Raw genomic sequence first — 144,179 nt, 5'->3', positions numbered from 1 at the left:
GTGTATTATGTCAGCATCAGTGTATATTTCATGCTGAGTAAGGGGCGCTATGTTGTGCCTATAATTATAATGGTTTATTTCACTCTATAAAATGGGAATCGTATAGGTTGGAAACTACCCATATTTAACATAACCAAGATTGCCGATATTTTGATTGAGATTGAAATGTGTGCACCTCATTATATTTCAACCTCTGGGATTTCCCTTTGTAATGAATGCACAAACAGCTAGAAGCGTAACTGGCAGAGGACATTGTGCTCTTCATATGTACGTCTACATATACAGTATACTTAGCTCTGTGACACTGCCTGTATAAATATGTAAGGGTGTGTGCAAACAAAGAATTCCGAAGTGCTTTGCATTTAAACTGTGACTAGCCTTTCTTCCAGCTGGTTCTGGGGGTTTTTACATTTCTCTGATAAATCCCTGACAGCACTTTTCACTGCAAGTCATTTACAATACTTGGCACTGCATAGATTATACAGAGAGGCTAGGTGAAGTTTGTAACACTTCACATTTTTGGGGTATACTTATAGTATAAGGATTTATAAAGGGTATAAGTAGTTTATAAGCTGTTAATTATTAGTAGATGGTTTATCCATCTGTAATCACTGGTTATACCATTTTGTGATTGTCATATTGGTGCTTGCCACATATTTGTGGTTGATGATTCCTTCTGTTATTTTTTACTTTCTCAGGAAGATGTGAAAGAGCAGTAGGGTTTGTACTTTTACCTTGTGAATGGTGGTGTTAAAATATCTATACATGGTTAATTACACATTAAGGGGTAACCAACTAGTCCTACTCTGCAATACAAGTCCTGCACACATTTTTTTACACTTTTGCCCCCATCCCCTATCTTGTTCCATTCATACTTGTCAGAGTGTTGTCCTAACCCGTTCATATAGACAGAGTTAGGTAGGGTGGTCTGTGAAACACCTTTTTGGCTTGCCCCTGGAATCTTACAGCATATCAATGACTTCGTGTCAAAACAAGCCCCCAAAGGCTCCTTCCTTAGAAATGATGGGAGTATTTCTCTCTGATCTTGTTCCAGGCATGTCTGTAAGAAAGTGCCCCCTGGTTACATGAAGAGGAGGCCAAAGAGGTGTCAGTATGTTCTTGGAGGGTTTCTATTCTACCCTGCCTTTGAAAAAAAGGCCTTTATTTTCATGGGCAAGTAGCCTGGGGTACTTTTGGGTCGGAAGGATATCATATTTTATTTTTGATATATCACAATGTTCATTTATAGTATCTTTATCTCTGTAGTGTCAAATGACAAAGAAGACTATAGCTTCTTACTGTATCTGGTGTTTCTCTGTCAAAGGGGTAAAGGAGTGATGAACATCCAGTAATTTTAGCATGTAAATCTTGGTGGGGCAAACTCCCCCCCAATTTTTTTTGATGCATGCCAGCAAAGCCACTACTCAACATAACACAACACTGAACAATACACTAATTGCACTTTAACAGTGACAAATGATGCCCACAAACTGTTAGGGCCTACATAAAGCTGTCCCAACAGCAGAGTCCCAACATCAGTCCGCACACCTTACCACTGCTACACCTGGCTATCAGCGGAGTCATGTTTGGCAGCAAAACAGTTCATTCAACCTCATTTACTACCTTTAAAAATATATAGCTGATATGGCTGACTTGATTAAACAAATTTGTTTTCTACTGACAATTGAGATGTACAAACTATAGCATAAGGGGACAACGAGCGGATAAGAGGCACTCCGTAATTTCGATTATGACATTAATGAGCAAGCTAGGACAGACGTAGTCAATGTAACTATTTGCTCAGCACTTTTGAAATGTACAGCGACAGAATTAAGAACATGGGCTTTTCTTACAGTATTCTCCCTGTATACCAAGTCAGAACCATAGGATAAATAAAAGGGGCATATAGGCAGACAATGAAAGCTCTTACAATATTTCATGATTACATTTCCCTAAAACAGTCTTATAGGCTACATGTGCACCACCAAGTCAGAAAAGTAAGCTAAATGATCATGGGAAAGTGGAACAAATTATTAGGGTGAGGCACATTGGTTACAAATAGCTTACTACTCAACATACACTTAGTATTACTTTCTTAGTTACAGTATACATATCTCCCTGGTATATTACATAATTTATGCAGCAGCATAGAAGACTCACCTTCTTCTGCTGTGTTCACTTGAACCGGAAGGAGGCACGTCTGCCCTGCGTGGGCCAATTTTGTCATCAAACTTTATGGTGCTTTCAAGACAACTGGGAACTCGGTTGAATCATAATGACGTCAGTGATCTTCAGGTCAGAGGTCTAGAAAGATGCCAGAGTTCCCGACTTGCAGTTGTCTTGAACTCACTGAGATTTCCCAGTTCCGAGTTTCCAGTTGTTTAGAGCCGCAGACTCGGCCTCGACCTTTAAGTCTTTATTGAAGACTCATCTCCTATGAGTGAGTGAAGGTGAACGGAAAGGCACTGGAGCGACGAACCGCCCTTGCTGTCTCTGCCTGGCCGGTTCCCCTCTGTCCACTGGGATTCTCTGCCTCTAACCCTATTACGGGGGCTGAGTCACTGGCTTACTGGTGCTCTTTCATACCGTCCCTAGGAGGGGTGCGTCACTTGAGTGGGTTGAGTCACTGATGTGATCTTCCTGTCTGGGTTGACGCCCCCCCTTGGGTTGTGCCGTGGCGGAGATCATTGTGGGCTATACTCGGCCTTGTCTCAAGATGGTAAGTTGGTGGTTGAAGATATCCCTCTAGTGGTGTGGGGGCTGTGCTTTGGCAAAGTGGGTGGGGTTATATCCTTCCTGTTTGGCCCTGTCCGGGGGTGTCGTCGGATGGGGCCACGGGGTCTCCTGACCCCTCCTGTCTCAGCCTCCAGTATTTATGCTGCAGTAGTTTATGTGTCGGGGGGCTAGGGTCAGTTTGTTATATCTGGAGTACTTCTCCTGTCCTATCCGGTGTCCTGTGTGAATTTAAGTATGCTCTCTCTAATTCTCTCTTTCTCTCTTTTTTTCTCTCTCTCGGAGGACCTGAGCCCTAGGACCATGCCTCAGGACTACCTGACATGATGACTCCTTGCTGTCCCCAGTCCACCTGGCCGTGCTGCTGCTCCAGTTTCAACTGTTCTGCCTGTGATTATTATTATTTGACCATGCTGGTCATTTAAGAACATTTGAACATCTTGGCCATGTTCTGTTATAATCTCCACCCGGCACAGCCAGAAGAGGACTGGCCACCCCACATAGCCTGGTTCCTCTCTAGGTTTCTTCCTAGGTTTTGGCCTTTCGAGGGAGTTTTTCCTAGCCACCGTGCTTCTACACCTGCATTGCTTGCTGTTTGGGGTTTTAGGCTGGGTTTCTGTACAGCACTTTGAGATATCAGCTGATGTACGAAATTGATTTGATTTGATTTGATATTATTATCTGACCCTGCTGGTCATCTATGAATGTTTGAACACCTTGGCCATGTTCTGTTATAATCTCCACCCGGCACAGCCAGAAGAGGACTGGCCACCCCTCAGAGCCTGGTTCCTCTCTAGGTTTCTTCCTAAGTTTTGGCCTTTCTAGGGAGTTTTTCCTAGCCACCGTGCTTCTACATCTGCATTGCTTGCTGTACAGCACTTTGTGCCATCGGCTGATGTAAAAAGGGCTTAATAAATACATTTGATTGATTGATTGAGCATGTCAGAAGTCATGCTGGATTGAAAGCATGGCCATCATTGAATGTTTATCATTTTAGCTTGTAAAAGAGCCCCTTAAACTCAGACTTGGACCACACACCAACTTCACTGAATAGTAGGCTAGTGATTGCAATTAGCCACTGATTCCTTCCAAACCACTCATTGTTGAATTTGCAATTTCCAACTTGTTGTGTAATGTTTATGTCCAATGGCAGATGAGCACGATACATTTTATCTATAATTTCTCTTCATATGACAAGGATTGAAAAGGATTTACCAGTAGATTGTTGACTTAATTCATGATGGTGACTGTTAGCTTACTAGCTAAGATTTTGAAAGTATGATGTTGACATGACCAGTCCAATCAAAGCTGCTGTAGATATAACGTGATATGACATGATATGATATGTCATTTTATCTGTGGCCCGATGACATTGAGCCTTCTTTGATGGGCATTTCTAATGTAACTCTATGGCAGCACCCAAGGGGCTTGAATTTTCAAGCTCTACCCGTAGATTTTGTGGTGACGTAGCATCCCCTTTAATGACAGAACACTGAGCCAATCACGGTGCAACTAGAAAACATTACCAACCCCCGCCACCACAGAAAGCATTGTGCTAGGCTGAAATACCTGCATTTTGGAGCTGCCTTAAGAAAGCAAAATGGCTTTAAAAGTGGCTTTTTTAAAGTGGCTTTATTAACTCAGATTTTTCTTTTTTATATTGTTCGCAAACTGATATTTGACACGTATTAATGCCAAAATAACATGTAAAACAAATGTATTGTCACAGTCGTCATATGGAGGAGACCAAGGTGCAGCGTGGTAAGCGTACATACTTCTTTAATTAAAGAAAGAACACTGAACAAAACGTGTCGCTAATATGCGCCGTGCAGAACAGGCAACTAAACATAGAATAAGAACCCACAAACTACCCAAGGAATATGGCTACCTAAATATGGTCCCCAATCAGAGACAACGATAAACAGCTGCCTCTGATTGAGAACCAATCTAGGCAACCATAGACATATAAACACCTAGAATTACAAAATCCCCATAGACATAAAAAAACCCTAGACATACAAAACCCCCTAGACAATACAAAAACTAAACAAACCACCCTCACCACACCCTGACCTAACCAAAATAATAAAGAAAACAAAGATAACTGAGGTCAGGGCGTGACATGTATTTATTTCTATTTAAGCTAAACAGGTGGGGCTCAAAACCCACCTGCCCTGAATGATGGGTTGCCACTCTCTACTTCATAAACAGTATTCATTTATTTATTTGATTTTATTTATTTCACCTTTTATTAACCAGGTAGGCTAGTTGAGAACAAGTTCTCATTTACAACTGCGACCTGGCCAAGATAAAGCATAGCAGTGTGAACAGACAACAATACAGAGTTACACATGGAGTAAACAATAAAAAAGTCAATAACACAGTAGAAAAAAAGAAAGAGTCTATATACATTGTGTGCAAAAGGCATGAGGAGGTAGGCGAATAATTACAATTTACCAGATTAACACTGGAGTGATAAATGAGCAGATGGTCATGTGCAGGTAGGGATACTGGTGTGCTAAAGAGCAGAAAAGTAAATAAATAAAAACAGTATGGGGATGAGGTAGGTAAATTGGGTGGGCTATTTACAGATGGACTATGTACAGCTGCAGCGATCGGTTAGCTGCTCAGATAGCAGTTGTTTAAAGTTGGTGAGGGAGATAAAAGTCTCCAACTTCAGCGATTTTTGCAATTCGTTCCAGTCACAGGCAGCAGAGAACTGGAAGGAAAGGCAGCCAAATGAGGTGTTGGCTTTAGGGATGATCAGTGAGATACACCTGCTGGAACGTGTGCTACGTGTGGGTGTTGCCATTGTGACCAGTGAACTGAGATAAGACGGAGCTTTACCTAGCATGGACTTGTAGATGACCTGGAGCCAGTGGGTCTGGCGACGAATATGTAGCGAGGGCCAGCCGACTAGAGCATACAGGTCGCAGTGGTGGGTGGTATAAGGTGCTTTAGTGACAAAACGGATGGCACTGTAATAAACTGCATCCAGTTTGCTGAGTAGAGTGTTGAAAGCAATTTTGTAGATGACATCGCCGAAGTCGAGGATCGGTAGGATAGTCAGTTTTACTAGGGTAAGTTTGGCAGGGTGAGTGAAGGAGGCTTTGTTGCGAAATAGAAAGCCGACTCTAGATTTGATTTTAGATTGGAGATGTTTGATATGAGTCTGGAAGGAGAGTTTACAGTCTAGCCAGACACCTAGGTACTTATAGATGTCCACATATTCTAGGTCAGAACCATCCAGGGTGGTGATGCTAGTCGGGCATGCGGGTGCAGGCAGCGAACGGTTGAAAAGCATGCATTTGGTTTTACTAGCATTTAAGAGCAGTTGGAGGCCACGGAAAGAGTGTTGTATGGCATTGAAGCTCGTTTGGAGGTTAGATAGCACAGTGTCCAAAGAAGGAGGTATACAGAATGGTGTCGTCTGCGTAAGAGGTGGATCAGGGAATCGCCCGCAGCAAGAGCAACATCATTGATATATACAGAGAAAAGAGTCGGTCCGAGAATTGAACCCTTTGGCACCCCCATAGAGACTGCCAGAGGACCTGACAACATGCCCTCCAATTTGACACACTGAACTCTGTCTGCAAAGTAGTTGGTGAACCAGGCAAGGCAGTCATTAGAAAAACCGGGGCTACTGAGTCTGCCGTTAAGAATCTGATGATTGACAGATTCGAAAGCTTTGGCCAGGTCGATGAAGACGGCTGCACAGTACTGTCTTTTATCGATGGCGGTTATGATATTGTTTAGTACCTTGAGCGTGGCTGAGGTGCACCCGTGACCGGCTCGGAAACCAGATTGCACAGAGGAGAAGGTATGGTGGGATTCGAGATGGTCAGTGATCTGTTTGTTGACTTGGCTTTCGAAGACCTTAGATAGGCAGGGCAGGATGGATATAGGTCTGTAACATTTTGGCTCCAGGGTGTCTCCCCCTTTGAAGAGGGGGATGACCGCGGCAGCTTTCCATTCCTTGGGGATCTCAGACGATACGAAAGAGAGGTTGAACAGGCTGGTAATAGGGGTTGCGACAATGGCGGCGGATAGTTTCAGAAATAGAGGGTCCAGATTGTCAAGCCAAGCTGATTGTATGGGTCAAGGTTTTGCAGCTCTTTCAGAACATCTGCTATCTGGATTTGGGTAAAGGATAAGCTGGGGAGGTTGGGCGAGTAGCTGCGGGGGGGGGGGGACTTTTTGGAGTTAGAGCTACAAGATGCAAATTTCTGCCTGAAGAAGCTGGCCTTTGCTTTCCTGACTGACTGCATGTATTGGTTCCAGACTTCCCTGAACAGTTGCATATCGCGGGGACTATTCGATGCTATTGCAGTCCGCCACAGGATGTTTTTGTGCTGGTCGAGGGCAGTCAGGTCTGGAGTGAACCAAGGGCTATATCTGTTCTTAGTTCTGTATTTTTTGAACGGAGCAGGCTTATCTAAGATGGTGAGGAAGTTACTTTTAAAGAATGACCAGGCATCCTCAACTGACGGGATGAGGTCAATATCCTTCCAGGATACCCAGGCCAGGTCGATTAGAAAGGCCTGCTCGCAGAAGTGTTTTAGCGAGCTTTTGACAGTGATGAGGGGTGGTCGTTTGACCGCGGACCCATAGCGGATACAGGCAATGAGGCAGTGATCGCTGAGATCCTGATTGAAGACAACGGAGGTGTATTTGGAGGGCCAGTTGGTCAGGATAATGTCTATGAGGGTGCCCGTGTTTACAGATTTAGGGTTGTACCTGGTGGGTTCCTTGATGATTTGTGTGAGATTGAGGGCATCTAGCCTAGATTGTAGGACTGCCGGGGTGTTAAGCATATCCCAGTTTAGGTCACCTAACAGAACAAACTCTGAAGCTAGATGCGGGGCGATCAATTCACAAATGTTGTCCAGGGCACAGCTGGGAGCTGAGGGGGGTCGGTAGCAGGCGGCAACAATGAGAGACTTATTTCTGGAGATAGTCATTTTTAAAATTAGTAGTTCGAACTGTTTGGATATGGACCTGGAAAGTATGACATTACTTTGCAGGCTATCTCTGCAGTAGACTGCAACTCCTCCCCCTTTGGCAGTTCTATCTTGACGGAAAATGTTGGGTATGGAAATCTCAGAATTTTTGGTGGCCTTCCTAAGCCAGGATTCAGACACGGCAAGGACATCAGGGTTGGCAGAGTGTGCTAAAGCAGTGAGTAAAACAAACTTCGGGAGGAGGCTTCTGATGTTGACATGAATGAAACCAAGGCTTTTTCGATCACAGAAGTCAACAAATGAGGGTGCCTGAGGACATGCAGGGCCTGGGTTTACCTCCACATCACCCGCGGAACAGAGGAGTAGGATGAGGGTGCGGCTAAAGGCTATCAAAACTGGTTGCCTAGACCGTTGGGGACAAATTATTTTCATCATCGCTATGCACACAAGGCTGATTTCCTCAACAATTTTGCTGTGTAAACAAGTTTTGTTTTTGCTAATAAAATGAAAACATTACTTTGAACTACTTTTGAGTACCTTGTTAACATTACAACATGAAATCCATGTCTGAAACATCGCTACGTTTTGGAAATAGCAAAGAAAACGTATAATCTGCTTGACACATTAAAGTTACTTACTTTACAGATCAAAAAGTCTGCTAATTTCCACCTCCACCTAGGGTCAAAGATAAGGTCAAAGTAGTGGAATGGGGTAGTGGGTTTTTAATGAGTGTAGGGTTAGTTGGAAGGATGTATTGTTGAATTTTTTTCTAGCACAATGTACAATGGATTTATACTATAGTCAAGTTGGGGGCGGTAATGTAACATATTGGATACCAACCGCAGTTAAACCCCACCGAAGAAGAAACTTCCTTCATGGGTCCGAGTTTAGAAGCAATAGCGGATGCGGAAGCATTGTGTGATTCTGTTGGCTCAAGTAAAGTTGGTGAGAATGAGTGGATGATGGTAAAGAAGAGTGGAGTAAAAAGGGTTGAAGTTGGAAATGAACAGCAGTTCATGGTTGGAGTGAGATTCATGAGCAATTATGTTTTTTGGGGTGACAGTTTGATTTCTCGAAGATGGTGAAGAAAGACTGGGAAAAATGGAAATGGTCAGAGTGACCAGGAACGGTATGATGTTGATTTCGTGTATCAAAAAGAGAAATCTCTGTGTGGCTTGACAAGCTATTGACGTATGATGTGGAAAGCTTGGATTTTCAGAGTAGGGCACAGGTTAAAAGGTGTCATCGCTCGTTGGACATAGAGGCTGTGTGGTTTAGGGATAACATGCCAGGAGTGGTAGACGCACGTCACTTGACCTGACTGATAGATGGAAAGAAGGAGGAAAGACGATCGATTTTACTGTCTTGATTAAATGGTTCTCCTGGCTTATGTAAAACTTGGGTATGTGAGATATGCGGTGAGACATTATGTACAGAAACCGCTGCAGTGTTACAATTGTAAAACGTTTGGACACGTGGCAAGTGTTTGTCGAATAAATAATAGTCTGAAGCACATTGCTGTAATTGTAATGGGAATCACTTTCCCGGAGTGCCCTAAGATGGAAGTTGCAGTAGCTAGGATCAGGGCTATCTAGCAGGTCTCCTATGTGGAGGCTGTGAAAATAGCTAAAGAAGTGAGTAGAGAAGAGATTGTAGTGGATGTCCCTAAGCCTGCAGTGAATGCTGTTCAGGAGAAGGATCCTGACACACTAAGGCCCAAATCAAATGAAAAGCATTATTTTACTAGCAAGTTAGAATGCATGGTAGTGACCGAGAGAAAACAGAGGGCCTCAAGCATCAATGGCGTCACGCGTGCAAAGAGCTTCAAATTAGAAAGCAAGTCTATAAGGGAGGCCGAGATGGTGTCGCTGTGAGAGGGAGTGTTTTCTCACTTGTCCAAGCAACTTCCAGGGTTAGGTGGTTAACAGCCTAATATTGGCTATCAATGTAGCAAGAAACTAACTATAACTGGTTTTAGCTACATATGGCAAATTTAGAGTTAGTTTTAGTCAAGTTAAATGGGAAGAACATGACAGAAAACCTGACAGAAGACGGCAGGCATGCTAACTTGCTACGACAAGAGCCAAAGCGGCATGGATACACAAGATGCCGCGAGCTCAAGCAAGAGAAAAGACAAGATGGACCAGGACGAGATCCTTGTAACCTCTTTACCTCAGACCCCAAATAAAAATCCACCGGAGAAAAAAGTGAGAGGACATTTCCATGTCTGAACTTTTCTCTGCAATCCAGACCCTGACTACTAAACAAGACGCCACGTTCTCCAAAGTTTCCATCATAGAGTGGGCTACTAAAGAAACATCAAAGAAGATTTACAATTTGTCAGACTGTCCGTCAGCTTCACACAGTTGTGAGTGAGAACAAGGAAAAGATAACGAGCTGAAGAAACTGCAATCCCAAAATAATGAGCTGTTGAGAATGTAGCTAAACTTCCATGGTAATCTCACAGGTGGAATCTGAAAATCCAACAGGTAAGAGAGATAGAGGGAGAGGACATTAGGGAAGCAGTCATCAATTTCCTGGGAAAGGTGGCTCTGTGCATCAAAGACAAGCTAAAAGACGTGATCGATGTGATACATCAACTTGGGAAACAAAGGTCTGATGGAAAGGTCACAATGTCATCATGTGCTTCACTATGTGCCACTACATGGTCATCATCTGGAAAATTTTCCAGGTGAGAAGAAGCTTCGCATCCAAGAGGCTCTGATATCGCAAGATCAGACAGCCAGGGAGAAACTGTGGCCACATATACAGAAGGCTCGACAAGAGAGAAAGAAGGCTGGGTTCAAGGGCCCACACACGTTCATCGAAGGAAGAAAAATTACTGGTCAACTCTGGTGACATGACATGAACCACACTCGAACTGTGAGTGCTGCCAAGAGTACATTTACTGTTCGAACTATAACTTAACTGAAAAATAAAAAAAGTGTTTGTTTAAGTGATGATGCCCGAGAAGACAATTTTTGGATATATCCTCCAAATACCAGCTTCGAGGGCATTATCACTTTTATACAATGGGTTACCAACATTTTCAAATAATGATTAACATATTTTCATTAAAAACGTTATTGTGATGAATTTATTCATACTATTTCATCCTTTGACTAGATGTAGTCCCGACACAAATCTAGGGTTGCTACCCAAGCCGACTGGTCGTTCGTTCTATTGGTTCGGTTGCCAGAGACGCGATCCAGTCGTTCAGTCTTTCTGTTCTTTATCTATGGACACAACCCAGTCGTTCGTTCTAAATGTTTCATTTCCATACTGGTTGGCAACTATCTTATTCCTTGCTTGCTAGCTCGCCAACTAAGGCTAACTTACAGTCACGTAAAACAGTGCAGACAGTAGCTGCATTTGCATTTGTTTAAGCTGTTTTCTAGTGACATTTATTTGGATACATTCAAAACAATGAGCTAATGAGGCGTCATTTTGCCTGGCATAGAAAATGTGCTCTCTTGTCAGGACACTGTTGTTCAGAGGAGCTAGCCAACAACAAAGCTAACACAATAACTTAAAAAACACAGCTAACACAATAACTTCAAACTAAAGCTGGAGACTGCAAACTAGCTGCACTTCGTTTGACATTTTTTCAATTTACTTTTTTTTATACATGTACAGTGCCTTGCGAAAGTATTCGGCCCCCTTGAACTTTGCGACCTTTTGCCACATTTCAGGCTTCAAACATAAAGATATAAAACTGTATTTTTTTGTGAAGAATCAACAACAAGTGGGACACAATCATGAAGTGGAACGACATTTATTGGATATTTCAAACTTTTTTAACAAATCAAAAACTGAAAAATTGGGCGTGCAAAATTATTCAGCCCCCTTAAGTTAATACTTTGTAGCGCCACCTTTCGCTGCGATTACAGCTGTAAGTCGCTTGGGGTATGTCTCTATCAGTTTTGCACATCGAGAGACTGACATTTTTTCCCATTCCTCCTTGCAAAACAGCTCGAGCTCAGTGAGGTTGGATGGAGAGCATTTGTGAACAGCAGTTTTCAGTTCTTTCCACAGATTCTCGATTGGATTCAGGTCTGGACTTTGACTTGGCCATTCTAACACCTGGATATGTTTATTTTTGAACCATTCCATTGTAGATTTTGTTTTATGTTTTGGATCATTGTCTTGTTGGAAGACAAATCTCCGTCCCAGTCTCAGGTCTTTTGCAGACTCCATCAGGTTTTCTTCCAGAATGGTCCTGTATTTGGCTCCATCCATCTTCCCATCAATTTTAACCATCTTCCCTGTCCCTGCTGAAGAAAAGCAGGCCCATACCATGATGCTGCCACCACCATGTTTGACAGTGGGGATGGTGTGTTCAGCTGTGTTGCTTTTACGCCAAACATAACGTTTTGCATTGTTGCCAAAAAGTTCAATTTTGGTTTCATCTGACCAGAGCACCTTCTTCCACATGTTTGGTGTGTCTCCCAGGTGGCTTGTGGCAAACTTTAAACAACACTTTTTATGGATATCTTTAAGAAATGGCTTTCTTCTTGCCACTCTTCCATAAAGGCCAGATTTGTGCAATATACGACTGATTGTTGTCCTATGGACAGAGTCTCCCACCTCAGCTGTAGATCTCTGCAGTTCATCCAGAGTGATCATGGGCCTCTTGGCTGCATCTCTGATCAGTCTTCTCCTTGTATGAGCTGAAAGTTTAGAGGGACGGCCAGGTCTTGGTAGATTTGCAGTGGTCTGATACTCCTTCCATTTCAATATTATCGCTTGCACAGTGCTCCTTGGGATGTTTAAAGCTTGGGAAATCTTTTTGTATCCAAATCCGGCTTTAAACTTCTTCACAACAGTATCTCGGACCTGCCTGGTGTGTTCCTTGTTCTTCATGATGCTCTCTGCGCTTTTAACGGACCTCTGAGATTATCACAGTGCAGGTGCATTTATACGGAGACTTGATTACACACAGGTGGATTGTATTTATCATCATTAGTCATTTAGGTCAACATTGGATCATTCAGAGATCCTCACTGAACTTCTGGAGAGAGTTTGCTGCACTGAAAGTAAAGGGGCTGAATAATTTTGCACGACCAATTTTTCAGTTTTTGATTTGTTAAAAAAGTTTGAAATATCCAATAAATGTCGTTCCACTTCATGATTGTGTACCACTTGTTGTTGATTCTTCACAAAAAAATACCGTTTTATATCTTTATGTTTGAAGCCTGAAATGTGGCAAAAGGTCGCAAAGTTCAAGGGGGCCGAATACTTTCGCAAGGCACTGTATATATATATATATACGTATATATATCCATAAAACTGATGCATGCTGATTCATGATTTAGACTGGCTGAGAAATGCTGCCTGTCTGCCTGTCTGTCTCATCCCGACTCCTGACAGGTGAGGGTCGCATCCAAAGAAAGCCCAAGGACAACCCCAAGATTTTTTGGGGGGGTACAAGGGGTGGCCGGCTGAGCCACGGGAAGAGCCCATGAGAACACATGGAGCACAAGAGCACATGGAGCAGGCGATAGAGAAGTTGTCAGTCGACCCAAGGAGAGTGCCAGAGCCCGCATGGAACAGTGTGAGGAAGAATACTGGAGAATGGAGTTGGCTAGGAGTATGCGGTAGCGCAAGCGTGCTGAAGAGCGGGTCATCAGTCCGGTGCCATATGTGAGGGCTCCATGCACCAGATCTCCAGTGCGCCTCCTCAGCCCGCTATGTCCTGTGCAGGTTCTGTCACGCCCTGACCATAGAGAGCCCTTGTTTCTCTATGGTGTAGTAGGTCAGGGCATGACTAGGGGGTATTCTAGTTTATAATTTCTATGTTGTGTTCTAGTTTATATTTTCTATGTTGGTGTTTTGTATGATTCCCAATTAGAGGCAGCTGGTAATCGTTGTCTCTAATATGGGATCATATTTAAGTAGCTATTTTTCCCACCTGTGTTTGTGGGATATTGTTTTGTGTTTGTGCACCACGTAGTCACGTTTAGTTGTTGGTTTATTGATATATTTGGTTTTGTTTAAGTTTTTCTTGGAATGAAATATGTGGAACTCAACATCCGCTGCGCCTTGGTCACGTTCTTGCAACAGCCGTGACAAAGTGCCCTTTAAGATTCTACATAAGATATATCCATGTAAGTCTGTTGTTCAAATTTGTTGATATTTTTGAGATGCAGATATCATCAATGTTTAAAATCTTACACACTTCTATTAAATTAAAACTGTGCCAGGTTTTTGGGAAAACCTTGCAGCATACTTATTTACCTTTTTGAACACTACCCATGTTTTTGACATGAAGGATATATGTTACTATTGCAATGATAACAAGCATTGAAATTATTATTTTTTTTAAATTCTTGTTGCCAAAGTCTTTATACACACAAAAAAAATCATAATTTTGTATTAATAAAATAAAAAAACATCAAGCTACAAAAAATATATAATAAAATAAGCATTGTGGTGGAAAATACGTAGGTCATTTGTAGCAAAGTAATTTGACAAATTGATATGTTATGCTTAGTTGACTAGCAAAAGATGTAGTTTAAAATGTATTGGGCAGTAAACTAAGGTTTCAGTCAAATAGGCTATACATTTTTTTACAAAGCATTTTGTACCATGTTTTGGGCTGCTACCATATTGTGCTTCTGCCATGTTGTGTTGCTACCATGTTGTCATGTTGTGTTGCTTGGTCTCGCTTTATATGTGTTGTGTTATATTATATTTTGTATTTTTAATCCCAGCCCCCTTCCCCGCAGGAGGCCTTTCGCCTTTTGGTAGGCCGTCATTGTAAATAAGAATTTGTTCTGAACGGACTTGCCTAGTCAAATAAATGTTAAATAAAAAATCTTTAAAAAAGTTACAAAAATGCAGCCTACCTGTATTTCGATCACATATAGCCGAGGGCAAGCTAGGCTGGAAAACTAGAGCACTCCGATTTCAAGAGGGAATGAGACAAACTAAATTCTTTATAAACTGCTCGGGTGTACAGTGCATTCTGAAAGTATTCAGACCCCTTGACTTTTTCCACATTTTGTTACCTTAGCCTTTTTCTAAAATGGATTAAATAAAAAATGTCAATCTACACACAATAACCCATAATGACAAAGCAAAAACAAATTGACATGTTTTTGCTATTAAAAATAAATAACTGAAATATTACATTTACATAAGTATTCAGACCCTTTGCTAAGTACTTTGTTGAAGCACCTATGGCAGCGTATACAGCCTCAAGTCTTCTTGGGTATGACGCTACAAGCTTGGCACACCTGTTTTTTGGGGGTTTCTCCCATTCTTCTCTGCAGATACTCTTAAGCTCTGTCAGGTTGGATGGGGAGCGTTGCTGCACAGCTATTTTCAGGTCTTTCCAGAGATGTTTGATCAGGTTCAAGTCCGGGCTCTGGCTGGGCCACTCAAGGACATTCAGAGATTTGTATTGAAACCACGCCTGCGTTGTCTTGGTTGTGTGCTTAGGGTCGTTGTCCTGTAGGAAGGTGAACCTTCGTCCCAGTCTGAGGTCCTCAGCGTTCTGGAGCAGGTTTTCATCAAGGATCTCTGTTATTTGCTCTGTTCTTTGCTCTGTTCATCTTTCCCTCAATCCTGACTAGTCTCCCAGTCCCTGCTATTGAAAAACATCCCCACAGCATGATGCTGCCACCACCATGCTTCACCGTAGGGATGGTGCTAGCTTAACCTCCAGACGTGACGCTTGGCATTCATGCCAAAGAGTTCAATCTTTGTTTCATCAGACCAGAGAATCTAATTTCTCATGGTCTAAGAGTGTTTAGGTGCCTTTTGGCAAACTCCAAGGGGGCTGTCATGTGCCTTTTACTGAAGAGTGGCTTCCGTCTGGCCTCTCTACCATAAAGGCCTGATTGGGGGAGTGCTGCAGCGATGGTTGTCCTTCTGGAATATTCTCCCATCTCCTCAGACTAACCCTGGAGCTATGTCAGAGTGACCATCCGGTTCTTGGTCACTTCCCTGACCTAGGCCCTTCTCCGCCCTTCCCTTGGCCGGGCGGCCAGCTATAGGAAGAGTCTTGTTGGTTCCAAACTTCTTCCATTTTAAGAATGATGGAGGCCACTGTGTTCTTGGGGACCTTCAATGCTGCAGACATTTTTTGCTACCTTTCCCCAGATCTGTGCATCAACACAATCCTGTCTCTGAGCTCTACGGACAATTCCTTCGACCTCAAGGCTTGGTTTTTGCTCTGACATGCACTGTCAACTGTGGGGGGTGGGGGGGACCTTATACAGATGTGTGCCTTTCCAAATCATGTCCAATCAATTTAATTTACCCCAGGTGGACTCCAATCAGGTTGTAGAAACATCTCAAGGGTAATCAAATGAAACAGGATTCACCTGAGCACATTTTCGTGTTTCATAGCAAAGGGTCTGAATACTTATGTAAATAAGGTATTTCTGTATTTTATTTTGTAGAGATGTACAAACATTTCTTTGCTAACATTTTCTTATTTAACTAGGCAAGTCAGTTGAGAACAATAGGATTTTTACAATGACAGCCTACCCCGGCCAAACACCGACGACATTGAGCCAATTGTGCGCCACCCAATGGGACTCCCAATCACTGCCGGGTGTGACGCAGCCTGGATTGGAACCAGGGCCTGCAGTGACGCATTATGCACTAAAATGTAGTGCCACTCGGGAGCCTTAAAACGTAACTGTTTAATGCAGCCATGCAGGTACAGTGGCTCCCATATGACAGATACGGTGAGTCTAAAGGAGCAGACAACAAAAATATACAAGGGCTACATAGCGAACATAACAAATACAACTGTTTATTATGGATTCTCATGACAATTAAGTTGGCATACACTACGCAGTGTATGTGAATTGACGCTTTTTACTCTCGCACGCAAGTTTTGACATGGTTTCGGCTTAACAGTGAAGAAGGTGGACTTTGTAACATTTATTGCGCAAGTAATAAATTGAACTACTCAAACGAATAAAAAATCTAAGAAGCTAGATATCATTGTGAAGGCAGCAAAATGCTTTCTGGATCTCCAGGACAGGCGAAATTGTTACAGGGAATACTGAATGAAGAGGCCACCCCTCCCAGGTTCCTGAGCCCGTGTAGGGATCTGAATATACCTTTTAATCCGACTGAAGGAGTAAAGTTTTTGTTTACTTTAGACATTTAGAAGTATCTTTTTTCACCTTTCCCTTATCCCTGTTATTTTGAGTAAACGTTTATCAGTTTTCACCCCATCCAGTAGATGGCAGACCGCCAGAATACCATAGAAGGAAAAGCTTCCTGCCTTCGGTTCTGCTTCTGCGTACAATCATTTTTGTGTTAGGAAGTCTTGTGTACTTGTCGAAATGGCCGAGGGTGATATCGAGGAATTCATTGAACAAAACAGGCATTTGTCCGAGCTTGTAGATACATATCGTGGTATCTCCGAAAGTGAAAAACATTGGAAGGCCAGGAGGGCCTTCCTATTCAGAAATATAAACGACTTTGAGGACCCACACATTGATCAGCTGCTTGCTTTGTCCATGGTATGGGCCAACAACGTGTTTCTTGGCTGTCGGTGAGTTAACAATAAATACTCATCGCGTGCATTGACTTCTTGACTTGCTATTTAGCTAAAATGCATTTTAACTTAATATACCAAATGTATGGCATGCAATATAGGTAGCTGACTAACTGCTGTTCCTGTATGTTCTCTCAGATACAGTCCAGACCTCTTGGAGAAAGTGAATGAAATGGCCGAAGGAATTGTTGTGGAGGATGCCCCTGTTTTCAAAACCAGAGATGAGATCATGAAAAATCAGGTTGGTTATATTTCATATCAAAATAATGCTTCCTCTTCCTGCCTTGCCTTCTTTCATGAACACAAATCTAGAAACGATAAGACAGTTGAAAGCAATTAGGCTGGTGTCTAGTCTCTAGCTATGCCTTCCAAAACAGACCAAAGGAGGCAAGGTAACAGTGTAAGGAGACACAACCATAATCATTTTGTCTCCCTCCTTCAGAAACGATGAATGGATGGATGACCTGCTCCGTTATGGATGGATTACGTTACTGTCCAACTTTACTCAGCTGCATATGGTTTTAAGATGTTATTTTAATAACATGCAAGCTTCTTGTTTTTAATTTTTTTGTGTATTACAACATGTAACACAAGCTAAACATTTTATACATTAAAATAATTTTAGGTGACTTGCCTGATTCAATATCTAATAAACTCGAGGCCCATTATGAGAATAAAATGGGTGGGAAAATGTTGCAAGAACAAAGCATGGTACGGCCAGGAATATGCCGTGTGATTTACGCTTTTTATATGTTCAAAGTCTGCAGCGGTGCATCTCAGATTCAAATTCCATTTTGAAGGTGACCAGAAAAGGGCTTTCCATTTGGTCTTCACATGTTCTCCCAAATTACCCCAGGGTTAACATTGTACTACCTTGATTCCTCCCCTTTGCCTCCTCAAAACCCATTTAACGAGAGGGGATAAACCTCAGATCTTCTGCGCCAATGTGCTTTCTACAGTTTGTGCTGGGATGTAGTTATGTCCAAATTGTAGGAAACTGAACCTTTTTGCAACAAACAAGTTTCTATCAAACAAATTCAGATAGGTCTGTCCCCGTTCCGTATAAGAAACATTTTACAACTGACATAATGAATACACTCCAGGGGTGTATTCAATTAATTACAGAAACCGCTTAAGAACCAAACTGAGCATACGAAACGGAGGGACCTACCTGAATGAGTCCTACTGTGAGCCAAAATTGTGTTCTCCATTGCAAAATGTTTTGCAATAGAATCAGCGTAATGAAAGGACCTACTTGAATATGTTCAACAGAAGCTTGTTTTGCTCCGTTTGGTTCTTAAACAGTTTTATGAATTCACCACACACATCAGGCCCTGGAGCGTGCCCATTGGGCATTAAGGGGAACACTGCCCCCTGTCCGTCTTATCTACTACCTCTGGTTGCACATTCCCACAGATCCCCGGTCTGCATTTGGCTCTTGGGAGGTTCCTGGTGGCCTGCTACTCCCCATTGAGGATGCAGGGATGAGGATTATTTACCCTAGTCCCATCAACTCTGGACCTCAACCAGTTCCACTCCTTTTTTCATTGTTCCCCTCTAATCAGAGACTAATTTAGACCTGGGACATCAGGTAGAAAAGAACCAGCAGGCTCTGGACCTTGTAGTGTAAGAGTTGAATATCCCTCCACATATGACACACAATGCCACAGCTGCACTCAAAACAAATGAGCTGAAATCAAAATCATCTCAAAGTCTGAAAAATGTGTTTTATGTTTATACAGCATATATAACATTGTTTTGTTTTTAGAGTAAATTCACAAATGTATAACACATCCCTTCTCCTAAGGTGAAATAAACCATGAGCTACAATATGACCCGTACTGTCTGTCACAACAAAAAAATCTCAAGCAAGCTACCTTTCATTGGGTAGAAGATAAAGTGAAGAGAAATGCAAGCGTGAAAAAAAACATTTCCAGGCTTGGAGAAAAAGCAGATGCATGGATTTGTGTTGCAATCAGCCCTTACTCTGTAGTCCTGATGTCTGGTTTCCACTATCTGTCCATGTTCCTAGATGAGCCAAACTCCAAATGTCCTCTTACAAGTGCCACTGTACTTGAACTCGATAAAACTGTTACAGATCACATCAGCCATCTTTTAGAAAAGGTTGGCGACCAGTTTCTTTATTATTGTCAACATGCAGAATGCCCTAGTTATCGTGATGAATAGTACTGACTCCTTTTATTCAGGATTGGGGCAAGAGAATCTGTCTGCTTTATAGCTGGACAATTGGTTTCAAATTAATGCTACATGACAAACAATGCAGAATTTGAGGAAGCCACTCAACAAATAATGTTTTATGGTTTTCTACCAATTAAGTTCTGTTCAAACCAAGAGATGTTAAAAAAGTCTGTATAAACTAAACAGTAACAGCATCAATCCAACAAAAAATATGTATTACAAATTATGCTTGCAATAACTTATTTCACATCATGCAATAAAAAAAAAATAATAATCAGATTTTCCTCAGTTGTATTGGCAAGCAAGTAAAAGTCCCTACTTGTTTTTTTTATTATTTTCTGGTGGCACTTTAGTTCTTCTGATGTTGACTTCTTTTCTTGGAGGAGCTAAATGAAAGATGTAAGTATTTGATACGAGTGATGAGAAGCCGGGGTGGAAGATGTGTTAGGAGTCCACCCAGCTCTGCTCCACGATGGCAGAAACTCTCTTCTCATACTCCCGCTTGTTTTCTTGATAAAGCTGTGCAGCCTGGCTGTTTGCTGGACTGTTAGGATTTGGCTCATCCAACAGCGACTGTCGACACACACACACAAAAAGAGTGATTGAATGTACCGGTATGAAACTGGTTCTTGTACCCTACACCAATATAAAAAAAGTGTGGTTCTTGGACCCCTACACCGGTATGAAAGTGTGGGGTTCTTGGACCCTACACCATTATGAAAAAGTGTGTGGGTTCTTGAACCCTACACCTTTAGTGAGGTAGCTGAGTCACAGTCTTATGAATATCGAGGAGCAGAAATACCACAAAATCTACAGCTGGACTATCTACTAGCCCTTACTCTAACCGTAAACTTAGCAAGCAGTTTGCTTATCAACCGATAGTATGACCATCTACAGATGGACTATCCAAATAAGGTGTGACCCAAAGGTTGCTGCTATGATCAGATATCTACTCTGCAGTGAATCGTTTTCCCCACAGAACATACTGCAAAACAACAATGAAGTAAAATATAGAAACACATTATGATGTCAGACTGATAGAGGAGAGGATTACAAACCAACCTGGATAGACGTCAGAATGGACGACACATCATATGTGGGGCTCCAACGATTCTGAAGGATGTCTAAACATATACTGCCATCTGCATAAACTACGAGATCAAAATGATTGTTTTAATTTCTAAGAAACATTTATACACAATCATGAAACAGAATAGCTTACTCTCATTAAAAAGCGAAATGCTGAAAAGTTCATAATGTGTTCCCTATCCCATCAAGAACATGGCTAAAGTATTTAGGACATCTTGAATGTGTCCATAAGGACTCTCTTACCATTTGGGTGAAACATTTTGGAGATAAATCGAACCGTGGGTGGCTTGTTAGGGTACTCTTCTGAAAATTCTATCACAAGCTTAAAAGTTCCTGCGGAGACAAGTAGAAAAAAATGAGTTTTCATTGTACCTATCCGGTGTATGTGACGTGTTGTTTTACAGGGTCAGCCTTTATTGAGACAAAATAAATGTCTTGTCCACTCCCACCAGTCTGACATGACTAATATAAGCCTGAATATGAAGGCTCACCCAGTATATATGCAAAACTCAAAAGGCAGCAGAGTCATGAACCTGTCAAAATATATCACACTTTAGAATGTATTTAGTATTATTATTTTTTTAACCTTTAACTAGGCAAGTGAGTTAAGAACAAATTCTTATTTACAATGATGGCCTATCCAGGCCAAACCTTGACGACGCTGGGCCAATTGTGCGCCGCCCTGTGGGACTCCCAATCACAGCCGGATGTGATACAGTGCATTAGACCGCTGCACCACTCGGGACCCCAAAAGAATACAAAGACTGACTTTGCTCTTGGTTAGGACGATTGCAACCAGTTCAAGAGTTAAAGTAATATTATGATAAACTAAGTTTAGTAATTGATTTAGTAAAACATTTTTACTTACCATCCTCAAACGGTGTAGCCACAGGCCTGCAAATAAAGGGAGGAACAATTACTTACACTGTAACAAATTCATATTAGCGATTTGACCCTGACTACCAAAACAAACATATTGCCACAATACCACTCCTTATACACTCCCCCGTTGTAACAATTACAATCTTGATACGGACTATTAATAGCACATTACAATAGAAGGTCAATTAATGAGAATGACAATACCATACATTACTGGGATTAATACAAATGCTCTCATTTCTAATTAACTTTATATATGGCACACTGGCCTTCCACAGCTCAACAACTACATGTCACCATCTAGCCTAACCCTCAGCCAACACACACACACACACACACACACACACCCCTCCCTCTCTCTCTCTGACTAAACCACAGCTCAATTTGCCCATATCCACGTTATCCGTACAGTCCTGGTGCCATGCCAGGATGATCAGACTGGCAAAATGAGAAGGATGGCTTTAGAACACTCACCCAAAAATAACCGCGTTCCAAAGCATGATGTTATTCTCTGATGGAGCACCACTCACACCAGTTGGTGGGTCTTCTTGAAGTCTGAGGAAAGAGAAACGGAGAGGAAACAATAGAATTAAACTTAAAACCCAGATAGAAACAAGATGATATCTATGTGCCTTCTTCTACCATTGAGTACAAAAGTTATGTGAACAAGAAAATAGTTCAACTGAAATGCTATTGCTAGGTTTCCATTGGATTGGTGACAGATTTTAATGCAAATATTCTAAAATCTGCACATAAAAAATATGCACATTTTCCCACCAATTATGTGTCCATCAAATTGACTTGTTGCAGATAAAAGGCTGTGCGTGATAGCATAGTGCACATAAAAAATATGCACATTTTCCCACCAATGATGTGTCCATCAAATTGACTTGTTGCAGATAAAAGGCTGTGCGTGATAGCATAGTGCACATAAAAAATATGCACATTTTCCCACCAATGATGTGTCCATCAAATTGACTTGTTGCAGATAAAAGGCTGTGTGTGATAGCATATTGCACATAAAAATAACTTGCGCTTAAATTCCCATGTATTTTCAAAGCTACTGATGTTTTGTCACAAAAGAAATGTTGCGTTATAGTGAATGTCCCCACTCAGATCTTTGAACCTGTGCTCTAGCCAACAGCTCACAGATACAGTGCAGGTAGGCCACCTACATGAGATTATTATGGACAAAATAATTATATATTTTTTGTTGTCAAACGGCAGCCAAGCATCAAACATGTCACCAGAATAAGACCCTCAATATTTATTGGAAAGGCTCATCACCTTGCACTTTCACCAATTTCATCTGTAGCCTAATAAACTGAATGCTTTCACAGTGGGAGGATCACACAACATATTCGATATGATGGTTATAATATCAATTAGAGGTTGACCGATTAATCGTAATGGCCGATTAATTAGGGCCAATTTCAAGTTTTCATAATCGGAAATCGGTATTTTTGGACACCGATTTGGCCATTAAAAAAAATACAATTATACACCTTTATTTAATCTTTATTTAACTAGGCAAGTCAGTTAACACATTCTTATTTTAGATGACGGCCTAGGAACGGTGGGTTAACTGCCTCGTTCAGGGGCAGAACGACAGATTTTCACCTTGTCAGCTCAGGGGATTCAATCTTGCAACCTTACAGTTAACTAGTCCAACGCTCTAACCACGTGCCTCATTGCATTCCACGAGGAGACCGCCTGTTACGCGAATGCAGTAAGCCAAGGTAAGTTGCTAGCTAGCATTAAACTTAATCTTATAAAAAACAATCATAATCACTAGTTAACTACACATGGTTGATATTACTAGTTCATCTAGCGTGTCCTGCGTTGCATATAATCGATGCGGTGCGTATCGTTGCTCCAATGTGTACCTAACCATGAACATCAATGCCTTTCTTAAAATCAATACACAGAAGTATATATTTTTAAACCTGCATATTTAGCTAAAAGAAATCCAGGATAGCAGGCAATATTAACCAGGTGAAATTGTGTCACTTCTCTTGCGTTCATTGCACGCAGTCAGTGTATATGCAACAGTTTGGGCCGCCTAATTTGCCAGAATTTTATGGAATTATGACATAACATTGAAGGTTGTGCAATGTAACAAGTATATTTAGACTAATGGATGCCACCCCTTAGATAAAATACGGAACGGTTCCCGTATTTCACTGAAAGAATAAACGTCTTGTTTTGGAGATGATAGTTCCCGAATTCGACCATATTAATGACCTAAGGCTCGTATTTCTGTGTGTTATCATGTTATAACTAAGTCTATGATTTGATAGAGCAGTATGACTGAGCGATGGTAGGCAGCAGCAGGCTCGTAAGCATTCATTCAAACAGCACTTTCGTGCGTTTTGCCAACAGCTCTTCGTTGTGCGTCAAGCATTGCGCTGTTTATGACTTCAAGCCTATCAACTCCCGAGATTAGGCTTGTGTAACCGATGTGAAATGGCTAGCTAGTTAGCGGGGTGCGCGCTAATAGCGTTTCAAACGTCACTCGCTCTGAGACTTGGAGTGGTTGTTCCCCTTGCTCTGCATGGGTAACGCTGCTTCGAGGGTGGCTGTTGTCGTTGTGTTCCTGGTTCGAGCCCAGGGTGGAGCGAGGAGAGGGACAGAAGCTATACTGTTACACTGGCAATACTAAAGTGCCTATAAGGACATCCAATAGTCAAAGGTTAATTAAATACAAATGGTAGACAGAGAAATAGTCCTATAATTACTATAATAACTACAACCTAAAACATCTTACCTGGGAATATTGAAGACTCATGAGGCTAAATTTATTTGATTGATGTATTATATTAAGTCAAAATAAGTGTTCATTCAGTATTATTGTAATTGTCATTATTACAAATAAATCGGCCGATTTACCAGTGTCGGCCTTTTTTTGGTCCTCCAATAATCTGTGTCAGCGTTGAAAAATCATAAATCGGTCAAACTCTAATATCAATATTGGCACATGAAAAAAGGTGTTTCCACTGCCATTACTCACATAATTAATTTTACAGACAAAATTATCCAACTTGTCTAGCATATTTTGTCACTAAATCCAGCAGTGTCATTCCAAAAAAAATCTAACTTTAACAGCTTTCCTTCATGCACAAGGTAAACTGTATTTCTCAGATCCATCTACAAGTCTCTACAGAAAATACCACCACAATTAACCCCATTTACTGTTAGCTCCCTACCCACTGTAAAATGAAAGGCTACTGCAGTGCTGCTATCCATTGTGAGTCACATTTTAATTATGCTTTATTAGGGTAGTAAGGTAATGTTGTTGTTCCCTGCAAGGAAATCTTGATGCTGTCAGATACTTGACTTGTGATATAGGCTACAAATAACAAATAAATATCTTATGAACAATGTAGTTCTACCAGTATGTGTTCTGTGAGATATAATTCAAAAAACCATTGATCAAACACACAATGCTTATGAATGCTCCACGCTCCAAGGCCTATTGGTGGCAGAGGCAGCCAAGTAGAGTAGGGTAGGGTAGAATAGGATTATAATGTTACTATACAGTTGAAATCAGAAGTTTACATACACTTAGGTTGAAGTCATTAAAACTTGTTTTTTAACCACTCCACAAATTTCTTGTTAACAAACTATAGTTTTGGAAAGTCAGTTCGGACATCTACTTTGTGCATGACAAGTAATATTTCCAATAATTGTTTACAGACAGATGTCGTCACTCATAATTCACTGTATCACAACTCCAGTGGGTCAGAAGTTTACACTAAGTTGACTGCCTTCAAACAGCTTGGAAAATTCCAGAAAATGTCATGGCTTTAGAAGTTTCTGATAGGCTATTTGACATCATTTGAGTCAATTGGAGGTGTACCTGTGGATGTATTTCAAGGCCTACCTTCAAACTCAATGCCTCTTTGCTTGACATCATGGGAAAATAAAAATAAATCAGCCAAGACCCCCCAAAAAACATAGTAACAAGTCTGGTTCATCCGTGGGAGCCATTTCCAAACACCTGAAGGTACTACGTTCATCTGTACAAACAATAGTTTGCAAGTATAAACACCATGGCACCACGCAACCGTCATACCACTCAGGAATGAGACTCGTTCTGTCTCCTAGAGATGAATGTACTTTGGTGTGAGAAGTGCAAATCAATCCCAGCACAGCAAAGGACCTTGTGAAGATGCTGGAGGAAACAGGTACAAAAGTATCGATATCCACAGTTAAACGAGTCCTATATCGACAACCTGAAAGGCCGCTCAGCAAGGAAAAAGCCACTGCTCCAAAACAATAATAAAAGCCAGACTACGGTTTGCAACTGCACATGGGGACAAAGATCGTACTTTTTGGAGAAATGTTCTCTGGTCTGATGAAACAAAAATAGAACTGTTTGGCCATAATGACCATCGTTATGTTTGGAGGAAAAAGGGGGAGGCTTGCAACCCGAAGAACCTCATCCCAACCGTGAAGCACGGGGGTGGCAGCAACATGTTATGGGGGTGCTTTACTGCAGGAGGGACTGGTGCACTTCACAAAATAGATGGCATCATGAGGTAGGAAAATGAAGTGAATATTTATTGAAGCAACATCAATACATCAGTCAGGAAGTTAAAGCTTGGTTGTAAAATGGATCTTCCAAATGGACAATGACCTCAAGCATACTTCCAAAGTTGTGGCAAAATGGCTTAAGGACAACAAAGTCCAGGTATTGGAGTGGCCATCACAAAGCCCTGACCTCAATCCTATAGAAAATATGTGGGCAGAACTGAAAAAGCATGTGCGAGCAAGGAGGCTTACAAACCTGACTCAGTTACACCAGCTCTTTCAGGAGGAATGGGCCAAAAATCACCCAACTTATTGTGGGAAGCTTGTGGAAGGCCACCCAAAACGTTTGACTCAAGTGAAACAATTTAAAGGCAATGCTACCAAATACTAATTGAGTGTATGTAGACCCACTGGGAATGTGATGAAAGAAATAAAAGCTGAAATAAATCACTACTATTATTCTGACATTTCACATTCTTAAAATAAAGTGGTGATCCTAACTGACCTAAGACAGGGAATTTTTACTAGGATCAAATGTCAGGAAAAACTGAGTTTAAATGTATACTTCTGACTTCAACTGTATATGCACATCTACACGAGTCTCCATGGAGTTCCTAAGTATCACCTTTTTCCATTGGCAGGTGTGCTACAGACTCTTCTGGAGACAGACATTGAGCTGCTATAGTGTAACTAATTGGCTTGCCCAGGCAGATGCCATCTGGAATCAAACAGACGGTAGCTGCCGGGGCTTTACATGAAGCCCTGGCCAGGTGGGTTTGTCCTCATCAGGAATAAAGGCCTCCTTCTGAAATCTATGCCTAATCCCAATTTTTGGAGTTTTTCCTTTCACATAACTGAATACTTATACTATTGCCTAGATAAAATGTTGCTGAATGTTGTCCCTAAATTCATAGGTCTGGAACGGCATACAAGAGCAGGGCAACACAATCAGAAATTAGGGTTGTGTAACACCTGTCCGGCCATCAGTACACTGAGATTAGCAACCTAGCTAGTTTACTAGTAGTTTAACTCAGCTAGCACAGCCTTTTTTATCGATACCTACCAAATTTATTTGATTTGTATCTAACGTTATTAACTTACTAAGTCTTTGGCTAACTAAGAGTTTAATTCCCTTACTAAACTATCTAACGTTAGCTAAATGCAGAGGGACTGACGAGTTCGATTTAGCTAGATGTACCTAGCTATAAAAAAAAATAAAAAACAAGTTAACGTTAGCTGGTTAGATAGCTAACATCTGTATGGCAATGTAGTTCTAGCATGCATTCTAGCTGGCTAATTGAAGCAACATTATTGATCTAGTACTACAACTGGTTAGATATCAGACAGCCAGTACAAAGAACTCAATTAATGACTGGCTCTATGATTAGCTAACGTTACCTACAAACAACAGTGTACATGTACTGCAGGCCTCAAATTAGCTAACGCGTTAGCTAGCTAAATACAACACACAAAAGCAGAGCCAAAACGTTGCACTACCTTTTGAAATCTCTCATAAGTCGTCTTCTAGCCGGAGTAGACATGATTCAAAACGTAAAAAATTATACTTTGGTCATAAAAATCTGTCGAACCCGGTATTATTTTGGGTAAATCTTCCGTCTGTGCCCTTTTCTTCTCTCCAAAACAACTACAGTGACGTCATGTACTTCCACTGGGGAAACAAGCAAGAACATTCGTTTGGAATAGTCCACTTTCACTATGAGTAGTGTGAATGTTATCAAATTAACACATTTCATCCAATATGTGAACAGTACATGCAATTTACACGACACCTATACTTGGTTAGTATTCAAAGTGTCGTCTATCATACATCACATAAACGGTTGTTTGTTTTTATTTAACAAGCTAACACTTTCCTCAAGAAATAATGGTTTAATCCCAACTTCATCACTTCATCAGTCACTCGACCAGTTGCAACATGGATACCTGTGCAAAGAATACATATGCTGATGTAGTCTCTGAAGCATTATTTACATTTCATCAAGTCATGTGTAGCAAAGAAACCATATATCAAGTTGACCATGTGTCCATGGTTATGGTCATTTCTTGGTGTAAAGACTAGTTTACATGTAGGCTCAAACCTAATTATTCACTTGGTTAATTCCCCTGTATCCATGTAGAATGTTCTAGAACGCCTCTCAATTGTTATCAACTTTGCCTGTTGTTATGGTGACCACATTCTAATTTCACACCTTTTTGTTTGTGACAGAATTATTCTGGGGTGGAATAATTCTGGGAAGAAAACCTGAAGTGTGTTTTTCAAACATGAAGTGGTCTGTCAGTTAGAGGCATCGTTTATTTCAAACATGAAATTGTGTAATTTATGAGAGCAGTAAAGCCAGGAGAAAAAAATACATGAACATAATCTTTGTATCTACCCAGCAGTAAGTATTTTGACCACATTGTGTTTTGTGTAATCACGTTGTAGGCTATATGACCCTGTTTTCACTGGTCATTTGAAAGTATTACACTAGATGTTGTATGTATTTTGTATGCCTTTATATCTGTTTATGCTTTGAAATGAATATGAATACATTTATCCATGTGTGCTCAAGGACAGCCCACTGAAGGAAGATGGATATGTATGAGAACCTTGGCGTCGTGGGTGAGGGGAGCTATGGTACAGTGATGAAGTGTCGACACAAGGAGATTGGACACATTGTGGCCATCAAGAGGTTCAATGACAAGGAAGAGGACAAAACCATGAAAAAGGTTATCATGAGAGAAATCAAACTTCTGAGGGTGAGGAACTTATTGATCAGTTCCACATAAAGCAGCAGTGTTGCTGTGACTGTCTCAAATATCGGGTACAATTCACTCGTTGGCTACAGTCCAACTAATGTCACATCCCTGATAACAGCATACTACTACAACGTTAATTCTGTTCATATATGTCTTTACACAGAAATTTCGCCATGAAAACCTTGTGAACATGCTGGAGGTATTCCGGTTCAAGAAGCGCTTGTATGTTGTCTTTGAGTACATTGACCGCACAGTTCTGGAAGACCTAGAGAGATATCCTCATGGTTTGGACAGCAAGCGCCTCAGAAAGTACATGTTCCAAATTCTACGAGCCATGGATTACCTTCACACCAGCAATGCAAGTATTCCTCTGTAGCTCAGTTGGTAGAGCATAGTGCTTGCAATCCCAGGATAGTGGGTTTGATTCTTGGGACCACCCGTGCGTAAAATCTATGCATGCATGACTAAGTTGCTTTGGATAAAAGTGTCTGCTAAATGGCATATATATTATTCTCATTTCATAGATTCTGCCTAGTGAGTGCACAGGAAGATATACAATACAAGATGTGCCAACTGGCAAGTTTAAAACTACGAGTTTAATTAGCTATTATGAAGGGTGTTGAACAATATTAAAGAAATAAACTTGTTGACAGTAAAACAGTAGTTCTTCACCGGCTTGAAACATGCATATTTTCTCAACAGATCATTCACAGAGATGTCAAACCTGAGAATGTTCTTGTCTCTAACTCTGGGGTGGTAAAGCTCTGTGACTTTGGGTTTGCCAGAGCCTTGGCACCGACTGGGGAGCCTCTCACAGACTATGTGGCCACGAGGTGGTACAGAGCCCCAGAACTTTTAGTGGCAGACAACACTTACAGCAAGTGGGTATCAAGCAGAACCACAGATCTCAGGGCAGTGTTCAATCTTGAATGTATTATGGAATAAGACCACCGTAATTATAATGTCAAACTTTCTAAGGGTTGCTCATCATTTTGGTACAGATATATCATGTTTATACCACAGCATCGTTGAATACTCGTTTCTGATTGGCTAGAAGGACATTCTAGAATGATAGATTATTTGTATTTTCTTTACTAGACCTGTAGATGTGTGGGCCATTGGCTGCTTGATTATAGAGATGGCTACAAGCAATGCTTTTCTGACGGGGACTTCTGACCTGGACCAGGTGCACAAAATAGTCAGCAAAGTGGGTAAGTACAAACCAATGGGTATGTTAGCCTGAGTGACAGTCTGTTTCTGCTATCATCAACTCCTAGTCACTCATTGTCATTGGCTTAACAATTACTAAAATAGATCTGAGACCATGCTAAGGGTGTGGGCATCAATGGTGGAAATGTGGACTTGATAACATCTGAGGCCTCTAATATTGTAGATGTAATTAAAATAACTATTTACACTTAATCAAACTGTTGTCCATTCTCCGAAGGGAGCACAGATAACCAAAAGCTTTTCCGACATCAGTATGGCAACAGGCCTGCTAGGATTTCACCATTGTTGAAAAGTAGGTCACAAAGAGACAAAAAGGCAGTGTAATCTGTATCCCAAATGGCAGCCTTCATTGTGCACTACTTTTGACCAGGGCTTATAGGGCTCTGCTCAAAAGTAGTGCTCCTGAATGGCGCATCGGTCTAAGGCACTACATCTCAGTGCTAGAGGTATCACTACAGACCCTGGTTCGATTCCAGGCTGAATCACAACTGGCCGTGATTGGGATTCCCATAGGGCAGCGCCCAATTTGCCCAGTGTCGTTAGGTTTGGCCAGGGTAGGCCGCCATTGTATTAAATAAATCTAAATCAAATAGATAATAGGGCTATTTGGAACATCATAATTTTTTCCTGGTTAAGAGCCCCCCAATGAATTTGGCCCTATCCTAACGCTTAACAGATTTACATCGTATGTCGATTTGTGGCTTAATACGGGGGCAGAGAGGGACAATTGGCTTCGCTCTATAAATAAACTTTATTCAATCCTTGGCCAGCAGTGACAAATAAACCAATGCTGAAAATGAACTGTGGCATTTTGGCTTTTATCCAGGCCTGTACAAGGAAAACCCCAATGATCCTTTTGGCATTTTGGCCCTGGACATAAGCGCAAGCTAAATAGAGGGGAGTGAGATAACACTGCTGTTTTTGGTTGTTCCTTGGGTGTTTTCATTAGGATAACTGACTTGCCGGGGATACACATGCCTAATACTGTGAGAGAGAGATTAAAGTGATCCCTTCTGTATTAGAGTCTTTTAGCAGGTTCAATCTGTGTTTCATTAATTCTCTTTGGTGGAATGGGATACTCAGGCTATTTGACTCTCTAATCCGCCCCAGTGTGTATCTCTCTGTTTGCCGAAAAGAGAGGCTCTCTGGAGGGAGCTAATGTCAGAATGTTAGTGAAGATTGAAGCCACGGGTAGCGAGGGACGGAGAGGCCGACATACTGTCTCCTCTCTTCCACCAGCGGTCTGTGGACAGAACTCATCCTCCCAGCAGAATGAAAGAGCTATTTACAACACTCTCTGTGTCACAATAATGATTAATTACACTTCATGGTGATGTGATGGCTGCCACCACGCTGATTGCAGGGGATGTAACCAGTGCCGTGTACTGTCTATCAATGCTAATCAGAAGTGAAGCTATGTGATTGTACAGCTAATTATCATGTTATAGTGTCGTTTTACTACTGAATGTGTGATGGTCATAATTGGGTTACATAGATAATTGAAGTACTGTACAACGATTTGAGGAACGAGATAACAGATAATAGAAGGGGAGCCATCCTGAGGTTATGTAATGGTATATTGATACACAGGTGTTTTGTCTTGATAGGGCCTTTGACCCGTCATCAGCAAGACCTGTACTTCCAGAACCCCATCTTTGCTGTGGCCAGCCTTCCTGAGGTGCAGCTCCTCAGGGACCCCAGGAGGAAGTACCACAAACTCCACTTCTTAGTGGCTGAAATAGTGGATGTAAGTCTACAGAGAGATAGTGAAGAATGTGTAGGGAGTGTGACAGGAGTTTGTCTTGAAGAATTCAAGGAGGATTTCCAGGGCAGGTCACATGGTCAGGAAAAAGCCTGGCCCTAAGAATGTGACATGGGTTGTTTACTTTTACAGTAAAGGTCTTCTTTGTTTTAGTCATGCCTACAGATTGATCCATCTCACAGGGCTGCGTGCTCCATGTTGCTCGTTCATCGGTACTTCACCAAAGACGGGTTCGTTGAAAGGTGAGTCGGGTCCGGTCAACCTTGCATGTCTAGTGTACTTGGAGAAGCAATTAACTTGTAAGAGAGTGGAGTGAGATTCTTGACCTACATTCTGACCTGCTTACGTACAAAATGGGGATGTGATTCTACCATAGTGTCATAGTCTGGCCACACACACGTTGTTTTGCCTTGTGTTGCTAGCCTTGAACTTTCCTTGAAATGTTTATGGGATACTGTTTAGTAGTTGTCATAATGTCATAAACTGCAATTGACCTGAATAACTGCTACTTCCTGCTTCAGATTCATACCAGAGATACAGGCATTGATACAGAAAGATGCCAAGGTTAACAGCATGCACTGGATTCATAGTAGCTCATGGGAGCCACCAGAGGACCAAGGAACAGGAGTCTTGTCCTCATCCTCATGTAACAGAAAGCCAGTGAAGGTATAAACTACATGGACCCTTAGTCAGGGCGCAAAGCCCTAAGATAGCACTGTATTCTACATTTTACAGGTCTGTTCGTTTAGCACATGCTCTTACCCATTTATATGTGCAGTAAGTGGGCAGAGCGACTAAGTAAATAAATCAAATCAAATTGTATTTGTCACATGCGCCAAATACAACAGGTGTAGATCTTACAGTGAAATGCTTACTTACAAGACCTTAACCAACAATGCAGTTTTAAGAAAAATAAGTGTGAAGTAAAAAATAGATAAGTAACAAATAAAAAATAATAAAACAAATAATTAAAGAGCAGCAGTAAAATAATAGTAGCGAGGCTATATACATGGGGTAACGGTACAGAGTCAATGTGTGGGTGCACAGCTTAGTCGAGGTTATTGAGGTAATATGTACATGTAGGTAGAGTTAAAGTAACTACAAGTCAAAGCATATATACGGTGTTGTAGAAATATAGATTTACAAGATCCATACCAGTCGGCCATACAGCACATGGACTGTTTTTGTTTTAGGACACTGAGAAGGACCGACGTGGGAAGGAGCCTGAGCAGAAGCATTCTAGGGCAGGCAGGAGGTCAGAGATCAGGATGACCTGCAGCCCTGTCTCATCTCAGACAAACAGACAGCCCTTTACCTCCACCTCTACCTCCATCCCAGACCCCCCTCAATCTCAGGACAAGGCTGTAGCCTTTACCATGCCCCGCATCAACGCCAGCAACAATCTTTTTGCTGCTGTCCCCGTTCCATGCTGTATGGAAGTCACCAAATCCCGGTCAGTGGCTCTCAGATCAGAGAGATATAGGACGCTTTATCTGGTATAGTGTTGTTCAGAATACCACCCAGTGATTTCAGAGTAGCTGTATCAGACTCACTAGATCCAGTACTTCCAAAGTGTATATTCTTAAACGTATTTATCTATTCTGGACGTTCTGTCATTTCATCCTGGCAGTTCTTGAAAAGCATGCTTTGGTAGGGTATACCAAGTTAGAGATGCTCATGCTTGTGTCTGTGTTTGTAGCACTGATAAGATAAAGAGACGGCCGAGCCCTACTGACCTGGCCATGGGGAATAGTCAGCTGACTGATGCCCTGTCTCAGGTAAGTAAGGAAAGGTGTGTGCAGTGCATGTAAAGGGGAACACAGACACATGAAAACAAGCAAGTGAATAAACAAAAAGATAAAATACCAAACCTTCTATTATATAACATGCTTGACATCTGGCCCAAGCCTACAGTATGTCTGTAACAGCAGGTGGGTGCGTGGGTGTCTGTACATGCGACAGTCATTGGGGCTGACAAGCTCTTTGTCATTGTTTCCACTCCCAAAGGAATGCCTCTCTGACTCACCCCACAGTAATGTTGTAGTTTTCCTAACATCTCGCCCGGTATGTTAAGAACAGAACATAGTGTCTTATGTGTTTACACCCTTTCTGTCATCAAGTTAAACCTCATGGAAGACAATGTTAACCCACTTGGAATGCAGCCGTGATTACCATATAAAATAATTGGGCGCAATGAAAATGCAAGCTTTTACAATATAGTAGCAAACAACTGTCTAGTTCTTCTATTGTTCAAAATACCTTATGACCTCTACATATCTTTTTTTACATAAATATTGTTGTTTTGCCCTGACAAGTGTTTATCATAGCTATCGTAGTACAGTTACAGACAAATAGCCTACTGTAAATTCCTGATTATATTCAACATAGATCACACATACACACAAACATAAACACACATGCAATACCTTCATGTTCTCATTAATAAGTCAAGTATACATTGATTAAATATCTTTATATAAGAATATACACTTTGGAAGTATATAAAGATATTTAATCAATGTACAGTCGTGGCCAAAGGTTTTGAGAATAACACAAATATTAATTTTCACAAAGTCTGCTGTCTCAGTTTGTATGATGGCAATTTGCATATACTGCAGAATGTTATGAAGAGTGATCAGATGAATTGCAATTAATGGCACAGTCCCTCTTTGCCATGCAAATGAACTGAATCTCCAAAAAACATTTCCACTGCATTTCAGCCCTGCCACAAAAGGACCAGCTGACATCATGTCAGTGATTCTTTCGTTAACACAGGTGTGAATGTTGACGAGGACAAGGCTGGAGATCACTCTGTCATGTTGACTGAGTTCGAATAACAGACTGGAAGTTTCAAAAGGAGGGTGGCACTTGGAATCATTGTTCTTCCTCTGTCAACCATGGTTACCTGCAAGGAAACACGTGCCGTCATCATTGCTTTGCACAAAAAGGGCTTCACAGGCAAGGATATTGCTGCCAGTAAGATTGCACCTAAATCAACCATCTATCGGATCATCAAGAACTTCATGGAGAGTGGTTCAATTGTTGTGAAGAAAGCTTCAGGGCGCCCAAGAAAGTCCAGCAAGCGCCAGGACCGTTTCCTAAAGCTGATTCAGCTGCGGGATCAGGGCACCACCAGTACGTACAGAGCTTGCTCAGGAATGGCAGCAGGCAGGTGTGAGTGCATCTGCACGTACAGTGAGGCAAATACTTTTGGAGGGTGGCCTGGTGTCAAGAAGGGCAGCAAAGAAGCTACTTCTCTCCAGGAAAAACATCAGGGACAGACTGATATTCTGCAAAAGGTACAGGGATTGGACTGCTGAGGACTGGGGTAAAGTCATTTTCTCTAGTGAATCCCCTTTCCGATTGATTGGCGCATCCGGAAAAATGCTCGTCCGGAGAAGACAAGGTGAGTGCTACCATCAGTGCTGTGTCATGCCAACAGTAAAGCATCCTGAGAGCATTCATGTGTGGGGTTGCTTCTCAGCCAAGGGAGTGGGCTCACTCACAATTTTGCCTAAGAACACAGCCATGAATAAAGAATGGTACCAACACATCCTCCGAGAGCAACTTCTCCCAACCATCCAGGAACAGTTTGGTGACGAACAATGCATTTTCCAGCATGATGGAGCACCTTGGCTCGGGGAACAGAACATTGATATTTTGGGTCCATGGCCAGGATACCCCCCCCCCCCCCCCCCCTTTAATCCCATTGAGAACTTGTGGTCAATTCTCAAGAGGCGGGTGGACAAACAAAAACCCATTCTGACAAAGTCCAAGCATTGATTATGTAAGAATGGGCTCCCATCAGTCAGGATGTGGCCCAGAAGTTAATTGACAGCATGCCATGGCGGATATCAGAGGTCTTGAAAGAGAAGGGTCAACACTGCAAATGTTGACTCTTTGCACCAACTTCATGTAATTGTCAATAAATGCCTTTGACACTTATGAAATGCTTGTAATTATACTTCAGTATTCCATAGTAACATCTGACAAAAATATCTAAAGACACTGATGCAGCAAACTTTGTGGAAATTCATATTTGTGTTATTCTCAAAACGTTTGGCTACGACTGTATACTTGACTTAATGAGAACATGAAGGTATTGAATGTGTGTTTATGTTAGTTAATATTTTTATGATTGTGTTGTGTTTGGTTGTATTGCAGAGTGACAGCCATAATAACCTCCAGGTTGAGATGTCCAGTCTGGCTAAAAAGAAGGTGAAGTCAGTGAGAGACGTGAGAGATGTGCGCTTCCCTGGACTTCCTGTGTTCGGCCACCAGATGGAGCTGAAGTTTACAGATGGTAAACAACGTTGTCTTGGTTTCAGTTCTCTATCTTGTATTTTACTTGTCTTTCTACTAAATCATGTGATCCCCTGTAAAGCTTTGGGTAGAAGTTGTAATTTTTCTCAGATCTTGGATCATCTTCCTCTCACCAAACCTTAACCATAACTGATAGAGGTATTAGGAAAACACAAATTGACCTTAGATCAGTGTCTAGGGGCAACTTGACCTTACTCCCACTGTAAGTCAGCTCCCACGGTAAGTCAACTCCCACGTTAAGTCAGCTCCCACGGTAAGTCAGCTCCCACGGTAAGTCAGCTCCCACGGTAAGTCATCTCCCACGGTAAGTCAGCTCCCACTGTAAGTCAGCTCCCACGGTAAGTCAGCTCCCACTGTAAGTCAGCTCCCACGGTAAGTCAGCTCCCACGGTAAATCAGCTCCCACTGTAAGTCAGCTCCCACGGTAAGTCAGCTCCCACGGTAAGTCAGATCCCACGGTAAGTCAGCTCCCACGGTAAATCAGCTCCCACGGTAAGTCAGCTCCCACGGTAAGTCAGCTCCCACGGTAAGTCAGCTCCCACTGTAAGTCAGCTCCCACTGTTAGTCAGCTCCCACGGTAAGGCTGCTCCCACGGTAAGGCAGCTCCCACGGTAAGGCAGCTCCTACTGTAAGTCAGCTCCCACGGTAAGTCAGCTCCCACGGTAAGTCAATTCCCAAAATTGAATCTGATACTAGACTTGAAGACACATAATTTCCAAAATGAATCTGTCTGACTTAATTGAAAACAAAAATAAATTGTCCCAAGACTGAACGAGAATGAAACTACAGGGCTGTGTAGTATTAATCAATTAAAATAACTTTATCATTGAATCACCTGAGGACAGAGATAAACATCCATTGATTTATTGAAGGTGTTTGGTGTTGTTGAAAAATGTTGATGTGCCAAGTTTATACTTAATGGGGTGTCACGGCTCAGTGTGGCTCCAGGACATTAGAGCATGTGGCCGGAGTAATGTTACTCTAGGATCAGGGCCGGAGTAATGTTACTCTGGGATCGGGGCCGGAGAAATGTTACTCTGGGATCGGGGCCGGAGTAATGTTACTCTGGGATCGGGGCCGGAATAATGTTACTCTGGGATCGGGGCCGGAGTAATGTTACTCTGGGATCGGGGCCGGAGTAATGTTACTCTGGGATCGGGGCCGGAATAATGTTACTCTGGGATCGGGGCCGGAGTAATGTTACTCTGGGATCGGGGCCGGAGTAATGTTACTCTGGGATCGGGGCCGGAGTAATGTTACTCTGGGATCGGGACCGGAGTAATGTTACTCTGGGATCGGGACCGGAGTAATGTTACTCTGGGATCGGGGCCGGAGTAATGTTACCCTGGGATCGGGACCGGAGTAATGTTACTCTGGGATCGGGGCCGGAGTAATGTTACTCTGGGATCGGGACCGGAGTAATGTTACTCTGGGATCGGGACCGGAGTAATGTTACTCTGGGATCGGGGCCGGAGTAATGTTACTCTGGGATCGGGGCCGGAGTAATGTTACTCTGGGATCGGGACCGGAGTAATGTTGCTCTAGGATTAGGGCCGTAGTAATGTTGCTCTAGGATTAGGGCCGGAGTAATGTTACTATAGGATTTGGCCCACCCCACCGCTTCTCTGTATTGTGTTATGTGCCAATGTCTCCTGAGGATCTGCTGCAGAGAAGGTCAAAAATTCTGTGACACAGCCTAAAACCCCCCACAGGCAAATAAATAAGACGCTGGCCAGGCCTCTGTCATTATAGGCTGTTTCCCAAATGTTACCCTATTCTGTAATGCACTAATTTTGACCTGGGTCCATAGGTCAAAAGTAATGCATAGGGCTTCGGTCAAAAGTAGTGCACTATATAGGGAATATAGTGCCATTTCGGACACAGGTATACTGCATTTCACTCTGTCACATGATGTGGCTGTATCTCTGCTTGCTAATTTGTTTAAATTGTTGCATGTTGCGTTTATATTTTTGTTCAGTATAGTTTGTCCTTTGTATTGCTATAGTAAAAAATGACTGAATCAGAAGACTAATCAGTAGTTCTCACTGTGCCCTCCCACTTGTCCTCAGCCCTTTATTCTGCTATTGAGCAGAATTCATTTATGATAATAACCAACACTGCATGGGATACATATACACTGCTCAAAAAAATAAAGGGAACACTTAAACAACACAATGTAACTCCAAGTCAATCACACTTCTGTGAAATCAAACTGTCCACTTAGGAAGCAACACTGATTGACAATACATTTCACATGCTGTTGTGCAAATGGAATAGACAACAGGTGGAAATTATAGGCAATTAGCAAGACACCCCCAATAAAGGAGTGGTTCTGCAGGTGGGGACCACAGACCACTTCTCAGTTCCTATGCTTCCTGGCTGATGTTTTGGTCACTTTTGAATGCTGGCAGTGCTTTCACTCTCGTGGTAGCATGAGACGGAGTCTACAACCCACACAAGTGGCTCAGGTAGTGCAGCTCATCCAGGATGGCACATCAATGCGAGCTGTGGCAAGAAGGTTTGCTGTGTCTGTCAGCGTAATGTCCAGAGCATGGAGGCGCTACCAGGAAACAGGCCAGTACATCAGGAGACATGGAGGAGGCCGTAGGAGGGCAACAACCCAGCAGCAGGACCGCTACCTCCGCCTTTGTGCAAGGAGTAGCAGGAGGAGCACTGCCAGAGCACTGCAAAATGACCTCCAGCAGGCCACAAATGTGCATGTGTCTGCTCAAACGGTCAGAAACAGACTCCATGAGGGTGGTATGAGGGCCCGACGTCCACAGGTGGGGGTTATGCTTACAGCCCAACACCGTGCAGGACGTTTTTCATTTGCCAGAGAACACCAAGATTGGCAAATTAGCCACTGGCGCCCTGTGCTCTTCACAGATGAAAGCAGGTTCACACTGAGCACATGTGACAGACGTGACAGTCTAGAGACGCCGTGGAGAACGTTCTGCTGCCTGCAACATCCTCCAGCATGACCGGTTTGGCGGAGGGTCAGTTATGGTGTGGGGTGGCATTTCTTTGGGGGGCCGCACAGCCCTCCATGTGCTCGCCAGAGGTAGCCTGACTGCCATTAGGTACCGAGATGAGATCCTCAGACCCCTTGTGAGACCATATGCTGGTGCGGTTGGCCCTGGGTTCCTCCTAATGCAAGACAATGCTAGACCTCATGTGGCTGGAGTGTGTCAGCAGTTCCTGCAAGAGGAAGGCATTGCTGCTATGGACTGGCCTGCCCGTTCCCCAGACCTGAATCCAATTGAGCACATCTGGGACATCATGTCTCGCTCCATCCACCAACGCCACGTTGCACCACAGACTGTCCAGGAGTTGGCGGATGCTTTAGTCAAGGTCTGGGAGGAGATCCCTCAGGAGAACATCCGCCACCTCATCAGGAGCATGCCCAGGCGTTGTAGGGAGGTCATACAGGCACGTGGAGGCCACACACACTACTGAGCCTCATTTTGACTTGTTTTAAGGACATGACATCAAAGTTGGATCAGCCTGTAGTGTGGTTTTCCACTTTAATTTTGAGTGTGACTCCAAATCCAGACCTCCATGGGTTGATAAATTTGATTTCCATTGATAATTTGTGTGATTTTGTTGTCAGCACATTCAACTATGTAAAGAAAAAAGTATTTAATAAGAATATTTAATTCATTCTGATCTAGGATGTGTTTTTTTAGTGTTCCCTTTATTTTTTTGAGCAGTGTATATTCCTGAGCTCTTTCTTTGAATTGAACTGCTAATTCAAATTTTCATGATGTAGTGTGTGTGGGCCTCGTGAGGAGGGAACTTGAGGGACGGTGATTGAGGGCAAGGGTTATGTTTTTGTCATGGATAGTGGTCCAGCTGGGCAAAACAGACAGTGCTCGCACGCACGCACGCACACACACACACACAGAGCAAAAGAGAGATTAGATAATGGCCATATCTGCCTAAACAATCTGTTCTGATTACTGAAGAATATATCATCAGAATATAGATCAGAGAAATATACTCTAAAGCAGACCATGTTTGATTCTAATAATGTGGTACAGATAGAACTTGTTGAGTGAACTCATCCATGTTGACAACATGCTGCTTGATACAGAATGTTTTACTCTCCTATGTAAATGTAATGTGTAACGTTCACCCTATGTGTAACCAAAGTATGGTTTTCTCTGTGCAGATTAAGTATGGATTTTCAAAGTGTAGATTAGTGTGTGTGTTCAGAAGAAACATGATTATTGTTTTATTCAGCAAAGCACTCGAGGAAGGAGCTGAAGAGCAGAGGAAGAGAAGAAGACTCCAGAATACCATCATTGCCGTCATCCGATTTCACTGACCACGGAAATAAGTAGGTAAGATTCTGACATATTTGTCAAGTGTTGCATAGGTACAGACAAGTATTATATAAACTGTTGTTGTTATTAACTCTCTAGGAGGCCTAACTCAGTTAAGGACTATGTCAAGGTTATTCAGGACAATTATTTCTTAATTTAATGTTTTTTCTTCAGGATTTGGAGGGAACAGTACTACCATTGAGAGTTGATCTGAATTCTTAACTGGGTCCTGGCACAGGATTGACTGAAGATAATAAAAATAATAACAATAAATGTTTTAGACACACTTGGTTTTTGTGATAACAGAGCATCTTTAACTTCAACAGTTAGAATAATGTATTTTTTTGTTCCACTTTTCAGTACTTTATCCACTGTGCCCCACCAACCATTCAAAAAGAAAGATATTGAAATTAAAGATACCCCCCCAGACTGTTGTTGAGATTCAGTTGGCACATCCGCATTTGCACTGAGTTGCCATCTTACAGCAACAGCAAAAGTCAGTGGCTGCATTTCAAACTCATAAAAGACACACACCCTTGTCCACTTACCCTCGCCCTATGCCTTTGGGGAAATCTCCGCGGCCATAGTTGTCATCGGTCCAGATGATAGGCTAAGCAAGGGAAGTTTGCAATGTATCCCCCTTAGCCCTCGTTTTTAATAGAGTTTGCGAGTGTACAATTATGTTCACTTCGGGGCCTGAAACGCCCCATAATTAGATTTGTGAAGATTGTACATCCGCTAATAAAAGTCAGACCAAAACATAAAACCTCAACGTCATTATACAAGTGTAAGTAAAACCGAATGTAAATAAGTTAGAAATTGTGCTACTAATGCACAAACACGTTTCATAAAGTAATTATGTTTTTGTTTGGTTAGCTTTCGGAAATGTTCCTTCTTCAGAAGTAGCTCGGCAGGCTAACTTTATTTAGCTAATTCATTTGCTAGCTATCATACAGTAGGTGTATATTAATAATTATATAGTTAATATAAGTAGACGTGGAATCATAATTGACTGTAGAGCATATAAAGCACCCACAAGCTACCGGTGGCTGAAAACACAATCATTGCGGGATGAATGCAAGTGGATACTCGTCAGACATCATGATACATCATCAGAAGTGTCTACTTAATTCGATGGCTGGGGAGATAGGGTGTGTCTTTTAAGTGCTTGGAATGCAGGCAGTGTGTCACGCCTGCTCCCGCTCCCCCTCTCTGGCACTTGAGGTCGCCAGGCGGCCCATCGTTACGCACACCTGTCACCATTGTTGCGTGCATCAGCGCGTCATGGGACTCACCTGGACTCTACCTTATTGATTGCCTCCCCTATATCTGTCACTTCCTCCCCAGTGTCTGCGTTAATGTCGTTTTGTTCCCCTTGTCCAGATGCTGTTCTTGGTTTGTTTCATGTCTGTTATTAACTCCCTCTACTTGCTTCTCGTCTCACAGTCTGTCCTCACACAGTGGTTGTATTTGATCGTTTATTGAAAAAGTATGGTTTTCTGCTAACAAAGTCACGCAACTACAGAGGACAAACAGGTACACAGACGTTTCAATTATTTTTACTCAAGATTATTTAAAAAAAAATGCACCTTCCCCAATGGTAAAAATATTTTCACATGTACTGTAATAATAAACCAAGCATACAGACTTTGGGCACGTCAATATCATTGTTTGTTTTCACCACCACAATAGACTGTCAATCTCGACAAATGGAAAAAAAAACATCCCTCCCTACCTTGTAGGCTTACCCAGTATCAAAGGCTTGGGAAGTTTCAAATGTCATTAAACGTTTGGGTGTTTTGTAATAGATGTATCTTTCTATTCACCAATTGGCCACTGCACAGTTTGGATTTATTTTTTTTTTGTCAGTTAAACATATATACGCACAAAGATTTTTTTTAAAGTGACCTGGATTGCACAATCAAGTCCGGGACTTGCTATTGTGGTCCCCTTTTTTTTTACATAAATACATATTAGGTTAATTCGGGAAAGAATTCAGACCCCTTCACTTTCTCCACATTATGTTACTCTCATTCTAAAATTGATTAAATCATTTTTTCCCCCTAAATCAATCTACACACAATATCCCATAATGACAAAGCAAAAACAGGTTTTGGGCATTTTTGCAGATTTATAATTTATAAAAATAAAAAAAAAACATTTACATAACTTGTCAGACCCTTTACTTAGTACTTTGTTGAAGCACCTTTGGCAGCGATTACAGCCTCATGTCTTCTTGAGTATGACGCTACAAGCTTGGCACACCTGTGTTTGGGGAGTTTCTCCCATTATTCTCTGCAGATCCTCAAGCTCTGTCAGGTTGGATGGGGAGCGTCGCTGCACAGCTATTTTCAGGTCTCTCCAGAGATGTTTGATCTGGTTCAAGTCCAAGCTCTGGCTGGGTCACTCAAGGACATTCAGAGACTTGTCCCGAAGCCAATCTTGCATTGTCTTGGCTGTGTGCTTAGGGTTGTTGCCCTGTTGGAAGGTGAACCGTCGCCCCAGTCTGATGTCATGAGTGCCCTGGAACAGGTTTTCATCAAGGATCGATCTGTACTTTGCCTCGATCCTAACTAGTCTCCCTGTCGCTGAAAAACATCCCCACAGCATGATGCTGCCACACCCATGCTTTACCGTAGGGATGTTGCCAGGTTTCCTCCAGATGTGACGCTTGGCATTCAGGCAAAAGAGGTCAATCTTGGTTTCATCATACCAGAGAATCTAATTTCCCACGGTCTGAGTGTCTTTAGGCCATCTCCAAGCGGGCTGTCATGTGCCTTTTACTGAGGAGTGGCTTCCGTCTGGCCACTCTACCATAAAGGCCTGATTGGTGGAGTGCTGCAGAGATGGTTGTCCTTCTGGAAGGTTCTCCCATCTCCACTAAGGAACTCTAGAGCTCTGTCAGAGTGACCATCAGGTTCTTGGTCACCTGTCTGAACAAGGCCCTTCTCCCCCGATTGTTCAGTTTGGCTGGGCAGTCAGCTCCAGGAAGAGTGGTGGTGGTTCCAAACTTCTTCCATTTTAGAATGATGGAGGCCACGGTGTTCTTGGGGACCTTCAATGCTGCAGACATTTTTTGGTACCCTTTACCAGATCTGTGCCTCGACACAATCCTGTCTCTGAGCTCGACAGACAATTCCTATGACCTCATGGCTTGGTTTTTGCTGGGACATGCACTGCCAATTGTGGGACCTTATATAGACAGGTGTGTGCCTTTCCAAATCATGTCCAATCAATTGAATTTACCACAGGTGTACTCCAATCAAATGGTAGAAACATCTCAAGGATGATCAATGGAAACAGGATGCACCTGAGCTCAATTTCAAGTCTAATAGCAAGGGGCCTGAATACTTATAAGGACTTTTTGTCCTGTATTTTTTTTTTATACATTTGGGAAAATCTCAACAACAAAAAAAATTATTTGCTTTGTAGTTATGGGGTATTGTGTGTAGAATGCTGAGGAAATATGTTTATCAATCAATTTTAGATTAAGGCTGTTACGTAACAATATTGTGAAAAAGTCGAGGGGTCTGAATACTTTCTGAAGGCACCGTATGCCGGCAAGCATGCTATGACACCGACATGCATTTCTCTATGTCAGATGGCTACTGCGTCTGCTATACAGATATAGACGTTTAGAAGGAGGGTAATTCGTAAATTTTCGACCAGAACATTTTGTATAAAGATAAGCATTATATAGTTAGATTATAGGAGTAACTCTGGTAGGCATGAAACAGTCTTCCTCATCTCGAGTTCAACTGTCAAAGTCAGCTGGAGCGCCAGGGCGCACTGCCTTCATTTCATAGGCCTGCAGTAGCTAAAGCTTAATAATAGCCACACCATACCAAACCTTAACAAACGTTTCTAAACTTTATTAGGGTAATATCAAAAGTAAGTCACGCCATTATTTATAATCTAAACCAGGGAAAAAACGCACTAGGCTCCCATGTGCCCCTCTAAATAACCACACAACTCTCCCCAAAGCAACAAAAACAATATTGACAACCCTCCCCTATTTTTGACCACCCTCCACCCCAGTAAATTTCGATCTGTCCCTAACCATTAATATTTTCAAAGTGAAAACAACGTATCATTACTGACGGTCATTAACAAAGGGTTACAATGCACCAACCACTGGACCAGTGCGTTTGCATGGCCCGGTTTCCCGGATATTGAGATTTTTCTTATGGACCAATGGAAGCGTGACCTCCGCTTACGCGGGGTACCGGGCCATGCAAACGAGTCGCCCAATAGCCAATAAGAATGCAAAGATTTCTACTGGATGACCAATAGTAATGCGGCATTTCCCTGGCGCTCCCAGTCCGACTTGTGTTGAGTGGATCACGGTCTAGGGTGGGATAACAGCTACTGACGTCTCCATATATCTTAGTCGATCCGGTTCATGTACGTTCGTCAATGTATGTGTCAATTAGAACTGCATGCAACTTGGTTGGTCAATTTGGGGGAGGATTGCGAGTATTTAGGAAAATAACAATTTCCGTGCCATTGAATTAACCAAAATAACAATCAGGAATGGACGAGAAGTGTTTTACGAAGGAAATCGATTTATGGATCGAACAAATCAACGACTGCAAACAGCTGTCAGAGAGCCAAGTAAAAACGCTTTGCGAAAAGGTAAGGTATACGGAAATATAACTTTCCTATTGTAAAATGTTTCATTGTAACATTCATGGGATGATACTATACATATTGCGCAGTTTGTCGCTATCAGCACTTGCCAAATAGCTTATAACATAATCCTGTCTAGTTTCAAGAGCGGTTATTTATATAGCCAACTTTCTCGTGTAGGTCTGTCTAAAATGTTCGTCAGTCTTTCAGAAATAGTAACATGTATGCCTTACAAAATATAGAACTATTCGAATGTAGCTGTTTGACCCTTCCATTCTTACCAGACATTCTTAAAATGGCGCCGATGTAAGTAACACATTACATTGCACAACTTCTCATTCTCCTCAGCTGTAAAACTGGTTTAGCATTTCACTGCAGCAATATGTATGGTTTATTTTGGAAATGCCAAACCTTTACATTCATTCATAGAAACATGTTTTTGTTTGGCACATTTTTGTTTTAAATGGCAAACGTGTCGGTAGTGGTGGACTAACTTGAAGACCAGCTAAAGAATGCAAGTCACATAATTGGCTTGCATTCGTTAACTGGTTTACTACCAACTCATTCAGACTGTCTGTCTCATTTTAGTTATGGGAGGCCTGGGGGGGGGGGGGGGGGGTTAGCGTCATACTGTATGTGCTGATCGTATGACTGAGTGTTCTGTGGCAAAATCATTGCGTTTGTCAAAGACATGTCAAGTATTTTCATTTATTTGTTTGATATAGTCAGACCATACACACTTGAATACAGTTGTAAAACAGACGTACACCCATCCTGGATTCCCACCCTGCGTGAACTGAACTGTGGGACATGACAATAACTAGGTCAGACTTAACTTTCACTTTATCAAGTCACCTAGGGTTTGAGCAGGGATTTAACATCAATCTTCATTGATAATCTTTTCACTTGGCTGTTACACTTATGTGTGGTTTTAAATACTTTTTTTTAGTAACTAGGTGTGTCTACTCATGTACTCGTTTGACTTGTTTACAAACAGGTGATTCATGTCCTGAGATGATTTGTAGGTTAGAGGCCAGGATTACAGTATGGATGAAAGTGGTACTCGGCTAGAATTTCCCATTGCCAAATATTCACCACTAGGCTACAAGGTGTCAGTGATCATATTCTATTATCCTGTGGAGTTCAGTCTCAATGAGTGGTTTTGCCATTTACTCAATGGTTTCCATGTTGTTGTAATCAGTTTTCTCACATACCCCTGAACATGTGATTGACCAGCTCTTAAACAGTAGGTATAAGCATAGTAGTGGTGTGGTTTTAGAGCACACATTTGCTCAGTCATGGCTGACGCATCCATCCCCTGTGCATTTTGTTAATGTGTTCAGCAGAATGCGTAGCCAGAGTAAAATTAGCTTTGGATGTGATTGATTCTGTGTTGCATCACTACCACATTGTTGCTGGGCTCTATGACTCAATATAACACTGGTGGAATGACATCTTGCTTGGGATACAAATTACAGAACGGGGGAAGAGTGATTTACCGATGAACTTCACACTTTGTTTATTCTGTGAAATCATTCTAGGCTAAAGGTTTTCTTATAACTATTGTCTTGTCAATTGTTTTATTACACTATTGAACTATTTCCTGGTCTGGCATGTTTAATTATTTAACATTTTATTTATCTAGGCAAGTTATTTAAGAACAAAGTCTTATTTACAATGACTGCCTGCCAAAAGGCAAAACGCCTCCTGTGAGGACAGGACTGGGATTTAAAAATACACTGCTCAAAATAAAGGGAACACTAAAATAACATCCTAGATCTGAATGAATGAAATATTCTTATTAAATACTTTTTTCTTTACATAGTTGAATGTGCTGACAACAAAATCACACACAAATTATCAATGGAAATCAAATGTATCAACCCATGGAGGTCTGGATTTGGAGTCACACTCAAAATTAAAGTGGAAAACCACACTACAGGCTGAGCCAACTTTGTACTGTCCTTAAAACAAGTCAAACTGAGGCCCAGTAGTGTGTGTGACCTCCCTACAACGCCTGGGCATGCTCCTGATGAGGTGGCGGATGGTCTCCTGAGGGATCTCCTCCCAAACCTGGACTAAAGCGTCCGCCAACTCCTGGACAGTCTGGTGCAACGTGGCGTTGGTGGATGGAGCGAGACATGATGTCCCAGATGTGCTCAATTGGATTCAAGTCTGGGGAACGGGCGGGCCAGTCCATAGCATCAATGCCTTCTTCTTGCAGGAACTGCTGACACACTCCAGCCACATGAGGTCTAGCATTGTCTTGCATTAGGAGGAACCCAGGGCCAACCGCACCAGCATATGGTCTCACAAGGGGTCTGAGGATCTCACCTCGGTACCTAATGGCAGTCAGGCTACCTCTGGTGAGCACATGGAGGGCTGTGCGGCCACACCACACCATGACTGACACACCGCCAAACCGGTCATGCTGGAGGATGTTTTAGGCAGCAGAACGTTCTCCACGGCGTCTCCAGACTGTCACATGTGCTCAGTGTGAACCTGCTTTCATTTGTGAAGAGCACAGGGCGCCAGTGGCTAATTTGCCAATCTTGTTGTTCTCTGGCAAATGCCAAACGTCCTGCACAGTGTTGGGCTGTAAGCACAACCCCCACCTGTGGACGTCGGGCCCTCATACCACCCTCATGGAGTCTGTTTCTGACTGTTTGAGCAGACACATGCACATTTGTGGGCTGCTGGAGGTCATTTTGCAGGGCTCTGGCAGTGCTCCTCCTTGCACAAATGCGGAGGAGGCGGTCCTGCTGCTGGGTTGTTGCCCTCCTACGGCCTCCTCCATGTCTCCTGATGTACTGGCCTGTCTCCTGATAGTGCCTCCATGCTCTGGACACTACGCTGACACACAGCAAACCTTCTTGCCACAGCTCGCATTGATGTGCCATCTTCGATGAGCTGCACTACCTGAGCCACTTGTGTGGGTTGTACTCTCTGTCTCATGCTACCACTAAAGTGACCAAAACATCAGCCAGGAAGCATAGGAACTGAGAACTGGTCTGTGGTCAGCACCTTTAGAACCACTCCTTTATTGGGGGTGTCTTGCTAATTGCCTATAATTTCCACCTGTTGTCTATTCCATTTGCACAACAGCATGTGAAATGTGTTGTCAATCAGTGTTGCTTCCTAAGTGGACAGTTTGATTTCACAGAAGTGTGATTGACTTGGAGTTACATTGTGTTTAAGTGTTCCCTTTATTAAAAAAAACACAAAACACATCCCAACACTACATAAAGAGAGGCCTAAGACGACTACACATGGCAGCAGCACAACATGGTAGCAGCACAAAACATGGTACAAACATTAAAGGCCACAGACAACAGCACAAAGGGCAAGAAGGTAGAAACGTAAGTATATCATGCAAAGCAGCCAAACTGTCAGTGTCCATGATTTGAGTCTGAATGAAGAGATTGAGTTAAAACAGTCCAGTTTGAGTTTATTTAAAAAATATAAAAAAATCACCTTTATTTAACCAGGTAGGCTAGTTGAGAACAAGTTCTCATTTACAACTGCAACCTGGCCAAGATAAAGCATAGCAGTGTGAACAGACAACAGAGTTACACATGGAGTAAACAATAAACAAGTCAATAACACAGTAGAAAGAAGAGTCTATATACATTGTGTGCAAAAGGCATGAGGAGGTAGGTGAATAATTACAATTTTGCAGATTAACACGAGTGATAAATGAGCAGATGGTCATGTGCAGGTAAAGATACTGGTGAGCAGAAAAGTAAGTAAATAAAAACTGGATGAGGTAGGTAAATTGGGTGGGCTATTTACAGATGGACTATGTGCAGCGATCGGTTAGCTGCTCAGATAGCAGATGTTTGAAGCTAGTAAGGGAGATAAAAGTCTCCAACTTCAGTGATTTTTGCAATTCGTTCCAGTCACAGGCAGCAGAGAACTGGAAGGAAAGGCGGCCAAATTAGGTGTTGGCTTTAGGGATGATCAGTGAGATACACCTGCTGGAGCTCGTGTTACAGGTGGGTGTTGCCATAGTGACCAGAGAACTGCGATAAGGCTGTAGATGACCTGGAGCCAGTGGGTCTGGCGACGAATATGTAGCGAGGGCCAGCCAACTAGAGCATACAGGTTGCAGTGGTGGGTGGTATAAGGGGCTTTAGTAACAAAACGGATGGCACTGTGAAACTGCAAACAGTTTGCTGAGTAGAGTATTGGAAGCTGTTTTGTTGCAGCTCGTTCATTGCTAGCTGCAGCGAACTGAAAAGGGGAGTGACCCAGGGATGTGTGCTTTAGGAACCTTAAACAGAATGTGACTGGCAGAACAGGTATTGTATGTGGAGGATGAGGGCTGCCGTAGGTATCTCAGATAGGGGAGAGTGAGGCTTAATTAAGAGGGTTTTATAAATAAGCATCAACCACTGGGTCTTGCGACGGGTATACAGAGATGACCAGTTTAGAGGCGTATAGAGTGCAGTGAGGTGTCCTATAAGGAGTGTTGGTGGCAAATCTGATGGCCTACTGGTATAGAACATCTAGCCCCTCAAGAGCACCCTTACCTGCTGATTTTATAAATTAAGTCTCCGTAATCTAGTATGGGTAGGATGGTCATCTGAATCAGGGTTAATTTGGCAGCTGTGGTGAAAGAGGAGCGTTTATGATAGAGGAACCCAAGTCTATGTAACTTTACCCTGCAGCTTTGATATGTTCTGAGAGAAGGACCATGTACTGTCTAGCCATACTCCCAAGTACTTTTATCAGGTGACTACCTCAAGCTCTAAACCCTTAGAGGTAGTAATCACACCTGCGGGTAGAGGGGCATTCTTCTTACCAAACCACATGATCTTAGTTTTGGCGGTGTTCAGAACAAGGTTAAGGGCAGATAAAGCTTGTTGGACATTAAGAAAGCTTTGTTGTAGAGCATTTAACACATCCGGAGGGGCCACCAGTATAAGACTGTATCATCTGCATATAAATGGATTAGAGCGCTTCCTACTGCCTGAGCTATTTTGTAAATTAAGAGTGCGGGGCATAAAAATGAGCCTTGGGATACTCCCTTGGTGACAGGCAGTGGCTGAGATGGCAGATGTTCTGACTTTATACACTGCACTCTTTGGGAGGGGTAGTTAGCAAACCAGGCCAAAGACCCTTCAGAGACCCCAATACTCCTTAGCCGACCCACAAGAATGGAATGGTCTACCGTATTAAAAGCTTAGGGCAAGTCAATAAAAATAGCAGCACAACATTGCTTTGACTAGAGGGCAATGCTAACATAATTGAGGAACTTTTTAAGTTTGCCTTGACACATCCATAACCTGCGTGGAACCCAGATTGCGTACCACAGAATACTATAGACATCAAGAAAGCCACTTGATTATTGACAAGTATTTCCAACACTTGATAAACAGGAAAAATTGAAATGGGCCAAAAACAGTTAGGATCAGCTTGATCTCCCCCTTTTTAAATAAAGGACCCCCATGGCTGCCTTCCAAGTAATGGGAACCTCCCCAGAGAGGTGCGACAGGCTTGGCGATGATAAGGTCAGCAACCTTAAGGAAGAGTCTAAGCCATCTGACCCAGATGTTTTTGGGGGTCAAGTTTAAGGATCTTGCCTCCCGGGTGGCGCAGTGGTTAAGGGCGCTGTACTGCAGCGCCAGCTGTGCCATCAGAGTCCCTGGGTTCGCGCCCAGGCTCTGTCCGGGGGAGGTCCGTGGGGCGACGCACAATTGGCCAAGTGTCGTCCGGGTTAGGGAGGTCTTGGTCGGTACGGATGTCCTTGTCTCATCGCGCACCAGCGACTCCTGTGGCGGGCCGGGTACAGTGCGCGCTAACCAAGGTTGCCAGGTGCACGGTGAAGCCTCCAACACATTGGTGCGGCTGGCTTCCGGGTTGGATGCGCGCTGTGTTAAGAAGCAGTGCGGCTGGTTGGGTTGTGTATCGGAGGACGCATGACATTCAACCTTCATCTCTCCCGTGCCCGTACGGGAGTTGTAGCGATGACACAAGACAGTAGCTACTACAACAATTGGATACCACGAAAAAGGGGTAAAAATTTAAAAATTTAAAAAGTTTAAGGATCTCATTTATCACTTCGGACTCAGTGACTGCCTGCCAGGAGAAACTTTGTAGCGTGGCAGGGGATAAAGAGGGAGGAGCATCATGGCTAGTTGCATTAGAAGGGGTGGGGGATGAGGAAATATTGGACGGGCAAGGAGGCATGGCTGAGGCGCATAGGAATCCTGACTTAATGAAGTGGTGATTAAAGAGCTCAGACATGTGCTCCTTGTCAGTAACAACCACATCAACATCTAAGGGACATGGGCACCTGTGAGGAGGGTTTATTCTCCAGGGCTTTAACCATTTTCCATAATTTCTTGGTTAGACACACAGAGAACTGCTCCTTAAAGTAACTAACTTTGGCCTTCCGGGTAGCCTGAGTGCACCTATTTCTAATTAGCCTGAATGAGAGCCAGTCAGCCTGAGTATGCGTGTGAGCCTTTCGCCAAATGGAATTCTTGAGGTGGAGTAACTCTGCCAGATCACGATTTAACCAGGGGCTGTTTAAAAAAATATATAAATCTTTATGGGGGTGTGTTTGTATAGGCCGGGAGAGATCTTAGGGCATTTAGGGGACAGGTTGGTGCTGATGGTGGACAATAACACCCAGCAACAGTCAACGAAGAGCTATTTGAAAGTTTAATGTTTAAAACCATCATTGTTTGGGGGCAGACTTGGTGGAGACATCCGAGCACTGAAGGTGATCCTTGGTAAAGATTGCCACTCCACCTTTGGAAGATCTGTCTTGCCGAAAAGGTCATAACCAGAAAGGTTAACCTCAGTATTCAAAACACTTTCTTGACCATGTCTCAGTAATGACCAACACATCTAGATTGGTGCCGTGAACCCCCACTTTCAAATGATCAATTTTAGGTAATAAGCTTTTAGTGTTAACGTGCAGAAAACCCAGGCATTTACGAGAGCAGACATCATTGAAGCAGATTAAAATATTTTTAAAAAATGTATTTAACATTTTATTTAACCAGGTAGGCCAGTTGAGAACAAGTTCTCATTTACAATTGCGACATGGCCAAGAAAGCAAAGCAGTTCGACACATACAACAACACAGAGTTACACATGGAGTAAAACAAACATACAGTCAACAATACAGTATAAACAAGTCTATATACGATGTGAGCAAATGAGGTGAGATAAGGGAGGTAAAGGCAAAAAAAAGGCCATGGTGGCAAAGTAAATACAATATAGCAAGTAAAACACTGGAATGGTAGATTTGCAGTGTAAGAATGTGCAAAGTAAAAATAATGGGGTGCAAAGGAACTAAATAAATAAGTAGGGAAAGAGGTAGTTTGGGCTAAATTATAGGTGGGCTATGTACAGGTGCAGTAATCTGTGAGCTGCTCTGACAGCTGGTGCTTAAAGCTAGTGAGGGAGATAAGTGTTTCCAGTTTCAGAGATTTTTGAAGTTCGTTCCAGTCATTGGCAGCAGAGAACTGGAAGGAGAGGCGGCCAAAGAAATAATTGTTTTTTGGGGTGACTAGAGAGATATACCTGCTGGAGCGCGTGCTACAGGTGGGTGATGCTATGTTGACCAGTGAGCTGAGATAAGGGGGACTTTATCTAGCAGGGTCTTGAAGATGACATGGAGCCAGTGGGTTTGGCGACGAGTATGAAGCGAGGGCCAGCCAATGAGAGTGTACAGGTCACAATGGTGGGTAGTATATGGGGCTTTGGTGACAAAACAGATGGCACTGTGATAGACTGCATCCAATTTGTTGAGTAGGGTATTGGAGGCTATTTTGTAAATTACATCGCCGAAGTCAAGGATTGGTAGGATGGTCAGTTTTACAAGGGTATGTTTGGCAGCATGAGTGAAGGATGCTTTGTTGCGAAATAGGAAGCCAATTCTAGATTTAACTTTGGATTGGAGATGTTTGATGTGGGTCTGGAAGGAGAGTTTACAGTCTAACCAGACACCTAAGTATTTGTAGTTGTCCACGTATTGTAAGTCAGAGCCGTCCAGAGTAGTGATATTGGACGGGCGGGCAGGTGCAGGCAGCGATCGGTTGAAGAGCATGCATTTAGTTTTACTTGTATTTAAGAGCAATTGGAGGCCATGGACGGAGAGTTGTATGGCATTGAAGCTTGCCTGGTGGGTTGTTAAGTGTCCAAAGAATGGCCAGAAGTATACAGAATGATATCAGAGCAAAAGTCAGAATTGGGGCTAGCAACAGTATATGGGCCAGGGTGTACATGCACATTTCCAGATATCATCAACAGTAATACAATCAGGGCAGGGAGAGCTCTGCAGTGTTGATTTATGATGTTTGAATGGCAACAAGATCATATTGTTCAGCAATTTCATCAGGTAACTTGAATACAAAGTCAGTGAGTGGCGTTTAGAATAGGATGGGAGGCCAGGAGTCTGTGTAACCAATAGAGTCCCGGGTGTGGGAACAAACGGACTGTACCACAGTTGGGTAAACGAGCAAGTTCAAAGTCAACAAAGCTTGCAGGAGTCCTGAGGCAAATAGCATAAAGCACAAGAAAAAATACATATAATGACGTGGGTCTAGCCATTGTAAGTAGGGATGCACCGATATTACATTTTTGGTTGATACAGATATCTGATATTTCCCTTACCAAAAAAATGACACTGATATATCGGCCTACTCCGATATGCTTACCGATCGTGCATCCCTAATTGTAGGTTCAGAGTCACTCGCCCCAACAGTGCGTTTGTTTGGAGGCGAGCGAAACCTCGTGGGAGAAGGGGCAGTGTGGTGGGGGTACCTGTACCAGACTGAGGAAGATAGGCCAGGGCACATGGTGAACAGATCGCCAGGTGGAATCCAAGCAGCAGGCAACGGGAGTAGGTGTCACACCCACTTGGGAGTTTTTTTAAATGTATTTTTTCCCCTGGAAGGCAGATTCCTTGTAGAAAATCCCAGTTAGCTACCTAACGTTACTAGCAAGTCTGTTCAGTTTTTTTCCCATGTGGAAAAGGTCATTAGCTAGCTATATTTCTTAATTTCCGGCGTATGGTACTTTACGACGTAAATATCTGACTTTAATTAGAGTGCCACCTTGTGTCATATTTTTGCTCAATTACTATTCTATTTTTATTTTTACTATTTGTATTCACTTTTTGTATTGTCAAAAGGTGAACCTGTAAGTAAGCATTTCATTGCTCTGTGTATGACGAATTAACGAACTTGAGGTTTTTAGCTGATGCCAGCAAGGCATATCTTTAGGTGCTGTTGTGAGGGGTGAGGCATTTACGTCATCCATTCAATATAGACATGTCGAGATCAATTGTTTTAGGTTACTGATGAAAGATCTGTCTTCTGAGGTTATACCATATTGTAAGCTGTCTTGACTCAGTTATATACTATGTTTACCAATGTTCTAAGTCCCACTGACCTACAATAGTTTGTCGGGTTCTGGTTCTTATCTGATTCTTTTCATTTGGAATTGCCACTCAAATTGATTTGGAACAATATCAGGTTTGTTTCATATGCCTTGGTCGCTCTGTTTCTCTCCTCAATCTGCCAGTGTCTCTCCCCTGCTTTCTCAGGGCGTTGCTGCCTGGAGCAGAGATCTCTCGCTCATCTCTGAACCACACACAGTGACACAGCCCTGCTCTACTCTATGCCTGCTCCTCTCCAAATGGGATTTGTGCTCTAAAAGCTCCTTATACCACTCAACCCCCAGTGTAGTTCTGCCAACAATTTATTATCCCAGCCAGACACCTCAAGGAGCATCTCTACTGATTAAAAAAAAAAAGTATTTTCTGTCCCTTGAATGGTCTGGAGGCGGGTCTAGGCATATGTTTCCACTTTGTTTAACCTAGAACTTTTTTCAAAGACTAACACTGATGCTTTTTGAGGGGGGAGATTGCATTGGCAACAAATATAGCTCTGCATGCAATCTGGTGCATTCTATAACAGTAGTGGACTTTTCTGCTATAATATTATCTGCTTTGTCCCCAGCAGGCCTTGTTGTTCTTCTTAGAGTGGGCCTTGTTGTTCTTCTTAGAGTGGGCCTTGTTGTTCTTCTTAGAGTGGGCCTTGTTGTTCTTCTTAGAGTGGGCCTTGTTGTTCTTCTTAGAGCGGGCCTTGTTGTTCTTCTTAGAGCGGGCCTTCACAGTCCACTGGTTTCTAGGAACTGCTTTGCCATTCAACTAGCTTGCCAAATGTCATTGGTCTATTTATTTTCTTGGGGAGGTTATGGGTGGGAAGGGAGGCTCTCAAACGTTTTGCAATGTAGCCTACAACATAGACTTATGTTTGTTTTGTCCAGGGTAAGGAGAAACTTTGCCTAATTGTGTGGTTTTGTCCAGGCGAAGGAAATTTTGACCAAGGAATCCAACGTGCAGGAGGTCCGATGTCCTGTTACAGTGTGTGGAGACGTCCACGGCCAGTTCCACGACCTCATGGAGCTCTTCAGAATCGGAGGAAAGTCTCCAGACACAAACTACCTGTTCATGGGAGACTACGTTGACCGAGGCTACTACTCTGTAGAAACTGTCACACTACTTGTAGCACTTAAGGCAAGTATTGTTATCGTACACTTGGAATTTTTGAATGACCATTCATATTTGAACTTGCCCTACGAGAGTGCTCAATGATCATTTACACCGGGATTTGTGATGCTAAAGTAATATAATGCTAAGACACTCATTCAGAATGCTCTGGTAGGCTATTCATTCAACAGTTATGTTTAGTAATCCCCTATATTTTGAACATTGATCACAGGTTAGGTACCGTGAACGCATCACAATCCTTCGGGGGAACCACGAAAGCAGACAAATCACACAGGTGTACGGCTTCTATGACGAGTGCTTAAGGAAATACGGCAATGCAAACGTATGGAAATACTTCACAGACCTCTTCGATTACCTTCCTCTCACGGCCTTGGTAGATACTCAGGTAAGAGGTGTTAATGTTTTAAGTATCCTATGTCTTTGTTATTACGGGGCTATCACTCTGTTATTAGTGTGCCTGTGCAGGAGTCTCGTTGTTGAACCTGGCCTGAGTGGAATGGCAACCATGTATTGTGCTAATACGGTTGAGTAAACGTTGGTAAACTAGGTCCTTGTTGTCATTTTGAGGTTTCACACATATAAGCCATATGAGGTTGAATCTGCAGTGCTTTAACTGTTGTATGCTGTAAATAAAAAATAACTTAAGGGTATGTATCTAATGTCTCAGTCAACTGTTACGCAGAGTCAGAACCAATATTTAAATTATCATGTTCTGTTTTCTTTCCCTTCTAAGATATTCTGTCTTCATGGAGGCCTGTCTCCGTCCATAGACACGTTGGATCACATCCGAGCGCTGGACCGTTTGCAGGAAGTGCCACACGAGGTACATGGCTCAACAACCCTGCTTCTGAGCATACTCTGCTGTCTCATTGCTGCTAGTTAGAAGTAACTTTTAGGTACAGGTCTAGGATAAGTTTGTCTGCTCCTAAGCTTAACGTCAACCATTTGGTCAAAAAAACACAACTGACCATATTGACTTTCGATCCTACTCTGTTATTGCCTCCCCTGCTCTGTGACCTTATTCACCATAGATCTTTATCCATATCTTTATTACTATGCTGCTTCCACAGGGCCCCATGTGTGACCTGCTGTGGTCAGACCCAGATGACCGTGGGGGCTGGGGAATCTCCCCCAGGGGGGCCGGCTACACCTTTGGCCAGGATATATCCGAGACATTTAACCATGCCAACCGCCTTACCCTGGTCTCCAGAGCTCACCAGCTGGTTATGGAGGTAAGCTGTCTGTCACTGGTTTGCCATGCTTGAAATCTGAAAGGTGATCATAATGTGAAATATGAAAGCATTAAGTTAGCCACCTCATTCAGGTTGATGCACATGTACTATAAAATGTTATGTCTGTAAGACTGTCTCAGATTTCTGATTCACAACTACACTGTCCTACTGTTTTTCTTATATGTTTTTCTATAGGGTTACAACTGGTGCCATGAGCGAAACGTGGTAACTATATTCAGTGCACCAAATTACTGTTACCGTTGTGGTAACCAGGCATCTATCATGGAACTCGACGACACCCTGAAATACTCCTTGTAAGCATATTGATTACCGTTCCATGAATGGCAAACTGTCCTCAGTTTGTTGCTCTACCAGCAAGGTCCTCTAGTTCTGGAGGAGGCAGTAAAAGAGCATCTGTTAAATGACCTAAATGTAATGATCTATCAACAGGATTTTAGATTAAAAACGAGATGTTTGTTTTCCAGCCTGCAGTTTGACCCTGCGCCTCGTAGAGGGGAACCCCATGTCACCCGTCGCACCCCGGACTACTTCTTGTAAAACCTCACCACTTGTACAGGATTGCCATGATTTCTGAAAGTACCTTCAGCATCCAAAACCATGGGAGAGGGGGCCAGGGTCGGGCGACACAGCAAAACATCAATGTACATAATTGTATTCACATCACTATTTAAGCATTCACAAAACATCTGTACATGGACCAAAAAGTGTTACAAAATTCTCCAAGGACTCCAATTCCTTACTCCTCTAGCTCTACTCCCCTGTTTCCATTCTCAAGGTTAGCACAGCAACCAAGTTTTGTTAATTGAAACATTTTCAATCCAATGCACCAATGCTGATTTTGTGAATCTGCACCTTTTTTTTTCAGTATATTTAAAAAAAAAACCTGTTTGCACTTTAAAAAAAAATGTTTATTGTCCAATGGAGATGTTATCTCTCAAATCACCAGGCAGGTCAAAACTCCATCCCGCCAAAACAGGCTGAAATTTTAGGCGGCCTTTTCTAATGGCGTTTACACTAAAAAGGGCATTATCATTTATTATAACCTCATAGTGTGGAAATGTATATAAAGCACAGGAAAATCACATTTGACCGGACTGGGCCTATGTGTTTTTGCAAGTCAGAAGATGGCTGTTAAACTCTACGGAGAGTTTTTTTTTTTTTTTGTCTTAAAAAATAAATATTTAGTCACCAGGTTTTTGCTGGGTTAAACAGATGCCCTTCCAAGTGTGTGTGTGTGTGTGTGTGGCAGACAGATCAAGAAATTCCATTGGAAACAGTCACACACTAAATCATAATCATGAGGAGTGAGTTTGTATTGAGGGATCCTGTTGAATAAAGAATTAAGTTGTTCCTTGACTTGTGCCGTGTTTACTCAATTGATTGTATAGCTTCATCTGACAATGCTGATGGACTTGATGACGAATGATTCTGTTATCCAAGTGATGGCAAAATATGCTGACAAAACAAACTGATTGTAGGTGAAAAAGAACTTCCATGGATGCTGAGGATATTTTGCTTCTTAATTTACGTCCGTTCTCATTTTTACATAGCACTGTAGGGATAAATACTTCGGATCCAACAACCAGTAAACCACTGCTAATTTCCCAAACGTGTAATTGTTGATAGGTGTCGAAGGTAACATGGAAATACACAAATTATGGTGAAAGAGGGCCATCTAATGGCAGGACTCGAAGTTACAACCCGGAATGTGTGTCAAGGTAAAGATTTGGAGCTTACATGCGATAGATGGAAAGCAGTGGTGGGAAAAAGTAGCTTATCACTTGAGAAAATGACTCAAGTGAAAGTCACTCAGTAAAAAAGTATTTGGCTTTAAATATAGTTAAGTATACGTTTCAAATCGTTTATATTAAGCAAACCAGACGGCACTAATTTCTTATTTTTGTTTAAATTTACGGCTTGCCTGGGGCGATCTCTCACGCTCAAGACAATTTTATAAAAGAAAAAGCATGTGTTTAGTGAGTCCGCCAGATCAGAGGCAGTAGGGATGACTAGGGATGTTTTCTTGATTACATTTTTTTTTTTTTCAAATTTCCTGTCATGCTACGCATTCAAAATGTAACGAGTACTTTTGGGTGTCAGGAAAAAAATAGCTTATTTTCTTTAGGTCTATAACGTAAAAGTTGTAAAAAATATAAATAGTGAAGTACAGATACTTTCCATCAGTGCTGTAAGGTACCTACTAATAAAATAAGGTCCCAAAAAGGGTAAGCCAGCAATCACTGACATGGGGTTCAAAAAATATATTCACGTATTTTCTAATTGGCATACAATAGGACTGCACAAAGAGTGAAACAATTACGCTGATTTGTTTTATTACGCTGGGACCATTGACAGCCTACAGCATTAAAGAGTAACATGCGCAGATATAATTTTATAAATTTTGGACGCAGAAATGTAACGTACAGAATATTAACATATTAGCATAAAAATAGATACTGGGTGAAATTCTGTTTTAATTTAGCTAAATGGGGAAAATCACTCCTAATGTACAGGCATATCACAAGACTACTCATTCGCTTCCCCACATTTGACAAAGCGAAAGCTTAGCTGGCTGGCCATCTAATATAGGTCCACTGGCTGCCTGTGCTTCGGTTTGGCCCTGTTGACGTTTAAAAAATAATTATCTGAATTTGCTTTAAAACGTTCATAGTAAGTAACTGCCATTTACATATGATGTAGTTATGTCTTTGTGAAATAATGGGTGTTTTGAATGTATTATTCGTATGTCTAGCTAAATGGAAATAGGTTAAATATGGTTGCTAGTAAGACGGGGCCTTACTGACAACGCTGAGTTAGCTAGCCGCGTTAGCTTCGTTTCCTGGCTGTCGTTCGCAGTAACAGCTAGTTACTGTTACCAAAAAGTATTATTGTTAAATGTTACGCGTAACGCTAGCTAGCGTTGAGTCTATCTTATTTCAGCATTGGACCGCTTCAGACTCCCTTTTTTGTTGACAGTTGCCCAGACAGTAACGTTAGCTGGAATCGAGGTTAGCTCATGTAATATTCAACCTATACTAATGGTAGCTAGTAAGTTAGTGCGTGAACTGGTAGTTAGCGAATTAGCTTGCTACCGTTAGCTAGCTAAGTAACCTGTCTACCATAACATGTTTTAAAATCTTACATGGCAAGTGTTTCGGTAACGTTAGGTACCTACTGGCGTTAAGATACTTCGCTAGTTAGCGAACGTTAACGTTAGTAGCTAACAGCATCCACGGAAATGGCCTTCTAGCTAACATTAGCTAGCCACCTTAACTAATGTCGCTAACGTCAGCTAACTGTTAGCTACTTGGTTTGTTAGCCAAGTAGGTCTCTGTGTCACCTAGCGATATAACATGTACTTTATGGCCCCCGATATTAGTCATCACTCTGCTAGGTAACGTTTAAGACTGAAGCTGACAACCGTTTTCCTGTTATTTTACAGATGCCAACAATTAAACTGCAAAGTTCAGATGGAGAGATCTTTGAGGTGGATGTGGAAATAGCAAAGCAGTCTGTGACAATAAAGACAATGCTGGAAGGTATGTAGCTAGCTATGCACTCTGTAGTTATGCGTTTGTAACATGAGGTTGAACATCTTTGACGTAGCATACATAGCTATCAGTAGTTCAGACGGTAAAATACATTTATCAAAACTGTCTTGCAGCATTTGTGTGCACTTGTCTAATGGTTGTCTTTGACAGATTTGGGTATGGATGATGAAGGAGATGATGATCCAGTCCCCCTCCCGAATGTGAATGCGGCTATCCTCAAGAAGGTAAGTGGAGTGGACGCACTGTCACACATCCCATATTTGGTGCAATGGACTGAGGGACAGGTAAACTGTGTGGAGATGGCCATGGAGAACCTTAGTAAAGTGCCTGCTCCCAACCAGAGCTTGCTTTATTATCAATAATTCCATTCTCTGTTGTATTGTACATTCATTCTATCCATAGTGGTACAATTCAGTTGAATCCAAACCAGGCTTGGCTTTTCTCCTAGAAGTGCAACATTTTGGCACAATTAGAAACCGATAAAAGTTAAACTTGTAGACAGAAGGATGGTCTCAAACCTGTAACAGAGATCCTTACCTATGTGGGAGGCACTGTGAGGGTCCACACTGATGGTAGGGATAGTTGTCCTTAGGGATGAACACCACAGTCCAGAGTTCATGTGGTCATGGATGATTTGAAGAGTATAACATAACAAAAGCACCTCTCATAATCACTATAAACAAAATGGTGGGATTGTCTGCATCAGGTGTTTCGTCCATCCAACCAGTGCTAGTTGGATTAATACTGTGTGAAGGGTTGTAGGATTAAAGTTTACTTTTGTTATTTCCTCCCTGCCAAATTGTACAATGTCTTGTGTATGCGTCTCTCCAACTGAGAGACAAGCTGCTTTGTTCAGCAACTGTATCCATGTAATTAATGGATCTAATTTTGTTTGGGGGAATTACATTTTGTTTGGGAAAATGTGTTTGCATAGTTAGACAACTTACATGTCCTGCCTGGCTTGTGGTGAAACCTGAAGTTCGAGTAAAATGGAAAACCAATCTTGATGGCTGTCAGTTTGGCGCTTACACCTGTAGAATAGCATTTCTATCTCTGCCAGAAGCATGAAGCTCCAAACAGAAACTTTCCTGTGTGCTTCCTCAACTTAGGCCTTTTGAAACGGGACTGAATGGAAGAAGGACACATGGCATGTCTGACTTTTGATTCGCTCAGTGTGCTTGGACTAGTTGTTCACTTTCCTCCCTACAGGTGATCCAGTGGTGCACCCACCACAAAGATGATCCCCCTCCCCCCGAGGATGACGAGAACAAGGAGAAAAGGACGGATGACATACCCGTCTGGGACCAGGAGTTCCTCAAAGTGGACCAAGGGACCCTCTTCGAACTTATTCTAGTGCGTACATACCGCCTCCCACTCACAGGTAGCCTAGCGGTTAAGAGTGTTGGGCCAGTAACCAAGAAGTTGCTGGTTGGAATCCCCGAGCCGGCAAGGTGGAAAAATCTGCTGTTCTGCCCTTGAGCAAGGCAGTTAACCCCCAACCACAACAACTGCTCCCGGGTGCCCGATGACGTGGATGTCGATTAAGGCAGCCCCCCACACCTCTGATTCAGAGGGGTTGGGTTAAATGCGGACGACACATTTCGGTTGAATGTATTCATTTGTGCAACTGACTAGATAACCCCTTTCCCGCTCACAGAAAGAGTTTGACACCTGCACACTTACAAGGAGGAAGTGTCTCAGATCTTGAATTTAATTTAGGCAATGGTTAGCTCGCTGAACATACTGTTGTACAGCACTAGTAAAGTGCTTTGAGTGACAAGTAGGTGCTTAATAACATGTTATAATTAGAGGGCCTATAATTACTAAAGGGTCTTACACACAGGGAGTCAATAACACCGGCGACGCCGCCCAGTTTATAAAGCATCAAACTCTCGTGGTACAAGTAGTGGCTGTTATGATACCTCTGGATTATCCCAAAAAAACAATGGTCAATGAGGGGAGGCAAAAGTAACATTTTTGTATTTATTTGTTACCTTGAGCGTCCAATAAACTCCCTATGTGAGCGGCAGGTGAAGCCCCTACCTGTGGTAGTGTCAAGGTGCTTATCTGCCGCCGGCTTTGCATTGAAACATATGGAGGCGGCTGCGTTTTCTTTTCCTATCTATATGCAGCTCAGGAAGTCCAGTATGTGTGTATTACATGAAACAAGCACACCTAATGCATTGGTTATTTTGCAGGAATTGTGCAAAACATTTTTGTAGTGCTGGGGGCTTTTAGGAACTGTGACACAGGTATATCATTTGAGCAGCAGGTTTGACCCATCTCCTGAAACCTGTTTACATAGCCTAAGCTTAGGGCTGACATAGTTCACGTGGAAGCCAGGCATGTCAAAGCATTTGCAGTTGCTTTCATTCATCCTCATTCTCTTTTAATTTGATCTTATTTTATGTTTAGGCTGCAAACTATTTAGACATCAAAGGACTGCTAGATGTCACCTGCAAGACGGTGGCCAACATGATCAAAGGAAAGACCCCAGAGGAGATCAGGAAGACGTTCAACATCAAAAATGACTTCACAGAGGAAGAGGAAGCCCAGGTAATAAGACCTTCTGTGGTTCTCAGGACTCCTCCCAAATGGCACTCTATTCTCTACCAGTGGTTCCCAAACTTTTTATAGTCTCGTACCCCTTCAAACATTCAACCTCCAGCTGCGTACCCCCTCTAGCACCAGGGTCAGCGCACTCTCAAATGTTATTTTTTGCCGTCATTGTAAGCATGCCATACACACACACTATACAATACATTTTTTAAACATAACGAGTGTGAGTTTTTGTCACAACCCGGCTTGTGGGAAGTGACAAAAGAGCTCTTATAGGACCAGGGCACAAATAACAATATAATCAATAATTTTGCTCTTTATTTAACCATCTTACATATAAAACCTTATTTGTTCATCGAAAATTGTGAATAACTCATCACAGGTTAATGAGAAGGGTGTGCTTGAAAGGATGCACATAACTCTGCAATGTTGGGTTGTATTGGAGAGAGTCTGTCTTAAATAATTTTTCACACAGTCTGTGCCTTGATGTTTTGATGCTAGCGAGGGCCGAGAATCCGCTCTCACATAGGTACGTGGTTGCAAAGGGCATCAGTGTCTTAACAGCGCGATTAGTCAAGGCAAGACACTGAGCGCAGCCCTATCCAGAAGTCTGGCAGTGGCTTCTGATTTAAATTATATTTTTTACTGAACCGCTTGTTGCCATTTCGACGAGTCTCTCTTGTTCAGATATCGGTAAGTGGACTGGAGGCAGGGCATGAAAGGGATAACAAATCCAGTTGTTTGTGCCGTCCGTTTCGGGAAAGTACCTGCGTTATTGCGCATCCAGCTCACTCAGGTGCTTTGCTATATCACATTTGACATTGTCCGTAAGCTTGAGTTCATTTGGACACAAAAAATCATATAATTATGGAAAGACCTGTGTGTTGTCCTCGTTAATGCAGACAGAAAAGAGCTCGAACTTCTTAATCGGACTGTCCTCAGTCCAGACTAGTAGAAATGATGGTCAGTAAAACTTTTTTTTTTAACCTCATCTCTTAATATCTCAATTAAAAAAGATGTGTCAATACTTTGCCTCTTGATAACCAGCACACTTCTGTATGTTGTAAAAGTGTGACATGGTCGCTCCCCATATAATTGCATGATGCAGAAAATACACGAGAGTTCAGGGGCCTTGCTTTATCAAAGTTAACCATTTTCACTGTAGTGTCTAAAACTTCTTTCAGGGTGTCAGGCATTCCCTTGGCAGCAAGAGCCTCTCGTGGATGCTGCTGAGTACCCAAGTGGCATCTGGAGCAACTGCTTGCACGCAAATCCACTATGACTCCCTGTCATGGCTTTTGCGCCATCAGTACAGATACCAACACATCTTGACCACAAGTCCATTTGATGTCACAAAGCTGTCTAGGTCTTAAAAAATATCCTCATGTTGTCCTGGTTTCCAGAAGAGGATCTCTTCCTTAATTGAACCCCCCCATAAACGTAACGGACATACAGTTGAAGTCGGGAAGTTTACATAAACCTTAACCAAATACATTTAAACTCAAGTTCTTCACAATTCTTGACATTTAATCCTCGTAAAAATTCCCTGTCTAGGTCAGTTAGGATCAACACTTTATTTTAAGAATGTGAAATGTCGGAATAATAGTAGAGTGATTTATTTAAGCTTTTATTTCTTACATCACATTCCCAGTGGGTCAGAAGTTTACGTACACTCAATTAGTATTTGCTAGCATTGCCTTTAAATTGTTTAACTTGGGTCAAACATTTTGGGTAGCCTTCCACAAGCTTCCCACAATAAGTTGGGTGAATTTTGGCTGGTGTAAACTGCGTCAGGTTTGTAGGCCTCCTTGCTCGCACATGCTTTTTCAGTTCTGCCCACATTTTCTATAGGCTTGAGGTCAGGGCTTTGATGGCCACTCCAATACCTTGACTTTGTTGTCCTTAAGCCATTTTGCCACAACTTTGGAAGTATGCTTGGGGTCATTGTCCATTTGGAAGACCCATTTGCGACCAAGCTTTAACTTCCTGACATGTCTTGAGATGTTGCTTCAATATATCCACATAACATTCCTACCTCATGATGCCATCTATTTTGTGAAGTGCACCAGTCCCTCGTGTAGCAAAGCACCCCCACAACATGATGCTGCCACCCCCGTGCTTCACGGTTGGGATGGTGTTCTTCGGCTTGCAAGCATCCCCCTTTTTCCTCCAAACATAACTATGGTCATTCTGGCCAAACAGTTCTATTGTTGTTTCATCAGACCAGATGACATTTCTCCAAAAAGTACGATCTTCGTCCCCATTTGCAGTTGCAAACCGTAGTCTGGCTTTTTTATTGCAGTTTTGGAGCAGTGGCTTCTTCCTTGCTGAGCGGCCTTTCAGGTTATGTTGATATTGTGCCCGTTTCCTCCAGCATCTTCACAAGGTCCTTTTGCTGTTGTTCTGGGATTGATTTGCACTTTTCGCACCAAATTACGTTCATCTCAAGGAGACAGAATGCGTCTCCTTCCTGAGCGGTATGACGGCGGCGTGGTCCCATGGTGTTTATACTTGCATACTATTGTTTATACAGATGAACGTGGTGCCTTCAGGCATTTGGAAATTCCTCCCACGGATGAACCAGACTTGTGGAGGTCCACAATTTTTTTCTGAGTTCTTGGCTGATTTCTTTTGATTTTCCCATGATGTCAAGCAAAGAGGCACTGAGTTTGAAGGTAGGCCTTGAAATACATCCACAAGTACACCTCCAATTGACTCAAATGATGTCAATTAGCCTATCAGAAGCTTCTAATGCCATAACATCATTTAAAGGCACAGTCAACTTAGTGTATGTAGTACACTTCTGGCCCACTGGAATTGTGATAGTGAATTGTAAGTGGAATAATCTGTCTGTAAACAATTGTTGGAAAAATTACTTGTCATGCACAAAGTAGATGTCCTAACCGACTTTCCAAAACTATAGTTTGTTAACAAGAAATTTGTGGAGTGGTTGAAAAACAAGTTTTAATGACTCCAACCTAAGTGTATGTAAACTTCCGACTTCAACTGTACAGTCGTGGCCAAAAGTTTTGAGAATGACACAAATATACATTTTCACAAAGTCTGCTGCCTCAGTTTGCATGATGGCAATTTGCATATACTCCAGAATGTTATGAAGATTGATCAGATTAATTGCAAAGTCCCTATTTGCCATGCAAACGAAATGAATCCCCCAAAAAACATTTCCACTGCATTTCATCCCTGCCACAAAAAGACCAGCTGACATGTCAGTGATTCTCTCGTTAACACAGGTGTGAGTGTTGACGAGGACAAGGCTGGAGATCACTCTGTCATGCTGATTGAGTTCGAATAACAGGCTGGAATCTTCAAAAGGAGGGTGGTGCTTGGAATCATTATTCTTCCTCTGTCAACCATGGTTACCTGCAAAGAAACACGTGCCGTCATCATTGCTTTGCACAAAAAGGGCTTCACGGGGCAAGGATATTGCTGCCAGTAAGATTGCACCTAAATTAACCATTTATCGGATCATCAAGAACTTCAAGGAGAGCGGTTCAATTGTTGTGAAGAAGGCTTCAGGGTGCCCAAGAAAGTCCAGCAAACGGCAGGACCGTCTCCTAAAGTTGATTCAGCTGCGGGATCAGGGCACCACCATACAGAGCTTGCTCAGGAATGGCAGCAGGCAGGTGTGAGTGCATCTGCACGTACAGTGAGGCAAAGACTTTTGGAGGATGGCCTGGTGTCAAGAAGGGCACCAAAGAAGCCACTTCTCTCCAGGAAAAACATCAGGGACAGACTGATATTCTGCAAAAGGTACAGGGATTGGACTGCTAAGGACTGGGGTAAAGTCATTTTCTCTGATGAATCCCCTTTCCGATTGTTTGGGGCTTCCGGAAAAAAGCTTGTTCAGAGAAGACAAGGTGAGCGCTACCATCAGTACTGTGTCATGCCAACAGTAAAGCATCCTGAGACCATTCATGTGTGGGGTTGCTTCTCAGCCAAGGGAGTGGGCTCACACAATTTTGCCTGAGAACACAGCCATGAATAAAGAATGATACCAACACATCATCCGAGAGCAACTTCTCCCAACCATCCAGGAACAGTTTGGTGATGAACAATGCCTTTTCCAGCACGGAGCACCTTGCCATACGGTAAAATGATAACTAAGTGGCTCGGGGAACAAAACATTGATATTTTGGGTCCATGGCTAGGATACTCCCCACACGTTAATCCCATTGAGAACTTGTGGTCAATTCTCAAGAGGCGGGTGGACAAACAAAACCCCACAAATTCTGACAAACTCCAAGCATTGATTATGCAAGAATGGGCTCCCATCATTCAGGATGTGGCCCATAAGTTAATTGACAGCATGCCAGGGCGGATTGCAGAGTTCTTGAAAGCGAAGGGTCAACACTGCAAATATTGACTCTTTGCATCTACTTCATGTAATTGTCAATCAAAGCCTTTGACACTTATGAAATGCTTGTAATTATACTTCAGTATTCCATAGTAACATCTGACAACAATTTCTAAAGACACTGAAGCAGCAGACTTTGTGAAATTTAATATTTGTGTCATTCTCAAAACTTGGCCACGACTGTATACCAGGAGCTGTGCCAGGCCCGCCACGTCTGACACATCCAGCTGTAACGCATATAATTCACTGGCTTTTACGCAAAGTAGTAATTGTTTCAAAACATCTCCTGCCATGACACTGATGAGTCGTGAAACAGTGTTGTTTGATGAAGGAATTGTCTGTATAGTTTTTTGGGGCCTTTTCCCCCAGCGTTGTCCCAGCCATATCTGCGGTAGCAGGAAGAATTAAGTCCTCCACAATAGTATGGGGCTTGCCTATCTTAGACACTTGGTAGCTCACTATATAAGACGTTTCTAGCCCCTTCTAATGAATGGTATCTGTTGCTTTTATACATGTCTTACAACTCGGAAGTCGTCTTTATCCTCACTCAAACTCCCGTGGCTTCATTTTTTAAAATGGTATGCTTTGTTTCTGAATGTCTGCGCAAGAGTGGAGGTTTCCAGTGAGAGAGTAACAGTTAATGTGATTGGATGTTAATTAATTGACTAGGCTACCTGTATTTGACATTGTGTTGTTATTTCACTGAACACTAGATGGTTTAATTTTATTTTTGGCAGTGAAACGAGGCTACTCAGGTGAGAACCACATGTATAGCCCTGTTGGAAAATATAAATGTACTGTTTGAAAATGTGAAGTATTCATTAAAAAAAATATATCATTTGCGTACCCCAGTTTGGGAATACCTTCTCTATACTATTCTAGTCTATACAGTGCCTTACTTTTGATTTGACCAGAGCCCGTAGTGCACTATAAAAGGAATAGGGTGCCATTTGGGTCATAACCTCAGTCCTGAACACAGAGCTCTTGTGATATTATGCATCTGACTGATGTGACACTCTGTGTTGCCTTTCCATTGTCTCCCCCCTCAGGTACGCAAGGAGAACCAGTGGTGTGAAGAGAAATAGAGGAGTTGTCTTCCAACACTAACACACTGAAAGGATTGTTCCAGTAGTTGGTTGCACTGCGTTGTTCATACTTGTTAATATTACATTTAGTCTATTAGAGTGACAGACCTCCCCCCCGTGTACTCATAGCATGACCATTTCCATTGCTTGTATGGTGCGAAATAATAAATGTCATGTTTTTACACATTTTACTTCACTTCATATTCACGAGTCTGGGTTCTGGGTTTTCTTTCCATTTTCTAGAGTAGCTGCACCGCTCTCCCCGTTTTCAATTGCTATAGTATTTTTTTAATGAACATGTTTACATCTTTTTTTTTTGTTGAGTCAACTGAAATGATGGCTCAATACTGAATTTTGTAATCGCAGCCTCTTCTGTGCCGTTGTTTTAGCGTCATCTTAGGGAGACGAGCGTTAATAGGACATTTGAAGTGGGGGTAAATGTGTGAAATGTCCTGTGGATTGGAAATACTTGTTGAAGTGTGTGTGCTGTCTTTCACACAACTTATGGTATTTACCTATTTGGATTGGAATCTTTAATCAGTTCTGCTCTGAAAATGACATTTAGGATTACTATTCAATTCCAGGAGTTAGTAAATGAATTAAAATAATGTCTGTCTGCTGTTTGTGATTGCTTGTTCATCTGATGTGAAATAGTAAGGAGACTGATCCAGATTTTCAAAATACTTTAATACACAAAACAAAAATGAGTATTACATCGAGAGCAGAAGTCGTTCAATGTGTTAAAAATAGAAAAGGTGGACTGTTTAGTACACAACGTTTTCGTGTGGTCATTTTTTGATATGAGCTGTGTTGTAGCTTTAGCATCTTATGGACTATCAGCCTATAGTATCTCCAATGGAAGCAGTTTAATGCTTGCAAGCAGTAAATTAACCATTGTTTTTTCACATGTATTTTTGGTACACTTAGGTGGAACATGCACACACTGAAAATGACATCTGTGGTAACTTCAATGAAAGGCAAAGCTAATGCAAAACTTATCCACAAAACGCGTTTTCTCTGAGAAGGAAAACGTTAAAAAAAAACATGTATTGCTTCAGAAATGGTTGAGAGACTAAACAGAACTTTTAAAAACCCTTTACATAACATATTAAAGTTTATTTATAGAGGGAATTCAACATTTATAAAACTTTACAACACAATGAAATATGGTACCCATTTGGTCTTTAGTTTACAGAATAGCAGAACGTTCATTCAGTGTGAGGCAGTCCAGAGACTGCTGAATGTATTGTCCCCCTTGATGAAATCTATCTGGTGTTGTCTACATCCGTACATTAGTCCCACTATCTGACACCACTTGCTCGATTTTTACAGAACCTGGGTGAATGATGCGTCTTGCCATAGAGATCTGGCATTTACAAAATGACAGATTGGCCCAAGGGGGCAACTATAGTAATCAACTAAATTTCCAAACTTTAAACAAGCATATGTCCTGTCCCGTTTGAGCCACAGTCATTACTTTTTAACATTTTTTACATATATGCATCTCCTTATGAGCAACACGTTTCCCATTAGAACCTATAAGCTCGGTCCATTACATACAGCCAAAGATAATTATTACTTTTAAAAAAAATGAATATACAGAAAATACTTTCTAATTGTTGTCACTACCTGGGGGGGGGGGGGCACTGAATAATTCGTGGGGATGACATGTTTACTGTTGCCTTGTTTTTTTGTTATATAACTGCATCCATATGAACAAACACCAAGAATGTTGTAATTCTGTGTGAGAAACCTACATCAAAATAATGTATCTCAAGAATTTAACTGACAAGCAGGAAGTGCCTAAAACAAATGAATATAACATAGAGATGATTCTCTCCAAAGGGAGACAATAACATGTTTACTCAGCGAAAAAATATATAATTTCTACCTTATAGTTTCAACCTTATACCACATTGTTAATCAATATAAATACTATATGTTGGAAAAGGTTCCTTTGACACATCTGAATGTAAGTCTTATGAAAAGGAGGAGCACAGTACTCTGTAAAAATCTTTGGAAAAGGAATCAATTTGACTTGAGGCAGTTTGAATAGAAGCAGTCATCCCTGACCATACAGTACTGCCTTCAGTACAGCAATGTGAAAATGACATGAGCACTTAATAAGTCAGTCATATTGATGTGAACGTCATCCTTGATCCTCTCCCAGACTCGTTGGCTCCCTTGTTGTTTGGGGATATTTGTGGTGAAAGTCTATCTCCAGTGTGTTGCTTCCCACTCCAGGTCTGGTCCTGGTTGGGTTGTGTCTGTGTGTTGGAATGGTGGGAGGCAGTGTGAGAGGGGACAGGGCAGGTGAGGCTGCTGGCTAGTGAGACTTGGGCAGGGTACAGTCATGATGATGATGGATATTGTCGTGCTGTTGGGATGATTCTATTAAAGCTTTGAAAGACAGTTCTGTGGTCGTGGATTTTGAGAGGATAAGGGGTGTGTGTTTGCTGGGCAGGAGGTGCAAGGGGGAAGCAGGCTGAGGGGGGATGCCGTCAACGGGGGAGAGGGGCGAGTCTATAGCGCTTCCATCGGAAGAAGTGGGGCTGGTGCACCATCCTCCTTGAAGGTATCGAATGCACTTCTTTTTCCTCCTAGGAACAGTCAAGAGAGTTATCTGTGAATAAAGCGTGGATGCAAAGTGTCACCAGAATGAACTTTTTACTGTTTTCAACATGATTGAATTGAGTTTTCGGTCAAGTCGAGAGATATTTAACTGCAAATCCATTGAATACCATTGAATATGTATAGATCATTCAATGCCGTTTCCTTGATTTTTGTGGTTGTTGTAATGAACATTATAAATGTTGTGTTCTAAGCTTAATTGTTAACAAACAGCAGCTGTTTGCCTCTTCTTCAACCAAATGCAAAACCAAAGTAGCACACCTTATCTCATGATCATTACCAGAATATAACGTGAGTCACTTGGTGCCACCGCATGTAAAGGCGCGAGGACATATTTAGAGAGAGAGAGAGAGGGAAGGAGGAAGAGAGAGGGAGAGCGATTCTAAATGTCAGAGTTCACCATCAAAAGCTGCACTGCCTGACCACATGAATGGAGAAAGTTGAGGGCAGATGAGCATGAGAAATGCTATCAAAGTGCAGAGCAGCGGTGCATGTGCAAGAGAGTGCGTTCATCTGCGGTGATCAGGATTCACACTAACCACATTCACCTCCCTTTGTTCTCTCGCAACACACACACAGTGGTAAGGAGATTTCCATGATGTGATAGCGTGGTGGGGAAGACACTGGCATGATGGAGTTGAGGGGAGTGGCAGGCTTTCTTCACACCTCTACACTGATGTTAACAGATTGAGTTGGTAAAAAAGGTGCTGATGATGAGCATGACCCATCCTCCATCCACTGCTTTGTCATTTCCACCAATAGCATAACCAAGAAATGGCTGTTTTAAGCAGAGAGCACCTCTGTGTGAAACCTCTTTCTCCTCTCAGACATACAGGACCCCTCCCACCTTCCTTTGATCAGCATCACCCACCAATCCCTGAGGAGACACCCCATGCTGGGGTTCTCTACCTGTAGGGGGCAATGTGGGTCACAAAACAGGTTAGTGAGATGAGTGCATGCAGAACGGAGCACAGCAGGGGCTGAGGCGCGCTCACAGAAGAGGGAGAGAGAGGTAGCAGACCAAGAGGTACACACCTGCAGGGACCGCACCAGTCCGTTTGTTGGTTGAGGCCGAAGCGAGCTCTGCATTTCTTAGGAGAGCCAGGGTCTGAGCACAAGGCAGCATGCGCACACAAATAAGTTATGAAAGAGAAGGAGATGAAGAAAGAGAGAGAGATCAGATCAAGAGGTCAGGGCAGACGTTGAAGCATTGACAGAGATGGTAAATCAGAACGCCATCAAATCAGACTGTTAGTGCCCAATTACTGAGTAGGAGCCAGAACAGAGTAGATGGAGCAGGACTCCATTCAGGACACAGGCAATTAGAGAGGAGAGGAAAAGCTTTCACACTCTGTTAGTTAGAGCAGCAGTGACCCAGTCAGAGTACAAACCAATAATAGACGTGGGTACGGCTAGGGGACCAGGAAAGTTGTTTCAAGCGATAGAATAAGGGTTGAATAGAAGTATATCGTATTGAAGCTCAGGGTTGGTCCAGGAGTTTGGTAGAGAAGAGAGAGAGAGGACATTACCTGCTGAGGAGTCCTGCTGCTTCTCTCTTTTTCTTCTCTTCTTCTTGCCCTGTTGGAACACACAACCAGACACACAGAGAGTCAGTAGGGGAAACACAACCAGACACACAGAGAGTCAGTAGGGGAAACACAACCAGACACACAGAGAGTCAGTAGGGGAAACACAACCAGACACACAGAGAGTCAGTAGGGGAAACACAACCAGACACACAGAGAGTCAGTAGGCGAAACACAACCAGACACACAGAGAGTCAGTAGGGGAAACACAACCAGACACACAGAGAGTCAGTAGGGGAAACACAACCAGACACAAAGAGAGTCAGTAGGGGAAACACAACCAGACACACAGAGAGTCAGTAGGGGAAACACAACCAGACACAAAGAGAGTCAGTAGGGGAAACACAACCAGACACACAGAGAGTCAGTAGGGGAAACACAACCAGACACAAAGAGAGTCAGTAGGGGAAACACAACCAGACACACAGAGAGTCAGTAGGGGAAACACAACTAGACACAAAGAGAGTCAGTAGGGGAAACACAACCAGACACACAGAGAGTCAGTAGGGGAAACACAACCAGACACACAGAGAGTCAGTAGGGGAAACACAACCAGACACACAGAGAGTCAGTAGGGGAAACACAACCAGACACACAGAGAGTCAGTAGGGGAAACACAACCAGACACACAGAGAGTCAGTAGGGGAAACACAACCAGACACACAGAGAGTCAGTAGGGGAAACACAACTAGACACACAGAGAGTCAGTAGGGGAAACACAACCAGACACACAGAGAGTCAGTAGGGGAAACACAACCAGACACACAGAGAGTCAGTAGGGGAAACAACCAGACACACAGAGAGTCAGTAGGGGAAACACAACCAGACACACAGAGAGTCAGTAGGGGAAACCCAATCAGACACACAGAGAGTCAGTAGGGGAAACACAATCAGACACACAGAGAGTCAGTAGGGGAAACAACCAGACACACAGAGAGTCAGTAGGGGAAACACGTTTCTATGTTATCTGTACGTGATATCTCTATGAAGACATGGGAGAACCATGTTATGAAATTCACCATGTTTCGTGTACCAGCGACGCCCAATTCACAAGTCATGGACTGGGGTGTGAGGACAGTTGATGATCATTCAGGCCACAAATGACTATATTTAAGTGTAAATATCCACAGTAATGGATTCTCCTGTCACCACCATACTAGAGGTCGACCTCTACATCATACTGTTTTAAAGTCCATGGGCTATACAGTGGGACCTTAATGGCAGCACAGACACGGTCGGGGTTGTATTGCTGAAGAGAGTTATTCAGTCTGGAGTGGCATATTGGGGAGAGGATGTGGGAACAGCTCTTTGATGCCTACGTAGAGACTTGTCTACCCTCGCTGCTCCCTGAAGCAGAGTGTGTGTGTGGTTATGACCTACGGGAGAAAACCCCACGACTGTGTGGGTGGCCTTCCTTTTCCTGTTTTGCTAACAGATCACATGACTACCCTTGTTTTCTGGCTTGTGTTTGGGAACGGTAGACTATAGCAGGGGTAGACTAGAGCTGCAATTAGTTTTAATGTGTTTTGGGACAGCATTTTCTCAGACTATTTTTTGCATCTTTGGTGAAATCAGAAGATAGATACACGAAAATAGACAAAGTGTTAAAGAGTAAAATGTATGTTCACATAAAAAAACTTCATCCATAGTACATTGCATCATATTAATGTGATTTCTACTAAATCAGATGCAGTCGTAAAAGCTTCATGCACAACCTCATTGACAATGCCACCACTACCAGCTCGTAACCCTCTTTACCCTAACCAGCTAATCTCACAACTATCCACAGCCAAGAGAGAGAGAGAGAGAAATGAGAGAGCCAAGTCCCTATCGTGTGTTATGATACAGAAGCCCAAACTCTATCAAGCCAAGGAAAGGAAATAGGATGTGTAAAAGATCTCCAGGAAGGAAAGAAAGTGAACTTTCTCCCTTTGAGACTCATCCTGTGTGTTTTCATATGGGGTGAGAAGACTGGCAATTATAGTCCAGAAAAACCACCTCCCATAGAAATACATGCAGATACATAGCTTCCATAACATTAGCCACCTCCCCTCTGTGCTGGCCCTAAGGGAGGATATAGCCTAACTAACAGTGGTCCCCCAAAGCCCAGAATCCTCTCCAGCCCAGCTCCCAGCTGTCCTCTCCCTCTTAACAGTCCGAGCCTCACTGCCTGAGGAGAGCAAGCCAAAGCCACCCTGCTGTTAGTAGAGCGGGTAAGGGGGGTAAAATGTGTGCCCTACCCAATCAGCTTTACTCTTTTCCCCCGCGCACCCTCTAAGGCCTGCATCCTGGAAGAGTTCAACAGCAACTTCACAATTGAGCATAGCACAGAAGAGTAGTTAAGCAGCAACAAACATTACATAGAGACGTTAACATGTCTCTACTACACATCATATTTATCTGAACAGTATTTAAAGCAATTCTCTCAACTACTTATTAACTCATTTTACAAGCAAGCCCACTACTAATTACACATTTCATAGTCAGTGCACTGTTACAACAGAAAAAGGTGCCCTCCATGCATAGAACTACCAGTGAAATGAAAACCTATTCAAATAATACAGAGATCAGGGGAGCGGGAGGTTTGCAGCTGACTCTGTAATGCTATGTTTAAAAAAGCTAAACTCATCATGCGTCACTAACAGCGAAGCACTCAACAGCCAATTAAATCACCTCCCTGAACAGCCATTAATGACCAACTAATGTCTAGTACCATCTATCTCATTCTCAAACCCCACTAAAGGAATGGCATGCCAAGAGGTTATAACACTGGTCATAACACTACAGTCATAGACTAGTCCAACATTTCCCAAACTCTGTCCTCAGGACCCCAAGGGGTGCACGTTGTGGTTTTTACCCTAAAACTACACAGCTGATTCAAATGATCAAAGCTGGATGATTAGCTGATTGTTTGAATCAGCTGTGTAGTTCTAGGGCCAAAACCACAACGTGCACCCCTTGGGGCGGTCCCCAGGAGCGAGTGTGTCAAACCCTGGACTAGTCTCTCTAACATGATCTGCACTGATACATTACATACAATGTGCCACATAAATACTGTCTAGATCAGATAGAATAGGTTCTATTTCTATGTGTAGACACTAGCCTTAATGATTGACAGTTGGCAGGGTGGGGTGATCATGCTGTGTGTGTGTGTGTGTGTGTGTGTGTGTGTGTGTGTGTGTGTGTGTGTGTGTGTGTGTGTGTGTGTGTGTGTGTGTGTGAGCAGGAAGATGCGGCCCTTACGTAGTTGTCTCTGGCGGACCAGCTGGGGTAGAGTTGCATGTGTAGCTGCCGCTCCTTCCTGGCCAGCTCATAGTACTTGGCCTGCTCCTCCCGGGTCAGGGCGTGCCACTGCAGGGGAGACACACACACATGCAAAATAAAGAAACCATTTAGATGTTGTTCATTAACCTAGCCAATGATGCAGAGACAATGATGAGATCAGAACTGTGACATCAGTTCCCATGACTACAACCTCTGTGCAGATCGTCTCTAATTAGGTGGATGATATAAACACAATTATAAACTGGGTGGTTCCAACCCTGAATGCTGATTGGCTGACAGCCGTGGTATTTTTAAGCAAAAAGGCCAGAGGAGGTGTGATATATGGCCAATATACCATGATTAAGGGCTATTCTTAGGCACGATGCACAACGTCGTACATAAGAACTGCCCTTAGCCCTGGTATATTGGCCATATACCACACCCCCCAGGCCTTATTGCTTAAAAGACTAACACATAAAGGAAAGCCCACTGTTCCAAGTTTTGAGACAAGGACAGACAACATCACATTTAGATAATTCTGCATCCTGGTCAATGGTATCGTGTCAGCAGTCAGTCAGGTGCAGGGGGTAACTCACAGGGTAGTAATTCACATTACTGACATATTCCTCTCAAGTCCATCTCTCATGTGTGAAATTAGCAGCAGGGGATGAGATGAGGGATTTGGGAATGAATCTGTCTATGCTGCGTGAGTATTCATGGATGTGTGTTTCAGAGCGAGTGTGTTTCATTATGTGTGTGTTCTTGCTGCTCACCCTTCGGCCCAGTATCTGGTTGATGGCAGCGCTCTCCTTCAGTGTGCACTCAGCGATCACCTTGGCCCTCATCTCCTTCATGTACAGCATGAAAGCATTCAGAGGCTTCTTGATCACCGGCTTCTTGGGCTCCTTCTCCCGCTTGGGCTCCTGGTGAGGCTTACTGAGAGAGAGCGAGCGAGAGAGAGAGAGAGAGAGACCACAGGGACCAATGGTGAATATGTACACAGGAACATTCATCCATCTAAGCTTTTAATACACTTTAAATGAATGCAGGAATGGGAGACAACGGTACACATTGTATGCCATGTAGATCCCACATTTCCTTTGAAAGACAGCTCTAGGAGGTAGTGTAGAGATGTGGGGGTACTTACGCGTACATGTTCCTGTCGTAATGGTCCAGCTTGCCTGAAGGGGGCATGATGGCTGGGTGGGGGATCCCCGTGGGGTGCATGCCTGGCCCCAGCATCAGAGAGTGAGAGAACCTAGAGGGAGGGAGAGAGAGAGAGAGAGAAGGAAGTAAAATAGAGGAGGGAAGGTGGTAGAGAAAGAGAGACAGAGACCATAGCATCAGAAAATACACTTCATTTTTATATATGTCTCTACGTGGCCATGAAGCGCTGAAGCACCAGGGTGGTTTGTTGGCCCTTTAAGCATAGGCTTCCAGACAGTCCTCTCAGGGCAGTAGGACTGTGAGCAGTATCACTCAATGCCAGCAGATGGAGCTCTAGTCACTCTCAGAAAAAAAACTAGGAAGCGCTGGTAGATACTCTATGTTTCATTAAATACTTATTTTCAGTATGTGGAGTTGTTCCCCACTTTGCTGCTATAACAGCCTCCACTCTTCTGGGAAAGCTTTCCACTAGATGTTGGAACATTGCTGTGGGGACTTGCTTCCATTCAGCCACAAGAGCATTAGTGAGGTTGGGCACTGATGTTGGGTGATTAGGCATGGCTCGTAGTCGTCTTTCCAATTCATCCCAAAGGTTTTCGATGGGGTTGAGGTCAGGGCTCTGTGCAGGCCAGTCAAGTTCTTCCACACCCATCTCGACAAACAATTTATGTATGAACCTCATTTTGTGTATGGGGGCATTGTCATGGTGAAACAGGAAAGGGCCTTCCCCAAACTGTTGCCACAAAGTTGGTAGCACAAAATCATCTAGAATGTCATTCTATACTGTAGCGTTAAGATTTCCCTTCACTGGAACTAAGGGGTCTAGCCCAAACCATGAAAAACAGCCCCAGAACATTATTCCTCCTCCACCAAACTTTACAGTTGGCAGTATGCATTCGGACAGGTAGCGTTCTCCTGGCATCCACCAAATCCAGATTCGTCCATCGGACTGCCACATGATGAAACGTGATTCCTCACTTCAGAGAACATGTTTCCGCTGCTCCAGAGTCCAATGGCGGTGAGCTTTACACCACTCCAACCGACGCTTGGCATTGTGCATGGTGATCTTAGGCTTGTGTGCGGCTGCTCGGCCATGGAAACCCATTTCATGAAGCTCCCGACAAAGAGTTATTGTGTTGACGTTGCTTTCAGAGGCAGTTAGAAACTTGGTAGGAGTGTTGCAACCGAGGACAGACGATTTTTGTGCGCTAAGCACTTCAGCACTCGGCGGTCCCGTTCTGTGAGCTTGTGTGGCCTACCACATTGCAGCGGAGCCGTTGTTGCTCCTAGACCTTTCCACTTCACAATAACACCACTTACAGTTAACAGGGGCAGGTCTAGCAGGGCAGAAATTTGACAAACTGACTTGTTGGAATGGTGGCATCCTGAAGTCACTGTTCTTCAGTACGAGCCTTGTTTGTCTATGGAGATTGCATGGCTGTTTACTCAATTTTATACACCTGTCAGCAACGAGTGTGGCTAAAATATCCACTAATTTGAAGGGGTGTCCACATACTCTTGGCCATGTAGTGTATGTGTTGATATACAGTTGCAGCGTATAGCAGTTGGCACACACAAAGCCAGGACACAGACATGTTGCAGAGGCCCCTGTACAAGGCAATAGCAAAGGGCACATGGGGGGAGCAAAAGCATTGGTCTGGAATAGTGGTAGGGGGTATGTATGATGCCATGCCCTCCCCAGACTGAAGCAGCTCAGCTCATACTGTACCTGGGGTAGGAAGAGCTGTTGGGGAGACTGGAGGAGTAGGGCTGTCTGAATCCACATGAGGACAGGGGATAGACAGGCTGACTTTGCCTGTGGTTGGGGGGGGGGGGGGGGGGGGGACACAAATAGGGATGCAACAGGGGTCAACTAGGCTGCTGGCCAAATCCTCACTACCTGACTTCCTAGAATATATTTAGATTGTCTATTCCCACAGGGTACCGTATCTCAGATGGGAAGTTAAATGGGTGTCCTGACTCTCTGTGGTCACTGAAGATCCCATGGCACTTATCGTAAGAGTAGGGGTGTTAACCCTGGTGTCCTGGCTAAATACCCAATCTAGCTCTCATACGATCATGGCCACCTAATAATCCCCAGTTTACAATTGGCTCATTCGTCTCCCCTGTAACTATTCCCCAGATCGTTGCTGTAAATGAGAATGTGTTCTCAGTCAACTTACCTGGTAAAATGAGAGTTAAATAAATACATGCCTCTCTGACTGGTAGTGTGTTATGTCTAATGGAAGTCTGGCTTCTCAGTCTACTAGCTAGCCAATGAGGGGCTTGATCCTGACTGGTTAAGGAGTGAAGCCCATCCTAATGAGGTCACCTGGGGAAGGAGAGTTGTTTGTTTAAGAGACAAGAGAACCTCATCCATGAGCTTCATGTCAGTGAGAGCTCCATGTGGGGCTGTGTAGGGTCCTGCTGAGTCCCCTGCCAGCAGAGGCATGACTGGGTTAACCTCACTGACGGTCCTGCTGAGTCCCCGGCCAGCAGAGGCATGACTGGGTTAACCTCACTGAGGGTCCTGCTGAGTCCCCGGGCAGCAGAGGCATGACTGGGTTAACCTCACTGAGGGTCCTGCTGAGTCCCCGGGCAGCAGAGGCATGACTGGGTTAACCTCACTGAGGGTCCTGCTGAGTCCCCGGCCAGCAGAGGCATGACTGGGTTAACCTCACTGAGGGTCCTGCTGAGTCCCCGGCCAGCAGAGGCATGACTGGGTTAACCTCACTGAGGGTCCTGCTGAGTCCCCGGGCAGCAGAGGCATGACTGGGTTAACCTCACTGAGGGTCCTGCTGCGTCCCCGGCCAGCAGAGGCATGACTGGGTTAACCTCACTGAGGGTCCTGCTGAGTCCCCGGCCAGCAGAGGCATGACTGGGTTAACCTCACTGAGGGTCCTGCTGCGTCCCCGGCCAGCAGAGGCATGACTGGGTTAACCTCACTGACGGTCCTGCAGTGTGTATGACATGGCTGTGTGAAGGCTGGATGGGGGGGATTTAAACAGGATCCTTTGATATACTGCAGCCCCCCAGCCCCATTCGTCCCCGCTGTCCCTAGAGTGGGCTGTCCCTAGAGTGGGCTGTCTCTAGAGTGGGCTGTCCCTAGAGTGGGCTGTCCCTAGAGTGGACTGTCCCTAGAGTGGGCTGTCCCTAGAGTGGACTGTCCCTAGAGTGGGATGTCCCTAGAGTGGGCTGTCTCTAGAGTGGGCTGTCCCTAGAGTGGGCTGTCCCTAGAGTGGGCTGTCCCTAGAGTGGGCTGTCCCTAGAGTGGACTGTCCCTAGAGTGGGCTGTCCCTAGAGTGGACTGTCCCTAGAGTGGGATGTCCCTAGAGTGGGCTGTCCCTAGAGTGGGCTGTCCCTAGAGTGGGCTGTCCCTAGAGTGGGCTGTCCCTAGAGTGGACTGTCCCTAGAGTGGACTGTCCCTAGAGTGGGCTGTCCCTACAGTGGGCTGTCCCTAGAGTGGGCTGTCCCTACAGTGGACTGTGCCTAGAGTGGGCTGTCCCTAGAGAGGGCTGTCCCTAGAGTGGGCTGTCCCTACAGTGGGCTGTCCCTAGAGTGGGCTGTCTCTAGAGTGGGCTGTCTCTAGAGTGGGCTGTCCCTACAGTGGGCTGTCCCTAGAGTGGGCTGTCCCTAGAGTGGGCTGTCCCTAGAATGGGCTGTCCCTACAGTGGGCTGTCCCTACAGTGGGCTGTCCCTACAGTGGGCTGTCCCTACAGTGGACTGTCCCTACAGTGGACTGTCCCTACAGTGGGCCTTCCCTACAGTGGGCTGTCCCTACAGTGGACTGTCCCTACAGTGGGCTGTTCCCCAAGTCACGTGCCATATAGTGGCCAGAGAGGGACACACCACACCACGCAGTGGGTCCCATCCAGCTCTTTGTCATGACAAAAGAGTCCCAGTGGCTGACATCTCTTCCCCAAACAAAGAGGGACACAAGAAAACCAAACAAACACGATCTGCACTAAGAAGATTACAAGTTTGTGAACAAGATGATTTTTTGACAATACCACAGCAAGTCTGTAGTGACGGTTAACTTAAGTGTCTGAAACAAAAGTGAGTTTGGTGGTGGAGGGACAGGGAAATAGCAGCAATCTGCCTCGTGCCAAGCGGAGCCTGTTTAGGGATTGCCAATGTCCTTCACCAGCTTTAAAGACACACAGCATGGATGTGAATGGAAGTAGTCTTAGCTGACATTCCATTAGAGTAAACCAAATCCCCATCACATTTAAGAGAAGCCAACAACTGTTCAGGGGGATTTACACAAAGTTATTCTGACAGTTATATAATAACAGTTATAATAAAATGGATTTGTAAAGTTGAACTCAAGACAATAGATGGATTGTTAGCCAGAACGTGTGTTTCAACAATGTCATCTGAGATTATGGGTGTTAAAACATGCTCTGATTTGGCATCGTCTACACTTTCTGTGATGCTGGGAAGGCAAGGGAAGGCAATAGTTTAATTCTGAGGACTCTAGACTAGATATGACCACTGAATCCAAGGCAGGGCATTCATATCCTAGGAAGTGACCTGTTCATTACTGTATGTGTGACCCCAAGACAACAAGCTATAGAGGGATGAAGTGGTTGCTATAGAGGGACGAAGTGGTTGCTATAGAGGGATGAAGTGGTTGCCATGCAATTAAAGTGGCTTAGCAGGGGCCAGTGGTGCAGGTCAGTGTGGTGTATGTGTTTGTGTGTATATGTTTGCGTAAAAAAAGAATAGTCAAAGAATAATGCTTTATCGTCACATAGACAGGATAGGTGCAGTAAAATGTGTAGTTTTACAGGGTCAGCCATAGTACTAAGGCGCCCCTGGAGCAAATTAGGGTTAAGTGCCTTGCCGAAGGTCACATCGCCAGATTTTTCACCTTGTTGGCTCGGGTATTCAAACCAGCGACCTTTTGGTTACTGGCCCAACGCTCTAACCGCTAGGCTACCTGCCGCCTGTGTGCCCATGTGTGTGTGTGTACGAGAGAGTATGTGAGTGTGTGTGAGTTTGCATAAGACTTACCAGCCCATGGAGGGGGGCATCTGTCCTACACCGCCAGGGGGTAGGGAGTAGAAACCTGAGATGTCCTGGGACTGGGGCCTGTGAACGCCTGGAGGGGACACGCAGGAGAAGACACGCTCATTAACTCAGGGCCCCTGACTCAGCAAGGGCCTCATTACCTGGCTGGGCACCTACCATTACACACACAGGTCACACACACACATGCGCACACACACGCATACACACACAACCACCCCATTCTCATACATCCCTGCTGTGTGTGTGTATGTATGTGTGTGTGTGCTCACTAGCTAATTGGAAGGGTCAAGGGGGTGTTGATGTAAGATGTACGAGAACTAAGGTCAACGGTTTCCACCAGAGGCCCCCAGCATCTTGTTGATCCAGTACATCTGACTCACTACCAAGTGAAGTGGAAAAAAACTGTGAACTAGGTCTTTCATTCCACTCCTTTGTAACAGCCAGCCAGCCTCCTGTGAAAATAACATTGCCATTCTGAGCTTCTGTCGTCTTCTCCTTGGGCCAGCTGTTTTACTGTTTGGTCCCTGCTGCCTGCATCGCACCACCAACAATAGCTTTATAACAAAGGGATCTTGATCCAAGTTCCTTCCCATGATGTGTCAGTCAGTCAGAAGCTCCTGAGAAGACGTGATGTTTTCCATTATGGAGATGGAATCACATAAAAGAGCAGCGTCCCAACACAAAACAAAATGGCTTTCTCCGTGCCTTTCAAAGGAAGTCATTTGTCAACAGCGAGCACCTAGCACTTAAGCACAACCCGAAGGTAACCTATATTTGTTACAGAAGAATGCTGCAGATGACTGTAATTTGCTGTTGCTGTAGGCCTGTTTCTGCACTGGACCATCTATAAATCTGAAGGACTGGAATGTGACTGAGTCAACGTGACTCTCTCATCCTTCCCTCCAGACCCGTCCCTCCCTCCCTCCAGACCCCTCCCTCCCTCCCTCCCTCCCTCCCTCCAGACCCGTCCCTCCCTCCCTCCAGACCCGTCCCTCCCTCCCTCCCTCCCTCCAGACCCGTCCCTCCCTCCCTCCAGACCCGTCCCTCCCTCCCTCCAGACCCGTCCCTCCCTCCCTCCAGACCTGTCCCTCACTCCCTCCCTCCAGACCCGTCCCTCCCTCCCTCCAGACCCGTCCCTCCCTCCCTCCAGACCCCTTCCTGAAAAAGCCCATGTCCTTCGTGTAGAGAACAGCTTGCAGTCTCAGTCTCTACACTCCAGAGTCCAAAAACAGTTACATCACGCAAACGTCTGATGAGTTTGCACTAGTAATACCTACATTTAACTTCAACTTCCAGTTATTCATTTCTTGCCTATTTTGTTGCTCTACTAAGTCTTACAGTAAATAACAACATGAAATACTCCTGGAATGACATTAGACCCAGAATCAGTCGCCAGTAAAAGATCAAACTGGTTAGTCAGATAACTCCCCAAGATGTTGTTAGGATATACTGTTTAAAATAGCATTTCAATACTGATGACCTTTTACTGTTACCAAAACCACAATAAGTGAAACTGCTATCATATCACAGTTCTAAATGAGTGGCCAGTAGCTCAGGTGCTGTGCCCTGAAAACGTCTCAAAGACAAACCCCAGTACAGTACAGTAGTTTTGGTTTCTATTGAACTTCTCTCTTTTTCACCCTAATGCAGCAAAACAGTCACATCTGACGACTGCACACGTGAACAAATGTGACAAGATGGTGTGACTTTGGTTCGCTATGATGGTTGACACACTGAATGACTAATAGTACAGGTCTGTACTGAATGCACTGACTGACAGATTAAATGACAGACTGACAGGTTGACTGATACGCAGGCAGACTGGCAGAGTGAGGGAAAGGAAGACGGATGGAAGGTATGTGAGGGGCCTATTGTCAGAGAAGCTGCTGGAAACTCACACTCTGTCAGCTGTAGTCTCTGTACACTGCATTATGAGGTATGACGTGAAATGTGAGCTTCCTGCAGTAGTCCTGCAGTGTAAGGTGTCAGGTAAGAGGGGTGTGATGTGATTATGTGTGAGCTAAGGGGGTGAGGTGAGAGGGTGTGAGAAGGGGGTAAGGACTAGGAGGTATCAGGTGTGTACAGGGAGGTCTAGACCTCTCATTATGGGGTGAGTCACTGGCATCAACCCTCACATCACCCCTGGGCATTGTCATGTTACTTAGCTACTACACTGCCCAGCCCCAGTCTAGACAAGGAGTGGCAGAGCAGGGGGATTCCCAGCTGGAGACAGAGACAGTCTGGGTGATGCCTGCTACCCTGCACTGTTCTGTGAGAGGGGCCTTCACTCTCTTCCCCTGCCCCTGTCTGAGTGGTCAGAGAAAGGTCGGGGCCTTTCTCTGACCACAGGCAGTAGTACTGACAGACAGACACAGTCTTGGCCACACTCCAACACTGATCGCTATTCAGCCAAGGTCAGTCTTCATCAGATCACTACAGGAGGGCATTTTCATCAGCTCCTTTTTTAAAGCTGTGTTTGGGTTAAAATGTGGGTTAAAAGCTCATGTGAGGAGATGTTGAGGAGAGTGACGGAGAGCTCTTACAGGGACTCTGTAAGTCTCTGAGGGACTATGTGAGCCAAGTGTGCGAGCGAATGTGAGAGCGTCCTAAGCAGAACCTTGTGGATGGCCCTGTGTGATTGTCACCCTAATTGCTTCCAGCTCTCTGTGTGTGTGTGTGTGTGTGTGTGTGTGTGTGTGTGTGTGTGTGTGTGTGTGTGTGTGTGTGTGTGTGTGTGTGTGTGTGTGTGTGTGTGTGTGTGTGTGTGTGTGGCAGGCAGCCCCTCTTGGGGATGCGACCACTTCAAGTGCGGTGGTGGGACAGCCGGAGGCTCCCTGGAAGGAAGGGCTTGTCTCTAGCCGGCATCCCAAATGGCACCCTTTTCCCTACATAGTGCACTACTTTTGGCCAGGGCGCATAGGGCTCTGGTGTTAAGTAGTGCACTATACCGGGAATAGGGTGCCATTTGGGATGCAGATCCTGTCTCTGGGCTGCAGCTGCTGCTCGGCTCCACACGGCTCCACTGCTGCAGCTCAGGAATCAGGGGTGCGTGTTAAAATTAAGCAGGAAGTACCACTTCACGTTTGTTCAGGTGAAGGCTAGAGGATGATTGTACTACTCTGCTGTGGTGACTGACAGGAGAAGGTTAGAGGATGATTGTACTACTCTGCTGTGGTGACTGACAGGAGAAGGCTAGAGGATGATTGTACTACTCTGCTGTGGTGACTGACAGGAGAAGGCTAGAGGATGATTGTACTACTCTGCTGTGGTGACTGACAGGAAAAGTCTAGAGGATGATTGTACTACTCTGCTGTGGTGACTGACAGGAGAAGGCTAGAGGATGATTGTACTACTCTGCTGTGGTGACTGACAGGAAAAGTCTAGAGGATGATTATACTACTCTGCTGTGGTGACCGACAGAAGAAGGTTAGAGGATGATTGTACTACTCTGCTGTGGTGAACGACAGGAGAAGGTTAGAGGATGATTGTACTACTCTGCTGCGGTGACTGACAGGAGAAGGTTAGAGGATGATTGTACTACACTGCTGCGGTGACTGACAGGAGAAGGCTAGAGGATGATTGCTGTGGTGACTGGCAGGAGAAGGCTAGAGGATGATTGTACTACTCTGCTGTGGTGACTGACAGGAGAAGGCTAGAGGATGATTGTACTACTCTGCTGTGGTGACTGACAGGAGAAGGCTAGAGGATGATTGTACTACTCTGCTGTGGTGACTGACAGGAAAAGTCTAGAGGATGATTATACTACTCTGCTGTGGTGACCGACAGAAGAAGGTTAGAGGATGATTGTACTACTCTGCTGTGGTGAACGACAGGAGAAGGTTAGAGGATGATTGTACTACTCTGCTGCGGTGACTGACAGGAGAAGGTTAGAGGATGATTGTACTACACTGCTGCGGTGACTGACAGGAGAAGGCTAGAGGATGATTGCTGTGGTGACTGGCAGGAGAAGGCTAGAGGATGATTGTACTACTCTGCTGTGGTGACTGACAGGAGAAGGCTAGAGGATGATTGTACTACTCTGCTGTGGTGACTGACAGGAGAAGTCTAGAGGATGATTGTACTACTCTGCTGTGGTGACTGACAGGAGAAGGCTAGAGGATGATTGTACTACTCTGCTGTGGTGACTGACAGGAGAAGTCTAGAGGATGATTGTACTACTCTGCTGTGGTGACTGACAGGAGAAGGTTAGAGGATGATTGTACTACTCTGCTGTGGTGACTGACAGGAGAAGGCTAGAGGATGATTGTACTACTCTGCTGTGGTGACTGACAGGAGAAGGCTAGAGGATGATTGTACTACTCTGCTGTGGTGACTGACAGAAAAAGGCTAGAGGATGATTGTACTACTCTGCTGTGGTGACTGACAGGAGAAGGTTAGAGGATGATTGTACTACTTTGCTGTGGTGACTGACAGGAGAAGGCTTTCCCACTGGCCTGGCTGGTGTGTGTTAGGATGAGGGAGATGATAGGTTGACCTACCTTTCTGACTCATGTCTGTGGGCAGGTGAGGGGGGCTGGGGTTGAAGTGGTCGTTGCTGTAGGGCAGCAGGGACGTCAGGGGGTGCATCCCGTGAGACTGTTGGACCACTGAAACTTTGTTGGACTGCAACAGAGAGTGAGGGGGAGACAGACAGTGAGAGAGACAGACAGACAGACATAATTTTAAGCATGGCTTGGAACAAACAGATGTGCTTTGGAAGCAGAATACATTTGCTCCCATTCGGTTGGCTGGGGATTCGGGGATGGTTGGAGGGTGTGGGGGTACATTTGATCGATAGGACTTTGATGATCAAGGGAGGCTGCGTGAGAGCTTGTTTGCTTTCATGTTTCTGTTTACAAATGGCTTTCAATAACTTAGGTGAAATCCAGTTATTTCTAATGCTAACAGCATGCCGTGTGACATATGATATGTCACAGTGGTTACCATGTTGGAGGTATTCACCCGTTCTTGGACACAGTTCCAATAGCAGAGCCTTTCATATGTTGTCAGTGTGTGTATGTGTTTGAAAGTTTGGCTGAGGCATTGATTTTCATGTGTATGTACATACTTCAGAAAAGTTCTGTTTCTCTCTGCTGCTCTGAAGACTCTAGCAGCAGCACAACAGGGAGAGGATGAGGCTCGCCTGGCCGGCTTCACATTGGCCCCCTGCTGTTTTATAATGTGAATGCCTTATCACTTTAAGGCAGTCCTTCCATGCGCGCCGACACACATTACTAAAACCCACTTTCAACATTACCCCTATCCCCACCTGATTACATCACATCTAAACCTCTTAACACAGGTTCACATCAGTATGATGTGGGAGAACTAAAACAAACACTTTCAACATTACCCCTATCCCCACCTGATTACATCACATCTAAACCTCTTAACACAGGTTCACATCAGTATGATGTGGGAGAACTAAAACAAACACTTTCAACATTACCCCTATCCCCACCTGATTACATCACATCTAAACCTCTTAACACAGGTTCACATCAGTATGATGTGGGAGAACTAAAACAAACACTTTCAACATTACCCCTATCCCCACCTGATTACATCACATCTAAACCTCTTAACACAGGTTCACATCAGTATGATGTGGGAGAACTAAAACAAACACTTTCAACATTACCCCTATCCCCACCTGATTACATCACATCTAAACCTCTTAACACAGGTTCACATCAGTATGATGTGGGAGAACTAAAACAAACACTTTCAACATTACCCCTATCCCCACCTGATTACATCACATCTAAACCTCTTAACACAGGTTCACATCAGTATGATGTGGGAGAACTAAAACAAAACACTACCACTACTTGTAATGTTCCAAACACACAGCAACACAACATCAGAGCTGAGAAAGAGAGAGGTATCGCAATAACTGCCGTGGGATATGCGTCAACAGCAACCTTGGGAAAATCCGCTGCATTGCCATTAACAGCAGACTTTTACATTTCCTCAGTGAAAACAATGTACTGAGCAAATGTCAAATTGGCTTTTTACCAAATTGCCATATGATAGAGAACATATTCACCCTGTACACCCTAATTGACAAACAACCAAAACAAACCAAAACAAAGGCTAAGTCTTCTCATGCTTTGTCGATTTCAAAAAAGCTTTTGACTCAATGGCATGAGGGTCGGCAATACAAATTGATGGAAAGTGGTGTTGGGGCACAAACATACAATATTATAAAATCCATGTACACAAACAACAAGTGTGCGGTTAAAATTGGCAAAAAACACACGCAGAAACTGGCCCAAGCCCCCCGCTTCTCCTTCGCCCAAATCCAGACAGCTGATGTTCTGATAAATCAGCTGGGCTAGACCATCTGGACCCTCTCTTCCTAAAATTTTCCACCCCCATTGTTGCAACCCCTTCTACTAGTCCGTTCAACCTCTCGTATCGTCTGAGATCCCTAAAGATTGGAAAGCGGCCGCGGTCATCCCCCTCTTTAAAGGGGGAGACACTCTGGACCCAAACTGTAACAGACCTATATCCATCCTGCCCTGACTTTCTAAAGTCTTTGAAAGCCAAGTAAACAAACATCACCGACCATTTCCAATCCCACCGTACCTTCTCCACTATGCAATCTGGTTTCCGAGCTGGTCACGGGTGCACCTCAGCCACGCTCAAGGTCCTAAATGATATCATAACCGCCATCGATAAAAGACAGTCCTGTGCAGCCGTCTGCATCGACCTGGCCAAGGTTTTCGACTCTGTCAATCACCGTATTCTTATCGGCAGACTCAACAGCCTTGGTTTCTCTAATGACTGCCTCGCCTGGTTCACTAACTACTTCTCAGATAGAGTTCAGTGTGCCATTCTTTGGACGCTGTGTTAACAAACCTCCAAGCGAGCTTTAATGCCATACAACACTCCTTCCGTGGCCTCCAACTGCTCTAAAATTCTAGTAAAACTAAATGCATTCTCTTCAACCAATCGCTGCCCGCACCCGCCTGCATCACTACTCTGGACGGTTCTGATTTAGAATATGTGGACAACTATAAATACCTAGGTGTCTGGCTAGACTCTAAACTCTCCTTCCAGACTCATTAAAAACTTCTTAGGGATAGCCCCCTTTTTTCAATTTTCGCCTAAAATGACATACCCAAATCTAACTGCCTGTAGCGCAGGCCCTGAAGCAAGGATATGCATATTCTTGGTACCATTTGAAAGGAAACACTTTGAAGTTTGTGGAAATGTGAATTGAATGTAGGAGAATGTAATACAATAGATCTGGTAGAAGAAAATACAAAGAAAAAAAAAACATTTTTTCCCCTTTTTTCTACCTTTTTGAAATGCAACAGAAAGGTCCCACTTCTAACCATCATTCTGGTTGTAATTCCGATGGTGTCCACAAGATGGCGGCAGTGTACGTGCAAAGTTTCAGACGGATAACTTGAAGTATGAGCAAACTACATGACATTTAGTGTGAAGTCACCCAGGTACATTTGGGCAAATTGTGAAGGAGACATTTGCATTTATATAAAAAAATTCTGAAAGAAAATGGTCAAATCTGTATACTTTGATTTAGCTTTTCCATTATTAGTAGCCATATTATAAGCTCAACATTTGCAAAACAACCAGTTTTCATAACTTCATAACTCTGAATATTCTTATAATTTTTGTCCAAAAGGAAAAGGCATGCTGTCGCACAAGGTTAGCAGCTACATTGTGCGACAGATACAGGGTTTCCGTAAATACTCCAGTAAAGCCCAGCTCATTGGCTATCTAGCTAGCTTTGTTTGACAAAGTTAGAGTCGATCAAGTGAAGACCGCCCACGTCATCGGTGTGCCATGTCTGACCAAATTTTGTGTCCTATAGGATATACTAGGTGATAATTCAAGGTGAATTTATCAAAACTATCGCGGTGAAAAAAGTGTTTTGTTGTTAGGAGTTCTCCTCAAACAATAGCATGGCATTTTTTCACAGTAATAGCTACTGTAAATTGGACAGTGCAGTTATATGAACAAGAATGAAGCTTTTAGCCGATATAAGACACTTACAGTGGGGAGAACAAGTATTTGACACACTGCCGATTTTGCAGGTTTTCCTACTCACTAAGCATGTCTGTAATTTTTATCATAGGTACAAAAATCCAGAAAATCACATTGTATGATTTTTAAGTAATTAAAATTGTTTTATGTTTATTTCACTATTGTTTATTATCTACATTCCTTTGGCAATGTTAACTTATGGTTCCCATGCCAATACAGCCCTTAAATTGAAACTCAATTGAGAGAGAGAGGGAGGGGTGGGGTCTACAGTATATTCAGGAGTGAAGGGGCATTATTGGCATGGGAAACATATGTTAACATTGCCAAAGCTCTCACTCTCTCTCTCTCTTTGCGTAGCTCTCTCTTTCTCTCTCTCTCCCCCTCTTTCTCTCTCTCTCCCTCTCTCAATTCAATTCAATGGTTCTGTTCCAAGGTCTGAGGGTGATGTACCATCATAACATTATAGCCACACAATTTAATATTTACATCTTTGCCTTCCTAAAGGCAATTAGCCATCCTTGAAGTGGTTCTCTATGTGTGTTCCTTTTCTACACACACTCACAGAGACTCACAAATTATTATCACCCTCCCTCTATTAAACCCCCCCCCCCCCCCCCCACACACACACACAACTTAGACATAATTCTGTTTCTGTCGTTGTAACGGGATACACGCATAGGAGCGAGTGCACACAAATATGCCCCCCCACACACACACTCACACTCACAGAAAGGTGAATTAACTCAAGACTTCAATCTAACTCGTATCTAAATCTTTGGTCTCCGATAACATCAAAGACAAAATTCCAATTAGATATTAAACCTTTTAAAGTACGGCAAACGCACTGCGCTCATCCTTCAGTAATCTAATTTCACTTAAAAGGACATATATTAGCATATTGATATTGCCTTTTATCTGGCGGGGTTGTGTTTGAACAGGAATCCGGTGTTCAATAAGAGGTAATGGTGTTTGAGACATCACTGGGAATTAATGATGGATGATGACCTTCCCCCCCCCCGGCGGCCAATAGGCTACACCTTGACCCATGTCTCTGCCGCTTCATTCCCTATGCTGATGAAACACTTTACACATAATGTATTCTTTGGTGTTCACAGACCTAAGAAGGTTTTTTGAAGCGGAAATTAGGGGTCCTGTTCGGAGTACGGCCAGAGTGCTTTGAGAGTAACGTCTTTAATCTCTATTTCATCGTTGATACATTAAACACACTCACTTCTCCATTGTTCATCATCTTGGCCCTCTGCTATATATCAAGGTTGAATGAGCTACAATCATTTGGATTGAATGGTCTTGTTTGGGGCTTTCAAGTAGGTTATTCAAAAATACATTGTTCTTAATCGACTTACCTGTATAAATAAAGGTAAAAAAAGAGAGATAAAATCCAAATCAGAGTCATGTTGTTAATTTGTAGTTTTGTAACATTGTCATGAATTAAGATAAAAGATAAAATAGCACTAATAAAACACTCATTTCACACGTGAATCAGTTGCAAGTTCCCATGAATTTCCGTTGTGTTAAGTACAGAAAACTGCTATGGTTGTAATGTCATGTACTGTTCATTACGTTACAGACCCTGTTCCCACTGTACTGCATACAGTGTAGGCTATCTGACGCCCCTGTGAAATCCCACATTGAGTGGCTGGGATGCAGACACAGACAAGCAAGTACACAGATGAGCAGGAGGGGCGACAGATGTGACTTAACCCATCCACTGTACCAGCGCCACACTGAGCCAGAGCCTTGCTGTGGTGCACTAGGCATTACTCATACACACACCCTCAGGTTTGTGTGCGAGCAGTGGTATAGAGGGGAAAATTACCCACACCTGACTGTGTGAGAGTGAAAGGGCTGGCTGAAGGGGCACAGAAAGTCGTCAGAATGAGACCTGAGACATTTACATTCTGTTTGATCCTGGAACTGGCTGTGTGCTATATATGGATACAGGTCAGCTAGGGATGGAAATCATTTTAAGAGTGGATGATTAAGTTTAAGGTTCTATAAAAAGACTGAGACAGTAAAACAACAACAACAACAACAACAACAACAACAACAAGTAGAAGGCTGTTGTGGATAAGAGTGATGCTGTTTGGACATTTGTATGTGTGTGTATGCATGTATGTGTGTGTGTGTGTGTGTGTGTGTGCGTGTGTGTGTGTGCGTGCGTGCGTGCGTGCGTGCGTGTGTGTGTATGCATGTGTGTGTGTGTATGCATGTGTGTGTGTGTATGCATGTGTGTGTGTGTATGCATGTGTGTGTGTGTATGTGTGTGTGTGTGTGTGCGTGCGTGCGTGCGTGGATGTGTTTATGAATGTGTCCCACTGGGCACAGACTGGTTGAATCAACATTGTCAACGTATTGTGATGTGGAATCTACGTGGAAAATACATTGGATTTGAAAAATGTCAAATGAGGGGAAATTTCTACCACAGGATTATGTCATCGTGGTAACCAAATTTCAACATAGACAAAGGTTGTATAAAATATGTTGAATTAAAACAATGTCAGATCTTCAAGGTTATAACCACTATCAGAAAAAATAATTGATCAATCTACAGCTACACTTTGGGCTCCTATCCAGGGTTTTAACAGCTCTGTTTAGGTATGATATTAGTCACTGACTATTACCAATGTGCGTGAGAATGATTGATGAGTGATCTCCGCTTAAAAATGAAACAGATTCACTGTTCCAATCAAACTCATTCCAAAGCGCAGGTTTAACAGAGCAAATGAAATGTAACCATATATCATCAATGATGCTATGTAGAACGTTATACTGCCTTCAGAAAGTATTTACACTCATTTACTTCTTCCACAAGTTGTTGTGTTACAGCCTACATTTGAGATTTTACTGGTCTACACACAATACCCCATAATGTCAAAGTGGAATAATGTTTTTTGTTATTTTTACAAATTAATAAAAACTGAAAAGCGGAAATGTCTTGCGTCAAAAAGAATTCAACCCCTTTGTTATGACAAGCCTAAATAAGTTCAGGAGTACAAAACAAGTCACATAATTAATTGCATGGACTCACTCTGTGTGCAATAATAGTGTTTAACATGATTTTTGAATGACTACCTCATCTCTGTACCCCACACATATAATTATCTGTAAGGTCCTTCAAACCAGCAGTGAATTTCAAACACAGATTCAACCACAAAGACCAGGGAGGTTTTCCAATGCCCCGCAAAGAAGGACAGCTATTGACAGTGGTGGAAAAAGAACCCAACGGTCATACTTGGGTAAAAGTGAAGATACCTTGAGTGGCGTTTTAAAATGTTTTACACACGGTTGTGTGGCGTTTTAAAATGTTTTACACACGGTTGAGTGGCGTTTTAAAATGTTTTACACACGGTTGAGTGGCGTTTTAAAATGTTTTACACACGGTTGAGTGGCGTTTTAAAATGTTTTACACACGGTTGAGTGGCGTTTTCAAATGTTTTACACACGGTTTTGTGGCGTTTTAAAATGTTTTACACACGGTTGAGTGGCGTTTTAAAATGTTTTACACACGGTTGAGTGGCGTTTTAAAATGTTTTACACACGGTTGAGTGGCGTTTTAAAATGTTTTACACACGGTTGAGTGGCGTTTTAAAATGTTTTACACACGGTTGTGTGGCGTTTTAAAATGTTTTACACACGGTTGAGTGGCGTTTTAAAATGTTTTACACACGGTTGAGTGGCGTTTTAAAATATTGCATGTGATATGGATCTCTTGCGATATGTGTATTGCGCATGCCAATATTAATCATTTTATTTGAATTTGATTAATTGTGCAGCCCTAACTCAACCTTAAAATGAGTAACACATCCATGGCCACATTTCGAGGTTACTGTAACTATACATTTCTTATGCACTGTAATCATAAAGTGAGGATTTTCAAGATAGCATACATAGGTCTGTGCAGGTCTGTGCAGGGCTTCACAGTTGATAACCATGTACTTGTAATGTAATCTCAACTGCAACCCTGGTCATTTGGTTCTGCTATCAGATGCACAGTGATAACACATCAATCTGTTGTATAAATTAACCAAAAATTTGACATTGGTTTTTCCACTGGAATTTGGTTGTGCTTTTAGATGGTTGAAAGCATAGTGGTAACAACACATTGGAAATTCAACTAACTTTTGGCTGTCTTTTTGATTGATTGATCTCATTGATCAACGTCAGCACCAAATATTACCCAATGAACCACATTGATATGATGTAGTGTGCCCAGTAGGGTGTGTTTGTGAATACATGTGTTCCACATGAGGCTGCTGAGGGGAGGAAGGCTCATATTAATGTCTGGAATGGAGTGAATGGAATGGCATCAAACACATGGAAACCATGGAAACCATGATGTATTTGATTTCATTCCACTGATTCCGCTCCAGTCATTACCACAAGCCAGTCCTCCCCTATTAAAGCCCCACCAACCTCCTGTGATGTGTTCTCCATATGTGTGTGTGTACCCTATGTGTATATCCAGTGCCCAGGGTCCATGTCCAGTGGCTGACGGTCAGGCAGAAGTACTCCTGTCACTGACACTCCCTGCCATTATAGCACCAACAACAGCCAATCACACAGAGTAGGAGGCCCAATCTGGAAGTGATTGTGCCTCTCCAGAGTTACCCAAAATGAGCACTACTTAGTTTGAGGTTTGAGAACATCAAAGCCCAGGCAGACATAACAACGCACTGAACGCAGCCATGTATAAAGACTAAAATACGCACACACACAACACTGTGGACATCTATGTTGGTGGGGCAGATGCTGGGCTATGTTGGTGGGGCAGATGCTGGGCTATGTTGGTGGGGCAGATGCTGGGCTATGTTGGTGGGGCAGATGCTGGGCTATGTCGGTGGGGCAGATGCTGTGCTATGTTGGTGGGGCAGATGCTGGGCTATGTTGGTGGGGCAGATGCTGGGCTATGTTGGTGGGGCAGATGCTGGGCTATGTTGGTGGGGCAGATGCTGGGCTATGTTGGTGGGGCAGATGCTGAGCTATGTTGGTGGGGCAGATGCTGAGCTATGTTGGTGGGGCAGATGCTGGGCTATGTTGGTGGGGCAGATGCTGGGCTATGTTGGTGGGGCAGATGCTGGGCTATGTTGATGGGGCAGAGTGTCACCTCTGTGCAGCACTATGGAAATGCTCCATTGCAGAGCCATGCTGTCTCTAACTTAACAATAGATGGGACTGAGGGACAGACGGACAGGCCAACCCACTGTACAAACATGCGGACTAACCATCTCAATCTAAATGAGCACAGACAGACAACAATAAAGATGTGTTCAGCTCCACTGAAATAGTCTTTAATGGTCTGGTTTAAAACTTAACTAACATAGTCACAGGAAGTAGGGGTGCTGAGGGTGTCTCACAAAGTCTCACAAAAGCAGTGCACTGAGCCTTTACTAGTCCTGTATTAGCGGAATGATACAGCCGTCTGAAGACCGAACCCCCCTCCCCCTCACGTCGTTGAAAAAAGGTCAGGCCCACACCCCCAAACTAGTTCCCACTGCTATTTGAACCAATGGTCTTCCTGTTCATATCATCAGAGGAGTCATCCGTAAACATAATATTGACGTGGAATTAAGGGAAATGAGATGACCACAGAAGTCATAAATCCTGATGAAAACACACACTTCCTCCTCTTTATGGTTTTCAACACAATAGATAAACCTTTTAACACAGAACCAGACATATGTGTTTCTCTAGTGGTGTTCTGTTCACAGAACCAGACATATGTGTTTCTCTAGTGGTGTTCTGTTCACAGAACCAGACATATGTGTTTCTCTAGTGGTGTTCTGTTCACAGAACCAGACATTTGTGTTTCTCTAGTGGTGTTCTGTTCACAGAACCAGACATATGTGTTTCTCTAGTGGTGTTCTGTTCACAGAACCAGACATATGTGTTTCTCTAGTGGTGTTCTGTTCACAGAACCAGACATATGTGTTTCTCTAGTGGTGTTCTGTTCACAGAACCAGACATATGTGTTTCTCTAGTGGTGTTCTGTTCACAGAACCAGACATTTGTGTTTCTCTAGTGGTGTTCTGTTCACAGAACCAGACATATGTGTTTCTCTAGTGGTGTTCTGTTCACAGAACCAGACATATGTGTTTCTCTAGTGGTGTTCTGTTCACAGAACCAGACATATGTGTTTCTCTAGTGGTGTTCTGTTCACAGAACCAGACATATGTGTTTCTCTAGTGGTGTTCTGTTCACAGAACCAGACATATGTGTTTCTCTAGTGGTGTTCTGTTCACAGAACCAGACATATGTGTTTCTCTAGTGGTGTTCTGTTCACAGAACCAGACATATGTGTTTCTCTAGTGGTGTTCTGTTCACAGAACCAGACATATGTGTTTCTCTAGTGGTGTTCTGTTCACAGAACCAGACATTTGTGTTTCTCTAGTGGTGTTCTGTTCACAGAACCAGACATATGTGTTTCTCTAGTGGTGTTCTGTTCACAGAACCAGACATATGTGTTTCTCTAGTGGTGTTCTGTTCACAGAACCAGACATATGTGTTTCTCTAGTGGTGTTCTGTTCACAGAACCAGACATATGTGTTTCTCTAGTGGTGTTCTGTTCACAGAACCAGACATATGTGTTTCTCTAGTGGTGTTCTGTTCACAGAACCAGACATATGTGTTTCTCTAGTGGTGTTCTGTTCACAGAACCAGACATATGTGTTTCTCTAGTGGTGTTCTGTTCACAGAACCAGACATATGTGTTTCTCTAGTGGTGTTCTGTTCACAGAACCAGACATATGTGTTTCTCTAGTGGTGTTCTGTTCACAGAACCAGACATTTGTGTTTCTCTAGTGGTGTTCTGTTCACAGAACCAGACATATGTGTTTCTCTAGTGGTGTTCTGTTCACAGAACCAGACATATGTGTTTCTCTAGTGGTGTTCTGTTCACAGAACCAGACATATGTGTTTCTCTAGTGGTGTTCTGTTCACAGAACCAGACATATGTGTTTCTCTAGTGGTGTTCTGTTCACAGAACCAGACATATGTGTTTCTCTAGTGGTGTTCTGTTCACAGAACCAGACATATGTGTTTCTCTAGTGGTGTTCTGTTCACAGAACCAGACATATTTGTTTGTTTAATGGCGTTCTGTACTCAGAACCAGACTATAAGCAGTGAAATAAGAGCATTGTCAAAGCGGCTGAAAGTATGACGTGTCTGGTTATTATTGGGTGTTCATTGTTTGTCTGAAATGTCAAGACTTCCATAAGGACCGTAGTCTCTGACCTCGTTGGGGGCTGTGGTAGGGAATGGGGTTGGAACCACGTTCTGAGTCCCATACAACGCACGTGACCTTTTGTGAATCCACCCTTTAACTTTACAGGGTAAAGATCCCCCTTTAAAATGTTCTTAAAGATCCCCTTTGAATCAAATCCCGTCAGTCAGTGGTTGAATGGTCTGACTGTAATAGTGTTCAACAGACTATACATTCAGCACTGTGTGAATCATAGTGAAACCTGTCCTCTACGGCGGATGGGACAGCTTTCACTCACAGCATGTTTCTGAAAGCAGACTTGGCAGCCCGCTGGGAAATACCACAGCATATCAAAAAACCCTGCCATGAACTAAAAATATACTATTATCATTAGACTTATTGACTTCTAAAACTGATCACAACTTCCTTTATCAATGAAAACCCCCTCTATACTGTTTCACTGTCATCCTTGTTCTAGAAAAGTACAAGAAAGCTGAGGGTTCTGGCATTAGAGAGAAATTGAGAAGATATGAGAAGAGGGGGGTGAGAAGGAGAGAAGAGGGGGGTGAGAAGAGATGAGAAGAGGGGGTGAGAAGGAGAGAAGAGGGGGGTGAGAAGAGATGAGAAGAGGGGGGTGAGAAGAGATGAGAAGAGGGGGTGAGAAGGAGAGAAGAGGGGGGTGAGAAGAGATGAGAAGAGGGGGGTGAGAAGAGATGAGAAGAGGGGGTGAGAAGAGAAGAGGAGGGTGAGAAGAGATGAGAAGAGGGGGGTGAGAAGAGATGAGAAGAGATGAGAAGAGGAGGTGAGAAGGAGAGAAGAGGGGGGTGAGAAGAGATGAGAAGAGGGGGTGAGAAGAAATGAGAAGAGGGGTGAGAAGAGATGAGAAGAGGGGGTGAGAAGAGATGAGAAGAGGAGGGGGAGAAGAGATGAGAAGAGGGGGTGAGAAGAGATGAGAAGTGGAGGGTGAGAAGAGATGAGAAGAGGGGGTGAGAAGAGATGAGAAGGGTGAGAAGAGATGAGAAGAGGGGGTGAGAAGAGATGAGAAGAGGAGGGTGAGAAGAGATGAGAAGAGGAGGGTGAGAAGAGATGAGAAGAGGAGGGTGAGAAGAGATGAGAAGAGGAGGGTCAGAAGAGATGAGAAGAGGGGTGAGAAGCGATGAGAAGAGGAGGGTGAGAAGAGATGAGAAGAGGAGGGTGAGAAGAGATGAGAAGAGGGGGTGAGAGAGAAAGAGAAGAGATGAGAAGAGGAGGGTGGGAGAGAAGAGAGGGAGAGACATGAGAGCGAAAAGAGAAAAGACAGAGAGAGTGGTGATCTCGTCCCTAAATAAGTGAAATAATACCCAGAGGTAAGGCATGGTAAGTTAGGCACCAGTCCTCTATCTGGTTTACCACTCAGACCTTCCCTCAGCATGGCTACTGCTTGGCCGTCTCAATCCTCAGTGAGCCGCCCACCAACATACTAATTACAGAGTCACACGACAGCCCTCTGTAGCTCCCCCTCACATGATAAGACCTAGCGGGGTCTGCTACTCGGTCTCCAGGAGTGTGTGTGGGTTGGGGATCTGTCAGGGAGGGTTGGTCCAGTGCACCGCAGGGCAGGGTAGGGGTGGGGTGTGCCAGAGTGTCCTCTACTCTACACACCACTTACTGGGCTCTTTATTAAATGGTGGGAACATCAAAGGACTGGGAGAAGAGAGGAGTGTCTTTGATGGGGGGGGGGGGGGGGGGGGGGGGGGCACTGTACTTCCACTCTGAACTTTGGACTACATTTGTCATAGTATGGAAGTGGTAACTGTTTCAGTCCAAGAGGTCCCTTTCAGTTCAGACATCTCAACACTTCCCCTCAGAATGACATGACCGAATTGTGTAAACTCCACCCCAAGTTCCCGTGCCATGAATCAGTCTATAAAGTGTAAATGGTATACTCTGCTTTCCAGTGTTTACAAACAGAGCAATGTGAATGTCTCTGAAGTCTCTCTGTCTAGTCAGAGAGCTCCACTGATTTGAGATTAGAGATGAGCCTCTTCTTTCTATCAGAGGGGATGATGAAAGAGGAGGGTGATAGAGGAGGATGATAGAAGAGGGTGATAGAGGAGGATGATAGAAGAGGGTGATAGAGGAGGGTGATAGAGGAGGGTAATAGAAGAAGATGATAGAGGAGGATGATAGAGGAGGGTGATAGAGGAGAGTAATAGAAGAAGATGATAGAGGAGGGTGATAGAGGAGGGTAATAGAGGAGGGTGATAGAAGAAGATGACAGAGGAGGATGATAGAGGAGGATGATAGAAGAGGGTGATAGAAGAAGATGATAGAGGAGGATGATAGAGGAGGGTGATAGAGGAGGGTGATAGAGGAGGGTGATAGAGGAGAATGATAGAAGAGGGTGATAGAGGAGGATGATAGAGGAGGATGATAGAGGAGGGTGATAGAGGAGGGTGATAGAGGAGGGTGATAGAGGAGGGTGATAGAAGAGGGTGATAGAGGAGGATGATAGAGGAGGGTGATAGAAGAGGATGATAGAGGAGGGTGATGATGAAAGAGGGTGATAGAGGAGGGTGATAGAAGAGGGTGATAGATGAGGATGATAGAAGAGGGTGATAGAGGAGGGTGATAGAAGATGGAGTGATAGAGGAGGGTGATAGAGAAGGATGATAGAAGAGGGTGATAGAGGAGGGTGATAGAAGATGGAGTGATAGAGGAGGGTAATAGAGGAGGGTGATAGAGGAGGGTAATAGAAGAGGGAGTGATAGAGGAGGGGAAGTGAGGAAGGAGGAGTAAGTAAATAAGGAGGAGGGGTTGGTTCTCCCCCACCCAGTGAAGTGAGATAAACAGATCATTTGTGGACAAAAGAAGCCTGAGGCAAGTGACCAATCAGAACATTCTTCAATAAGACTCCATTTAGCTGTCACAGTTATTACAGCGTAGCTCTCAACACCCTGCACTTTACTGCTGAGGAAGATGAACACTGTATGTCTAGCTGACTGTCTAACTCAACCCTGAACTCCCTGCTCTTCATAGAGGCACAAACAAACTAGTGCTGATTGAAACAAGACCCACCACCCTGATGAAATCTACCCTATCCCTGATTCTGCTTTCAGCTGCTCAGTTCAATGGCTATTGCTAAAATCAATGGATCAATCCATTCAAAACCAGCATAAACAGTCCACACACATCCTAGCTGACTAGACTCCATTTCAGTGTGAAGGAAGGTTCTGATGAAGTCTATCTAACGGAGTGGAGCAGAGACAAGCTTTGCCGAATTTAGCTCTGACTACATCGATTTTCCCAAGGTGAATACTTAAAAAATAATAATAATGAAATGCTTACCTTGTACCTATGTTTATCCTCTGTATTTGCTTGCCATTCTTTGTTTGCTGAATTCCATACAACCACAGACTGTTTCCTTGTTGAGATTCAATTGGCACATGCACATTTTCGCTGAGTTGCCATCTTAGAGCAACAGCAATGAGCAAACAGTCAGTCGGTGGTTGTATTTGATTAATGTTTATTTAAAAAGTATGGATTTCAGCAAACAAGTAAAGGCACGCAACTACGCAAGCCTGGTCTCTGCTCCACTCCGTTGGTGGAGTTCATCAGAAACTTCCTTCACCACGGAACAGCGTTTAGTATAGGCCCTCAAACCATCACGGTCACCTAATAATCCCCAGTTTACAATTGGCTCATTCGTCCCCCTCCTCTCCCCTGTAACTATTCCCCAGGTCGTTACTGTAAATGAGAATGTGTTCTCAGTCAACTTACCTGGTAAAATAACTAATAAATAAATAAATAAATGAGGCAGCTACACACGCCCAAGTCCTATCTTTCTACAGTAGCTATCTATATATCTATCTACAGTATCTATCTATATATCTTTCTACAGTATCTATCTATATATCTATCTACAGTATCAATCTATATATCTATCTACAGTATCAATCTATATATCTATCTACAGTATCTATCTATATATCTTTCTACAGTATCTATCTATATATCTATCTACAGTATCAATCTATATACAGTGCCTTGCGAAAGTATTCGGCCACCTTGAACTTTGCGACCTTTTGCCACATTTCAGGCTTCAAACATAAAGATATAAAACAGTATTTTTTTGTGGGACACAATGGGACACAATCATGAAGTGGGACACAATCATGAAGTGGGACACAATCATGAAGTGGAACGACATTTATTGGATATTTCAAACTTTTTTAACAAATCAAAAACTGAAAAATTGGGCGTGCAAAATTATTCAGCCCCTTTACTTTCAGTGCAGCAAACTCTCTCCAGAAGTTCAGTGAGGATCTCTGAATGATCCAATGTTGACCTAAATGACTAATGATGATAAATACAATCCACCTGTGTGTAATCAAGTCTCCGTATAAATGCACCTGCACTGTGATAGTCTCAGAGGTCCGTCAAAAGCGCAGAGAGCATCATGAAGAACAAGGAACACACCAGGCAGGTCCGAGATACTGTTGTGAAAAAGTTTAAAGCCGGATTTGGATACAAAAAGATTTCCCAAGCTTTAAACATCCCAAGGAGCACTGTGCAAGCGATAATATTGAAATGGAAGGAGTATCAGACCACTGCAAATCTACCAAGACCTGGCCGTCCCTCTAAACTTTCAGCTCATACAAGGAGAAGACTGATCAGAGATGCAGCCAAGAGGCCCATGATCACTCTGGATGAACTGCAAAGATCTACCTACAGCTGAGGTGGGAGACTCTGTCCATAGGACAACAATCAGTCGTATATTGCACAAATCTGGCCTTTATGGAAGAGTGGCAAGAAGAAAGCCACTTCTTAAAGATATCCATAAAAAGTGTCGTTTAAAGTTTGCCACAAGCCACCTGGGAGACACACCAAACATGTGAAAGAAGGTGCTCTGGTCAGATGAAACCAAAATTGAACTTTTTGGCAACAATGCAAAACGTTATTTTTGGCGTAAAAGCAACACAGCTCATCACCCTGAACACACCATCCCCACTGTCAAACATGGTGGTGGCAGCATCATGGTTTGGGCCTGCTTTTCTTCAGCAGGGACAGGGAAGATGGTTAAAATTGATGGGAAGATGGATGGAGCCAAATACAGGACCATTCTGGAAGAAAACCTGATGGAGTCTGCAAAAGACCTGAGACTGGGACGGAGATTTGTCTTCCAACAAGACAATGATCCAAAACGTAAAGCAAAATCTACAATGGAATGGTTCAAAAATAAACATATCCAGGTGTTAGAATGGCCAAGTCAAAGTCCAGACCTGAATCCAATCGAGAATCTGTGGAAAGAACTGAAAACTGCTGTTCACAAATGCTCTCCATCCAACCTCACTGAGCTCGAGCTGTTTTGCAAGGAGGAATGGGAAAAAAATTCAGTCTCTCGATGTGCAAAACTGATAGAGACATACCCCAAGCGACTTACAGCTGTAATCACAGCAAAAGGTGGCGCTACAAAGTATTAACTTAAGGGGGCTGAATAATTTTGCACGCCCAATTTTTCCGTTTTTGATTTGTTAAAAAAGTTAAATTGGAATAAATGTCGTTCCACTTCATGATTGTGTCCCACTTGTTGTTGATTCTTCACAAAAAAATACAGTTTTATATCTTTATGTTTGAAGCCTGAAATGTGGCAAAAGGTCGCAAAGTTCAAGGGGGCCGAATACTTTCGCAAGGCACTGTATCTATCTACAGTATCAATCTATATATCTATCTACAGTATCTATTTAAATATCTATCTACAGTATCTATCTATCTATCTACAGTATATATCTACAGTATCTATCTACAGTGTCTACCTATCTATCTACAGTATCTATCTATCTATCTATCTATCTATCTACAGTGTCTATCTATCTATCTTTCTACAGTATCAATCTATATATCTATCTACAGTATCAATCTACATATCTACCTACAGTATCTATCTATATATCTTTCTACAGTATATATCTATATATCTATCTACAGTATCAATCTATATATCTATCTACAGTATCTATTTAAATATCTATCTACAGTATGTATTTATATATCTACAGTATCTATCTATCTATCTATCTATCTATCTATCTATCTATCTATCTATCTATCTACAGTATAAATCTACAGTATCTATCTACAGTGTCTACCTATCAACCTACAGTATCTATTTATCTACAGTATCTATCTATCTACAGTAGCTATCTACAGTGTCTACCTATCTATCTACAGTATCTATCTATCTATCTATCTATCTATCTATCTATCTATCTATCTATCTATCTATCTATCTATCTATCTATCTATCTATCTATCTATCTATCTATCTATCTACAGTATAAATCTACAGTATCTATCTACAGTGTCTACCTATCAACCTACAGTATCTATTTATCTACAGTATCTATCTATCTACAGTAGCTATCTACAGTGTCTACCTATCTATCTACAGTATCTATCTATCTACAGTGTCTACCTACCTACCTATCTATCTATCTATCTACAGTATCTATCTACAGTAGCTATCTATCTATCTATCTATCTATCTATCTATCTATCTATCCATCTATCCATCTACAGTGTCTACCTATCTATCTACAGTGTCTATCTATCTATCTACCTACAGTATCAATCTATATATCTATCTACAGTATCAATCTATATATCTACCTACAGTATCAATCTATATATCTACAGTGTCTATCTATCTATCTATCTATCTATCTATCTATCTATCTATCTATCTACCTACAGTATCAATCTATATATCTATATACAGTATCTATTTAAATATCTACCTACAGTATGTATTTATATATCTATCTACAGTATGTATCTATCTATCTATCTACAGTATCTATCTATCTATCTATCTATCTATCTATCTATCTATCTATCTATCTATCTATCTATCTATCTATCTATCTACAGTATCTATCTATCTACAGTATCTATCTACAGTGTCTACCTATCTACCTACAGTATCTATTTATCTACAGTATCTATATATCTATCTACAGTGTCTATCTACAGTGTCTACCTATCTATCTACAGTATCTATCTATCTACAGTGTCTACCTATCTACCTATCTATCTACAGTGTCTATCTATCTACAGTGTATATCTATCTATCTATCGATCTATCGATCTATCTATCTATCTATCTATCTATCTATCTATCTATCTATCTATCTATCTATCTATCTATCTATCTATCTATCTATCTATCTATCTATCTATCTATCTATCCAGAGATAGTTGGATCGAGGGGGGGGGGGGGGGGGGGGTCTCTCCTTTCATACCATAATTCAGTCTGTGATTCATTCCCTTTGCCCATGTGGCTATTTTAATTCCAGGTTATAAGGCAACAAAATAGTAAAAATGCCAAGGGGGGTGAATACTTTCGCAAGCCACTGTATGTAGCTCCAGGGTGCTAATAATTTTGTCCATGCCATTTGTCTTTATTTTCTAAATTAAAATTGTAAACTTAAAATAAAATTGGTTCATCAATGTTGAAAATCCAATAACGAGGTGTGGAGACCAAATGTTTCTTTCAATTTCAACTTATTTTAGAAGAAATAGGGAATTATTTAAGAAAAGTGCAAGGGTGTCTGTCTATCTATCTATCTATCTATCTATCTATCTATCTATCTATCTATTTATCTATCTATCTATCTATCTACCTACCTATCTATCTATCACCATCTATCCAGAGATAGTTGGATCGAGGGGGGGTTCTCTCCTTTCATACCATAATTCAGTCTGTGATTAATTCCCTTTGCCCATGTGGCTGAAGTTATTCCAGTGGATATGCCCCCCCCCCCCCCCCCCCCCCCCCCCCACACCACCTTCCTCCATACAGCCCCCAACCCGCTCTTCTCTCATCTCTCTCAGAGCCCACCTGCTGGGCTGGGGCCTCTACGTGCCCGCCCGTGGCACCAGGAACAAGGCATGCCGTTCCCATAGTTACCGCCCCTGCACTGTGTGCCGTGCGCAGCAAGGCCGTGAGGCCCGCTCTGTGCCGACTCACCCCTCTCAGCTCTCAGCCCTCAGTGTGTGTGTGTGTGAGAGAGAGAGAGAGAGAGCACTGCCCTGTTCTGAAGCATAGTCTGCTGCTCCCGGACAGACAGATGAGATGAGGTGGAGCTCCACTCAGCAGCCGGAGCATTTAAACTGGGTGTGAGTGTGCTGCTGCATCATCAAACCACTTAATGTGACTTAATTAAACCTAAACTTAAGCCTGCGAGGAACCTCCTGTTGAGAAACATCCTAAACCCCTGGATTTTCCTGAAGTAAGACCTTGGACGTACTGTATCTATTCGTTGCCCTACCAATATGATCAAACCCTATGCTTGATACACTACATATACATTGATTAAAAGGTTTAGAACTTGTTGGCAAACCATATAAAGTTTTGAGCATGTCGTTCTATGTATTTCATTTGATTCCTAAGAAGTGTCTTTACGGTAAGCATTAAACACACCTTGAATCTCACTGCTACCTGCGTTAGCTGGCTAATTAGTGCAATGTCCTTAGCTAGCTAGCTATGTTGTGCTAGCTAGCAAATATAATAACAATAGCTAGCTAAAAATGGGTCTATGGGCTGGCAAAGGCAGTATGGGTTTATGGCAAGTAAATACAATTGTTTCTTCATCATCTTGCTAGGTAGTTATTTAGATGTGGCCATCTGACTAGTATCAACAAGAGCTTTCTACAAATTAGCAACATTTGCGCAGATAGCTTGGACTCTAGACTATAAGCAATACACATGGATATGCATTGCCAAACAATGCTACTGCCACCTTCTGGTGTGGAGTATTTTAACAAGGCTGAGTTGCTGACGAATTCCGAGGTCTTTGCTGTGTGAACACAAAAGAGATTCATGGCTGACACTCTGTTCAGAGGTGCTAAGTACTGCCGTCAGTTTGACAATCCTACCAGTGTGTGAGCTTTTAGGAAACAGCCTCAGTAATTCCCTGGTTTAATTATAGATTTGAGACTCAAACCCCAGCTGTTTGTTTGTTTGCTCAATCCTTTGAGTGAGGAGAGAACGGCGACGCAAGTCGAGAGAGATAGAAACTGAAAGAAAGAGAGAGAGAGAGTGAGCTAGTTCCCTCTGTGGAAATGGGACCGTTAAAAAATATGTGAGCCTGCCTGGAAGGCTAATGGTTTGTTATTGAACGAGCGTTAGATTATTGACCAGTCTCCCAGAGCTGGACCTCATGTTAGGCTTTAAATCCACCAGGCTCAGATATCACAGGGCCCAACGCTCTGATGTGGCCACAGATATCATTCAAACTCAACCGAGAAGAAGCCAGCATGAAGGAGCCTTGTCCTGTGGGTTCTGTCTATGAAATAATATTTTGGAATGCCTTGTATACTTGCTAACCAGAACTCCCCCTAGCTGGGCCCGACATACTGTTCCCATTTTCATATGAGCGGAAAAAAACATCGCCTGACATCACTCCAGATTAGGAATATGTTTGTGTGAGTAGTTATGACAAGCTAGTCAAAGTGATGCATACAGTATTTCAGCAGTTTTCACTCTTGGGCTGAAGAGTTTCGCAAAGGCATATAGTGGCTTTCGTGCTAGATAACTAGTGTCAGTTCGGGTTTTAGAAGCTATGTTGAATGCATGGAAGGCCCCCAAACCATTGAATTGGGGAATGGGGATCATGAAAAACCTTTGCTCTGTCAAATGATCATCACCACATTTATGCATTCAGCTAACTCCGAGTAGGGGGTTGAAGTGAAGACGAGCAACAGACTTTTATCACTCCTCCAGGGATACAATACAAGCTGTATCCAGCCTAGGGTTGCAAAGGGAGGGTATATTACTGGTAACTTTCAAAGTTTACCAGTAAACTAACAGAATTTTGGTAACTTTTAAAGATTTTATGGAATTTTATCACATGATATCTAGTGGTCGTTTTAGGATACTTCAGATTATCACAGTTGTCTGTAATCCTCGCTGGCCCTCTGTGTTGCCTTATTACATGTAAAAAATATATATATATAAATTAATAAAATAAGATGATTTAAAAAATACAAAATTGAATGACAAAGCTGTAAAACATTAACCTAAATATAAACCATCAACTAACACATTTCATTGCAGCTATCCGGTGTATGTGACAATTAACCATTTATATGTGCTTTTTAATATGACGGTTTTAACATGAAATATCCTTTATATAAAGAGTTTCCTTCCAAAACGCTATATAGACACATTTTTCAAATTTGTGTTTTTCATCAGAAATGATGGCTTATGGGTACCTTCATGTGTGTGTACAATATTACTGCTCTCAGATTTTTAATTCATAGATTTTCGATGTGCATTAAAATGCGTTTTGTTGCACAACACTATTTATCCATTGTTTAGCTAAAATGGAATGTTCATATCCTGTATATTTGACTGTGATATGTGATTGTCTCACCTAGCTGACTTAAGATGAATGCACTAACTGTAAGTGCTTATGGATAAGAGCATCTGGGTCATTCCACCAACTCGGTGCCTTTTGAGAGGTGTAACTTGGTAATACAAAATGCCATAAAGAGCACACATTCAACTTAATAAAAAACATGCTTTCCCCAGTTGAGGTAAAAAATGATAAATTAATATAGTAAGTGCCTATTAAGTGCCGAGTAAAGTAACAGAGTTGACCGTAACAGGGTTGACAAGTTCTTCTTAAACCAATCCCCTTATGACAGGGAGAATGGAAGCTTGTTATGTGCAACAGGGAGGGAGTGACAACTGAATGCAAGCTTGTAATTGTGAAAACATTTCTTGCCTGCCTGTCTATGGGTAACAGGGTTGACATGTTATTCTAGCCTGTCTGTCTATGGGTAACAGGGTTGACATGTTATTCTAGCCTGTCTGTCTATGGGTAACAGGGTTGATGTGTTATTCTAGCCTGTCTGTCTATGGGTAACAGGGTTGACATGTTATTCTAGCCTGTCTGTCTATGGGTAACAGGGTTGACATGTTATTCTAGCCTGTCTGTCTATGGGTAACAGGGTTGACGTGTTATTCTAGCCTGTCTGTCTATGGGTAACAGGGTTGACATGTTATTCTAGCCTGTCTGTCTATGGGTAACAGGGTTGACGTGTTATTCTAGCCTGTCTGTCTATGGGTAACAGGGTTGATGTGTTATTCTAGCCTGTCTATCTATGGGTAACAGGGTTGACGTGTTATTCTAGCCTGTCTATCTATGGGTAACAGGGTTGATGTATTATTCTAGCCTGTCTGTCTATGGGTAACAGGGTTGATGTGTTATTCTAGCCTGTCTGTCTATGGGTAACAGGGTTGATGTGTTATTCTTGCCTGCCTGTCTATGGGTAACAGGGTTGACGTGTTATTCTAGCCTGTCTGTCTATGGGTAACAGGGTTGATGTGTTATTCTAGCCTGTCTATCTATGGGTAACAGGGTTGACGTGTTATTCTAGCCTGTCTATCTATGGGTAACAGGGTTGACATGTTATTCTAGCCTGTCTATCTATGGGTAACAGGGTTGACGTGTTATTCTAGCCTGTCTATCTATGGGTAACAGGGTTGACGTGTTATTCTAGCCTGTCTGTCTATGGGTAACAGGGTTGATGTGTTATTCTAGCCTGTCTATCTATGGGTAACAGGGTTGATGTGTTATTCTAGCCTGTCTGTCTATGGGTAACAGGGTTGACGTGTTATTCTAGCCTGTCTATCTATGGGTAACAGGGTTGACGTGTTATTCTAGCCTGTCTATCTATGGGTAACAGGGTTGATGTGTTATGCTTGACCTGTTCAGTTTTCCACCACAAAACACCAGCAAATGGCCAAAAATGTAGAACCAACTCACCTGCTTTTACACTATGATTTGACTATTAGATGTTCAACGTTTCTTTAAAACAAGAGTTAACCTCACGTAACAGGGTTAACCTCACGTAACAGGGTTAACCTCACGTAACAGGTTATCACGTAACAGGGTTAACCTCACGTAACAGGGTTAACCTCACGTAACAGGGTTAACCTCACGAAACAGGGTTAACCTCACGTAACAGGTTATCACGTAACAGGTTAACCTCACGAAACAGGGTTAACCTCACAAAACAGGGTTAACCTCACGTAACAGGTTATCATGTAACAGGGTTAACCTCACGTAACAGGGTTAACCTCACGTAACAGGGTTAACCTCACGTAACAGGTTATCACGTAACAGGGTTAACCTCACGTAACAGGGTTAACCTCACGTAACAGGGTTAACCTCACGAAACAGGGTTACCCTCACGTAACAGGGTTAACCTCACGTAACAGGGTTAACCTCACGTAACAGGGTTAACTTCACGCAACAGGGTTAATCTCACGTAACAGGGTTAACCTCACGTAACAGGGTTAACCTCACGCAGCAGAGTTAACCTCATGTAACAGGGTTAATCTCACGTAACAGGGTTAACCTCACGTAACAGGGTTAACCTCACGTAACAGGGTTAACCTTACGTAACAAGGTTAACCTCACGAAACAGGGTTAATCTCACGTAACAGGGTTAACCTTAAAATGAGAGACAGGTGTAAATGAATCACTAAGGCTTTACAATGATGGTGAAATTTTGGGTTGACGGACAGACATGGATTAGATTAACAGGGTTAATCTCACGTAACAGGGTTAACCTCACGTAACAGGGTTAACCTCACGCAGCAGAGTTAACCTCACGTAACAGGGTTAATCTCACGTAACAGGGTTAACCTCACGTAACAGGGTTAACCTCACGTAACAGGGTTAACCTTACGTAACAAGGTTAACCTCACGAAACAGGGTTAATCTCACGTAACAGGGTTAACCTTAAAATGAGAGACAGGTGTAAATGAATCACTAAGGCTTTACAATGATGGTGAAATTTTGGGTTGACGGACAAACATGTCAAAATGCTGAATTTTTGCACTTTTGATTTGTTTAACACTTTTTTGGTTACTACATGATTCTATATGTGTTATTTCATAGACTACATGATATCTTCACTATTATTCCACAATGTAGAAAATAGTAAAAAAAAATCAAGACAAACCCTGGAATGAGTAGGTGTGTCCAGACATCTGACTGGTACATACATATAACAGGAGAAAATAAACATGGAGTGTGTGAGTATGACATAATACAGACTTCAGTATATTAGATATTACATGTTTTAAATATTACCCCTTGAAATTCAGGACCAGGCTATAAAACGACTCATTATCAAGGGATTTAGTCAAAACCTTTCTGTTCTTAATGCTCCACATAAAACAACCACTCTGACGAGAATGAGCACACTTCAGAGCAACACAGACAAGAGCCAGACCACACACAAAGCAGAGGTGACACTACCTACTGATAACTCCTTGTAATTTGATGTCTCTGTTTTATCCAGTGAGCACATGAGCCAGTAATGTCCCTAATCAGATTGCATTTAAAGCCAGAGAAGATCATATTGAATTCAGTCAAGATTAAGAATGTCGTCTCTCGTCTTCGTTACTAAATCTACAAATGTATTTGGCTCTCCATAAAAGTTAGTTACAGCAGAAAATGAATATACAAGGTGTCGTCAACATCTACAGATGGCTTGGGCTTTGCAGAATAGTGGACTGTTTTCCTTCTTCACCGTGTCTTATAACCAACCATTCTTATTACAAAAATCTCATTTCTAATAGAAAATCCACACTATGAACACTCAGAATATCCTCATAATTTTTATACCAAATAATAGCATAAAAACAGGCCACCAACCAAATAGAGCTATAAAGCTCCATGGAGTGGAACCTTAATGCATTTTGAGTGGAGAGAGAGAGCCAGATCAATTGATTAAAGAGATCAATGGCACCGCTACACCGACCGGACACACAGCTCGTTCTGAGGGTCCGCTGCTCGCCATGAGGGTGTGTGTCTGTAATGTACCATTTTACCACCTTCGCCCCCCACTTCTGTATCATCCACCCCATACACATCACACATCAATTAAAACCTTTCCATTTGCCTGCCCTTGTACACTATTAGCACCCGGCTCTCCATCTCTGTGTGTCTTTAATCTCCAGGAGATGTTCCCATTGATGCTAGTATTGATTTGATGTTCAGGCTATTCCTTTCATCTTGTAGAACTCAAAGACCTAGAGAGGAGAGTCATCCCATCCCCATCCTCAGCATGTTGGGAGAGCTTTAACCCTCTATTGGCTGTCTATGTTGCATTAGAAGACAAGCTACCTATCACATCTATCCACCACCGTCCTCAGAGAGAGATGCTGCTGATGATCCTCACTGATTTAGAGACTGAGGGGATTCTCAGCTTCAGATCAGTGCGACCAGTAGTGTAGTGGAGGGTATATGCAGGTATACGCCGTATAACCACTTTCTTTCAGTGGACGTTGCAGACACTCACTTCTTAAACCCCACTGACGAGAATCAAAGTAGTGTAGTGGAGGTATATGCCATATCAATTAATAAGGCTAATGGAACAGATCACAAAGTTTAGCTTACGCCTGAATGGTCCAAAATGCAATTTGTAGGAAAACCATGTCCTAAAATGTGCAACATACGACCTGTTTCTTGGACAGAGATGGAAATATCAGAGGAAGTGTTTCTATGGTCAGATTTTGGCTTGGCATGCCTCATAATATAAAGTACAACGTCCAGGTTTCAAACAATTAAGGAACAGGTCAAATATAGACACTAATGATAGGCGTAACCGTCTTCTGGCAGATGGAAAGGCTTTCCCCAAAACCTTCTCAATTAAATGTTAACTAGCTACAAAGTAGCCTACCTGGCAGAATGATATCAGGATTATTTGCATCAATCCAGTGGCCATTTGTTTTGCAAACTCCATCTCATGTGCGCTACAGAAACACCAGTAACCAAACAGTGCTAGGTGCCTGCACACTTCAATTAAAGGCTAACTACATTCAAAAATCTACATTTCTAGATTTTTTAGGGACCTCAAAAGTGGTCTCCTGATGTGGTTTAAGCATTTTTGTGGACTTAGAATATTCAATTGTGTTGTTTTTCTACTAAAAAAAGTGTGACCTTACAGCGAAAACCAGATTTAAAAAAATTATTATCAGAAACTTGTGAATTTCTGACTCAATTGACAGCCTCAATTATCTATTTCAATAGTATGCCTACTATTAGTTGTAAAAGACCAATATGGGATTTATAATTTTAGGTCATTCAGAGTACAGACATTTTCACACAGGGTGCTATTTCTTCGCCGGGCGGGCCATTTCTTCACCGGGCGGGCCATTTCTTCACCGGGCGGGCCATTTATTCACCGGGAGGGCCATTTATTCACCGGGCGGGCCATTTCTTCACCGGGCGGGCCATTTCTTCGCCGGGCGGGCCATTTATTCACCGGGCGGGCCATTTCTTCACCGGGCGGGCCATTTATTCACCGGGAGGGCAATTTATTCACCGGGCGGGCCATTTCTTCACCGGGCGGGCCATTTCTTCGCCAGGCAGGCCATTTCTTCGCTGGGCGGGCCATTTCTTCACCGGGCGGGCCATTTCTTCGCCGGGCGGGCCATTTGGGTAATTTCTGGCAAAATTAGAGTATATCCACTGCTCCAGGCACCACTACACACTGAGTGCATCAGTGGAAGTGACGGACGCTAAGACACTATAGACAAGACAGAGTTCGCTGGGCAAAGTTTTGCATCTGAGCAGTTGAGGAACTAATTACTGTTTTGCATGGTGGAAAGCTCAGCACGGTCCAGTGAGTGAAGGCAGACAGACCAGCTTCTCCCCAGAGCTCTGTGTAAAAGGAGTGACTCACACTGTGTGCATCCCAAATGGCACCCTATTCCCTATATAGTGCACTAATTTTGACCAGGGCCCATAGTGCCATGTTACTGGCCACTTCTGAAAGAGTCAGCTTCTCCAGCAGCAGTCAGTGCGCTAGGAGCCAGGAGTCAGCAGAGCTCTGTGAGAGCCAGCAATGAGCCAACCCAGCGAGGGCACAACCACAGAGCAGCACTCCCAGCCCCAGGGGCCCCCCTGCGGCCCAGCATCACAGAGAAGCACTGTCATCACTGGGTTACTCCTCCCGGTTGGGCCGCTTGGCCTGAACGCTCCCCTCCGCTCCACCCGGGTTTTCTAGAGAACATGTTGCCAGTGATTCTGGGGATGCTGCCAAGCTGCCTAGCAAGAGGGTGGTATTGGGCAATCGATCATCTGTACAAATAACATAGTAAGCCTCCTCACTGTAATTTTCACCCCAAAATAAAGTGCCATGCAAGGCCCTTCTCCTTTGCTCTGCCTCTCTCAATCTCAACCTAAAATAGTTGCTGAGAGGGCCGGAAGGTACTGCATGGCTGGAACATGGTCTGGCACGACCCTGTGCACTCCTTCCATCCCTTCTGAAACAATAGGCCTTATTTGTCCTGCGGTCGGGTGAATTGTTTGGCGATGATTTGTAATGTAAATATGCGGTTGCACGTGAACACTGCTCCCCCCGAGTGAGCTCCCCGGCCGCTGCTGCATCCCATAATTGCTCCCTGACTCTCATCTTCCAGCGTGGGGTTTGGCGGAGCCAAGACACTAACCAGAAGCAGCCTCCCAGATTTACGGCAACAGTGTGGGACTCAGATGCAGCCGTAGATATGTCCCCCGGCCTCGTTTCATCGCAATCCAAAAGAAACATGGAAAAGACGAGTGTGTGTGCCTCGGGACCGCCGGCCGAACCCACTCCTTCCAGGCAGGCTTCCCTCCCTGCTACTGCGCCTGGGACGTGGGATGTGCTGAGAGGGAGGCTGCTGGGGAGAGGGCATGGTTCTGACACAGACCTATCGCTCTCTCCTCACATCCCATTATCCATGACCACAGCACACAATGCCACAAATCTAATATCTGACATTGTTGCCTTCTTATACATGGAGTGCTCCCTTCTGAACTAAAAAACCTCTGAATTTAAGGAACTTTTGTATTCACTGCATCTAATTTAGTTCTTATTCAGAGCTGAGGGTTCACAGCTCCCTCGGATGGTGCGGTCGAAGAGAGAATAATGTACCTGACAACTGGGTTTAAAATAAAGTAGCTACCTGCAAAGGTTTAAAAAAATAGATTTTGGGACATTTTGCTCCATTTGTGACAGCCGCAGTAGGAAAGATGCAGTTGTGACAGAGCAGTAGGAAAGATGCAGTTGTGACAGAGCAGTAGGAAAGATGCAGTTGTGACAGAGCAGTAGGAAAGATGCAGTTGTGACAGAGCAGGTCGGACCTCTGAAAAGTTTCCGTCGCCCTGCGCCCTGTTGAGGAACTGCTGTGTTGTGTTGCTCAGGTGACACACTAACAAACCTGAGCTTTATTTTCCATGGTAAACCACGAGAGGTTTACCTTCGCACAACTGTACAGAATGAGACGAGCGAAACACACAGACAAGCTGCAGACAAAACCATCTACAGTGTACCTGGAATCTATTCTTAACACAACTTCCTAGCAACAAAGCACAGTATTCAGTAAATCACAAAGGTAACATTTACTGGGTAATACAAATACCAGAGATCACAATCACAGTCTGTTAGAGGAAAGTCGTTTCTTCATGCATTTCATCTCATGGTACAGAAGTTTAATAGTGAGGATATCGTCTGTGTCCGAAATGGAGTCCTATGGGTCCTGGTCAAAAGTAGTGCACTATATAGGGAATAGGACCTGCCCTATGCTACATGCACATGCTGCACAATACTGACACACACAGCAGCCATGGAACAGTGGCATCTTTTTCTCATCAATATAAATCACTTTAAGATGTCCTGTGTTGCATGACGTTGATTAGCCTATGTCCTCATCCATGTCGCCAATGTAACTCTCTTTAAGGCAGCTCCCTCTGGTAAAACCACTGCAGAAGTAACCCAGAATCACATCCAACAAAAGATGCCCTGAAACAAATGCTTTAAAAGTTGTCAGGTTTTAAGAAATAATAATAATAAACAGTTGTTTATTATATTAGTTAAGTTAGGCCTATTAAATACTATTACACTCATATCCACTTGTAAACTTGGCATTAGAAGCTGACTGTACTACGGACAAAAGGGACTTTCGGAGACTTTCTTCCTTCCTTGTTGTAAAATGAACAGTCATCACCCTTGTTTCCCCTCATCAAAAATGTTGGCTTGAATTAATGAGAAGGAACATATATTTGAGCTGGGATGGCTCTCTGCTTTTAATGAAGACAACTTTTTGGCACATTAACTTGGAGCCCTCTTTCTACAAAAAAACCCCAGAGAGGATAGAAGTAGGACGACGATGGCGTCCCTTTGAGACTTGGACCACAGAGAGAGGAGAGGGGGCCCGGGGTCCTCTGTCACAATGATCTCATTCTAATACGACTAGCTGCTGAGATGGAGCAAGGGGAGCATAAAACGCCAGGGAGTCGATGGGTTCCTAAATGACACTCTATTCCTTATATAGGGGCCAGTAGTGCATTATGTAGGGAATAGGTGCCATTTGGAACGCAACATCCTCTGCGCTTCCAGTCAGTTTGACTTGATAAAAACCATCCACTCTCTGGCTTCCATTCAGAAGCCAGCCAACCACAGTGAGCGGTCTATTCCTCCAGGAACACAACAGTGCTCTCTCTCTCTCTCTCTCTCTCTCTTAGTCATCATGGCATCTACTCATGACTGTTTCCTTTCTGCTAATACACACATGCTCTCCCATTGCATCTTAAACAGCAGTTTAAAACTGCACGAACGGAGCCTTCTCATATTTAATAGGATAGGATAAAGGGAGGAACACGATGATCAGACAGACTCGGTACTGGTACCCCCTGTATAAAGCCTCATTATTGTTATTTTGTTAAAACTTTTTTTATTTTTTTTACTTTAGTTTATTTAGTAAATATTTTCTTAACTCTATTTTTCTTAAAACTGCATAAGTTCTTGGAAGTAAGCATTTCACTGTAAGGTTTACCTGTTGTATTCAACGCATGTGACAAATAAAATTTGATTTGATTTGACTCACACAATAAAATACTTTGTTTACAATATGACAGAGTGTAAGTGACCAGAGAGAGGCGTTAGTTAGTTACTGTGTAGGGCCTGACAGGGGAGTTATGCTGTGGTCTCTGCATTAACGGATTAAGGTTACGGTTGTTCCTTGTGTGCTGCTTGCCGTGGACGGCCGTGAAATGGTTAAGGTGCTGCGAAGGTGCCTCTGAGTGTTTCAAGTCGTTCGCAGTGAGGTGTACCAGGTGCACACGCGGTTACTGGCTTCTCATTGTTTACTGCGAACTCTCTTCCGCTAGCGCTCTGCTGTACACTCCCTCTCTTTACTCCCCCTCTAGAAATCAGATAAGGTACTGAGAGAAAGGAGAGGAGAGAGAGAAAGAGGCTTGTTTCACCCTCTCTCTATCCTACCTCCCTCACTGTCTATGTTGAGTGTTTTCCGCATGCATACACGTTAACACACACACACTAACACAAAGAGTAGATAAGTCGTCTAACCACACTACACATCACTGTATTCACACAAGCTCTTCGACTTGGCATTGATATACAGGATGTATGTCAGAGGCCCAGCCACCACAATGCCTACGCACACACACACACATACACACATTAACCCTATAAAACCTGCACATCAATGTCCCAAACTACAGTGATATGTGAACTAGGTCTGACATCCTAAATGTTTCCTAACTCAGACAGCAACAATTGGAGGTGTGACAGAGGTGAGCGGCAGGGACTTCAAACAGGCGTCATTACATCTGAGGCAGGAAGGGTCTCCCTCTGTATCCACAGCACACAGTCTGCGCCCCAAATGGCACCCTATTCCCTATATAGTGCACTACTTCTGACTAGAGGCTCAAGTGAATAGGGTGCCATTCGGTACGCAGCCCGTCTGTATCCACTACACACAGTCTTTCCCAGACAACCTCCCTTTAAGCTCAGGCAGGAAAGCACAGATCCGCGGCAGAGCTCTGCGGTTCCAGCTGAAATGGTGGAGCGTTTTACGTTAATAACTTTCATGTCCACTATTAAAAATGTTGATGCTATTTTTTGAAGCAAGATATTCATTTTTTCCTTCGCCTCAGCTTGTTTGATATCTACAAAGACCTTGCTCCCGATCCCATAAGCAAAGCCCTATTTTTAGACATGAAATGGTTTCCAGTTGGCTCCAGACGATCATAGAGGGAAAACCACAGAGAAAACCACATTCCATAACATTTGAAAGGAAGGCAGCGAGCAGCTCGGCGGAACTGGGATGCCTCTTGTTTAACTGGTAGAGCGACTGAGGCTCCGGCTCTGAGATGAAATGTCTTTTACATCCCCACAACAGCATTGCCTCAGTAACTACCACCACACCCACCTACTCTCTCTAAAGACGCCCCAATCTAAAGTGTGTGTGTGTGTTTGTAGGAATGTGTGCTTCCCCGTCTAGGAAAAAGAGAAACAGAAAAGAGTAGAAATTAACTTTGGCTACGTCGTTTCTCTCTCTCTCTCTCTCTCTCTCTTCTCCTCCTCCTCATCTCTCTCTCTCTCTCTCTCTCTCTCTTTCTCATCTCTCTCTCTCTCTCTCTTTCTCCTCCTCCTCATCTCTCTCTCTCTCTCTCTCTTTCTCATCTCTCTCTCTCTCTCTCTCTTTCTCCTCCTCCTCATCTCTCTCTCTCTCTCTCTCTCTCTCTCTCTTTCTCCTCCTCATCTCTCACTCTCTCTCTCTCTCTCTCTTTCTCCTCCTCCTCACCTCCCCCTCTCTCTCTCTCTCTCTCTCTCTTTCTCCTCCTCCTCATCTCTCCCTCTCTCTCTCTCTCTCTCTCTTTCTCCTCCTCCTCATCTCTCTCTCTCTCTCTTTCTCCTCATCTCTCTCTTTCTCCTCCTCATCTCTCTCTCTCTCTCTCTCTCTTTCTCCTCCTCCTCATCTCTCTCTCTCTCTCTCTCTCTTTCTCCTCCTCCTCCTCATCTCTCTCTCTCTCTCTCTCTTTCTCCTCCTCCTCATCTCTCTCTCTCTCTTTCTCCTCATCTCTCTCTCTCTTTCTCCTCCTCCTCATCTCTCTCTCTCTCTCTCTCTTTCTCCTCCTCATCTCTCTCTCTCTTTCTCCTCATCTCTCTCTTTCTCCTCCTCATCTCTCTCTCTCTCTCTCTTTCTCCTCCTCATCTCTCTCTCTCTCTCTCTCTCTCTCTTTCTCCTCCTCATCTCTCTCTCTCTCTCTTTCTCCTCATCTCTCTCTTTCTCCTCCTCATCTCTCTCTCTCTCTCTTTCTCCTCACCTCTCTCTTTCTCCTCCTCATCTCTCTCTCTCTCTTTCTCCTCCTCATCTCTCTCTCTCTCTTTCTCCTCATCTCTCTCTTTCTTCTCCTCATCTCTCTCTCTCTCTCTCTCTCTCTCTCTCTCTCTCTCTCTCTCTCTCTCTCTCTCTCTCACACACACACAGCTGTTTTTATATGGCTGTGTGTGTTTGGGAGCCCTCCCTGCCTGCAGTAGGAAGTGCATCATTATATCCGGGCCCCTGTCTCAGGGATGAGTACACACACGAGGAACCGGCTCTGACAAAACATGTCAGCTTACTCTTCAGGGACTGTCTGAGACCTACAGGAATGATACAGTTCAACGCTGCTTCAAACAAACCACAGTCTCACCTTGGAAAACAATCCAGGCGGGCATATATACTCATTTCATTGTCTTCTACACACAGTGGAATGAAGTTCACAATGTGCGGACAACTATCCTTTCCCTATCTAAACATTGTTTCAGAAACATTGTGAAGGCAAAACAATGAAATAAACATGGAGATGGATGGATATAAGATCATAAGAGATGTTAGCTGAAAATGTTAGGGGACATTACTATTAATGTTGAACAAAGATTGACTTTACCCTTTGGAGTCAAGGATATAAAAATAAACAAACTAATTCATTGGAGAAATGAATCAGCCTGTTTTTAAAAATAAAAATGAATGTTCACCCCCTTTTCTCCCCAGTTTTGCTAGAGCACAAAGGGACAAGGACATCCTGGCTGGCCAAACCCTCCCCTAACCCTGACGACGCTAGGCCAATTGTGCGTTGCCTCATGGATCTCCCAGTCACGGCCGGCTACGACACAGCCCGGGATCGAACCCGGATCTGTAGTGACGCCTCAAGCACTACAGCGCCTTAGACCGCTGCGCCATGTTCAGCCTATCTGGGAGTAGAATCTGTCTCTCTTTCTCTCTCTTTGGGATTCAATTCAAATGAAGTTATTTTAATGTTGGTAAGTATGGGGCTGACTGTCCCCAGCCCTCCAACTGCCCTGCTCTCTACCAGAACACACACGTAGTCAAGCACAACATATGACCTCATGTGGTTACTTGCGACAGATACCCTAACATGCCTCTTCTTAACAAGCCTCTTCTAACAAGCCTCTTCTTGGATGGCTAGGCGGAACCCCTAAAATCCAACATGTTTGCATGTCAACACAGATTTCAATGCCAATCTCCCCTTTCAACACAATACAGTTGAACATGCAACTTTCAATGCCATTGCAGTATCTGTGTAGTACGTCTCTGGAAGTGGTCCTGGAAGTGGTCCTACAAGGCACCCTATTACCTAACTACTTTTGACCAGGACCCGTAGGGCTCAAAATAGTGCACTGTATAAGGAATAGGGTGTCATTTGGGATGCAACCAAGGAGTGGTCGCACAAGGCCTTGGGCTTAACCTTCCCTTTGCTGGGGTCAAGCCACGGCTCATCACCACCACCACCACCACCATGGCTGCCCAGCCCACCCTCTAACCCCCGCCCATCCACCCAGCCCAGCCCCTGAATGAGTGAGTGCCCAGCCCCAGACCCAGTGGAGCCACCCCAGCCGCATGGGCAAGGCACACATGGGTGTGATCACAGCGGCTTAATCCTGCCCCATCTGATACCCATCTAACAGCAGCCTTCACCCACGGCCTCACCCACCCACCACCACCGCTCAGCTCTGGTTTACTCCTGCTGCTGTGTGGCTCTGCCGCTCAGCTTTGCCACGACTGGGCCTGTCGCTCGCAGCAGAGGACAAACGTCACATGACCATAGCTGAAGTGGGCAGCACAACCTGTGACTGAAGGATGTGTTCCTGTGTGGCCTCTTGAAAGGAACCTACAAAGCTTGTAATCATGTTACAGAATTTGTTAATGTAATCTATGCATTTCCTGTCCTCTACCCCTTCAGTCTAATTATAACCATTTGATGATTGGCTGACAGCCGTGGTATATCAGACCGTATACCACGGGTACGACAAAACACTTAGTTTTACCGATCCAGTTACGTTGGTAACCAGTTTATAACAGCAATAAGGCTCCTCAGGGGTTTGTGATTTACGGCCAATATACCACATCTAAGGGCTGTGTCCAGGCACTCCTTGGGCCTTATTGCTTAATTAGAATAAACACAGACCCCAAACACATAATAGTCCTAATCTGACATTGTGACGTACATGACACATACCTTTATAACATGCCTAATCCACATTGGATAGGTAGCAGTAACACAGTGTACATGCGTGGCCAACACAGCCCAACACTGTACCACTTTCCTCACTGTTACAAGGCATAGGACTGTTAATCCTGACCTATTCAAAGGGAAACTGGAGCAACAGTCAGTCAGGTAGCCTAGTGGTTAGAGCGTTGGGCCAGTAACAGGAAGGTTGCAAGATGGAATCCCCGAGTTGACAAGGTAAAAATCTGTCATTTTGCCCCTGAACAAGGCAGTTAATCCACTGTTCCTAGGCCGTCATTGAAAATAAGAATTTGTTCTTAACTGACTTGTCTAGTTAAATAAAGGTAAACAAATAAAAAGTCATGTGTGTCACTCTCTGATGCTACGGCTAACTCTGAAATGACAGTGATTAAGGTACCGGTGATAAGGGACAGTTTCATGTTGTGGTGAAACATTCCACCCCAGCAGGCCTGTGCAAAGAAAGCACATCAAGCTGAAATTTCCTCCCTGCTTTAAGCACACATGGTACAGCCCGTCGACAGAAGACACACGTGGTACGATCCGATGTAGCCGGGTAAGACAGAAGACACAGCAAAAATAGGTAGTAAAGTTTGTTACAGAGCCAGATGAGAGAGAGCACATGGAAAATCCTCATGACCAGTCTGTCAATGTGAATGGTCACACCCCATCATCCAACACACTTCTATTTCAAAGTGGAAAAACCGATGACTGATTTCCTGGCCCAGATGCTATAGATGAGATGACATCACAATGGATGAGCTAATTCACAAAGGAGGCATCCACTCACTCACTCCTGTCCTGCTAGCTAGCACCCAGGAAAACAATGGTAACCTGCCTGAATGTCACACCTCTAAGGGGTGATCTCCTCCACTAGTCTCTCCAGGGCCCAGCTTTCCAACATCACCCCTCCATCTCCACCTGGCCCTCTTCCAGTGGTGGGTCACGCTGCTGATTTCCCACCCCAACCTGACACATACCAAATGGCCAGGGAGTTAGACACAACAGGGTGAGAATGAGACATCTGTGGCCCAGGCAGGCCATTAAAGCTGCATCCATCAGCCCAGTGGCACAGGAGACTGTCACTCACTCTACCCAGGATACAGTGTCCCCAGCCTGGACACCCCAGCTCCAGAGAGCCCCATCCCAGACATACACGGCCTCCCCCTCCCTCCCCACCCACCCATCTATCTAGCTATCTATAGTCCCCTATAGAGCAGACGCTCGGCGAACTCTAAGGTGCCCACATGTTTTGTTCAGCCATCTTCAAGCTCTCTTTCCTCTTGCTTTTCCTACACAACAATGATGTTTTTTTCATAAACATCATCCTAAAACATCAAAGCGATACCACCCTCTGACAACAATAATCTAAAGTCACGGTTATATAACACTTTTTCTCTCCCTTTTCTAAACAACTAGTGGCTGTATATGTATATCCTGTAAAATAGGATTCATCTGAGTAGGTGATGCTGTATGAAGTGTGACGGCACTGTGAAATACAGTAACAAGAAATTAAACAAAACCTGCTTCCCATATGTCACATGGTCACCCTAGTCATTTCATTTCAATTAGGTAAACAGGAAACAATGTCAACATGTGTAAAACTACAGTGTTCTAGTAACACAGGTACCTCAGCCCCAGACTGGAATTTGGAGAACTCAATGTTTTGATAATTACACATTGAATGGGTAAAAAGCAGGTTACCTCGTGTTCTTGTACTTTGTTATGCTTTGGTAACCCCAAACAGGACTATATTTACACCTATTTGCATAGTGGAGACTTAGAAGGAAGGCGTTCTATTTAAACCCTGTGCTGTGCTGTACTGTGCTGTGCTCTGCTGTGCTGTGCTCTGCTGTGCTGTGTTGTGCTCTGCTGTGCTGTGTTGTGCTCTGCTGTGCTGTGTTGTGCTCTGCTGTGCTGTGTTGTGCTCTGCTGTGCTGTGTTGTGCTCTGCTGTGCTGTGTTGTGCTCTGCTGTGCTGTGTTGTGCTCTGCTGTGCTGTGTTGTGCTCTGCTCTGCTGTGCTGTGCTCTGCTGTGCTGTGCTGTGCTCTGCTGTGCTGTGCTCTGCTGTGCTGTGTTGTGCTCTGCTGTGCTGTGTTGTGCTGTGTTGTGCTCTGCTGTGTTGTGCTCTGCTGTGCTGTGCTCTGCTGTGCTGTGCTGTGCTCTGCTGTGCTGTGCTCTGCTGTGCTGTGTTGTGCTCTGCTCTGCTGTGCTGTGCTGTGCTGTGCTCTGCTCTGCTGTGCTCTGCTGTGCTGTGCTGTGCATGCCTGAGTGATCAACATGTTCCTGTAGTTTATTCACTGCAGTCTGAGAAGCAGACCCATCTCCTTACCCCCCTGCCCACCTGTAAAGTCCTTGCAGACAAACACAAACAGGGGCCCAGGAAGACACAAGCAGCGCTGAGCGGCTCCTGGTGGAAGATTTAGAAGACTGAACAGTGTTTATTACAGACGTGCTCTGCTCACTGCTGAGTCTCTCTCCTCGGTGAGTGGCACTCTTGTAAAAAACGTTATAAAACCTGCCATTGAAACTGAGATTTTTGAGTTGATGACTATGAAAGAGAAACGTCAGGAGCAGACGCTGGAACACCCCCCCCTTTCAGGAGAGCTCTTTAATGGACTCAAAATTGGTCGGAAAACAAGGAGCGTGTCTTATAAGTGGCGTGTGTGACAGGCAAAATATCAATCAGAAAAACACACACTTCCTCTACAACACCTGTCTTTTACTCTGCTTCTCCTTCTTCGCCCACCAGAAAATAAATAAGTGCATGAATAATTACAGCTATAAACACCTCGGGGGATTCAACAGGTTTTTGATATTTTCTAAATGTTTCCGCCTCTTAAAATAGGCTCCTACACATTTTCACTTGAGGCTTATTTACAGCCATCTACTTCAAAGCTCTGAGGATGAAGGCCCCTTATCATCGTTTGTATTAAAATCTGCAGCCTCTCTGTCATTTCCTGCTGTTCCTTTTTAAAGCGTTTGCTAACTTACCTGAGGCTCAGAGAGAAAGAGAGAGTGTGGTCTCACCCCCTGCGTCCAAAATGGCACCCTATTCCCTATATAGGCTTGGTCAAAAGTAGTGCACTATATAGGGAAACGGTTGCCATTTGGGACACAGTCACACCCTCACTGTTAGCCTGCCCTGTCCCAGTACGGGACTGCAATGTATTGTCAACATCACTACACGATGTGTACCAACATGCTTTAGTTGGTCTCAAAGTCAAAGTTCAGTACATAATGTACATTCTCTGACTGACACGGCTTTCTCTGAGTGTTCTGCTACGGTCAACACATCTATTAGGCTATTCCGCCACCACCAACCATCATCCTTGATCATTTCAATCATCTCCTGCTTACATGTTAAATGACAACAAGGAGCAGTTTTGGGGCCGTCGCAAGTTTCCAAGTAGCTTGTTCACACACAAAAGCGGGCGCAAAGCTGCTTTTCTTTAGCGGAGCATAATCCAGCACCACTGTTTCTTAACGTCGTCAGTCAGAGGCACAGAGCCGGCTTTACAGGGTTTACAGGGCCTACCCAGGGACTAGGGCCTGGTTAAACAAGCCAGTGTCCCTGCTAGTGTTTACCCAGGGACTAGGGCCTGGTTAAACAAGCCAGTGTCCCTGCTAGTGTTTACCCAGGGACTAGGGCCTGGTTAAACAAGCCAGTGTCCCTGCTAGTGTTTACCCAGGGACTAGGGCCTGGTTAAACAAGCCAGTGTCCCTGCTAGTGTTTACCCAGGGACTAGGGCCTGGTTAAACAAGCCAGTGTCCCTGCTAGTGTTTACCCAGGGACTAGGGCCTGGTTAAACAAGCCAGTGTCCCTGCTAGTGTTTACCCAGGGACTAGGGCCTGGTTAAACAAGCCAGTGTCCCTGCTAGTGTTTACCCAGGGACTAGGGCCTGGTTAAACAAGCCAGTGTCCCTGCTAGTGTTTACCCAGGGACTAGGGCCTGGTTAAACAAGCCAGTGTCCCTGCTAGTGTTTACCCAGGGACTAGGGCCTGGTTAAACAAGCCAGTGTCCCTGCTAGTGTTTACCCAGGGACTAGGGCCTGGTTAAACAAGCCAGTGTCCCTGCTAGTGTTTACCCAAGGACTAGGGGCTCTAGTGTTTACCCAGGGACTAAGAGCTCTAGTGTTTACCCAGGGACTAGGGACTCTAGTGTTTACCCAGGGACTAGGGGCTCTAGTGTTTACCCAGGGACTAGGGGCTCTACTGTTTAAGAAAGCTCGGCACAGAAGCACTGCTGAGACACACACACAAACACACACACAGAGAGAGGGAGAGAGAGCGAGAGGGAGAGAGAGCGAGAGGGAGAAAGAAAGAGAAGGAAAGAGAAAGAGAAGGAGAGAGAGCGAGAGGGAGAGAGAAAGAGAGGGAGAGAGAAAGAGAAAGAGAGGGAGAGAGAAAGAGAGGGAGAGAGAAAGAGAAAGAGAGGGAGAGAGCGAGCGAGAGGGAAAGAGAGGGAGAGAGAGAGAAAGAGAGAGACAGAGAGAAAGAGAGGGAGAGAGAGAGGAGAGAGAGAGAGAGAGAGAGAGAGAGAGAGAGAGAGAGAGAAAGAGAGGGAGAGAGAGAGAGAGAGAGAGGGAGAGAGAGAGGGAGAGAGAGAGAGGGCTGAACTGGTAAAGTAACATTCTTTTCCTATTTTCTGCATGAGGATACTCAAAAAGTTCACTGACAGAATGTAAGAGGAGCACCGAACAGCTCAGTTAACAGCATTAAGCCAATCATGAAAACTTACTCCGATATATTTGAAACAAATAATTGTCCTTTTAAATGTGTTCACTGCTTAGCTCTATGCAAGTCCTCAAGTTTCAAAACAACAAAGAAACAATGTGAACACATCCGTGATGAACTGTTCTTTACATTCTAATTGAACAGGGTAAGTGGGATATGATTTAAACATTACATTACTCATCTCATATGTATATACTGTACTCGATACCATCTACTGCATCTTGCCTATGCCGTTCTGTACCATCACTCATTCATATATCTTTATGTACATATTCTTATCCCTTTACACTTGTGTGTATACGGTAGTAGTTTTAGAATTGTTAGGTTAGATTACTCGTTGGTTATTACTGCATTGTCGGAACTAGAAGCACAAGCATTTCGCTACACTCGCATTAACATCTGCTAACCATGTGTACGTGACAAATAAAATTTGATTTGATAAACCTGCCAGTCTGTCCGCTTGACAAGTTAGCGCCTGTGATCTTCCACATCACAGGCTCTCTTGGCTCTGATGATTGTCCTGACTGTCTAGCTCTCCATGAGCACAGCCCACTGCTTAAAATCCTCCTGCGAGTCCTCACCCCCCCGGGACTTAAGGCCATCAGATAGCAGTGACACAGGATAGGTAGGGATGGGTAGGGATGATAGGGATGGGTAGGGTTGATAGGGATAGGTAGGGATGGGTAGGGATGATAGGGATGGGTAGGGATGGGTAGGGATGATAGGGATGGGTAGGGATAGGTAGGGATGGGTAGGGATAGGTAGGGATGATAGGGATAGGTAGGGATGGGTAGGGTTGATAGGGATAGGTAGGGATGGGTAGGGAAAGGTAGGGATAGGTAGGGATGGGTAGGGTTGATAGGGATGGGTAGGGATGGGCAGGGTTGATAGGGATAGGTAGGGATGGGTAGGGATAGTTAGGGATGGGTAGGGTTGATAGGGATAGGTAGGGATGGGTAGGGATAGGTAGGGATGGGTAGGGTTGATAGAGATAGGTAGGGATGGGTAAGGATAGGTAGGGATATGTAGGGATGGGTAGGGTTGATAGGGATAGGTAGGGATGGGTAGGGATGATAGGGATGGGTAGGGATAGGTAGGGATGAGTAGGGATGGGTAGGGATAGGTAGGGATGGGTAGGGATGATAGGGATGGGTAGGGATATATAGGGATAGGTAGGGATAGGTAGGGATGAGTAGGGATGGGTAGGGATAGGTAGAGATGGATAGGGTTGATAGGGATAGGTAGGGATGGGTAGGGATAGGTAGGGATGATAGGGATAGGTAGGGATGGGTAGGGATGATAGGGATAGGTAGGGATGGGTAGGGAGAATAGGGATAGGTAGGGATGGGTAGGGATAGGTAGGGATAGGTAGGGGTAAGTAGGGGTAGGTAGGAATAGGTAGGGTTAGGTAGGGATGGGTAGGGATAGGTAGGAGTAGGTGGGGATAGGTAGGGATAGGTAGGAGTAGGCAGGGATAGGTAGGAGTAGGTAGGGATAGGTATGAGTAAATAGGAGTAGATGGGGATAGGTAGGGATAGATAGGAGTAGGTAGGGATAGGTAGGGATAGGTGGGGATAGGTAGGAGTAGGTAGGGATAGGTAAGAGTAGGTAGGGATAGGTAGGAGTAGGTAGGAGTAGGTAGGGATAGGTGGGGATAGGTAGGAGTAGGTAGGGATAGGTAAGAGTAGGTAGGGATAGGTAGGAATAGGTAGGAGTAGGTAGGGATAGGTGGGGATAGGTAGGAGTAGGTAGGGATAGGTAAGAGTAGGTAGGGATAGGTGGGGGTGAGAAAGAGAGGGGAGATTAGAAGAGAGAAGACTGAGAATGAGAAGCGAAAGAGAGAAGAGAGTGATAGAGGAGGCAGAAAGGGGAGAGAGGTAGAGAGAGAGAGAAGGCAGAGAGAGAGAGAGAGAGAGAGAGAGAGAAAGAGAGAGAGAGAGAGAGAGAGAGAAGGCAGAGAGAGAAGGCAGAGAGAGAGAGAGAGAGAGAGAGAGAGAGAAGGCAGAGAGAGGAGAGAGAGAGAGAGAGGGCTGAGAGAGGAGAGAGCAGGCAGACAGAGGAACGAGATGGATGGGGAGATGAGAATGAGTGTAATGTGGTGAGGATAGAGCTAGAGAGGAGGCAGAGTGAGGAGCGAGATGGAGAGATCAGGAGGAGTGTATTCTGTTAGCTCTCATTCAGAATCCTCCATCCACAGGGGTTTGACTCTTCCAGGCGAACCTCTTCTACTGATCCCCTCAAATTGAACAATGTCTTGTGGTAATCCAAAGCATTACTAACCCTACCCGATTCACAGCTACTCACTCAGAAGGAAGCTTTGTTCAGAGAAAAGCTAAGGGAAATCTAGTACAGAGTCTGGGATTGTCTCAAATCGCCTTCTTTAGACACCGTCTCTGGAAGGACAACTGATATCTACATTAATGTTAGATCCTAAACATAATTCCCTGGCATGTCCCACAAAACAACGCTGTAACAAGCATATTAGGATGCACTCGGCTTAGGAGGAACACGCTCGTGCCTTTTGTTTAGAGACACTGTAAAATCATTTCTGTGAACAGAATAGATGTGAGATGTTTGTGAAATTCTTTTGAAGAGTTTAATAACATTAATCCTGAAATAATTATTGTTATTCAAATATCTGGGGGATATTAGCTAATTAGACGATCTGTTTAGTGAGGCCTTTGAACTCATGAAGGAAATGTACATCTTTTCATAATAAAATTGTTTTAGAATTCTCCTTTCAATAGTCTAATACTAGTCATATGGATAGTATACAAAGTCTTGTTTTTACTAGGACATTTGGCATGCCTAAACAACAGACCAAAAATATTACACATAATCTGCCAATTAAAAAGAACAAAGAAAAATAAAAGCAACAAATGAACCCCTGTAAAGATGATAGACCACCTGAGCTGAGATAGAAGCAGAGAGCCTGCCTGCGGGTGGTGGGGGGGGGTGAATACAGGCATCACCTTGTTCAATGTAAACATTTCAACTGGAGAACCAAACAGGAGGGGATCCACAGCGCTGTTTCCCCTCCTGCCCCACTGCCATGTCCCAAGCTATAATCACCATCTACACCATCCTCCCTTCCTTTCAAGTGGCAGGTCGATAGAGCTGCAGCTACAGTGCTTCTGCCGGGTAATTACAAGGGAAGCAACAAGTGAGCATTGTATGAAGCCGAGGAGACACACTCACACACAGAAGAAAGTGCTCTCTATTCCCAAAACAATCTTTGAGAACCTCTGTGCTTTGCGCTGTGAGGCAATTAAGGATAAGACGTTGGGGATGCATTCATGAGAAGAAAGAGGTGGCAGCACATTCATTTCTGCACATAAAAATAGTTGAGAGTAGTTTTCACAGTGTGTGTTTACTACGTAATGATAACTGATGTCTATGTAATAACGTCTCAATAAAATGTGTTCCGTTTTTTACAAATGATCTGATACATTTGTAGACAAACGTAGCCATTACTTATAATACTACAGTTTTTGGTCTATATAAGATTTGTCTCACAAACGTGCACACACACACACACGCACGCACACACACACACACACACACGCACACACACACACACACACACACACAAACTTGACACCTTTAGGTAATTTAAGTGACAACATGACGAGGTCTCAATACTGAGCCCATTTGAAACAGAGCTTCTGATTGTGCTAGCATTTCATTCAGAACACATCAAAGAAAGACTGTTGGAGTAGAATGAATGATGACAGAAACATATGCTTTTTCAAAACACCATGCTTAATATGAGAGTGCTTACTGTTATTACAGATTTAACATTGAAGAGTGAGCTTCACCTGATGAAAGATGCATAGTTCCTTGTTGAAAGGGGCAATCAGCAGTTGCTACATCCATTTTTGGACTTATAAATTAATTATATGTGCCCATTGATTCTTGAAGAATATAACTTATAAATGTCGTACCCCATCAGAACCCAAAATGTAAGCTTGTTTTACTCCAATGTTTGTAAACAAAGTAAATGTAAACTAAACAAAACATGGTAAAAACTATAATTTTGAGATCATGGATGGTCTGTCCTTGCATCCATACCTCTGTCTTTGAATTTGAGAGTGGTAACTTTTCTCCAGTCCTAGCCCCCTTGCTTTTTACCTAAACAGTTGTGGGGAGCACACTCTTATATATTTTTCAACTGCTGATTGCAGCTTTAAGTTATACGTTTTAAACCACCAACCAATACACAGACAACATACAAAAGTGTAAGAAAAATGAGGGAGTCAACACATTGAGCATGTTTACATGCTCATTTATAATTCGATATTTAACTGATTATGGCAGTAGGCCGAATAAGGCATTAGTCATGTAAACACATTACTCTGCAACGGTCATAATTTAATAAGCATACGCAAATTAAAACACCTTGTTTTCTGAGCAATCTGTCATATTATTAGGACATGTAAACACCTTAATCGGAGTAACAGTGGTGTATTTGATTTGCGCATGTGATAGCACCAGCCGAGAGCCTCTCTCTTCAGCGCTAGTGAAGTGAGTTCTGAGTTCGGAACAACCAGAAGTATGCATCTTAAAAGTAGTTTTCAAATACAAACATTATACAGTATATACCAACTCAGAATAACATGGTCCCTGTGGTAGAAGGTTTATTTTGATTTGCAATTTTCTGCATTTATTAAAAGTCCCAATCAGGTAGCCTGATTTCAGATGTGTCCATGTAAACAGGATTATTAGGGAAATTGTTCTTGCAAAGCATGTAAACGTATTAATCGAGGTATTATAGTAATCTGTCTATCCACAATAATCATATTATTGCGTGCATATATCCGTTCTCAGTGTCAGTTAGTCCCGCCTTAAAATGTGTTTTGTTTTTGATGTGCTGCTGTTTCCGAACATATTCAAGGTTGTATGGGGGTGCGGATGATCAGACATGGGTGTACACGTACGACTTTAGATGTTTTTTTTTTTACTTTCTAATTTCCTTAGTTTGTTGTCCTTGCATACTTCTGGTATAATAGACACATAGTTTCATTCAGAGACTTGGAATAATGATCCATAATGATTCAACAGAATGAAGAACTCTACATTGTGATGTAGAAGGTAACGTGATGTGGACTTACAGATGGGGACACGGATCCGTTGGGGAGGTATGGGTCAGGCAGCATGAGAAACGGGTACCCTGGATACGCTGTTTTATACATCCCTCCATCTTGATGTTTGGACACTGTGGAGAAAGACAAAGATGTGAGATGAGATGTTTTCTGATATTAATTTAACTTCAAATAAATACTTTTTGGTTAACTATTGTAGTTAAAACGGTTATAATTAGCAGTTTTTTACTATTGAAAAAAGTATATTCGACAAATAATGATAGAGCTCTTCGACAGATTTTATGTTACAGACTTGTTTACTACTGTAACATATTTGTGAGACAAAGTGACAGCCGTAATCTTGCATCACAAAAACACAGCCAAACCCCAACCCTTTGTTGTTTGTCACCCAATAGAATAGCTAGCCACTGATCTCTCCAGTCTAGAGTGTTGATGGTAACTTCAAATGTGCAATGCATCTTTACAGGCTGTCCAAGCAGAGGGTCATTGATCCACATGGCTTGTTTTCAACCTTTCAGCTGAATGCATAAGTGGACAACGTTTTGTGAGTTACTTGACATATTCAAACATTGTTAATGAACTAGAGAGCATTTCTAACTTTAAATAACTTGTAGCTGCCCAGAGGTTCAGCACAGCAAGCATACGTTTGTGTTTTTGGCCGTTTTTGCCCCATTGGGACAATATATAAACCTAATGTTAAGTTACAGCATGCTTTAATTTAGATTTTCTTTAGGACTTTCAGACTGAAGCTACTTGAAATCTTATTACCATGTTATAACCTATGTAGCCCAGGGAAAGCAACACCTTCCTTTTACAGTCAGTCTATGATGCAACAGCACAGTATTGTCAGAAATCACAGACAACTTGTTTTACTGAGGTACAGTTAGCCTAATTCAGCTACTGTCTAGTTCTTACCGCTGTCGAGATGCTCCCGGTGTTTCTCTTGATAACCTCTATGTTCGTTTTGCTGACTTCGTCTGACCGCCTGAGTGTCCAAAGCAACATTAAACAAAGATTAGTAACCTGAGAATTACTTTGAAGAGCCAAAAGTTTCATACCAAGACCCCTTCCAACCTTACCAACAGCGCATAACACAACTTTCTCTCTCTGTAGTCTACCTACCGCTGCGTTCGAACTTTGATTTGTCTCCGATTCATTCACCAGAGACGACTTGAGGTCAGCTAAGTCCCTTTCTGTGAAAGCGTTTTCTTGAATTTTCTCATCTTGTTCGCCTTCATCCTTGAAGGATATCATTTCATCGTTTGCTCCTTGATCATCTCCTCCGCCACTACTGAGCTGAGGCATGTTGCTTTGAAAATTACCCTAATCAGCGGAGTGCTCCTTTGAAAAAAATAAATGAAACTTCCTATTAACCCAAACCTCCCTAAATTGTTGCGCTTAGATACGGCCAAAGTATAAAACAAAACAAAAGTTGCTCTGCTGTGGAGCGGCCCTGCAAGTTGAAAGTAATGTTGCTCGGCAGCAACAAATAGTGCATTTGAGCTCGAAACAAGGCGAGGACTCCCAACATCAAAGATCGCCGACCAGTGATTGACAGATTCGATGACTTGTTGGGGGTTGTTTCAGCAGAGGGTTCCGCTCTTAAAGAGACATCACCTTAGAGCCTGTTGGCCATATTCATGTCTTTTAACACTTCATCATGGATAAAGTTGCTTGTTTTTAGCAAAGACTGAACCGAAGTCCTGGATATAAGACACGTGAGCAAACGGTCTTTCAGATTCTTCTGCATTGATAGATATTTCCCACAACGCAGTCTAGTTATGTAACATTGTTATAACATTGTTATACATTTGAGTGGTGCAGTGGTCTAAGGCCTCTCAGTGCTTGAGGCGTCACTACAGACACCCTGGTTCGATTCCAGGCTGAATCACAACTGGCCGTGATTGGGAGTCCCATAGGGCGGCGCACAATTGGCCCAGCATCGTCCGGGTTTGGCCGGTGTAGTAATCATTTGTTCTTAACTGACTTGACTAGTTAAATAAAGGTAAAACATATATATATACATATACATATATATATATATATATATATATATACATATATATATATATATATATATATATATATATATATATATATATATATATATATATATATATATATATATATATATACATTGTTGAACACACACACACTTCTATCAGACTCTTATTATGATTGCTAAATACTGCACAATTTAAAACACTTGCCCTCGAATTCCCCCTTCCTCAAAACAGGTGTAAATATTGTACTATAAATTGTGCCTTTCTGTGTTGTACTTATGCTATTTTCTTTATGTTCGTATTCTTAGATTTGATTATTTCTTATTGTTGTTGCATTGTTGAGAAGGAACCTGCAAGTCAGCATTTCATTGGATGCACATGTTGTGTATACCATACATAGGACTTATAAAGAGAGAGAGATCAGGGATGCTGAGGGTAAAACATAGTTCCTTCCTATACACTACATATTTAGAAACAAAACCATAAAACCATGTTCGCCCAACATTTGTGAAGTTGTAGAAATATTGATGTGAGATTTGTATTGACATTGTGAGAACATCAGAGACATGTAGGGCATCCCCTGTAAACCATCAGAAAATGAGTCAAGCTCATCAATAAAAGAGGCATGAAATGTTGCAGCTAGTCCCTAGAGCACATGGATTCAGTTGTAATCTCAAAAAACAGCAACTTGCTGGAATGAAACTATTTGATCGATGCAAAACAAATGTGGAGGGGAAAACAGAATGTAGTTCAAAGATGTAGACTTGGTGTCTGGGTGCCTTGTCAAACAAGTAGGGGAGGCCGGGGTTGGTTGTCACTTTTTACCCATGTGTATTTCTCAGCACCAGTACATCTTACAAGACTCTTTTCAACATTAATAGAAATACCAAGGTATTGGGTTGAAATAGGAACCCTTTTTATCATCATATCTTATTCTGACATGGGGTTATAAGCCATCAAACACACACTGTCAACTTGCGAAAACCAGCCCCATCACAGGGTTGGTTGTCACACAGTATGGGGTTGGTTGACACAATGTTTGCTAGTAGCTTATTCCCTTTGTAACAGGAAATGAAGCAATTTAGCAAACATTCTTAGAAATAGCATTTCTTAGATCGAACTATACTCCTAACAAAATTCAGCATTTTCTGCCTTGAGAACAACTTATGACATTTTCAGTAAATTTGTGTGTGTATGTGTGTGTTTGTGTACTAGTGTGGGTGTGTGACAGAAAAACATTGTGTGAGATGTTTCACAGACACGTATTTAGAATACCTGCATTCTAAATTCTACAGTTCTATATATGGTTTATACATCGGCCAAGGCATCTACATTATATTCCAATGTCCTGGCGACGTCTTTCCAATGTGCATAATGTCTCCACACTACATACTCCCAACACAATTTGATATGTTGGCCAAAGGTGTTTACTGGGAAGAGAGGTCTCTATAGCAACAGCAGAAAAGAGCTTGGCATTTATTGAATACTGGCAGTGGAAATGTCCCTGAACAATATGGTTATAATGGAGTTGATAGTGACAACTAACCCCACATTCCATGTGACAACCATCCCCAACCACCCCCCAAAATGCTAATTAAGATGCTAGTTACCACATGGCTTGACCAAGCAACTCAGAAATAGGTTTGGAATGTAGCTCTCCCTTTCCTCTTTTCTACAACATTTTTCATGTATACTGCCATAATTCAAAAGTTCATAAAGAAAATACCAATACATCTTATTTTTACTTTCACCTATGAAAAGCACATAAATCCCCTCACCTCAATGTAGTGGTGGAGTGATTAGCCGAAATCGAGTTTCTCTTGAGCAGTGGTGTAAAGTACTTAAGTTAAAATATTTTAAAGTACTACATAAGTCGTTTTTTGGGGTATCTGTACTTTACTATTTATATTTTGGACTACTTTTACTTCACTACATTCCTAAAGAAAATAATGTACTTTTTACTCCATACATTTTCCCTGACACCTAAAAGTACATTTTCAATGCTTAGCAGGACCGGAAAATGGTCCAATTCACGCACTTATCAAGAGAACATCCCTGATCATCCCTACTGCCTCTGATCTGGAGGACTCACTAAACACAAATGCTTCATTTGTAAATTATGTCTGCGTGTTGTAGTGTGCCCTTGACTATCCGTAAATTTAAAAAACAAGAAAATTGTGCTGTCCGATTTCCTTATTATAAGCAATTTGAAATTATTTATACTTTTACTTTTGATACTTAAGTATATTTTTGCAATTTAATTTACTTTTGATATTTAAGTCTATTTAAAACCAAATATTTGTATACTTTTACTAAAGTAGTATTTTACTGGGTGACTTTCACTTTTACTTGAGTCATTTTCTATTAAGGTATCTTTACTTTTACTCAAGTATGACAATTGGGTTCTTTTTACACCACTGCTCTTGAGTGATAAATCAGATTCAGCCTTAACTGTGCGATGTAATAAGGAGTTGTAGTTTCCAACAGGCCAATTTTCTATATAGTTTAGCGCATTAAGCTGGGTAATTAACTACAATGCCCATAATCCATTGTGCAGCTAGTTGTGGTCTTTGTGTCTTTTATGTTTATGAAGATGAGTTTCAAGTTTTAATGTCACATGCACAAGTACAGTGAATTGCCTTTCTTGTAAACTCAAAACCCAACAATGAAATAATAAAAAAAACTATGTAATAATAGAAGAAAACACAAGAATAGGAAATATGAGACACAATAAAGTAAGTAAGTAAGTAAGTAAGTAAGTAAGTAAGTAAGTAAGTAAGTAAGTAAGCATACTATATACAGGAAATATTTAAGGGGTAAGGGGACTAGGCAACAGGATATAAGATAAACAGAGTAGCAGCTTGTATGTGAGTGGGTGTGCGGGTGCTTAGAGTCAGTATAACTGTATGTGCAAATTATGTGTGAGTGAGCAAATGATGGAGTGAGAGGCAGAAGAATGCGTGATTGTGGAAATAGAGAGCAGCTGTTGCTTCGCGAGGTATCTCTACCTGAAAATACATGATCTAAGTGATTGATAGTTAGTATTCGGCAGTCATAAAATTATGCCTTATTTACTTTGAAGATCTACAAAATAGTAATTTTGTAAGACAGCATATGCAGCAGCTATATAGAGAGGAGATGATGAATTGGAATTAAATAATAAAGTCATCAAATAAAACAAATGTAATATACACAACAATTGAACTATTTTGGTAAAGTTATGTGAATAAATGATGGTAAATAAGAGATAAGCAGTAAATGGGCAGTCACTAACATCATGGGACTTTTATTCATTGTTTTATTCGGTGTTACATCATTCAACCCAAATAATCGATACCGAAATTGAAAACCGTGATTTTTAATTTTTATAATTGACCTGAAATCGAACCAACCTCAAAAAGTACTAATCGCTCAGCACTACCTCCATGTTTTGTCATGTTGACATGAATTGACCAGGTGGATGAGTTCTTTCAAAGAATTCACACATTTTAATCATACAATTACTACACAGCACCCTCTAGATTGCGAGTAATAAGCACTGTGACAACCAACCCGTGAGACAACCAAAACAGGTCTCCCCTGACTGTTTAAAAAAAAATATTTTTTCACTTCATGCATTTTTTATGCTGATACAGTAGCATGGTCTTCTGAGTTTTAATTGAGAAATATTTATACGCGCCCATGCTGTGACTTAATATTTGACTTAATCTGTTGCCTTGAAAGAAAATGATGAACCACAGCTGGGAAATGGAATTAAATACAAACAGAAAATGTGCCTAGTATTTGCATAAAGCTGCATATTTATACAATATTGGCCATGCATATTAATAAAAAGATTAAAATGAGCAGTTTAATGTATGCAAATCTAAATTATAAATGAGTTGTTTAAACTCCTTGTTTATTCGCATTGATTAAATATAGACAGCTGTTTTTCATAGAACCAGTTTCTCTATGTGGCTTACTTCACAAGTTCTCGCATCTTTGGGTCTTCTTGTGTGTCTCTCTTTCTGTGCTTACATTGGTTTCACATATCCTTGAGGTGGTGTCTGTGCTTGTTCCTTCGTTGGACTTGACTGTGTGTGAGTTTTGGATTTGATTAATATGATCGATCTTTGTTGACCTCAAATCCTTCTTATCAGTCTGTGCGTTTGCATGACTCACTCACACACCAGCCTCTGTATCCTCCTCTCTTATCTCCTCTATGGTAATTGCAGCCATGACGTCAGTAAATTATACTCTCTGCTCTCTCTGCCTTAGGGGCAGGAAACACCAAAAAAGGAAAGAAAAAAACACTGCCTGCCAACAGTAGCACTTCATGTCGAGAGAAAAATATACCATTGGTAATATTGCTTCAGGCAGCAGTTTACGGTAACCCAATGCAAATATTAATGGCACATAAGTAGTTACTATAATGTCAACAGGTTGAACTCAGATCAAGTTTGTAAGACAGAACTATGTCTGGGGGTGATGTTGTACACATGATGTGGAATCTTGCAACATTTATCGAGTTCCACCGAAGTTAAACCTGTTTGCTATACATGTTGGTGCATTGGCGTCTCAGATATGCATTTTCCTTCTCAGATATCACTAAGCCTGAACAATTGGAATCATGGAATGATTTCAAGTGAGAACTTTGGTTTTTAGAAATTCTTTTTCCGTTTCTTAATCATTTGCAAGGGAAACCACTCTCTTTTGTACAGATTACAGCACAAATGATAAATTGCAGTTCCTATAAAACAAATTATATACTCTGCTTTCTAAATAAACTTCAGGCACATTAAAGCAGCAAAGTAATTAAATCATATCCTTTCATTGAGGCTACGCCACATCGAAGGGAACAGCTCTTAACTGGAACCACTTGTGTGCGTTTTATTGGTAGTTTCCCTCCAACCAAAAACATGTTCTCTCAAGCAGCGTCCAATGTGCAATACTGAACCTTAGCAAATCTTTTCGACAGTCTAATTTTATATATCTTTTCCCCCATGAAGGATTCCATCATTCAACAAATATGAAGAGCCCTTGAATGTGAAACCCTGTAAATGAGAGTAATTAATCAGATGTGTGAGGTTACTATTTCTTATAGCTGTTGTCATCAAACATGGGAAAGGTTCTGGTCAACTAAATTGATGTGAGGACAATATTAACATTACATTTAAGTCCGTTTTTACCTTCTCCTCTTTGGTCACTATGAGAGTTCCACATGTTGTATCTGAAAGTGGTGGCATGCCTAACGGTGTTAAATGGAGAAATGTAATTGCTATTCCTACTTTGTTTTCTTTTCCTAATAGGTATAATCCAATCTTTGAGTCTCCTGTTGTTCTGAAATCTCAAAGTAATCTGACTTGTATTGAAAAAGGTTTGACATTTTTACATCTTAACATTCGTAGTTTATTACCTAAAAATGGATAATGTCAAGATCTGCTTCTCTCAGGCAGACCCTGATATTTGTATTGTATCTGAGACCTGGTTAACTGATGAACCCTGGACTCTGATGTTGCTATGGATGGTTACAATGTGTTTAGGGTTGATAGGAAAGGCAAAGGGAGTGGTGTTGCTATTTACACAAAGAATCTTATTTCTGTGTCTCTGTTAAAGGCTACATCCAGTCCTAAACTATTTGAATTGTTGGCTTTAAGTCTTCAGCTCGGTTCAACCTCAAAAATAACAGTTATAGAATCTATCGTCCACCCTCCTCCAAGAAGTGTGTACTCAACGAACTCACTGATTTAATTGCCATTTTTACTACCCCAGAGGTGTTGATCGATGGAGATTTTAATCTTGTATGGCTGTAGGCTGTTGACTGTTTAAAGGATATTTGTACTAATCTAAATTTGTCCCAGCTGATTACAAAGCCTACTCGTCCAAACTTAAAGGACCCTATGAAATCGACTTTGATTGACCTCATATTTACAAATACTCCAGAGAAGTATGCTGGGAGTGGGGTGGGGTATTGGGGGGGGGGGGGGGGGGGGGTAGTCAGTTGTCGAACTGAATGTATTCAACTGAAATGTGTATTCCGCATTTAACACACCCCCTAATTTTCTTTGGATATTAGTGACCACTGTCCCATTGCATGTGTCAGGGATATACGGATGCCTAGATCCAAACCTCGTTTGATCAATTTTAAACATTTAAATGAACAGGCTGTTTTTAGTGATCTTTGTTTTGGTGACTTTGATTGTATTGCATCTATACCTGACCCAGTGTTGGCTCTGAACCACTTCTCAAATATGCCTTGGATGCTAAAAAGAGCTGTGCTGCCTTGTTTATTGACCTGTCAAAGGTGTTCGACACTGTTGATCATTTTGTTTTACTGAAGAAGTTATCAAAAATAGGCCTGGGATATATACAGCCTGTTTATAGTTTCAGAATGATCTTTTTATTTTTTTAAAATTATCTTAGCGACAGAACTCTTAACAGATGGGGTTAAATCTGAATTTCTTGAGATTCAAAAAGATGTTACTCAGAGTTCGATTTTGGGTCCATTATTGTTCACATTGTATATTAATGACATCCGGAAACACTGTTGATACTTGTAACATTCATCTCTATGCAGATGACACAGTTTTGTATTCCTGTGCCACCTCAGCATGACTTTGATTCAATTCTGAAATCACTTACAGATCTTAAATGAGTGTTAAATGCAAGTAAAACCAAGCTCATGCTGTTCTCTAGGTCACGAAATGTTGACCCTGAGGACCTGCATATTTGCGCTTCAAATGGAGCCCAAATTGAGCTTGTTTCTCAATATAAGTACCTGGGTGTCTGGATTGATGAGAAGTTGTCCTTCGTAAAGCATATAGAAAATGTGACTAAGAAGCTAAGATCCAAGATTGTTTTTTAATATTGAAATAAATCATGCCTCAGTATTGAAAATAGGATAAAGATTGTTCAAACAATGCTTCTCCCTGTATAGTATTTTAGTGATGTTGTTTACATGCATGCGGTTTGAAACCCTTGGACACAGTCTACCATTCCGCAATACGTTTTATCACGGGGGACAATTTTAGGACTCATCCTTGTAGTCTGTATAAAAATGTGGGATGGACCTCTCTGTCTGTAAGAAGAGAGTTGCTTTCTCTTTGATTTATTTCAAAAGCAATCTGACAGAAACTGCCTCCATATGTAACTTAATTAATGAAGTTTAGAATCCTCAGTTACCAAACCCGTTCTCAGGAATGGATAACACTAGAGATCTGCGTTTTGTTTTTATGCCCCTAATTTGTGGAACAATCTGCAGAGTTCACTGCAGCTAGATGTACTGGTGTGTCACTCAGGCAGTTTACATGATTGATTACGGACCTCTATGTAGTTGAATGTGATTGCTTTTATTAAATATATTTATTTTGCTATTGTGTGCTGAATTGTATCAATCAATCAATCAATCAAATGTATTTAAAAAGCCCTTTTTACACCAGCTGATGTCACAACTTTCTATACAGAAACCCAGTCTAAAACCCCAAACAGCAAGCAATGCAGGTGTAGAAGCACGGTGGCTAGGAAAAACTCCCTAGAAAGGCCAGAACCTAGGAAGAAACCTAGAGAGGAACCAGGCTCTGAGGGGTGGCCAGTCCTCTTCTGGCTGTGCCGGGTGGAGATTATAACAGAACATGGCCAAGATGTTCAAACGTTCATAGATGACCAGCAGGGTCAAATAATAATAATAATCACAGTGGTTGTAGAAGGTGCAACAGGTCAGCACCTCAGGAGTAAATGTCATAGCCGAGCCTTCAGAGTTAGAGACAGCAGGTGCAGTATATTATAATTATATACAAAACAATTATATTTTGTATGTACACATATATGTGTATGTTTTATTATTCTGTTTTTATTGTAATGTATACAGGGCTCTTTTGTAAAATAGATTTTTAATCTCAATGTGACTCCCTGTTTAAATAAAGGTTAAATCAAAAAATGCTATAAAGTATGCTATGAAGCAGGGTTGGAGTCCATTCCATTTGAATTCCAGTCAATTTAGAAAGTAGGCCTAATGCGAATTGCAATTCCTAATTTTAAAAAGCATTGAAGATAATTGTAATTTCAGTGTACTTCCTGAATTGATTGGAATTGAAATGGAATTGACCCCAACCCGGCTATAAAGGGCATAGGGTGCAATTTGGGACACAACATATATTTGACCTGGAAGGTTCTTTCTCCTTCTAAACTGGAGTTTGATGAAAAATATGTAAAAAGGCATTTCTGTCTGTTGTCTCCTCTATAATTATCTGGGACTTTCACACAAACACTATTTGAATACATCTCTGAGGTCTACATAATTGATGTGTCCCCTCTGAGTGCGTTGTGAGGCAGAGTCAAACTGAGGATAATAAGCACAGCAGAAAAGGAGACATTAGAAATGTAATAGTGATTCTGCAATGTGCACTTGTTTCTATGAAGGTTAAATAAAGCTAGGTTACTTTGAATGCTACATTTAAGTTAAAAGGAGGTAAATTGCTCAGTAAAAAGTAAGTTAACCTTGTGTCTCATTTTGAGTAAGGGAATGAGTGTATTAAGGAGAAGAAAGTGGCAAACCATTATTGGAAAGGGTCCATCTTCTCTCACAACTGCTTTAGCTCATGTGCTTTTAAAGTTGTTAGTTAAAAGAACTGGACTGGCTCATAAAAAAAACGCTCTCTGATGGGACCTACCATACAGAGACAAATGTTGCATCCCAAATGGCATTCTATTTCCTATATAGTGCACTACTTTTGACCAGGGCCCATGAGTGGGGTATTGTGATGACTGTTCTACCCTAGCCCTCCCCTACTCTGTAGTCAGGGCTGTAGGGAAAGGGGGGGGGATACCTAGTCAGTTGTACAATTGAAGGCATTCAACTGAAATGTGTCTTCCGCATTTAACCCAACCCCTCTGAATAAGAAAGGTCCGGAGGGCTGCCTTAATCCACATCCACGTTTTCGGCGCCCAGGGAACAGTGTGTTAACTCAGGGGCAGAACGACTGATTTTTACCTCGTCAATCTTTCGGTTACTGGCCCAAAGCTCCTACCCACCAGGGCTGTAGTGTTGTCTGTTACTGAGGACAAGGCCTTGGTCCTGAGGTTACAGTGCCCTCCCCTCCCAAGCAGAGACTGAACCTTGGCAGTGGAGGGAGAAACCTGTTGTAATCTGTGAGGCAGGAAACAAAGGGCCTCGTTAATGCAGAGACTTGCAGGGACCTTTGATGTGGAGCCAAGCCATTCACTCCTCGCTTCTTCCACACACACAGGCGTGCGTGTGCCCACACACACTCATTAAGGCACACACACACACACAGATGCACATACAAACACACTTACACACAGATGCAAGTACACATGCACTCAAAGAAATAACTGTAGAAAAAAATGTACTCTTTTTCCCCTGCCCCTGAGTTGGAACGTGCCTGCTATTTAGAGATACACTAGATTGAAACAATGATGTCTGTTTGTTCAAGATGCACCACAAGGCAGCAGGTTGCTTCAGTGGAAAGTTATTTTTTTTTACTGCAACTTTTTAACTCATTGACTTTATTCCATTGCTTGTTGATCTTACGCCAACATGTCCACGTTGCAATTATTTAAAACAGTGCAACCTTATTTGGCATCACCACACAACTTCACAATTGTATTAGAGTGTAACCCTAAAGTCATTGACATGCAAAAGCAAGTTTTAGCTTAGATTTGTGCTACAGTGAGTGAGGCAGCCCAGCCCCGCCTCTGTACCTAACTTGATATTAGTGGTTTTGCTGATATTGGTTGGTTGTTACCACAGTCCAGCAAGGTCTGCTGTGGTTGAGTAACTATCTCCCTGATGAGGTTTTTGTCCAGGCGCAGTCTCTCACATAAAGAGAGACTGTGCCTCTATATGTGTGTGTGTGCAAGCATCTGCTTGTGTGTGTGTTTGTCTGTATGACCTTGTGTCATATTTTTGTGTGTGTGTGTGTGTGGATATATGCATGCATTTGTGTGTATGATTGACTATGTGTGTGTGTGTGTGTGTGGTGTGTGTGTGTGTGTGTGTGTGTATTTGTGTGTATGACTTGTGTGCGATGTGTGTGTCTGTGGTCTGAGCACTGGAGCACTGCACTTCCATAGGTAGACTAGCGTGAGAACCTTGGTGGGAAGGCAGCAGGGTCTGACCACAGCAGTGGGCAGCTGAAGGCTGATGCCTGAGGCCTCCCTGACTCCCTGCCCCAGTTAGACCATACATGGGAGGGGTTGAAGGCATGTGACAGGAAATCCAAGAGGAATGAGGGTACTTCAGCAAGTTAATAGAGTGGCAGGAGCGGTACGGTGCGAACAAACTAACATATGCACTTTTATACTGCATAGTTATTACAATGTACTTATATGGCTTAATATATAATTGTACAAAACACACACAAGCGTGCACACACACACACACATATGTACTTTTGTTAATACTTCAGCTTATGAAACTGTATGGATATGAATATGACGTCACTAAGAAAGCCACCTCAATACAGTACATCACAATGAACAAGATAATTACAGTTACAATTCTGCCATTGTTGTGTTTCTTTTTATTGGTTTGGAGAGTGAAAAAAATGAATGTCAGATAGAGAAAGATCAGTCACCAGGGCTTCCTTTAGTCTGATGGCACAGCTATTAAATGTGTGCATTCACAGTGGTCGCTTTCTAGTGGTGAGTGGGCGAGTTGAAGTTTTGAATTGACAGTTAACAGCAGATTCCGGGATCAGTTTTTCCGCTGTTAGTGGGCTGATGTGGCCGAGTAGAGGATGTGGATTCTCATGATGGATCATTGTTTAGGTTTGAAATGTGTATGTGCGTAGCCATGTATCCATGTATCAAGGGGGTGGCAGGACTTAGGCACACATGCATGTACAGTGGGCTCTGAAATTATTGACACCCTTGATAAAGAAGAGCAATAAGGACTGTATAAAATAAATAATTCAAATACTGAGCTATCTTGCATACTCCAAAAATGTTTTATACAAATTATTATTTATACTAATACAATTTCTCAGAGAAAGAGATTTTATTTAACAAGTTATAAAACAAATATTATTGTCCCCCCCAAAAATATTGACACCCCTAAAGATTCTTATAAATAAATAGAGAAAAAGTTTAGTATTTGGTCCCATATTCCTAGAATGCACAAACACACATGCATCGATGATCTGGGTACCAATGTTTCACAAGACTCATACAGAAGCCACCAATTGATACCTGCCAAGGTGCAGACAGGCAAGGAAGCAGTTTGTGTAAGTATGTTCAGACTGAGTGCTATTGTTCCTGCTTTAGGCTAATGAGAAAACTTGGCAGGCCACATGCATATCCTCATGTGGACATGCCCATGAGACTCCTGTTCACAGGGTCTCGCTTTAAGACAAGACATCCACAAAGATCATACATGAGCATCAATCAACATGAAAGGAAATAGAGGAAATGATGTATAATAATAACAAAGCTCATAAGCAAAAGTCTTACCAAACTTGATACATATCAATAAAACAGAGTTTATAAAAAAATAGACACTTACAAACAAATACAAGAATATGTTTCAGTATAATACATTAGATATAGATTCATAAATAATGCCTGTTGATCCCAAAAATGCCTTCAACTGTCTTGAATGTCCTTTTCTATTGAAAACTTTGGAAGCCTTCAACCTTCTGGCTGGAATAATACATTTAATAAAAATATATAAATATCATAAAGCAAAAATATACACACGTAATACTGTACATTATCTGATTAAATTGCTTTAAAATGG

The 144,179-nt window shown here is 42.9% G+C and overlaps 7 protein-coding genes across 21 annotated transcripts; 5 read left to right on the top strand and 2 right to left on the bottom strand.

The window, feature by feature from the left end:
• The first annotated feature begins 16,325 nt into the window (after window positions 1–16,325).
• Window positions 16,326–17,846, top strand: LOC110533385 (XRN2 binding domain-containing protein 1). Its single transcript, XM_021617525.3, has 3 exons — window positions 16,326–17,214; window positions 17,356–17,458; window positions 17,660–17,846. Exons 1-3 carry the CDS (start codon window positions 17,003–17,005, stop codon window positions 17,666–17,668), a joined length of 324 nt encoding a protein of 107 aa, XP_021473200.2. The 5' UTR covers window positions 16,326–17,002; the 3' UTR covers window positions 17,669–17,846.
• Window positions 17,847–19,334: 1,488 nt separating this feature from the next.
• On the bottom strand, window positions 19,335–27,572 carry ube2b (ubiquitin-conjugating enzyme E2B (RAD6 homolog)). The gene is given in 6 exon segments (NM_001160509.1): window positions 19,335–19,989; window positions 20,479–20,567; window positions 20,749–20,838; window positions 21,374–21,399; window positions 21,862–21,942; window positions 27,418–27,572. Coding segments are annotated over 6 exon segments (459 nt in total). The 5' UTR covers window positions 27,462–27,572; the 3' UTR covers window positions 19,335–19,860.
• A 940-nt stretch (window positions 27,573–28,512) lies between these two features.
• LOC149979945 (cyclin-dependent kinase-like 3) lies at window positions 28,513–31,774 on the top strand. Its single transcript, XM_090188726.1, has 5 exons — window positions 28,513–28,680; window positions 28,844–29,038; window positions 29,383–29,561; window positions 29,779–29,891; window positions 31,518–31,774. Exons 1-5 carry the CDS (start codon window positions 28,513–28,515, stop codon window positions 31,772–31,774), a joined length of 912 nt encoding a protein of 303 aa, XP_090044852.1.
• LOC110534908 (uncharacterized) lies at window positions 29,779–40,436 on the top strand. Its single transcript, XM_090185911.1, has 6 exons — window positions 29,779–31,914; window positions 32,194–32,338; window positions 32,866–33,125; window positions 33,372–33,450; window positions 35,837–35,975; window positions 40,237–40,436. The coding sequence occupies exons 1-6, from the start codon at window positions 31,868–31,870 to the stop codon at window positions 40,335–40,337; spliced, it is 771 nt and encodes a 256-aa protein (XP_090042037.1). The 5' UTR covers window positions 29,779–31,867; the 3' UTR covers window positions 40,338–40,436.
• A 4,171-nt stretch (window positions 40,437–44,607) lies between these two features.
• On the top strand, window positions 44,608–58,091 carry LOC110533384 (serine/threonine-protein phosphatase 2A catalytic subunit alpha isoform). 2 transcript variants are annotated; one of them, XM_021617523.3, is made up of 7 exons: window positions 44,608–44,954; window positions 55,279–55,488; window positions 55,694–55,867; window positions 56,216–56,305; window positions 56,553–56,714; window positions 56,910–57,028; window positions 57,200–58,091. In XM_021617523.3, the coding sequence occupies exons 1-7, from the start codon at window positions 44,853–44,855 to the stop codon at window positions 57,270–57,272; spliced, it is 930 nt and encodes a 309-aa protein (XP_021473198.1). In that variant the 5' UTR covers window positions 44,608–44,852; the 3' UTR covers window positions 57,273–58,091. The 2 variants fall into 2 exon arrangements, with proteins under 2 accessions (XP_021473198.1, XP_021473199.1); XM_021617524.3 differs by having other exon boundaries at window positions 44,630–44,954; window positions 56,910–56,939.
• A 1,011-nt stretch (window positions 58,092–59,102) lies between these two features.
• Window positions 59,103–69,075, top strand: LOC110533383 (S-phase kinase-associated protein 1). Its single transcript, XM_021617521.3, has 6 exons — window positions 59,103–59,405; window positions 60,178–60,274; window positions 60,437–60,510; window positions 61,496–61,639; window positions 62,702–62,842; window positions 68,270–69,075. The coding sequence occupies exons 2-6, from the start codon at window positions 60,178–60,180 to the stop codon at window positions 68,303–68,305; spliced, it is 492 nt and encodes a 163-aa protein (XP_021473196.1). The 5' UTR covers window positions 59,103–59,405; the 3' UTR covers window positions 68,306–69,075.
• On the bottom strand, window positions 68,973–132,018 carry tcf7 (transcription factor 7). Of its 14 annotated transcripts, none has more exon segments than NM_001281323.1 (13): window positions 68,973–70,928; window positions 71,735–71,845; window positions 71,972–72,044; window positions 72,466–72,514; window positions 75,766–75,873; window positions 76,560–76,722; window positions 76,934–77,044; window positions 78,683–78,769; window positions 81,970–82,057; window positions 86,487–86,610; window positions 130,452–130,555; window positions 131,358–131,427; window positions 131,565–131,869. In NM_001281323.1, coding segments are annotated over 12 exon segments (1,164 nt in total). In that variant the 5' UTR covers window positions 131,748–131,869; the 3' UTR covers window positions 68,973–70,928; window positions 71,735–71,841.
• Window positions 132,019–144,179: the final 12,161 nt, after the last annotated feature.

Source organism: Oncorhynchus mykiss, chromosome 10, assembly GCF_057628025.1.
Source record: "Oncorhynchus mykiss isolate SJ-2025 chromosome 10, ASM5762802v1, whole genome shotgun sequence".
In the NCBI taxonomy this organism is placed as follows: domain Eukaryota; kingdom Metazoa; phylum Chordata; class Actinopteri; order Salmoniformes; family Salmonidae; genus Oncorhynchus; species Oncorhynchus mykiss.
The sequence above is the reverse complement of the archived record's forward strand: the minus strand, read 5'-3'. Positions and strand labels throughout refer to the sequence as shown.

What these genes read in the sequence shown, in the direction of transcription:
- LOC110533385 (XM_021617525.3), top strand. Translation starts at nt 17,003, where the DNA reads ATGGCCGAGGGTGATATCGAGGAATTCATTGAACAAAACAGGCATTTG. An exon ending in AACGTGTTTCTTGGCTGTCG is followed by an intron (nt 17,215 to 17,355) that starts GTGAGTTAACAA and finishes ATGTTCTCTCAG; the next exon opens with ATACAGTCCAGACCTCTTGG.
- LOC149979945 (XM_090188726.1), top strand. Translation starts at nt 28,513, where the DNA reads ATGGATATGTATGAGAACCTTGGCGTCGTGGGTGAGGGGAGCTATGGT. An exon ending in ATTACCTTCACACCAGCAAT is followed by an intron (nt 29,039 to 29,382) that starts GCAAGTATTCCT and finishes TTTTCTCAACAG; the next exon opens with ATCATTCACAGAGATGTCAA. An exon ending in CAAAATAGTCAGCAAAGTGG is followed by an intron (nt 29,892 to 31,517) that starts GTAAGTACAAAC and finishes TTGTCTTGATAG; the next exon opens with GGCCTTTGACCCGTCATCAG.
- LOC110534908 (XM_090185911.1), top strand. Translation starts at nt 31,868, where the DNA reads ATGTTGCTCGTTCATCGGTACTTCACCAAAGACGGGTTCGTTGAAAG. An exon ending in AAAGACGGGTTCGTTGAAAG is followed by an intron (nt 31,915 to 32,193) that starts GTGAGTCGGGTC and finishes TTCCTGCTTCAG; the next exon opens with ATTCATACCAGAGATACAGG. An exon ending in GGAGCTGAAGTTTACAGATG is followed by an intron (nt 35,976 to 40,236) that starts GTAAACAACGTT and finishes TGTTTTATTCAG; the next exon opens with CAAAGCACTCGAGGAAGGAG.
- LOC110533384 (XM_021617523.3), top strand. Translation starts at nt 44,853, where the DNA reads ATGGACGAGAAGTGTTTTACGAAGGAAATCGATTTATGGATCGAACAA. An exon ending in TAAAAACGCTTTGCGAAAAG is followed by an intron (nt 44,955 to 55,278) that starts GTAAGGTATACG and finishes GGTTTTGTCCAG; the next exon opens with GCGAAGGAAATTTTGACCAA. An exon ending in CTCACCAGCTGGTTATGGAG is followed by an intron (nt 56,715 to 56,909) that starts GTAAGCTGTCTG and finishes GTTTTTCTATAG; the next exon opens with GGTTACAACTGGTGCCATGA.
- LOC110533383 (XM_021617521.3), top strand. Translation starts at nt 60,178, where the DNA reads ATGCCAACAATTAAACTGCAAAGTTCAGATGGAGAGATCTTTGAGGTG. An exon ending in CCCTCTTCGAACTTATTCTA is followed by an intron (nt 61,640 to 62,701) that starts GTGCGTACATAC and finishes TTTTATGTTTAG; the next exon opens with GCTGCAAACTATTTAGACAT. An exon ending in CAGAGGAAGAGGAAGCCCAG is followed by an intron (nt 62,843 to 68,269) that starts GTAATAAGACCT and finishes CTCCCCCCTCAG; the next exon opens with GTACGCAAGGAGAACCAGTG.
- tcf7 (XM_036989329.2), bottom strand. Translation starts at nt 131,747, where the DNA reads ATGCCTCAGCTCAGTAGTGGCGGAGGAGATGATCAAGGAGCAAACGAT. An exon ending in ATCAAAGTTCGAACGCAGCG is followed by an intron (nt 131,428 to 131,564) that starts GTAGGTAGACTA and finishes TTGGACACTCAG; the next exon opens with GCGGTCAGACGAAGTCAGCA. An exon ending in ATGCCCCCCTCCATGGGCTG is followed by an intron (nt 78,770 to 81,969) that starts GTAAGTCTTATG and finishes CCCCAACCACAG; the next exon opens with GCAAAGTCAGCCTGTCTATC.